The 144,179-nt window shown below is 39.6% G+C and overlaps 1 protein-coding gene across 1 annotated transcript; it reads right to left on the bottom strand.

Moving 5' to 3' along the window:
- Positions 1-45,241: 45,241 nt before the first annotated feature.
- On the bottom strand, positions 45,242-126,430 carry ZNF608 (zinc finger protein 608). The gene is made up of 9 exons (XM_048291952.1): positions 125,709-126,430; positions 123,684-124,727; positions 89,494-89,749; positions 53,455-53,542; positions 50,538-52,989; positions 48,362-48,779; positions 47,645-47,817; positions 46,565-46,718; positions 45,242-45,327 (listed from the first exon to the last, which is right to left on the bottom strand). Exons 2-9 carry the CDS (start codon positions 124,566-124,568, stop codon positions 45,242-45,244), a joined length of 4,512 nt encoding a protein of 1,503 aa, XP_048147909.1. The 5' UTR covers positions 124,569-124,727; positions 125,709-126,430.
- Positions 126,431-144,179: the final 17,749 nt, after the last annotated feature.

Below are 144,179 nucleotides of genomic sequence, written 5' to 3'. Positions count from 1 at the left end.
ATTGACATAATATCTGTTTACGATGCCTTTTTAGCACATGCTGAACCCATTTGCACTATCACCTGCTTTTAAACTAGATAATATGAGCAGTGGAGAAATGTTGGCTGCTGTAGCACATGAAGATATAATTCAGACTCATACATCCTCTCTTCTGGGAGAGTTGGGCAAGAGAGAAAGGCCCAAGAAATTCCATGCTGTTAAGCAGATTTCAGATTTGCTTTGTGAAAATCCCTGTCATGCAATAAACCATGCATTGAATAAACTGTGAATAAAAATAGCTTTGTTATGCTTTTAAGTTTCTGGCATATCTCACCAAAATATGTGGAGCTAAGGCAAAATGGCTCTCCAATTTTAGGGAGATCTCCTACTGCTGACCAAGTAGCAGTGGCAGTAGTGGTGCTGTCTCATAGACTGAATTTTTATCACTGCATTATCCACTGTTTCTCAGAGCAGATGCTTCTTGATTTGTGCCAAAATGCACTACATTCAAGCCAGTGACATCCATATGAAACAGTTTAACCCACAGTTAATCTACTATGTGGTCACTGCTTTCTTGTGCTTTCAAGTGTGTCACTGTATATGAGAATAAAATATTAGGTAATGCTGCTTTAACAACTGTAACTAAACCCCTATCACAATGACAAGCCACAAATAATATGTTACAGAGCAAAAGGGGGAAATGTACAGGGTTTTTTTCATGGTGAAAACTTCTATGGGATTGGTATCAGTGATATTCATTTTGTTAATATATGGAGTAGCTTTTGCATCAATATGCATGTAAATGGATTTCTAGAAACTGACTGTCTCTGGTTAAACTTGGACAAGTCCTAGAAGAAATACCTTTGAATGATTTATTTTTCTTCATCACTCATTTTACCATTTCAGCAAATATCTGACATCTTTTTGTTTAGAAAATGATTTCACACAGCAAACAAAAAAGCAGTGTGTAATACAATTGCTTAAAATGAGTCATTTGGGGGTTGATCCAAAGTCCTTTGAAGTCAGTGAGAGGTTGCCATTGACAGCAGTACCTTTTGAATCAGATCCTCTCAGGGATAGATATAATAAAAGCTGATGACAAAGAAGGTAAGGCTAAAAGGTAGATAAAGGGAGATGAAAGGGGGGGAAAATTGCCACACTCACCCAGCTTCATACCACTTGCAGTAAATCCATTAGGATATTTAACCACCTAAGATAAGTAAGTTTCTCTTTACTGTGGTCTATTAAGTGATAGGGAGAATACACAAACAATATCACAGATTTTCTGTCAAGGCAGGCCACCAAACCATGTTCAAAAGTGATGTTCAAAAAGCATTGCACTTGCAGAGGCTGTCACTGATTTATGAGCCAATACAGGCTGCAGTGAAACACACATGAGATGTTCAGTGTCTTCCCACGGGTGGGTCTTTCTTCATAACCTCTCTTCAGCCAAGCAGTGCAATGCCACAGAGCCACAACACACCACAACTCAAATGCCTTTTCAAATACTATTCTCTTTTTATGGATAGCTCTTTTCTTCTTGAAAGAGCCTTCTTCCAAATATGATCTTTAAGTACACTTTACTTCTCTGTTTATTTATTTGGGATTTTTGGTAGAAATCTTTTCTTTCATTTGCACCCTTCTGCAGCATCCATTCTTCAGCACTGTGTTTTAAGTATGTATTCTTCAGCTAGAACACGCTGACGTTTAAGCAAACATAAAATATTTTTTTCAATCTTAGATGGCATTTTTAAATATTAATATGCATTTATGGAAATATGTGCTGGTGAAAGGCATCTCATTAATATCAAGACAATCCCTGTCAACGTAGTTTTGAGACACTTTTTTCTGAGCTATGGGTTTATAACAGCATGCACACTTCCTGTAGCTCTCGTCTGCATTTTCCTGCTATGTATACATAGTCCAGCTGGGAAGAAATATGAGCGCCTCCAGCTGAAGGCCAAGTCAAATACTAGGTCTTCGTGTGTCTTTGAATTTCTAATAAACAATCCCACACAGAGAGTAATAGTACGGTCAAACACATGCAGCTAGCTTTGAATATCTGATTCATTTAAATGCTCTTAACTTCCACATTTGTATCAACCTTGAACTTCATATTCAATTTCTAAAAAACACACCTATTTTATTTCCTTAAGCAATATGCCTTAAATGCCTTTCAACTGAGTCCATAAATATTTAACAGTTATGTCCTTCCTTAGATTTTTCTAATAGATCTTTCAGAATCTTCAGATTTGAGTGTAGGTAACAAAATACAATCAGCTAGTTATAGTATGTTATAATCTGAGTAATGTGAGGTCAGGTTTATTTTGAAAGCTCACAATCTAGACTTTACTTCCATGATTTATTACACCACAGCTGAAAAAAATTGGCATTAAGTAGGACTAGGACTACTTTACACAGTGCACTGTGAACACATGTACCTGAAATAAATGAAATGACAAACATTTTCCCCAAGCAGTGTTAAATACCAGTGAAGATTTAGAGAGCAGAAGCACTGACCTATTTAGGACTGTCTGCTGGGGGACTGGGCAGGCTTCCCATCCCTATGTCCTTAGATGGAAAGAAAGCATTTGACAGTGCTATATTGAAGAATCTAATATTTTTAAAAGATTTATAATTTTTATCTAACCTTTATTCACAAAGGCACTCTAAGCAAAGGAAAGCGGTATCATTCAATCAAGACTTTATTTTTGTGGATCAAGTTCCAGACAATTTGGTCTATGGTAACTAAAATTATCATCAAGGGTCAAGTAATGCCTAGTGATAAATTTGGCACAAGTGTGGGACCATCACTTTTGTTTGTACATAACCACAGAGACTCTATGCTTTGAGCAAGGTTTACTTGATTATTCAGGGGAACTCACACAGGTAAGGAGGAACATGTATTAATGTGATTAAATACTTATGCAAATGAAGAATCTTGGGTATATTTCCAAAGACTCAGTGAACATGCTGGAAAATTTTACTCTGGTCTAAAGGTACAAAAACAAGTGGGTCAGATTTTTTTCTTTCACTATGAGTTTTGTTTTATTTTAAAGGAGTTTCAACTTGTATGATAAAATTGGTTAAATTGATAAGGTTTTTTTTTAGTTTCTTGCCGTTTATCCCTGGATTCAGTTATCAAAGCTATAAATTACAAAGTATAGTCATATTTTCTGAATGCTAAATATTCTGACAGAAATTCATACAGATAAGTATTAAAAAGTTGGCAGTTTTTCCAAGTTTGACTTATTAAAAATGAATAAACAGAAATTTTCATTGTATTTCTGGAACAAATAAATATGTGCTTACACACACCTATTCTCTGAAAATATACATTCTTAGCAGCATGTATAGATTATATATCAAGGATATTATGAAATGAAGGAAGAAATAAAATCATATTTGGTCATCTTTTCTCTCTGCAATATTTTCTACAAAGGCTTCAAGGATTAAAAGCTGCTATTGTGCCAAAAGACCGCTTGAATCAACATCATCAGCAAGGCAGTGGGCATCTCTATAAAAGGGGTCTTTTGAGATGCATGTTCAGTGATTTTTGGAATATTTCAGCTTTTGTCATGTTCTGGTTTTGGCTGGGGTAGAATTAACTTCCTTCACAGTGGCTGGTATGGGGCTGTGTTTTGAATTTGTGCTGAACACAGGGTTGATAACACAGAGATGTTTTTGTTATTGCTGAGCAGGGCTCACACAGAGCCATGGCCTTTTCTGCTGTTTGTACTTCCACACTGGTGAGGGAGTTGGGGCTGCATGGGAGGCTGGGAGGAGACACAGCTGGGACAGGTGACCCCAACTGACCAAAGAGATATTCCACACCATGTGACATCATGGTCAGTACATAAAGCTGGGGGGAAGAAAGAAGAAGTGGGGAAAGGTTGGAGAGATGACATTTATCCAAGAAAGCGTTACGCATTATGGGGCCGTGCTTTCCTGGAGATGGCTGAACACCTGCCTGCCCATGAGAAGCAATGAAATAATTCCTTGTTTTAATTTGTTTGTGTTCATGGTTTTTGTTTTCCCCATTAAACTGTCTTTATCTCCATCCAGGAACTTTCCAGCTTCCAATTCTCTCCCTATTCCTGCTGGTGGTGAGTGAGAGGCTGCCTGGGGCTTGGTGGCTGGTGGGGGTTGGGCCATGACATATCATTAGACAATAATGGCTTCTTTTGGTGGGGCTGGTTTGGGTTTTTTTGCATGCATGGCTTTGGTTTTCTGACATCAATCAAGTACATGATGTAAGCTTATCATGCTGGAGTTGTGCACTCTGTTATTTGCTGCTTTTTTTTTATGCTGTGCACGACTTTCTTTATGGCAAAGAAATAATTATAGAGTTGTCATTGTATCCCAGTACCTTTCAGAAGCCTTAAGAGGTAGACAGAGTAAATCTGGACTTTTCAAAACAGCAACAGAAGCTGAACAAAAATTATTATAAGGTTCACTCACATGACAGCTGTTAGATAAGAAATGGTCTGAATGCCAGAACACCCCTGGTGAATGTTTAGCAACTGCTAAGGAATTAGTGATGCTTCTTAAAAGCTTTTCCATGAGATTACATTTGAAACTAATATATTATAGGGTCAAAATGTGGGAAAAAGGCTGTTCTTCAGATGGTCAAGCTCTGTGTCCCAAGTCACCACAAATTTGTCATCTCAGGATAGTATTTCTCACAGCAGAGGCCAAGTGGCAGCATGAGCTGGGAGCCCAGAGGCCACGAGGCTCAGCAGTGTCCCTGAGTATCTCTGCTTATGGCCCAGAACCTTCTGCCTGTTCTTCTGCTGGCCCACATGAAGGGGAGTGGGCACAGCCTGAAGGTGCCGTGGCTCCTGAATGGAGCTCCTGCGCTTGCATGGCAGGGAAGGGATGCAGGGAGGTCAGATCCATTCCTGTTAGATCAGGCTTCTCAGGACCAAGATCAGTTTGTTTTAACTCAGTTCCCTCCAGCTCACACAGCATGCCAAGTGCTGCAGCCCAATCACCACCCTGGTGGACCCACATCTGTCATACACTGGGGAACCAAAACAGGACATATTTGCCCTCCCTGCATTCCAGGTGTGGTCTCACAAGCGAAACCCCACAAGTGAAACATTTACCCAGCATCCCCAATCCCACTTTCTCCTTCCACACTGATGGAACTACTTATGAATCTGGGGATGAGTTCCACTGCCTACACACAGGTGCTGTTAAGTGATGGCCACTCCCAGACCTTCACGTGTCTGAGACACCCACTATATTTGTGCATAGGTGATGTCAGTGTTTGGGAATCCTGTGGCTTTCTGGAATGGCAGCTGGAAAACCATGTCACTGACATCCTTATATGGGCAGCTGAGTCCGTCCATCAGTGCTCAATTGCAGAAAGACACTCTAGGAGATGCTCTCATGCTGGAAGTCAGGAGATACTCTAACAACTTTCTCTGTATCTTTCAAGGCAAAGGTGGTGGCCTCAAAAAAGTCATCCTGTAACACATACCCAGCCACCCACTCAATTTATCACGTGCCTTTATCTGTGCTTTTTATCAGTCTCTCTACCCGAAACACTCCTCACCTGCACAAACTTCAGTGCTAGTCCATTCTTTATTTGTCCTCCCTGTCACGAACACCAAAATGTTGTGATTTAGAGTCCTGGTTTACAGCTATGCCAAAGAGCTGTATTTAGCATAGGGTATGTGGGAGGGCATGTTGAGTGTTTCTTCATATATTGCTGAGGCATAAAACTGCCAGGAGGAAACTGAGAAGGGAAATTTGCAGGTAGAGTAATAAAGGAGGAAAAGACATGCTGTAATTCTGCCAATTCCATTGAATTTAAAAGCAGAGTAGAATTCCAGTATAATAAAGTTCCTAGAATTTGTGTGAAAACTGGCAGCTGGATAGAGGCCAGAAATACTCCCAGTGCCCCCGCAAAGGGGAAGAGTGGCTGTACTCAGCCATAACTGGCCAGCAGTGCACAAGCAGCACCAGAGCAGACTGGTCCCCCTTGCAATGGGGTCAGCAGAAGGGTAGAGAAGCAGCACTGACTACGTGGATGGCACTGTAAATGCAGGATAAAGCATGCTGCTCTGTAGAAATACAGGTTTCATTAGTTCTCCCATTCAGGGAAAACTATTTTTTATAAACAGAAGGAGCAACCCATCAGTAAGCTCATGGAACTAACAAATGTGGTGCTTGATTGTTCTATTTGTCTAAACACCTTCACCTCTAGCCCTTCCTCTTCCTGCCAATTTACACTGATGTTTTTAGAGGCAGAGCTTGTCATGCTGCAGTATCTTTACCATTATTAAGAACATTTTCCTTGACAACTGTTCTTAATAATCATGAAAGTCCCACAGCAAGACTCCAAATATATCTACAGTACAGCTGACTGATTTGGAGCCCTAAGTAACCCAGATGAGTAGGTGAGCTGATCTGGAGCTGTCAAAACTGGCTCAGCACCACAGATGTGTCTAACAACAAATTGAATAAACAATGTCAAGAGAAACCAATAAGGTATTAACACAGGCACTGACAGCAGGTCTTGGACCTCACAATTAGCTACCTGCAAATAAAATCTGTGCAATGCTTGGAACTACAACAGGCTAAGACAATTTAGAGCTCAGTCAAGTGGTTTAGTTTTGATTTGGGTTTTTTGTGGCAGAGAGGACAGAGCTCACGCCAAGCTCTGTAAAAAACTGGAGACTGTAGTTCCTTGTTTGGTGGTAGGGTCCACATGACTTTTTTTTTTAAGGTTTGGTTTTTTTCCCTACTGGACTGGCTCCTCAGTTCAGGGTCATCTTGTATCCTGGTGGTGTCCTGGGCTGGCAGCTAAAGGAGTGACTGATGAAAGGGAAAGACTCAGCTTTCTACGCCTTCATTGCTACTGAACACACTGTTGTGAGACTGTAGGTTTAGTTTCTGCTATTTGGCCATTTGGAATAACCCAGAGATCATCACCTTTGTAGAAGGTTTTGTAATTAGCATGAATGGCTCCCAACAGCCTAAGACAGTTATGCAGAGCTGTACAAAATGCCAAAGCTCATTTTCCAAGTAATCGCTAGACTGTTTTCATCTAGTCCTTCTAAAACTCAAGCATAATCTCCTCCTGAGCCCAGTGAGACTTAGAGAGAAGGACATTTCTCCATTTCTTTGTTCCCTGAACTGGCTTTGGAAAAATCTTCCCATGGCACACACAATAGAGATATCACACCATGCTTGTTTGGCTTTCTGACAACACTGAAACAGACACTCCTGTATTCCTGATCAATGGTACTGTGCCTCCAAGCAAGCTGTATTGCGCTGTGAGCTGGTGTCTGCCATAAAAATCCACACATGATGTACATAAATGCATATACATACATTCATTTATATTCCCAGCACAGCAGATGAAATAATTCTGCACCGTGTATATTTTTGAGCTGTTAAGGTGCACTGTTGCTTTGCAAGCAAAACAGTAGATCTTTCATTTGCCGGTGACATTGCACAAAGTGCTTATAATTCAGTGTTAGTTTATCAGCCGTCCAATCTCCCACTCCAGGGAATGTGTCAACCATCAAAAGGAGTGGAGGAGGTGTGCTGAATCTTAATGGCTTCTATTTCATCAGACTCACTTTCTTAAGGGCATTTAATCAATGAGGACAAGTAGTAGGCAGATTTTTAAATAAATGTGTCACTTTAGGTTAATCCGCAGTACAGTTGAATGTATTTGTTTATGCGATTCCCCGAATATGTTCCTCTGCTGCTCAGCTGAATTGATAATCTGTAAATCAAAACATGTTACAAGTAGTTTTAAACTAGCCCTTGAGCAATGACTTCATTTGACCTACTGGTATCTAAACCGTTCAGAAGTTTCAGATCCAAGGGTGTTTAATGTCAGTTTTGTGTTCAGCATAGTTTCAAGTAAGCTTTTGGTTCAGTGAATCCAAATTGGGTTTTGGTCCTTGAAGGCTTATAGAAATATTTTTGTGGAGCTTTTTTTTTTTTTTCATGTGGCAGGTTTTTCCTGGATTTTTTTTTCTTTTCCTTTTGTGAAGCAGTCTTTGGGGAAAAAAAGATCACAACCATTTGCCATATTTAAGCATTGACTCTTATTATTACTTAGTCTCATACAGCAATTAATGTAACTGTATGATAGGAGAAAATAGGTAACTTTTTAGGAGCATATTTACTTTTAAAACCGTGAAAACACAAAACCAGATAAAATTGGTCAGATGAGTATCTAGATAAATTCACTTGTGCTCATGCAGGTGATAAGCAGCTACCTATGAGTTCTGATTTATGATGTTAACTCCCTGCCAATTAAAACACTTACACCATTTATCCTTCCCGCTCACATAGGAGAAAAAGATTATCAAAATATTCATGGAGGAAAAAAGGATCATGCATTAGCATATATTAATCATGTTTAATCTATTGTAAAATGGATCTAAATTATAATTATACCAATATATATCAGTGTTCAGAGAGAAGTAAACTGGCAAACCAGTGGAAAAAGAAGCTAGCCCATCTGTACTTCAGACTTCCACTTATGCAAAACTTTGGCAAGGCTGCTTTGATTTACACTGATATGAACAAGATTATAATCAAACCTAACAGCTAGACTGTATGCTATTTGTGGTACTCAGCTGTGAGAACATATAAGGCCTGAATGTGTAGTCAAAATCCCCTTGTAGACCAATGCAAACTTCACCTGCACAATGACCACAGAGCTGTACTGTAATAGTGTAGAAATTATTCTGAGCTGTAATAGAAAACTTTTATCTACAGCCATTTATGGAGGTCTTTTGCAGAAATACTCTGTAGATTGAAGCGAGTGACATTGCAAAGGACATCTGTGATTATGATAGGCTGCTTGTGTTATGTAATATAAATCATCTGAGCATGGGCATCCAACCAGAATATGACTTTCCAGTTCATGTGAGGAGTAATTAGATTGGCGAGAGCGCACCATGCACAGAGTAGTGAAATAAAATAAAATGCATCAATGGATCTCATAGACAAAACAGAAAATAGGGCTGAGGAGGTGTTACAGGTGCTCCCAGCAATGTTCTTATAATTTTAAGGGTGATTTTCACGTGACCTTAACCTGCACAAATGCTGTTTCCAAACTATGTAGCACTAGCTTATAAACATATATATAATGAGTACTTTCATATCTGTATTTATGTACTGATTTGTATCCCAATTTCGCTTCTCTCTGTTCACGTTAAACTAATTCCTGTGCATTCCACTCGTAATGTGCAATTAGCTTCCTGAGACTGAAATCTATTTTACTTTCTTACCTTGCAGGAGGCTTTGAAGACCCCTTTGAAGACAAAAACCACTGCATCACTTAGAGAAGGATCTTTAATATGGATCCGAATGCCATGTAAATCAAACCATTCTGTAAACTGTGCTTCAATCTCTTTAAACAGATCTCCATGTTAGCTTTAACATCATTATGCCCCATTGTGATGAAAATGGACTTTCTGTATCCTGTGATAATGAAAATAGCCACTTTATGCAGTTTCTGTCTGCAATTATCCAGGCTTTTCTCAGACTCTAGAGGAATCTAAGCTAATTGCTTTGGGACTTTTTCTACATTTCCATAAATTCTTTGTTAATTTTTCATGAGAAACTGTTATTGCAGTTGGCCTTAAAGTTCCCATTGTATTCAATAATGTAAAGAAGTCATTATGAAAACATAACCAATTCACTAGTGTCTCCATCAAAGCTACACTCTTTTATATACATGCATTCTTAGGTGAGACCAAATGACTCTTTTTTTTTTTTTTGTATTTTGATACATGCTTTTCTTCTGAGTTTACTCAAAGCAAATTTAAAAGTGCTTCTATGTGGTGCATTATTGTCATTATAGGACATGAATTGAGTTTGCTTTATCTCAGGGCAACCTTCTCAATGCAAAAAGCAGCAGATTTGCATTCATTTTGGTGGCATCATGCCAGTTTACACTCCCTACAGCACCAGCCTCAATGAGATCTGTGCTTTAACGAAAACAGCAGTGCAGTCCACTGAGCCACCACTTTAAAAGTCCCTGAATCACATGAAACTGGCTTGGCCCCCTCAGAACCCTGAAAAACACTAACAGCAATGAAAGCACCTACGCATTTTAAGAGCTTATTGAGTGTAACTGATTTTCACCTTCTAGCTCTTTCTGTTGCAATAATAAAATACTGCCATTTTGTAATCAGATATGTCACACTGCCAGCTCTGAAGCAGCTAAGGCAATCTGCAGTGCAAGACACACCTTCACAATGATTTTCTCTTGAACATTGCAACAGAAGAATACATAAACTACTGAGAAACAAAAGTACCACTGTGAAAAAAATCTCACTGAAAAATCAGGATAGGCCAGTATTTTCCTAGTTAAGAAATACTGCTTAGAGATATGGTTCATGGAAAGCACAGGTTTTGCTGATATCGATAGAAGCCATTATAGATTAGAACTGAATCATTTAATGACCTGTCCTTCTCCAAGGTCCTCTAAGGTCTGATTGCGGAAAAAGGCAAGGGATTGTAAGCAAAACTCAGAAATCTCTAAGGTTTGACTCAGAAACATGCTCACAAATCCCACTGCTTATCCTAAGCTTTTCTAAACCTTTTTCGTGTGGTAATGAAGCAGAGGATCATTGCATGATTGGATCTCTTATTCTCTTTTAGGTAGGTGGTCTAAAATAAAAGAAAAGCAATATTGCTTGTGATATTTACCTTATAATTAAATGAAAAAGCCTTAAATAAGTAAAATGTTAGCACACTTTTTGCTTTCTCACCAAAAAGATAAAGCTGGCTTCAATCTTGTCCCCAGATTAAGTTTTTTCACATTTGTTACTGATTTTCCAGTGCTGGAGACTATCAATTCAAGACCTGTGCCCTTCCATAATTCCCAGGAGCTGTGGTGCTTTATTCTCCAAGGAAGTGACTGATGTGAACAGGAACATTGACAGCATATGGCACCACTCAGGCTGCCTGAAGTGGATGGCATGTTGCACTGGAGGGAGATTTACTCTGTTTCAGTTCTTGTGCGTGCTCCCGAGCAGGCATATTCCCAGCCTCTCTCCGACGGCAGTTTTACTACCGCTGCTTTTCGAGGATTTGCTGCCACTGATGCTAATGACAAGTGGAAGGAGCTGTACAGTAGCTACTAGGCTGAGATTTTGGCTTATAAAAGAGTCTCAACTTTGGGGTTTTTCATTACTCTAGTAATAGCAAAATTAATGAGTGGTATTAGGACTCTAAGCCTTCCATGTATTCAATTTCAAAAGTGCTTGAGCACTTTACTACTCTACCATCTCTACCTTATCCACAGCACTGGATACATAAGTTTTTTTCCCAAGAAGTACATCCACCCTCTCCACATTGGTTTTCTTCCATACAAAATTGGGTTTGCTTTGAAAGAGAGGAATGATTGGAAGGCCTGTGGTCACCCAAAATTCTTCACCTATAGGAAGATTAATTGTCTTAACAGCTGGTCTGCCTCTCTTTTCACCATCTTCTCTCCAGTATCTGCTCCACGCAGCAAATCTGACCCCATGCATTGAGGGTGGATCAGGGAGGAAAAATAGATTCACTGGCAGGGGTGGTCTCTCAATTCATAAGGGATGTGCAGTCGTGTTTTTCCCTGTAGTTGCTGAGTGGACCAGAGGATACAGGATATTATTTGGGATGCCTAAACAAGCTGTTAACTGAGAAGGGTGGAAGAAAGATTATAGAAGAGAGGACAGTCATGAAGTACTGGAAACTAAGAGATACACATAAGAAAGGAGATGTAAACACCTGCTTGTATGAATATGTATTTTCATCTGTCTACTCACAGGACTGAGGCAGGAGACAAAAGCAAGAAGGCAAAGAGGAGTGGAAAGGTGCAAATGCAGGAAGCACTTCCAAGATTTTTGCTCAGGAGTACAGCAATGGCCAATGTTTGTTGTACATGGCTGCAGCAATGCAGGAAAACAGACTTTGAGCTTCTGGGGAATGTTTGGCTGTGCTTCCCTAAGCAAGTCATGCTGCTTTGCTTGCACACAATAATTACAACAGGCTTTACAGACTGTAGCTTATTTACTGGAAACAAAAATTTCACCTGGGTAAATTCAGTCCAGCAGACCAGGTTTATTGTATCCTGAATATATTCACAAGCTCATAACAGACTAGGTAGTTCCTTCTTTTGTAGCTGGGTTGTCTTGGAGGGTTTTTTTACATGTCAATTTCTTTCTAGCTTTGGTATTTTGTTGCTCTGATATTGCCTGAACCAAGATAGCAAATGAAGTGATTACACGAGCTAGTGAATGTGACTTGGATCTTTTCCCTTTTCTCCGCTTCAGTATCTGCTAAATAAGTGAGAGAAAGACAGCTGCCTGAAATCTTTGTGGAAAAAGAACTTTAAAAAGAGCAAACACATACATTAAATAGCCTTGGATTTTTCCAAAGTCCTTAGTGCTTAGTTTCAATCTATCAGGCAATAAAGATTATTTAGGGAATATATGCACAAGGAGCACATAAAATTTTCCCTGAATTGTTAGCTAGCTGTGAGACTGATCACCAAAAAAACACCAAAAAAAAAAAAGAAAAAGAAAAAAAAACCCCAGCCCTTTCATTCTTACAACAATCACTCTTTTTCTATTAGCTAAATGTATGGAAAAAATCCCTTGACATATATATTTATATACAGTACCTATTTTCATATAAGTAAGTGTGGAATGATCACATTCCAGCTAGCTACAATGTGAAGACAATTGTTCATTGAAAGCTGTTGGAAACATAAAGTTCACATGCTTTCAAAAAAACCCCCAAAACAAAGCAAAAAAACACCCTGAAAACTTTGACTGTTAAAGTCCATTATCCATTATGTTGTTCTTTACTCCAGTGAAGGATCTCATAGAAGTGCTGTTACAACAACAATGAAAAACACATTGCTTTACATGAAGCTTCATTTGTGAATTCCCTGTGGCTAGTGCATTTCTTTCCCAAACTGAAAGAAATGAAGTGTCATGTGTATCAGCTTGTTCTTCATTGCACACATTCCTCTTTACATTGATGAGATTTTTTCAGTACAAGCATTCAAGAATGGTACTTTACTTAAAGATACTGCATTATGTTAAGCAGACAGTATTGTCATTATTTAGCAGCTATGGTAGACTGTGGATGCAGTCCTGTTGATTTTATTAAAAAGAGGCTGTCAGGATCTATAATTCACACATCATTAACTGCTTCATTAAGACTACAGCAGCTCTGTGAGCCCTAAACTTGTAGCAGTTGCATGACAATACAGGTAAATGTTCACTGGTTGAGACATGCAAGCATCTCCAGTGACTTGTTCACTGGATAATTAAAAGCCAGTACTGTTTTTTAGGAAACACTTTTTTCAAACTACAAGCATAAATGCATAAAACATGTTCACTTAAAATTGATTTGATTTAAGTTAAAAGCATTACTTTGCAATGAGGTGTGCAATCTCACATCATCAATCAAAAAAAGGCAATAACATACCAAAATGTACAGTCATTTAAGTATTTTCATATGGTTTGTGTTTTCTTTAATGGAATATGAAGCAGCCTGTGTGCTGAAACAATGTGAAGCAGAACTCATACAGACATGAGCAATGTGAATTGTATTTATTTAAGAATTTAGAATTAATGGAGCATTAATTATGAAGAGAAAAATTTTATTTTTGTATTATTTTTACTGAGTCCTTCTACATTTCCACTCTTGCTTTTCCCTCTTCTCTTTCAATAGACATCTCCTTCCCTCTCTCCCTGTATTTAGTTAAAGCTACCAGCTCAAAGATAAACACATAGCATGGATTTTGAACAGGACTTTGGAGCCTGATAGACTTGAGTATACTGGGAAACAAGCAATAAGATTTGCACTTCATGAATTATGCAGAGTTGACTGTGGCAGCCTTCTTGGTGGGATGCATGTGCAGTCCTCATAACACCACTGAGCTGTTCCCCTCTCTGCTCCGTGACCTTTTTGCCTTCTTGCATCCATGGTCACCACTATTTGTGCGCCCCTCAGGTTAAAAAGTGGGAACTGGTCTGGCAACTCATGCTGCCAGCTTTGGTTCAGCCACCTCTCATGCCTTGTCCCTCAGAAGAGCTCTTTGATACCATGACACTGCTGGTATTCTGCAAACACGTTTGCTGATGGGAAAGGTTTCCTTCTGTTGCCAGCCACCACAAATTTCCAGCCTTCCTCATCTTGGGAGCTGCAAGCACACCAGGCATGTGAAGATCCTGCCCACTAGCCCAGCAACTGCAGCCTCCTCCCACAACTCTTTCACCCGAAGCACCCCAATCCCTTGGGATACCCCAGCAGCTCAGCTCACCCTGGAGCTGCCTTGGCTCAGGGCCACTGGGTGTTGGGGCAGTCACTGGGCTGGGGCTGGAGGACCAGGTGCTACAGCTGCTCGTCACCATTGATGCTCCAAGCCTGGGTGTCCCGACAAGTCTGTAGCAGCATTTCTGGGGCCCAGCATCCCGTACTGACACACCCAGCAACAGCAGCCTGCACCCCTAAACCACTTCTCTGACTACCTACAAGTGCTCCCTAACAGTCAAGAAAACTGAAATCTACTTTCTTTTCAAGAAAACAAGCAAAAGTTTTTCTGATGGCTGGCGGCCCTAAGTGAGTCTCAGTGTGATTCTAACTTTAGGGTTACAGTCAAGAGAGCAGCAAGGCCAAAGCTACTGTAAGAGTGGATCTGCAAGGGGGCTGTCAGAAAAAGCTAAAGGCTGTCTGGTAGTCACACTCTTCTCATTTTTTATCATGCACTTTTTGGAGACTGCTAAATAAAATAAATTCCATGATATTGTATTCATTGTTATCAGTCTAGGAGCAATATGCAAGGCATATTTGACTGATGTTACCCTAGTAGTTCATTTGAAATTTTCAAACTTAGTTCCTTGAAGCTTTACTAACAATAGAAATAACATGGTTGTTGCCATAAATTAAATTTTTTCAGCAAACATATCGGACATTCCTTGCAGCCAGTATGTGAACATCTATATTGACATTTTTGTAAGGAAATATTCAAATTTTTATATTCCGTTTGTTTGTTTGTCCTCTCCATTTACCTAGAGAGATACAGATTTCTATTCAGCCACAGGGTATTCCTTCAAGGTTAAATCCCAGGTCTCATGGGGAATGTATTATTCTCTCTGTAAGATGTCAATGTTTCTAATAATGTTCTAATCAAGAAAAAAAATTCTTACCAATAGCGCAATGTTGACAACTATTTTTGCTGAAGGACAGTGGCTGCACCACTCACAACATACTTACAGTTTATAAGGATCTCTGGGCCAGAAAACTTTGGCTAGGATATTCTTTCTATGTTTTGGTGTACTAGTGATTACTGAGAAACAAGATCAGCTATAATTTCCAATCCTTTGACTTCAGTGCTGTTCAAATGCATCAAACACTAAAGAACAAAGCTCCATGTCTTTTTCCTCTCATTATCGCTAGTGAATATCAGTGCTCTCAAAAGCACTTGTTACACTGGGACATAGTGGATTTTGTGCAGACTGCAAAGGTAGTTACTGTGTAAACAATTAGAGGACAATAGTTTTCACTGTGACCTTTTACTGACCTTCACCATGAGGTATAAACTTCTTTGCTAGAAGTAAAACATGAATTCCTTCCTGTCTGTCCAGGACAGATAGCCTAAGACATGGTAGTAAATTCAGTGTGCCCAAGGCCATTCTCTAGCCAACCTACACAGAACAGCACACATTCTTTCCCCTAAATTATCCTATCATTCAAAACAGGGCAACCAAATCCAAACCTACAACTTGGGTATAGACCCACCTCTTGCCCAGCAGATGGTGTGGGCCAAAACTGGGATGAAAGAGCCCTGGCAGTGTGTCAGTATGGACAGGTAAGCCTAGGACCAGCATGGTCCCCAGGTCTCCTTAATCCAGCGGTATAGAAATAGCAGGAGGCTTATTCTGATGCTCCTGAAATTTTCTGGGGAGTAAATCTACTTCTTCTGTATTAATTTTACTTAGAAAACTTGCAGGAAATAAAAGAAAGGTCAGTAGTCACCACAACAGCATCTAAGTCAAAATATATTTTACAAATTTTTCCATCTCAGCTAGCATATTCCTTTCACAGCCTTATGCTTTCCCTGCAACTCGTATTCAGTTATGAAGTTTGAAAAAAGAGATGAGAAAAATCCAGTAAATTCAGATATTCTGAGGTGACCTGACTGTGGGGAGAGCTGTTTGTGTCCAGAACAGGATGACAAAAGGATTGTATCTATGGTAAATCAATGAGCACTAAATGCTACAGAAAGTTAGCAAAGCTTAATTAATTGGTCCCGCAAGACACCATTGGGCAATTCAACAGTAAAATATTTTTCCTCAGAGATCATCCGGCTTTACAAGAGCTGAAAAACCCAGCAATCTGCAATTATGGACTGCAAACAAAAAAACGTGGAACTCAGCATGCATAAATCTTTTTGACAAATAATTGTAATTAAAAAAATCCCAAACAAACAAACTGGAAAAGAACAGAAGTGTTTTTCCAACAGGTGCATAGTGAGCTAAAGGGAAACTGCCCTATCTTTTTGGGAATTGCCCATGCAATTCTAGAAACCTGCAGACATAACAAAAAGATAAGTGGAAGCAGGAACATTCTCACGAACGCTCCTCCTAGTAAGAGAGAATGATCATCATTATCATTTAGTGTACTAAAGCAACCATGGTGTTTGCACATGCTTAAGTCATGCAAAACTAAAAAGCCCCCTTAGGAACATGTAAATATCACCACAACATTTTTAATATAGAGAGATATATATATTAAAAATATATATATCTTTAAATTAGACATATATGCAGGCTGGATCTCAGCATGAAATAGTCTTCAGAGGTTACACCTTACACCTTAGCAATGTTTCAAGGATCAGGTATATATGACTGGCTATATGACCAGTATTTTGGCTTACAAGAATTTTTGTAAGAACCTCTAAGACAGTCTTTAACACTCGGCCTTTCTAAAGAGTAATGTAAACCTCCCTTGCTGGAACCTCTTTCCTTAACTTCTCGGCCTATCTATGACTTCCATGAAGTAAAGTTGCTTTCCCGTTTTGGGAGGTTTCTTTCTTTGTTTTAAGACTTCCACCTCTGATCAGATTTTCTCAAAACTGAAATCCTCCATTTCTAGCAATTCCCATTCTCCTTCAGATTCACTCTACTCAGACCACAGCTTGAAATGTAAATGGCCAAAAGAGACAGGGCACGGAGCTGACTTCTCCCCACTGCTCAGTAGAGAGGGATTGTTAGTTAATGTGTTCCATGCTGTTTCATATCCCAGCAGGATGTGTTGATGTGTTCACAAGAGCATGACATTGTTGACATTGTTCACTTTGATCCATGATAAACCCCTAGAGAGTCACTACCTAACCACTACTTTTACAAGTTTATTTTCCTCACCTATGCATCATGTTTTACATATCTCTTGCGCTGTACTTTTCCAGTTTGTGAAGATTATTCAGCAGTCCAGTTCTATCTCTTAATGCACTTCCAGCCTGTTCCAGTTTGGGAGGAACTATACATTTTTTAAGAGTATATACTCTATTTCAGTATGTAAGGTATTGATTAATATATTGAAGAGTGGTCTCAGAGCAGCTGAATGGGAGTCTCTTCTCAGTCCGCACAGTAGTTTGATCAAGAAGTGTTGATAATTATTTGCCAAACAAAGGCTAATAGTCACATTTGTTCCTACTTCACAACACCTTAACAACACCACAATTCCCCCACTTGGGTTTGAGAGTGTTGTGTGATACACAGCCAAAGTGTGCATTGACACAGTTTGTCTCTTAACTACAGTCAAGATAGGTAACATCTGGTGTTACTCTCCTAACGCCCTAGCAGAGAAGAAGATTTGGTTACTTTAAAATTATTTGCTCATTTTTGTTGACAGTTACACAACTCTTTGTGATGCCTAAAGATTTCTTAGCTTTATAAATATTTTTCATATATTTGCAAATTTGTAGATTTTTAATATAGAGTTGTATGGTTTCTAGGACTTTTCCTTCCCTTTCTCAAAATACGTTAACCCTTACTAACACATTATTGAAATTCTGTTTTGTCTTATTTGTAAGAAGGGAATTTCTGATGAGGCCATCTTGTTTTCCAACAGAACTTAAGAGACATAAAAAATAGGACAAAGAAGCCCCTGGACCAATTCCAAGGGGCTGACCCAAGGGTGGGTTACTGGGGCAACTGATCCCCTATTGGATGTACCTGCTAGATATACTGATTAATTAACCTTACAGAAGTTGTAGAAATCCTTTATCATGCATACGCAGAGCCATATTTGTGCCCCTGAAAGCTTTGATTAAAGAGTTGTTTTTTATATATCACTCTTAATACCATTTGGAAAGTTTTTACTCCAGGAAGTACTTGTTCCAAGTAATTACATAGAGTGTGTTTTATTATTTGTTATAGCATTATTCAGTGAATTTGAATATGAACTTACCTCCTAGCCTCAGCTAATAAGATGCACTAACCTGGATTCCCATTTTCTTCACCATGCAAGGGTGGTGGAATTATTTCTGCACCATGGCACAAAAAAAGAAAAAACCAACTAGTACAGTTTCCAGTTTTGATTTGGTAAAGAATCCCTTTTTTCACACTTGCACAGGCACAGTATAAAGACTCAGAGACTTTTTAAGCACCTTGCGGCAAGTCAGGCGTTTCAAGCCAACAATTTCAACCACAAGCAGTTTACTCATCTCTGCTCTCACAGCATGTTTGGCACATAACTTCAGAACCGTCATAACTTTCAAGCCCAAGGTCTGGACAGAAAACAAAAATCAGGAACTGGTGATAAAAGAAACAGATAAAAGCCTATCAGCAACTAAATAAAAGTCTTCTGGCGTAAACACTTTCTCCTTTAAGGTCCTTGGCCTTCTCACGTTTCTTCTGATGTCAGGCTGAAAATTCTCACAGCTCCTCAGCAAAAAGATAAAACACCTGCTAAGTTTCAAGGTGGAACAAGACTGTGGCTTCAATTTCATTACTGCTTTAAATAGTATCATGATACTTCAGCAGATGCTGAAGTACGTTCAACTCTTATGCAAGCAGGTATCAAAATCTCTCCTCAAAGCCTAGAACAATTCTACCGGTCATAAAATTGAATTGCCTACAGGGTCCTTTTAGCTGTATGGAAACTTGAGTCCCAGAGAAGTTTCATTTTCATATTTATCGTACATTTCACATTCATCATGTATTATGTGTTTATCAGGTGCTTCATATTTATGTTAGGTACATAGCTTTAATCTTGGTAAAACACTACTTGAATCCTAGATATAGGACAGCCTGAAAAAAAGACAGAAGATTTGCATTAATACCTCTGCCACAGGTGCTTTATAAAATGTCTGTCCAACAGCACTGTGCTAATAGGAGTCTGAATAACTCACCAACATATCTCCAGTAATTTCTCAAAAAAAGATCTTTCTCATTCTAACTGTATATTCACCATTAATAGTGCCAAAAAACTGCTGTAATCACACAGACATATAAAGATGGAATTCCCCAGAGTGCTTCTGAAGGTTGGAATCAATGGCAATTGCTGTAATGGTATTTATACATCCCCACTGTCAGGTACCATGAAGTGCTGGGTTTTCTTGAGATCTGGCCCAGAGCTCTGACATATTCCTGGGGACCTACAGTGTACACCAGATTTGTGTACATGGCCAGGATGTATGTGATACATAGAACACACACACCAAGCAAAGCACTTCTCATGTGGCACTGTGAAAACACAAACCCTAACACACACATGAGCCTGAACAGTGCAATGAGCTCTTCTGGTAGGCAAATGGCCTTTATCTATCAAGTACTTGTTATTGTTTTTCAGCTTAACATTAATCAAACCAAGCAAAACTTCATTTACACATAAGCATGTTTTAAATAAATTAAATGGCAATGGTTTTAAAAGTGCTTTTTCTATTGTGGAAGTAATGTGGGGACAACTAATTCAAGATGATAATGTTAATGGGAGTTGATAAAGTGTTTGAGTAGAGAGTTGTATGGATTTATCAAGTGAAGCATACATCTTAAATGTATTAGAAAATGATCATCTCACACTGATTAAGGACGTAACATTTCTCTCCACCGAGATGTGCTTTATGTCTGGGAGGCTGTAATGTGTGTTGCAAATGGTGTCAGCATTTCACAGACAAACTATGCATTTCTCACTTCCATGTGTTCTGTCACTGAGTGAATGGAGATGCTAGAAAACTCAGCTCAAAAAAATGTTCACTGGATTTCAGTCCAAAAGAAGTCGTTTCATTACAATCCAGCCTTTTTTCAAGAGCTTTAATCCATTTTGAGATGTTTCTCTTGTATTGCCTTAGCAGGCTATGACACAGTTAGACAGACATGAGGAAACTTCAGCCCTGCGAACACTTGCTCAAGAGAGACATGTAATCTCTGGCAGTAATGCTTAATCACATTCCTCAGTCAGGTGTCAAACAGAGCAAAAGCACAAACACACAAGCAAGTTTTGTTTAGAGGACCTCAAAAAAACCAGCCAAGTGGCAAATTTGGACATCTGTGCTAGACTGTGGCTGTCCTGTTTTTTCAGTCTAATCTGTCAAGATAACCATTTCCCCATTCTCTTAAACAAACACAGACTTCCTTGTTTAAACACTGCAACAGTTCTAACAGAGCAGAGGTTTTAATCATTCTCTGCTAAGTACACTAGCAAGAGGCTCAGAAAAGAAGCAAAACATCTTAAACGTAAGCTGCTGATTTTGCTGTGTGCAAAAGAGCAGGGCATATGACCCTCAGATTTCAGATGAACTGTACACAGAGGGTGTGTAAGAAATAAAAATGACTCAAAAGGAGATCTTTTTTTTTTTGGCCCCTTAATTAAAAGAGGCCAAATTAAATTCAATTCTACTCTGAAAAAATAATTAGAATAATTAATCTGGGGGGGAGGGTCACTTTGCCTATAGGGTAACCTTTCCTACAGATTCCCTCTATTATTCAGATTATACTAATGCAGCACTAGTAAAAGCCATTCCATGAACATTATAATCATAAAATTTGATAAATGTAGCACATTATTTTATAGATGGCCACTGATCTTAATACCAAAATCTCAGAACATACGCCTCTTACATAAAGACCATTAGATATAGACAAACAAATAAATGCAATTAAAATCCATCATCTATTTTTTTCTGAATATTGACTCATCTTTTTTTCTCTTCAGTCTTTTCCCCTGCTTTTCTCTTTTATTAGTTATGATTAATTTCATTCACATCTGTATTATTTATCTTAGATTTTTATTGTTCTGCATGTTGTTCTCTTGCCTCTCTTCAGTAACTATTTGTTCTTTTTCTCTCTGAAAGGAGTGTTTCTTTTCCATTCATTCTTTAATGCTTTTATGCCTATCACTCTTTACTGACTCACACACTTCCTCTCCTTTTCCTGTGATCTTTCTTATTTTCTTCCTTCTGATTCTTTTCATTGCATTCTACTCTTTTTTTTTTTCCTTGGGTTTTTTTTCCCTACCATTTTAATTTTTCTTTATCCTTTATCCCTGAAGTCTCTTTTTTCTTACCATTGAATCCCTTCATCTCTTTCTCACCAGGGGATTTCCCTACATCCTAATCTTACATCTCTTCCTATCCAACATATGGTGTCTCCTACCTTCTCATTCCTGATGGGGTCCTTCTTCCTGTAGTGCTTCAGATGATACATTTACACTGACAGAAATGCTATTCTCCCATCTTGCTCTTTCACCTCTTGCTTTATTTACACTGTAGCACAGGCTGACTCTTACCACATGCTTGGCAGTCAGTCTACCCAGGGTCTATCCAGGGTCTGGATCTTGTGATTTCCCTCAAAAATGATCCCGAATATTTTCTACTCACGAGCCACCTGCATGTAACACAGCTGCATGTGCTTTGTTGGGAGCCTCCTTTTTGCTTGGGAACAGGATCTTGGACGAGTCAGGGAAGAAGCCCTCCACCACAAAGATTCCTTGGTAGGTCATATAATCTTCCAAGAGCTCCTCTTTCATGGCACTCTTGTCAAAAGTGTTTCTCCTTAGAAACCACTGCTAAAGAAAAGAACAAGGAAGGAATTTTTAAAACACTTTATTCTTGGACAATAAAGGATACACATCACAAAAAAGAATATCTGCATTTGTCTCTCACTCAGAGTTTATCCCTCCCACAGTGATTCTGCAGGCTCAATAGCTCTTTGAAGCAGATGATACTCCTTTATTCTTCTTGTTACTCTCCTGTTTTCCTAGATCATCTCATCAGTGAAGTAGGGACAAAGAGCAGGTAGGTCTGGAGAAGATAAATATCTCCTGGTAGACCTTTGCTCACCCGTCAGGTTACTCACCACTTTGTTACCCTGGTCAAAATGTTCCTACCCAATTCTCAGAGAAAGGCTGAGACGACTGGCTTCCATCAGGCAGTCTAATTGCTCTTGGCAAAGACAGCAAAACATCTTCTTACACTTTGTACATTCAGGCTAAAAATAATTAGGCATCTGGTTTTACAGCACAAGCTGGATAAAACAATCCAGAAGGAAAGTGCCATGGACAGTGAATCTGAAACACAGTCTGAAATGAGATACAGACAAAACATCATGTTTTCTTGCATAGTGATGTATAGACATTACTTCAAGAGTGATGTATAGGCACAAGAAATAGCATGTCACATGCCTGAAAAATATTTGTCCTACCCAAAAGGTGGTTTCCTCAGACCAATAATTCAGTCTGAATAAAATAGTAACTCTCAAGTGTTCCAGCAACACAGCTGCTCTTTTTGCTCTTTGCTGAATAGTGCCAACTTCCAAACTACCTTTCAGAAAATAGTAGCAGCTGAGGATCATAGGCAGTTCAGATATGGAAAGAGCTGGAAGGTGTGAATCAAAGTCCCAGCAGGCATAAATTCTCAAAAACCCCCTGGAAACAAAAGACTGAAAATTCACCTAGAAAGTATCCCCACAGGGAGTGTTAGTCACAGTCATGACGCAAAAGTGAAAAACCAGCCCTGAACTGACTAATTGGAGGGTGGGGAAAACAACAAAACAAAATAAAAGATGTTTTTATCACAGGCTAGGGCCTGCGACCCAGGTTCCAGAGGCAAGTCCCCCTCACAGCAATCTCATCAAACCCAAACTGCAGTTTGCTACAGTAGTTCTGAAAGTGCCAAATGCAGAACAGCTGGTTGTCCATACTCCCCATCTGAAAACATCAATTTAAAGCTTTGCGAAGATTTCCAGCTGTATTTACACAGAAACCCTTCTGTTGCTGAAGAGTGTGAGCATACTTAGAAAAACACTGAACTCAGAATTTATTTAAAGATAGATTCTACACATTTCTAAAATTGTATTGCAATCCTCTGTGCTTACAAAGACATATCCATCTTTGGACCTTCTTTAGATGATACCATTTCGATATTGTAAAAAATTTCATGCTTCATATTTATAAGGCCTGTTTTAGAAGATTTTTTCTGTCTACTGTGTTGAGGTCATCCATCAAAACTACACATCACTGCTGTGTAGAGTCTCCCACTTAGTGTTGCAAAGTTCTGCTGAAGGCTTTTATGTTTATGCATTATCATGATCCCTTCCATTAGTTCTGATAAGACTGGAAGGATCACAAACTGGAGACACAACATTCAGATATCCTTCCATATATTCCTTCCAATCCTGCCCTACAAGTGGGTCATCTAAACAATTTTATAATCCATCAAACACTTGAACATTCTGCAGTTATTAGTCACCTGGGGAAATGTACAGCTTGGGGGAAAGGGCGTAGTTCCAACATGAATGCAAATATTGGTGAAGGCTGAGGTTATGAAGTTAAAGGATTTTCTCCCAAAGGGGATATTGTCTGGAAGATTTAAATGTCAGAAGTATATGAGAGGAAAATACCACCTCAGTGAAAAAAAAATGAGCTTTTCATAGAACTAGATGCAAATGGCATGAAGTAAGAAATCCAGAGGAAGACAGTAGAGTCCTGCAAGAGCCCAAAATTGGAATATAAACATCAGAAGCACCAGTATGGAACAAGTGAGTAAAAAGGAGAAATCTGAGAATGAAGAAATAGGGCCCTGTCAGACATGGTATATGAGTCTGACTATGCATATTTCAAACTGGTGTGACAGCAAGTGTAGAATTTGTCTTGATGTGGCCCAGGACTAGCCTGCCTTGCTGCGAAGACATACCCCGAGCTCATGCTGACTTGTTGCCCACCAGGAACCTCAGGGCCCCTCTGGGCAGACCACAGCCTGTGCTTTTGCTTTTGATCACTGTGTCCCAGGAGCAGGAATTCACATTTCCCTTTGTTGGACCTTGTACATCTCTTTACAACCCAATCTCATCTCTCTACAGAGTGGCTATTCTTTCCTGAGTATGTGCAGCTCTTCCTGCTGTGTCACACATGAACCTGGAGCAGCGGATGCACTCAGTGCTATCATCTGGGCCAGTTACAAGGATGCTGAGCACTGCTGGTCCCAGCTTTCACCCTGAGGAGCTCTTTATGAGCGGCAAACAGTTTGACTTTGAGCCATTGACTACCACCAGCCAGTCAGACAGTTTTTCATACTCCTTGTGGCCCTTAACATAATGGGTTGCCAGCCAGGACATAATGGCACAATTGCATCAAGCATCCTGCTAAAATCAAGGTAACTGATATCCTCAGCTTTCTGCTCGCCACCAAGCAAGTTGTTTCACCACAGATGGTGACAAGATAGGTCAGGCACCATTTATCTTTAGTAAATCTGTACTGGTTTTCCCAGTCACATTTTTGCCCTCCACATGCCTGGATAAAATAGCTTACAACAGGACATGTACCATAATTTTCTCAGGGACAGTAGCAAAGCCTGGATCTGCACCTGCTTTGATCTAATTGTGATTTCCTATAACTGTTTTCAGTTTAACACCACATGTAGTGGAAGGACATAAAGGAGGTGCCTCCAAATTTTGTGTGTAGCACTTGAGGGCAGGTCCTGCAAATTGGCACAGCAAAGGTAGATGTTCCTGTAACGCCTACGAAACTCTTTAGAGGTTCATTTGGGTCTTACAGCATTCTATAGATGAGCTCATGGAGAGCTGGAGAGGGAAAAGAAAAATCTTGTCTGAACTGTGAAGAATGTCTTCATCACGTGTCAGGACAAGCACCGATGGTTGTGCCTCTCCCCTTTTCCCAGCAACCCCATACACGTGCAATACTGTGCTGCCTGCTGCATAGTCCTGTGTGCCTGTAAAGTCAGCATCCTCACAGGCCTGCCCTCCATGAGAACATACTCATATCTCTTGGGGGGTTAGGCTCTCTCGGAGGGTCTATTTACATGGGCCAGGATGTATTGACCTGCATCTTCAGATGTCTCTGCTCAGGAGCTGAATCTCTTGTCTGAGCACCTCAAAAACCCAGGGAAAAGCATTTCTTTGATAAATGCAATAGAACAGATACCTAGGTGTATTTTTTATAGGACAACACAAAAGAGGTCTTACAAAATAACAAAACCATATTTTGAATATATGCTAAAAGAAGAAAGATTTTGTAGAACAATATAGTAGTAAAGGAATGAAGTTCTAGCGAGTATATTTCTACTGTGTTATGTTCCTGCCTTTACTTTTAGGGACGGTTATTCCACCTTTTACACTGTACAGTTAGCCCATAAAGTCACAGAAAGGCTACATTCTTTTCCAGAGGAATGTAAATATTAGCTATTCAATTGTGAGATGGATTCAAGGTCTGTGTTGGCACAATCAATGTGGTTTATGAATACTTAGTTTATTAGTGTCACATATAATTAATTAAATCCAGGTAGACTCCTTTAGAAAGCAATTTGCTAAGCTGTCCAACAATACAGCAAAAAAATATTTTGCTAAGAGGCATAATTTAAAAAAAAAAATTAGTTATTAGATTAAAAATATGATAAATACTTTTCTCCTGAACCTGCAGTTCAATTGCAGCATTGTCTTCACAAAAATTCACAACTATGTAAGGTGGAAAGACAAACAAAAAATGTTATTTTAAATAATAGATTTTAAAAATGTAACATACTGCAAAAAGTATTTCCCATCGAAAAGAGGTGGTAAATTAATGCATTACTTAGTTCAGAGTGATTTAAATATTGCTTAATAATAAATGTGCTGCTGTGCTAACGTGGCATTATAGAGAAGAACTAATTCAAAGGCAATTAGTAGTATTAGATGAAAGTTTTGCTTTGGGGACTTTTATTATTTAGGAGCTATTTTTTACCATCAGTTGAAACTCGATAGCTTACAGTTAAGCTTAGATGGCTGCAGCTGCCTGCTCCACACTCATCTCTGTGGAGGAGATGCAGGTACTCAAGTTGGTGAGTCCTTGCAGCTCAGAAAAGCAATGCCAGAACAACTCCCTGAATTCAAGCTGTCCCATGGGTGTGCAACCATTTTTAGCCCTGCCAACCCCTCAGCATTGTAGCTAAGGTATAAGGGAAGAATGAAGCACCCTGGCATTGTCTTGCACTTCAGTCCCATGGAGAGGCAAAGGTTAAGAATGAGGAAAATTAGGCAGACAGCCCTGTGTGGCCCAGAGAAAGACACGCTATTCTGTGGGGACAAACTCCCCTGACATAGATGGGAGAAAGCTCTTATGAATGAGATCATTTTGACTTCCTTTGCTTACATGCTAATGTGGGTTTTTCTTCCTTTCAGCCGAAGCAGGTCAGTCATGCGCGGTTCAGGGCCGCATTGTGAGCCACTTCCGAAGCGCCGGTGCCCGCGCTGCTTGCTCGGCTCTGAGGCCGTGACTTGGGCTCGGCCCACCCTGCAGCCACTCTCAGAGGGTCCTGCACCCTGGAACCCACCACCCCGCTCCCAGCAAGATCCCTGCAGACAGGCCCCTGGCAGCCCGCACGACCATGGGACCCAGGCGCAGCGGGCTGGATTTCAGACCACCTTTCAGGAGTTTATTAAAATCACATTTGTGTACACCTGCCCTCTTCCACAGTATTCATTTTGGACAAGGTGCATTGCCCCAACATTTAGGGGTGCCACGGATCTCATCCTAGTCACAGTGACCATCCACCAGACACTCTTTCTTCTGCTGCTTCTTTGGTGACTTTTTTTAATCCTTGGATTACTTTACCCTCAAACTCTTTTATAGTTTGCTCACTGAATTATGTTCACTCCAGAGAAGTGGATCCAGTTCCTTCTGTTCCCACAGTAATCATCAATTCAAGCTGAAGTGAAAGGGTCAAACTTAAAGGCAAGAAAACTGTGGTGTAAATTTCTCATTAGCAAATCAATGCAAATCTGTGAAATTCAGTGTCATTGAACCACAGTCAGCCCTGCTTTAAGTGAAAACAAATTCCATTAATTTCTATGGGAATAGAATATTTTTTACTCTTCACTTTATCCACCAGGCCAAGTTGCCTCTATACCTTTGACATTGCTATGAATTTGAATTTATTGGGGAGGTCAGCATCTCTGGCACCGTGAATATAAATCTGTATGATTTACCTGCTGAGAGTGGAATGGAGCTGAAGTAGCAAAATGAAAGAGTCAGTATAAGAAAATAAACTTGGCCACCATAACATTTTCATCATCGCTTTGAACCTCACTGGTGGTGGCAGCTTCTACCTACTCAAAATGTGCACTGCATTAACAGATCCAAACATTCAAGGACTTGATGAGCAGACGGCTGGGAGGTAGGACATAAAGTACCCAAAAGAAGGCTGCTGTGGATACAAAGAAAATGTCATTCCTGCTACTCCAAAGCCTGCCCTTGACTGGCACTGTTCCCCAGACTGAGTGATGCTCCTGGGGGAAGAAAAGCGGCAGCACCTTTCTGGAGTATAGGCTAAACATATGCTGGAATGTAGTATGTTATCTTACACGAATTGAAGTCCTCTAAAACAAATTAGAAATAGTGATGAAGGAGGAGAACCCAACACAGCTCCCAAAACCTAAAAAATGTCCTTCAACCAAGTAAAGACTCACCTAACAGCCCTCCACAAGCACGTGCTGTCTGATGCCCTTCCCAGTGGATCACTGTGCCTGGTGTGCCAGGAAGGGCACAGGCAGAGTGCCATCCTCACTGCAGTGACGACAGTGGTGGCATTCACTGCTCCTGGAGCATGGAGGGAAACCTGCCACAGATATCAGCCAGGGCTGGGATGCACCCTGGGCTAGTGGTCAACAGAAGCTCACCACTTCTACATCCATATTCTTTCTCTGTTTAATTCAAAAGTAACTGGCTTATTTCAAAAATAGCCCTTAAAGCTTCTGCACTTAGTTCACTTATGCTTAAACATCTGAAAATCAGTTGTAGTTTTACACATTTACATGCATGTATACATACTTAAATATCTATACATACAAAGTTTTAAAAGTAGACTTACATATAATATGTGTACTTACATATAATATTAGAAACAGAAAGAAATACACTTGACTGTGAAATTTGGTCTAAGTACAAGCTTTTTAATGAGCCTTTTGTCATTTAAACTTTGCACCAGAGCCCATTTCCTCCTCTTTTTCAAAAGATCTTACCCATACTCTGTCATATTACAAACCCACTTGTAAGAGACTTAAATTCTTGGGTTGGATAAATGCATCATTCAGATTGGGTCACATTCAGCAGAAATGTGGTCAAGGTCAGCCTTGGCTGCTCTTTTTTTTATTATTTGTTTTTCACATTGTCCAGATTTGCTTGATATTGTTTTGCATTTTTAGCACTTGTTATCTCTGAAAACCAAGATGAAGAACAGCTATACCAGGTTCATCTTATCATCTCTGAAATAAATATGAACAAAGAAAAGTGTGAAGTGCAAGCTGTTTGGAAAACATGCCATATTTGACACTGGAAATATTTAATGGATCAGATTCTCTTTGGTCCCTTTAGGCAGAACTGTTTTTTCTGCACACATACACACACATATGCAACTAATACTAATATTCTCTTAAAGGAGATTTGTGGGTACCGAGGTCTCTGTACTTGTGTGCCCACGAGCCTCACAAAACTTCTATCAAGGCTAAAATGAACTTGAGAAGAAACCAGAACAGGATGGTAGCACATACAGGTGTCAAGATCACAAAACTGTATACCATGAGCACTTGCCCACTTTTCCTGCCGTAGCTATCAAAATATATTTAGACAAACCTTCTTGTCTGGAGCAAGCACCAGCGTCTGACCCACTGTCATGTATCTGACTGCCAAACAAACCTGAAACTGGAGCTTGGTTTGTGATCTACAGCATTGTTCCTCTTTTGACACTCACCAAATACACTTTACTGGAAATGGTAAAGATTTGCAAGAAATTTCAGAACTGCAGATGCAAGGACACACAGCTGGATTGAAATAATTGTCCCTGAATATTTTAAATTTCAGATCTGGATTCCAATCTAAGCAGACAGTCAAGGTTGGATTTGCTGTGGTCAATGTCTCTTGAGCTGCCAGTTGTATTTCCTACAAAAATATCAGGAATTTTATGAAAGCACCTGTTCTGAAAAGGGTTTTTTGCCATCCTCCAGACTGATTTCAGCTGATTTGGCTTTACATACCCCATACCATACTCAGACTCTGGGAAATGTACTTCATTGCGCTCTGTAGAGCAACTGAGATATGAATCTGTATCACCAGCAGACTGAAAAGACTCACCTACCCACTTCACTCTCTGGTAGGCTGATAAAAATGGAATGGCAGACAACTGAGTGGGATAGTACCTAATACAGAAACTCCCAGCACTGTGGTGAAGGCTCTCTCTGCCTCCCCTCCATCCCTTCTGCTGGGAACCACAGGAACATCAAGAGCAACACATACAGCTGCTGGATATTGTAAGACCTCAAATATGCAAACTAGCAGTTAAAACCTCATCTGGTCTTTGCAGATCCACTCTGATGGAAATCACTTTAGTCTAAGCTGGAGCATCCTGCATTGCTTTAATTTCTACTGGCTTTTGATAACCCCCTCTGTTCGGATTTAACTTTGTAGTGCACATGCTCTCTGCCCCGGTATGTACTATACATGTTACTTCATTCAGCCAATGCTTCAGAAATTAATTAGTTGCTGACTTCCAGTGAAATTCTTTAGATCTAACTCCCTGTTTTTTAAGAACCTAATTAAAAAACCTGCTAAGGATTTATTCCAACTCTGTGTGGGCAACATTTGCATCCTGGTCCTGTCCCATTCATTATTAGGAACAAGAACTGAAACATGCTGGTGCTGTCAAACCAATGCATCACCTCTTAGTGGCTAAAAAACACTGAGTTTGTTCTGCCCTGAGAAAGGAAGGAGGAAGGGAGATTTGACTGCTGGCTGGTGGAAGGCTGAAGGGAAAGTGTAGCCAGACCCCACCCAAAGCTAGACAGGGATAGAAGAAAAGACAAAAGATACAAGATGGAACATGGGAAATTTCAACTAGGCATGGCAGAAGAAATTTTCACCGTGAAGGTGGTGAAATACTGGAACAGAAGCCTAGAGAGGTGTGGAATTTCCATCCTTTAAAATAAATTTCTTCAGCCATGAACAACCTCTTCTAATCAAAACTTTTTTGAGCTAGATGCTGGACTACACACCTTTACAGGTGTCTTCCAGGAGAAATTATTCCGTGATTCTAAGAGGAAAATGAGGTAGATTTAATATAATATGGCTGAGGGTGCACGTTTCTCATTTTCCTAAGCTGTTTCCTGAAAAGACTCCAAAGGACTGTGTCTCACCTGCTGTATTTCAAGTGTGTCTAAAATCCCAAGACAATTCACAGCGTAAGATTAAAATGTCAAAGTGCCTCTAGCTCTAAGTGACATTACTTCTCTTTCATGCTGGAAACATTTTAAGCTTGGTTCCTGTATACCATTTCTGGCAAGGCAAGTCCTGCCTCACAAACCTGTTGACAGTCAGGGGACTCATGTACATATGAAAAAGGGTGGTTCAAGCAGATTGCCCCTATTTGTCTTTCCATAAAGCTTCTGACAGGGACCTTCCCCATGCCTTCTAAAGAAGTATAAAAACACACATAGGAAAGATTAACTGGCCAAAATCAGGAAATTAAAGGTAGGAAGAAATGGGCTGTTCTACAGCAGAAAGACAGATATGAGTCCCTACATCTACAGAGGATATATTATAAATACAGAAGTTTCAAAGAATGGCAAGGATGGTTAATAACTTCCACATAGGAAAAAGAGAAAAAAAATTAGGCTGGGAGTCTTCAGTGTGGAACAGAAATGACTAAAGGTGAAATATGTTGACGACTATAAAATCATGATAGGTATAGAGGGATGACTAGGAAAGACATTGTATTGCTGTTACTTCCAGTACAAGAATCCTTGGTCAGCAAACAATGGTAAGAAGGACTGTATCCACGACACAGAGAGGGTCTTTGTGTGACTGGCGATGCATGTGGGAAACTCCTTGGCAAAGGGGGAACATTGTGGATACAAAAAGCTCATACCGAATTCAAGGGGAGACTGAAAAAACCTATTAGCTTTTCTAAAAGAAAAAAAAGTTTGCAAGTTATTTTATAGAGAAACTGCACTAGAAACCCCCCTGACAATCGTCAGAAGATAGAGGAGCATCAGCATTGATACATTCCCTGCTCTTGCTCTTCTCTAGGTATTTAATCATGGCCATGACTGATGACAGAGCTAGCTGGAAAATAGTTGAGTTTATGTTCTCTGACCTTCCTTTAGCCAGGCAAGACATCCACCAGAGATGCCCATGCCGTGCCTGCATGCAGGCGGCTCACCCACGGCTACTGGCTTCCCTCTTTTCCTGATGGATTCCCCACCCAGTGCTCTGGACTCCTGGGATGGCTGATGCACATGTGACCCCCTGACAAATGCAAGCACGTCCAGGGGCTGCCGCAGGAATCTTGGCCGTGAGGATAAATCTCAGCAGACCTGAGACAATGAGACTGCGAAAGTGAAACCACTGGTGGCCTCAGCTACGTGGCATGAAAAACCTGAATTTCCAAAAGGATTCAAACTCTTTGCAGGAATCTCAGAATGTGTTTTTCAAGATAGCTACCAGATGCCTAGCTCCCCTTGACTGCAGAGTGATAGCACTTCTGAAAATACATGAGGCACCTATGCACATCTTTAGGTGCTTAAATCTCTCCAGTGTGCTGACCCTGTGCCCTCCAGAACTTAAAAATAACTCTAACTAATTGGGCTCCTACTTGACCCCGTGTGGTTTGAGGCCTGCTCCATCTGCATAGGCTGACAGGGCAATGAAAATATATTAATCTGAAGTGAAAAGCACTTATTGCAGATGGAGGCAGATCCCTTGAGATACATATCTGATCCCAAAGTTAAGGGCAGGCATGGCAATTTTAATATTATATTATATAAATACTACATTTTAAATAATAGAGAAGGTGTGACATTATCAATTTATGGCTTAAAAAAATACAAATCACACTGTTTTACACCAGATTAAAGGACTGCAGTCCATAAATTTTTGTGATTCTCTATTACAAAAATACTTGTAGTGGTAAATACTAATAGACAGGAAATTGCCATATGTGGGGTTTTTTTCCCCTCAACAAAACAAAAGAGAAAGAAAAGAAGAATGAATATGTTGGGGATAGGCCTCTCCCTGCAAGTGCATTTGTGCAGAACCACGCTGCGCAAGTTGGAAGCTTTGGTGGGCAGGATAAAATAATTTAAACTCTAAACAAAAGAGTGCAGAAAGACAAAAGACTGAGCAGGAGGCGTGTCAGACAACAGTATTACATTCACTGTGTGTGCACGTGTGCCAAAGCTGTACCTGATTACCAGATTATCTCATATGTATGCATACTTATCTAGGCATCTCACTATTTTTTTTTTCTCAGAGAGCACTTTTGTTATTAGACACTGGCATTCCCATGTTTGGCACACTCAGGGTTCGTTTCCATGCCTTTGCTATTTTTTTTCCTTTCTTATTTTCCATTTCAGTATAAGACACTGTAAGCACATTTTTTCGGCTAGTGAATAGGCAGAGAGATCTTCTTGTCCAACTCAAGGACGCATTCCCTCGCATTTTCAAAGCAGATGATTAGCTGTACTACGCTCTGCCAAGACAGTGGGCGTTGCATAGCTAAATCCTTGTGCAGGTCTTTGAAATTATTCTCTCTTGATAACTAATTGCAGGAGCTGACCTTCCCAGTTTCACATCCATCCACAGTTTCCCAGCAACAGTGCAATGCACCACCTACTATGCCAGTTATCCACTGGCCATTTTGTGCAAAACTGCACAAAAAAGTTTACTTAGTACACTGCTTTAAATTCAAAAGCAGGTGAATGGGCAGTGTTGTGATCCTGGATCTGATCCCGCTCATCTGCCCTCAGTGATAGCCCTGAGCTTTGGGATATTGCTACCACCAGCTACCCTCGTTACGTTTTTAAATCACAGAAGCCATGCCTGTGTGAGCAGCAGCCAGCCAGGTGGAGTGGCTGTGTCCAGCCTGCCCCGCAGGAGTGCTGGGATCCAGCTCTGGGCCGTGCAGCAGGACGTGTCCCCAGCACAGCGGACACGTTCAGCCACAAGGCAAGAGGAGCATGTGTGACGGGAACACTCTCCTGCTCTCTCCCAGCCTTGGCAGAGGCAGTCTGCAGGGCACTTGAAAGGCTTCTCTGGAGCACAGTAATTATTAGTGGAATGTTTACTGGGTCACTTCAAATGGAAACAGAATGTCTTCAGAAACACTAAACAGGGCATTTGATTAGCAGTGGAGATGAACCTGTACCAGGAACTCGGATTCAGAGAATTCATGTTCAGCCTTTGTGGCTGTAACTCTGCTCAAGTCAGGATGCCCTCTTCCCCCAGCTATTTATTTAGCTGAAACACATAATGTTCTTGTTAGTTCAGCTAGGGCTGGATATTTCTTTTTTCTCTGTTCCAAGAGAAGCATTGTTCTACAAAGGAACAGCTTGAGTCTAAAAGCAAATAGGTTAGCAAAATAGCCTGTGCCAGTGGGCAACAAGAGCACTTTGGGTGGTTAAGTAAGAAAATTGGAGTTTGATTTTAGGTGCCCAAGTTTGAAAGTATTTGCCTATATTCCTCAGTGGTCCTCCCACACCCTAATTCAATTCATATCTTATAGAGAAAGAGAATTCATATCTTTCTGTACAGCAGAGTGGTGAATCCTAAAACTGGATGCTTGTTGTAAACAAATTGAAAAAATAAAAAAGAAAAAATCACAGCTGCACCTTCAAAGGTAGTTATCTGAGCTCATCACTGTGCTGCAGGTATATTCTTTGTGTGGTATTTCCTAACACTGAATGTACACGTGCATGAAAGCAAAAAACGATCCCCAGCAGCCGCGCCAACCTCATTTGAACATTAGATTATTCACTTTCCCAACTAATCAATAATTGTTATAATTAAAATTGATAGTTGCAAATAACATGACAGAGTGCTGCTGCCAGAATACTGATTGTGTATTTGGCTTGAAAAGATAGGCAGTAGCGTGGAACACTTATTTTCCAATTTGCTTTTAGCTGTGTGCAAATTGCTTTAGCTGTATCCAGCTGATTTAGACCTTGCCTGGAGGTACACTAGATTAATTGGGAGCCACACATTCATTGCTTACAGAATGGACTCTATAATTGGTGAAATTTGTTAGTGCCAGTTATAAAATAACTATATAGTTCTGCTTTTTAGTTGCCCTTTCATTACTCTTTCGGGAAAGGGAAAAAACAATTAGAATCTTTCAGACAACCAAAATTGCTTTTAAGTCTTTATGTAAAACCACCAGTGTGACTACAGTCAATATTTTATGCAAGTCAACATTAGTGTGAATATAGTATTGATTTTTTTTTCAAAACTGAAAAGCTCTTCAGCATACATAAGAGGGATTTTTTTTGTCCTTGTTGTGACTGAACTTTAGATAATGAAACCATTATGTTCTTATTACCCAGCGCTTTCAAAAATAACTTTGTTCTTTTTTTGTATCTTAACTAGCTTATTATTAACCTAGAAAAATTCATTGTTGTTTGCTGGCACCCAAAAGCATTTAAAAGAGACTACAGCTTTTCTTAAATCCAGGCTCCCTTTTTGCCTATGTGTATATAATAATGACACATAAAGCCTACTGCTAAATACATAAATATAATAGACTACTTCCAAGTTATACATTCTCATGATTATTGATGCATTTAGGATTCAAAGCCATGACCTAGTTTTTTTTTCAGTTTCCCTCGTTCATAACTTTACCCTAAGTCTAAATATTAAACTGTGAGCCAGTTTCTCACAGCTGTTATGCCAGAGATGTTCTGCACCTTACTTGTGGTGCAGAGAATGATGAAAGACAGTGGAGTGGAGTGGAGTGGAGTGGAGTGGAGTGGAGTGGAGTGGAGTGGAGTGGAGTGGAGTAGAGTGATTTCACAGAAACGGTCCATGGCCTGGCCCTGAACATGCCTCATCTCTGTGAGGCAAAAAGATGCTCTTAAACACATTGGCACCTTTCAGCTTTTCAACTGCCCAGGAGACACACATAACAAGGCCATGCAGAGGAGACCCTTGCAAAGCTCTCATTTACAGTTCCTGTGACCATACCAAGCCTACAGCCTCTCCCTAGCACAAAACATTTGAGCCTATTGACCAGTTGCAAATAAACTAGATGCTCCAAAGACAGTCTCTACTTTCACAAGTATCGCTAAAAAGGCAAAGCAGAGATGGCCTGTTAGTGGCCTCATGTAGGAAAAATTTAAGAAGTTCACACTTTATTGAACATCTGAGGGTCTAAATACAAAAGAGATCCACTGAAAACTGGTCTTTATTAGCTTCACTGGTCACAAAACTATTTGTTGTTGTCTCCTTTCCTTAGTCATTAGCTAGCAATTTGCTTTTGATGGTGTCAGAAGATAGGGGTGATTCAGATGTTGATTCGAGTACAGCATCCGACCTTGATGTTATCACTAGGGACTAATGGATAACAAATTCAAGTAGCAACTCAGGGGCAAAGCATAATCTAAAAGGGGTGCAGGGTTGTGAAAGGGAGGTGGCGGTCTGGTCTGCATCCCTAACTGCTCTTAGCCACCCTGATAAAACCTCCTGAAAACTTTCCTGTGTTTCCCTTACAGAGTCAAAATTGAGTGGATTTTCATCCTAGTGATCATTATATACTAGTCAAATGAGTCTTAGCATGAGCCAGAGGGGTAATCATATTATTGATAAATGTTGTCTTCATTAAATCAATGACTTGTTTTGAAATTTGTTTTCTCTACCAGCTACCAGATCCTGACAAGAATCTGAATGACTTGTGAATTAATTTTGTCCTTTTAAAAAAATGTGGAAAAAACCCCCAAACTATCAAAATTGAATTACTGCAAGCTTATTTTTCACTTTCAATTGAACAAGGCTTAAAACAAACAAACAAACAAACAAACAAGCAAAACCACAACAAGGAACAAACCCACAAGTCTATAACACATTACTAAATATATGGGGCACTTAATATGAAAGTATAGTACTGATTTTGACTTTAGGAACACATGAAATACTGCAACCTGAAGATTCAGCTGAGCTCATGTAAGCTGAACACTAAAGTGCTAATGTTTAAAAACAGAGCAGCCAAAACAAAAGCAAGTACAAAATGATCACATCCCATGATAGAAATATCCTTCTTACAGTGAAAAATAGTCAAAATGGCTTCTCAAACACACATCAGCCTATTAATGAAGAGATATGGGCCCTTTACACTGGTGAAAAGTAATCTAATACGGCCATTTAATGGAGCCCAAAAGAATGTAAGAATTGATAATAACAAACAATGAAAGAGAACAGTACCGAAGGTTTCAACTTACTGCCATGAGAGGAAGTGTAACTGGAGACATACACTTCTGGTTTGCCACATACAGTCCCTTAACTGATAATTTTGTACCCTGCAATAGTTCTCTTTCTCTACAATTTACTCCTGCCTTCAGAGGGCAGACAGAGAAGGTGTATTTTTGCTGTATAGCAGCCAGAAGCAGGAGAAATATGTCCTCTGGGAGGGGAGTTGCATGTCAGTAATGCGACAGGTGTAGTGCTCTCTAAAGAAAACTTTTTGTCAGGCCATGCTTGAACTTTAAGACTGACCCATGCTTTATCCTGTCTTATCCTCTATAAGTTGCTCAGATGTATTAGGGTAACTCTCACCTCTCTCTGGACTGTAAACACCCTGTCCCTTGATGCTGCAGGCCTGTGCCACTGAGGAAAGCAGAGCACTCTGAGAGGGCAGTTCATAAGGCAGTGGCATGTGAGTCTGTAGCAAGCACTAAACAGCTTCAGAAGAGTCAGATCTGCCCCAAGGACATTTGCCCCATCTTAACTCCACAGTGAAGGGTCTGCCTGTCCAGTGCCAGAGCTTTCTTTATGGGGACTCACTGCAGTTTTTAGTGTCAGTGCCTGGGCACTCACCTGCGCCTGCTCAGTGACTTATGTGACACCACTACTCCTTGTGCTGCTTGGGTGACCTTGCTGGACCCACAAATCTCCAAAGTCCTGTATTTCATTACAGAGCAGAGCACCGAAGTCCTTAGAGCAGACTCAGAAGTTTTCTGCCCAGTCACTGTTATGTCAGTGCCTCCTGTCCTGCCTATGTATCAGGGCCAGCTTTAATTGTTCCCTCCCCTTTCTGTGTGCATCTTGAATGATTTGTTAGGCCAACACACTGATGTACATCTCTCCTTAAGAGAAATGAATTTTAGTGTATGTTCACCAACCCTTTTACAAGTGGGACAGGTTTTAAAAGCTTGTGATCTCGTGTGAAGGGCAGATATGAAACTCCAAAGCTGAGCAGTCATTGCTATTTTATTGCCACTGGGCTACAAAAGAAACGTCTAAGGAAACTGGCATCAAATCATGCATATAGCATTTATGTGTGACCCTGTAACAAAGGGGAGAGTGAGTACATGAGCATCTGAGAGAGTACATGTGCCTGTACTCAAGGAAGAAGGAAGGAGCTATACCAAATAGCAATTACTTGCTCTGCCTCAAGGGACCAAATCCTTATCTGAGTTGCAGAAGAGCCTGCCTAAGCCCAATGAGAGGTGTTCTAGCACAAAGAACTGGACTCTGTCTTGCTATTTTTAGTATTTTCTTTCTGTAGCAGTTTCTCTACGCTTTCTTTGGGAAAATAAATCCAAACATGGGGACAGACTCCTGACAGATCAAAGGGAAAGTGGTTTCAGGAAAGCCACAAGTCATTTAGAGTCTGAGGATTTGGCAATTTCTCTATTCAAGGAAATCAGCTTCTTTTCAAGCAGGAAGATCATGACTGACTGCAGATACTTGTGGCAAAGCTTGGTATTAAATTGTTATGTTCCAATGCACGGCATGGAACATGTTGTCATTGACATTTTAATGACCTTTTCTGTCTGGGGCTCTACTTGAAAATCAGTGGCTTGATGAGGCTCATCACTGCAAATACTTAAACTGACTTAGTGACAGAGTGGGGAAAGGTATGGACAAAAGGAAATTATAAAAAGCCTTGCTCTGGCTTTTATAAGCAAAGGAAGAGCAGAAATTTCAGCTGTTTTTGCAGTCCATGTAGCCCTTGATGTGGTGCCTCCCACTCTCTTCTGGGGAACAGAGAGACCCAAAGGAAGGAGCCAGTTAGCTTCCTGAAGCAGCCAGCAGAGCTGACCGCTGCTGAATAGGGAATTCGTTAATAAGAAACACGTTCTGTATACAGAAGGTGTCTAGTTTGAGTACATGTATTAAGAGCCAGCTCCTTTTACAGCTAATTGTCCCTTTCAGTCACTCTCACTGAAAGGAGAGAGGAAAAAAATGCTCCTGTACCCTATTTTTAGTGTCACTTGGACTCTCAAACACAAGTTTATACTATTGAGGAAAGAAGGGTTAAAAACTAAGGGAAAAAAGGTCTGTTTTTTCATGGCGGTTGTTAACTATGTAGGGGGTTCTTCAGTCTGGGGCTTTTTATTCCACACCTCATTTCCAATGTTTGATTTGAAACATATAAAGACAAAAATTCCTCTTTAACCTTACATTTGTCTATTTAAGAAAATATTAGCAGGGGTCTTACTGAAGCCCTTTCCCTGCATAATGTTCTGTAAGAAACAGCCTAAACACAAATCCCTTAAGAGCAGAAACTGCACATTCTTGTTCGTTCTGAAGGTGTAGCCAGGGCTGGGGCCTTCTGGAGGCTGGCAGGTCCCACCCACCCCACTGCCCCCAGCCAAGGGAAAGACAACGAGGGTACAGCACTAGCCCAAGGCATCCGTGTCCCTGAGCCAGGGACGAACAGCTTGGACTGAAATAGGAGTCCTGGGTCACCGAGAAGGGGTGGGGAGAGCAAGCTCCGTGGGTGGCTGGGCGGGGCGAGCAAGGCTTGGTAATACCCTCAGGGCCGTGGAAACAATTAAAAGAGCAGAAGTAATTTACTTGTGAAGATGGATGGTTTGAAATTAGTCCCCCGTATTGAGGGTTTAAGCAGGCTTTCAGAGGGCCTTTGCCTACTGATCTAATTCTACTTTTTATAAGGCATTGCTGCACTGTTTCATGGGGAAATCCTGTAGCATTGTGTTCAAAGCAGTAAGCAAGCACCATCCTACCATCAGCAAACTCAAATGATAGATATCATGTAATTAATTAACATACATCATTATGCCATTCAAAATGACCACAGAATGCTGCTAAAACATTTGTGAGGCTACTGGGACTGAACTACAGTATCAGCTGGCTCTGCAGGAGTTCATATGTTTATAGTAAAATCTGCTTTCATAGTCCCCAGAACATTTCTCTATCATGTTATTGTGGAGATTAAGTTTTCTTCATGACAAATATTTCTAGGCTGCAAGTAATAATTACCTTTGCTCAGTCCTTCAGTTTGGTAGTTTATCAGTCCAGATGAGAAATTTCAGAGTTGCTACTGAGGTTCAAAGCCCTATTTAGCATATGTTGCACAAAAATTACTAACAGCCAGTGTAAGAATTTTACTGGTGTCTATCACCCCACCACTGGAACATGCACAACTTCAGCTGATGTCTCGTCTCCTGAATGAAAACCCTTTTGCATTTCTTGGTAACAGTAAGACTCACACCCTCCAAAGATAAGAAAAAAGAAAAGAAAGAAAAAAGAAAGAAAAAACAGCCAACCTTGCAAAAAAGGCTGAAGCCATGAGAATGTAGGAAATACTGACCTAGGAAAAAAAAAAATTCCCAAGAGAGAGCTGTAGTTCACAGCAATGCTATAGGGTGTTTAGTACAGAGAGCTAAGTGCTAAAGCTGAAATCAGCGCTCTCTTTCTAAAGCAGAACAAAGCTGGCACATTAAGTAATGACTGTATGTCTCCAGTTCTCTCTGATGCAGGGAGATAAAGGCTCAGACTTCCTATGTGGGCTTCGTATCATTCACAATTTTGAGTCATTGGATGGTTTCAAAATACCTTTGAAAACTGTGATTTTTTTGTCATTTACCTTAAGCTCCTTGTTAACAGAGGTCTCTCCTAGCTACTCATGGCATCTTGTGCTATCATCTACGAGGTGCTGTAGCTATTACTAAGAGGTAGCTATAAATATGAGCTATGCTATATGAATTTGAAGTGAGACATGTTCTGTGTCCCAAACACTGTAGGCTAAAGAGAGGCAGGATACATTAACACAGTCTAAGATAGAAAAAAAGGCACAGGTCAATGGACAAATTGTGATAAAAAGAGAGAGAACTAATCAAGGGTCAAGCTCACAAATGTATGCAGAAAGCTTTTAGATGTGAAAATAGAGTTTTGATGATATCAGATGGATGTAAGAGGGAGGGCTCATTAAGCTAGCAAGTGACACAGAGAGGGGAGGGGAGAGGAGAAAAGAGGAGAGAGTGTGTGGCACGCAAACACTGGAGTGAGGTTCTGAGAAAGAAACATGAGGACAGTACTTTTGTCAGTTGTGATAGTGGCAAGACTCTGATGCCAGAAGGAAATATGAATTAGACTCCCTGCCTGACTCTCACTGGTTCCCTGAGAAGAGCCAGGGTGGAGAGTTGTAGAAAGGCACTGTAGTGTCCTTTGTTTATGCCAATTTTTTTTGCTGTCAACAATCCCTTGTGTGCATTTTAGAATGGATTCAGGGATGCTCTAAATTCATGTCCTTTGGAGGTCCTTGTTCTGACAGCAGAGTGACAAGTGTGACAAGTGACCAAGTGGTTAAACCCAACCAGTGCATCTATCAGAAGAAAGGAGGGGATGCATGGCACAGAATTAGCTCTGTGACTTCTCAGGTGTTCCTCAAGGCCACCAGGCAATCCAAAATTACAGAACTGAAGTTTTGTTTCTTCTAGCCCCCATTTTCACCAGCTCTAGGTTAGCCCGGGTAGCCAGCCAGCTCAGTTGGTTAGATCCCAGTCTTGTTTCAGCCCCTAGAGCTACATGGTAGCTCAAAAAGCACCCCACACCCCTTTGCTGTTCACATCCATTTTTTTGCCACTGCAAGTATCCAAGGCAGTAGCTCCCTGGCTGGGTTTTTGAGTCTGGGTGATGGGCTTGCACTGACAAACCTTTCATTTCTCTAGCTGCATTTTCATGGACAGACTAGAAACTCAAATGAGTGTACTGCATAAGCCCTACTTCACCTTTGCAAGACATCCAGCAGCATCTGGGTGAAAGACAGAAGCAAGGTCACTGTTAGCTGCTGCTGGAAGGACAGGGTGGTAGAGGTCAGCTAGAGGTAGCAAAAAGTGTAATTCCATCCTGTGGTAAACAGAGTGCAAATGTATCTGCATTGTAATGCTTCTGCTACCCCTTTTCAGTGACCAGACTCTGCAGCTCTTAGTTCCCTGGTGTATAAATTGCCGTCCTTGTATTACTGCTTCAGTTTGCTCTGCCTTTGGATGCTCATACAGTGGTGAGATGACCTTGGCAGCTGCACATCAGTGCTCAGACATGGGGGGATACCCTTTGGCTTCAGACCGTGCTGAACCAGAGAGTGTGACACTGGATCACAGCCTTTAGGGAGGTCAGTATGGAGAGTGTTAAACCAAAAAGAAAGCTATGAAGCTAGATGAAAGACAAAATAATCTTAAGTGGAAGAAGACAATAAACGGCAATAGATGTTAGCCACTCTTACAGACTTCAAAGATACAATAAAGCTATAACATTATTGTAATTTTAACCGTTGCTTACTCTGTATCAATCAGAGTAATTCATTCCAGTTACTTTTGACACTCAAACCACACTAAATCAAAATCACCAATAGTATGAATTTATAAGATCTGTTTTGCTGTGGTAGCATTAATGGTTTAGGTGGAAAAAAACAAAAGTCAATGGTACATTTCAACACAAAAGCCATCTGAGCCTTTACTATAGAAGTAATAAGGCATTTATTATTTCAAGAGCCCTGCATTCACAATATCCCCTTTTTCAAAGAAAACAACCCTTCCTTCCCATTTTTGAGGCTAACTTGTAGTATGTCACCACTGTGAGACTTCTGAATGTGTTCAGAACAAGACAATAATAGTAAGCCACAGATGAATGATGTGTAGTAAAAATCAATAAACCTTATAACTATTCACTAAGGGAACTGATTTTATGCCTATAAAAATAAAACAATTATAGCAATATTAATGGCAGATTCATCATAGTAATATAAAAGTCCAAGTGTGCTTGTCTGTTGGGAATCTTTAATTCATCCTTCTGTATTAAGTATTCACAAGGTAGAAGAAACGGAACCAACTTCAAGAACAACCTTTAACTTGCAGTAATTCACCCTGTCAAAAAAACCCCAACAAACACAAAACAAAAAAAACCAGTAAAACTTTAAAAAGCCGTTTTGACAATCAATGTAACTGGGATATGCAAAAAAGGAAAAAAGTTAAAGCCTCAAAAACCTGTCCAGTAAATCTCATTTTTTTTCACATCATGATTAGTGATTTCATGTTACTGTGTACTGTGTTAACTGCATTGTAACAAAACAGGTGGTATAGCCACATAAAACATTTATTTTGTGGTAATGCTGGTTAAACACAGCAAAGGAATTTTATTTTTTTTTTAATTGACAGGTCCTCTGTTTTTAGGCATCTACTCATTTTTGGGGGGAAGGGCAATACAGATATAATAGGAAAAAAATTGCCTATAATTTGTAGCATACAGAGCTGCTCTAAAACAGGTATTAGAGACTTCAGTTCCACTAATACCATCCAAAGTGTTACCATGGGCCTTTTTTGAGCCTATCAGGGTCAACTGAAAGAGGTCCATCTGCCATCTGGCTTGGACCCTGCATTGCCCGCTGGGAGAGGACAATGGCACAGGCCCAGCAGGAGCACGACTAGGAGCTGTGCCATTGCTGCAGCCTCTGCTATCTACAGCTATGACACATCTTTCAAAGTGGCTCATAGACACCCAGAAATCAAAAAAGAAAAATAAAATAAAATTTTTTAAAAAATCAATTTTTTTTTCATTATTCTGATTGCCAAATTATTTAAGGCAAGTAAAAAAATGAAAGCATTTGATATAGGTTTTACATAAAATAAACTAGGTTACAGCATAAAACAAGTAAACAGGTAATGGCATTAAAGTCTCTCCTCTAAATCTGGGTAATTGTAAACATTAAAAAAAAGACTGCAGGACTATTCAAGTAATAGAACAATCACAGATGTCTTCTCGTATGCAGGCTGTTAGGTTATCTGCCATTCAAGATTATCAAAAAAGACATTTCATTATTCACAGATGCTCATTATCTCCATTTAAAATCTATACATTATATACAACACAGTTTTTGTGGTACTAGAATCCCCATGCCTTCCAAAGGTATATTTTTCACAATACACAATTACAATGAAACAGTGAATACAGTAACATTTTACACTGATGCATCTTAATAGGAACCACCAAATAGACATCTACATTGTACCAAAGTGTCATCACAGTTAGCCTCTCTGAGAGCTTGTGGGAAATACCAGAAGGGTATGCAAGGTTCAGGCACACTGATACATAACATTATTTATTTACAATTGGAAAGGAAAAAAGAGAGAAGAAAAAGAAAGGGAAGAAGAAGAGAAAAGAAACAAACAGCCTTTTGCAGTTAACGCCTTCTAAACATGACAAATACATATCTCCATTTAGTGTGTGGTTCGCAACTTAGCAGCAGACCCTGTGTGCGAGCCTTGGTACTGATACAAAAAAAGTAAAGAATATATATATATTTTTATATATATATGTATATATATATATACGCATATATATATATATATAAAAACAGAAGTCTAATTACAGCAACATTTGTTACTCTGTGATAAAATCTGCAATTTACAAAAATGAAATGACTGGTTTTTGCCTGCCATTAAGGCATTTCAAATTAACACCATGGAACTGATGTCTGTAATAAAGCGCTTCCTCATGTGATCCAGTCACATGACAATGTTCATCCCCAAATTCATCATTCTCTGAAAAGAGAAGGAAAAAGGTTTTAGTAAGCAGCATCCTTTCCTCACACTTTTTGTCCTGCACTTTGAATGCATCATGAAATGAAATCTGTACAAGTATTCTCAAACCCAAGAAGAAAAGACACCAAGCTGTGTCCTCATCCCTCCCCTACCAGGATCCACATCCTAAGAAGTAACCTGTGCCAGGATTTATCCTCTGTTCTGATACCCTATCATCCATCAGCTCTTTCAGGGCTACAAACCTTTCTTACTCAAATAATTCCAGCTAATGGTTGCTTGTTTCAGCATCAGCTTGCAGACAGACACCTGTAACAGGGACCTTCACAGTTCTATTTAATACATTAAACTCTGAGGTTTAATATGGCAGCTATGAACAAAACCCTAATGTTAAAAGATGCTTTGGGATTTTCACTGGATATGGGATTATCATGATACAGAAGTTTTCCTCTTGACAACCTAGTAAATAACTGAGAGGCAAATGTGTGAAATGGGTGTGTAACTTAAAAATGAAGCCATTTCTAACAGGCTCCCAAACAAACCTCCCTGAAAGCAAGATCAGCAAACCAGGCCAACTTGCAGAATAGATAAAATACTAAGTTATTCTGGTCATTCATGTAGTCAACTGAACATTAATTTTAAAATAATTTCATTAAAAATTTGGATCTTATATAGTATTTCATAATCTCTTGTTTTCTCTTAATACCAATCCTTAAAACACACTCTATGGAAAATGTCAGAAGACAGACTACTTGTTCTTTCTTAATGACCTATGTTACAGTTAAAGAACACAACTAAGGAAGGACAAAATGTCATTCTAAGGAGAACAAAACTGCAATTAACCCAAAGTACCAAGCTTTTCCTCAACCTTAAAAACTGTGTTGTACAAGGAAATGCACACTATCAGGCTAAAAACTCTATGATTTGCTTTCTCCTGTCTATGTTACGATATATAATTTATTGTCTATTTACCTTCTTTGTGCAGGAAACATACCAGATGCAGATGCCTGTGCAGCCACCTGCTGAGTGGCAACAAGGGCAGCAGAGGTCAATCCTGAGGGAAAGAAAAAACAAAGGAATGCTGATGTACGTCTGGTTTTAATGGATTTTTGTGCTCAGAGAAATGGTAGGAAGGATCTCTAAAGCAAAGAGCCAGAAAATGTGGCGGGGGTTAACACTACATAAATGGCAAATATTGCAGGGAACATTGTTACGACAGCCTGCCCAGTATGATCAATATACCTTTCTGTAATAAACTGAATTGTCTTTGATAGATATTCTAGAAGAAATTACAGCATTTTGACTTACTTCTTTCCAAATACTGCACTGCATGATGCTAAGTGGTTTGTATGAGTTCATGAATAGGAAGCTCAGTAGAAATAATAGGTACCAGGAAACAACAAGAATTAAAAGTCACAGTGAATTACAGAAACGACATGCCAGCTGCTCAGGATACAATACATTCATAATAACTTACCATTTTTACAGTTTTGCTACTGAACAAGCATAATGCATCCCAAAAGGCATATGGAATCATTGAATCACACTGAGAAATGTCAAGATTTTTAGACAGGAAAAATAAGTACTGAGGCACCAAGTGAATGTAAAGAAGAAATGTCATTTAGCCACCAATTGTGGTAGCACATACTTTGCTGCATGGGAGGAAACCTCCTTTTAATTCAGCTAGAGTCCACGGTTAGAGAAAAAACATTCAAAGACTGGTATAAAACCTAGGGAGAATAAATCGTATCTCACTGTGCTGCTTTTTCCCTGACTGAACTTTGTGCATGGCATTTGCCAAAATACAAAGACTCCTCTTTCAAACAGTCAAATTATAACAAGCACAAGCCCTTGTGACTGCAATGCCTTGTACATAAAATATGTTCAGTATAAAAAGCTTTTGTCTTTGCTACACTTCCTCCATTGCTTACACAACCCTAATTATACAAAAAGGAGGTTGTTTGGTTTGGATTTTTTACTGTGTTTCAGCCAGTTAATGTCAGTTTGTGGGAGGAATCAAAACATTCATGTGGATGACAGCCTAACTTGTACATCTTTAATAATGCTCTGACACCCAGTTTTGGAAACAAAACTTGGTATTTCTCAGGCATGAAGCTATTAATTTATTGCTAGCACATGCCATGAATTTTTAACCCTTCCTAAGTGTAAAGCACTTCTGATTTAACAACAGGATCTCCATTCAAAATGCTTCATGTAGGCATGATTTCCAATGTCAAGGCAACAATTCCATGAGGCAAACCAATCCCATCCACTGAAAATTTTCTGCTCACCTTGAAATGGGTCATACTGTCCAGGTATAAGGGGGTAGCCCATTCCAACATGTGTATGGTGGTGTGTGTGGAGATGCCGCTGGCTGAAAGGAGAATGGCGGTCTCGCTCCCTTTCTGCTTCCCGTTCACGCTCAGCTGGTGATTTTTCCACAGGCTAGTAATAGAAATTGAAATAAAACTGATGTGAGAATTTTAGAAGGGATGAAATCACAACAAAACCATGTGCTAGTACCTGTCAAAAACCTTTTGAATCCAAATGATTAAGCTAATTTTTTTCTGAAGAAGTATCTCTACTGGAGTATTTGCACTTGATTCTAGTCTAATGCTAGTCTTTCTGGCTAATGGAAGATTTCCCAATGCACAGAGATTTTGGGGCAACACACTGCATCTTGAAGACACCACAGTGATTTCTAGTTTTGGGCTCCCTGAAGCTCGGCTGGCTTGCCAATGCCTGAGCAACCTAGGTGAGCTGCTGAAAAGGGATGTTAATAAATCCTCAATCTTCTAAAACGTTCTGGGGATCAAGTTTGACTGAATAGTAGAAAAACCTTTTTAAAAATAGAATGAGAGTCAGTGATTTGTTCACAATTAAAACCAGCACCAATTTATCTGAAAGTGAAATAACAGTATTTGTTCCAACTTTGTAAATCTTGTTTGTAAATCTTCAGAAATGGGGCTGGTAATCAGCTACTTGGAAAATGTGAATTCTTGGCAAATACAAGGAGGGGATATTATCAAATCCCATAGCCCAACTTTTCATTTCATTATCTGTTTCCAGGCAGGAGTTTCCTGTTTAACTGCAAAAATCTGTGCACCAGGAGGTCTCTCTGAATCTGTATTTCTGTATGAGTCCATTCAAGATAGGAAAACTCAGCACAGAACTGTGTTAGATGTGTGTGTCACTACCCGTTCATGCCACAGAAGCATCCTGACTATAAATTGCTTTTACTGTAAGCAGTACTATAAAGAAGAATCATGCATTCACAGCTTGATGCCAGATTGTGTGCTTCCTATGATTACGTTCCTGCTCTACCCCTCCCTGTACGTAAAACTCTTCAGTAAGAATGGACGAAGCCTTACAACAGGTGACTTGCTGCGATACTGGTTGGCATGCTGCTGGAGCAAATCCAGTGCTTTGGACTCAGTGGTTGATTTTGCATTGATGCTTGGGCTGGTATTGACCTTCTCTGCCTCTTCTCTCCCTGACATCTTCCCATAAACTGGATAATGAAATCCTGGAGAGAGATAGGCCCCTGCAGGTAAACAATAAATACCACATCAAGTTACTGTTTTTACATTTTTATTTTATCAGGGTAGGAGGAGACAATGTCAGAACTGAGAATAACATCAAAAGTAGATCACATGACTTCCAAATGGCACCGCTGCTCTTCAATTTCATATTACCTAATTTACCCTGATGAATGGAGGTTATAAAGAGGGTTGAGTTGATAGCCATTTCAGACATTTATGGGTCCTCTTTAAGTAAAAGGAATAGTAACTATAATGGTTCTGACAGTAAGTGCTTAGAATATTTTTATAGGCAATAAACTACCTGTCAGTCTAACAGCAACAGCAGACTGTCAAGTGTTGAGAAACTTGAGAGTTCATAAAAGGAACATCTTGTATTAAATCAGTTTCATCTACAGAACTTTCCCTAGTGGAAGCACAAGCAACACAACGTCACCCATGAAATTTCTAATTTACCCTAGCTACTAACAGAAATATTAAAATGCAGATTTTGCGAACGTGAGGATGCAAATCTTAACTAGAGCGCAAGACGAATTTCAGAATACATACCAGGATAGCTGTGCATTAGGACAGGAGAGACTGCGCGATAGGCTGGATGGTTGGGATCGTACATCTGTGGATACGGATAAGCATGCAAGTACTGGATGTATGACTGATGCTGACTCATTGGTGAGGAAACTGCTACTCTAGCACCCCGAGAGTCCTTCCAATTTACAGGAGTCTTTTGATCATCATTTTTTATCTTGCTCTCATCCACTGATTGAGAATCAGAACGCTTGACCTCTTTAGGCTCCTCTTTAATGCTTGCTAATGAGACAGGAAGGTTAGGCAGGGAACTTTCCTTGTTAGGTGTTTTTCTAGGGCTGTCTTCTTTTAACTTTTTCTCACGATCAAGTTCTTCTGATTTTTGCTGATCAAGGTATTTGGGCTGATAGACATAATGATGCCATGTTCGTGAATCTGGATCCTAATACAGAGGAGAAAAAGATTGTTCTGAACTTGGACGTAGAACTAAGTTTGTTATTGATATTTCCCATATTTCAGTTAATGTATTTTTAATAGCTGCTTTAATACCATATCCCTATTACATAGAGGAGAGGATTGCTTGCTACAGAGTGCCTCGAGCTCAAAGTCAAACCAATATTCCCATGAAGGAGCAAGAGTCTATTATCAAAATTTAATTCAATTGCTTCATCTTATATCCTCCTTCATGCCTTTAACTAGTTTAATAATGAAATACATATGCAATGTAATAAAGTTCTGAGACCATGTTATTCATAAAACATTTTAATTAAAGCCCACAGAGAGATTTTTCCCACTAGAGAGGAAAAAGTACCTGTGAACCACAAAATTAGAGCTGGCTAATGATATGCCAGAGCACTTAGAATACCTGGAATAATGCACATGAAAAGCTGATCTAGCTGGAAAGATCTTAATACTGCCTCTGACATTACAAATATCCAGGAATCAGTGGAAGTCAGACATTAAAGCAGACTTTTTCAGCTGACAAGTTCGTAAAGTTACAGATGGGGAAGTATTTACTGGATCAGGATCACATGGTTTAATGAACATGTACTGGGCACTGTAAATACTTTTTTACATAATATATTACACAGACCAGTTTATAAACATGATAGAATTAGGTATGTGAGTTCTTTACAGCACCACAGCAAATTGGTATGGAGAAGTAACAGAAAGACTTCTTTTTCTAATACAGTATACAGAAGAGCTAATTGTAAACATTTTCTCCAACTGACAGACAGTTATGGCACACGCCACAGAAATATAAGCACACAACTAAACACTTGGACAGTCTGGTTCAAATACTCACTTGAATCAGCAGAAATCTTCTCCTGCTTAGGGCTGTACCATCCCACTTCCTTTAGAGCTTGCTACTCCCACTCCCCTGACCCCACTGTACCTTGAAAGACAGCCCGTAAGGGTGAAGTCTGGGATGTACCATAGACCAGAACATGAAAGCACCGAGCATTGAGGCTCCAGTTCAGAGCACGGAGACAGTGGCATTGCCTCAAATGAAGGCAATGTGACATCTACGAAGGTCAGCATGAAGCCACTGGATAAAATTCTGGTTACACTGAAGTCAATGGCAAAACTATAGCTGACTTCAATGGAGAGAGGATTTCATCCATTGTGTAGGTCTGTAGGGGCTTGAGGTTGGTTGAGGAGAGAAGGGGAACTTAACTGCTTCAGAAAGGTCACCTTGGGTTAAGATAAAGAGCTGTGCTTTAAGCCAACTCTTCAAAGAACCAGCTCACCCATCTTTAGTAAATGCCAACTGTCATTTAACAAGAAAAAGAAACACTTCAAACCATGTTTCAAATCTACTTTAAGTCCTCTTACAATGAAAGCTGCTTATTTTGCTTGAAATTTCTCATTTCTGAACTAAGCAAAATGCTTAGAATTTACATCTAAAAGAGAAATCTAATTCTATTTTATTCATGCATATAATTTAAAATAGTCTATTCAGGTCTTAAGCCTGGGTTCTGTCACCACCTCACTAGACTTTTTAATTTATTTTTTTGTTCTTTTCAAACAGCTCATCTGGAAGGTTTATTCACAGACTACAATACCATCCAGCATGAAAAAAGGATGGTGGAGTTTGTTTGGCTGCAGAGGCAGAAGAACATAGCAGAATCAGGGAGAAAATCTCACATGACTTAAAAGATAAACCAAGACACTCTTGTTCCATTTCCTGTGATCTTACCTGTTTAAATCTTGTGGTTGGATCTACTCCTGTTTGCTTCATGGAGTCCATAACAGATTTCATCTCCACAGCCTCCTTTATAAGCTGGTGGTTTTCCATTTGTTTGGCTTTGAAAGTGTCAGACTGAAGCTGCTGCTGGTGATTGGAAAGGATCTGTGATTTGCTTGTCTCCTCACCTTTGTTAGGAACTGAAGACCCTATTTTAGTGTTATTTTTGCTGGACTCTGGAGTTGAAGGGGCCTTTGAAATAGTAGCAGATGGAATATTTTTTTGCTTGTTGTCATCCTTCCCAATCTCCTTCAAGGGGGGGTCATTCTTCCTTTCACAGTCCCTCCCACTTTGTGCTATTTTCTGTTCTGCTAGTCTCTGGTCCTCATAATATTTTTCATACTGCTGCCTGTAACCAGGGTTGGAGGCCATTAAGGACTTTTGGTCCATATAGAGCCCATAGGCATACTGTCCATAATAAAGTGACTGAGCAAGTGCAGGGTGTCTTTGAGTTATTACTGACTGGTGTTGTGGCTGCAAATTAGAGGAAGTGCTTTCGCTTTTCTTGGCATCTGACGATTCTGCCTTCTCTTTCTTTTCAGCCTCTTCCTCAGCCTCTTTTTTAATCTTCAGCCCCTGTGGGGTACTGTTGTTCCCAGCTGCTGGGGCACTGACCTGTCCAGAGTGCAAGTAACTTGGGGAATAATAAGGATCGTAGCCATGGTAATAGGGAGAATGAGACTCTTTTGCTTGAGCTGATTGTGCTGTGGTTGAAGAATGTCCTTTTACAACACCATCTTTATTAGAAATAATATCTGATGGAGAGCTGGCCTTTGACCTCATGCCCTCTGACCTGCTGTCAGAGCCACCATCATCAGCTGCATCAGAAATATCTGAGTAAGCAGGGCTGTTGGTTTTAGCGGCCGTGCTGTCTGCACCATTCTGTGTCAACACGTGCAGTGGGGCCATGGCAGATTGTCCATTCACCAAAGTGCTGCATTCCATCCTGGAGGCACTCCCTATGGAAGGGCTGGGCGCATTGTCTGTGAATGTGTAAACTTTATCAGCTTCAGCCTTAATACTTGCCATCCTGCTCTCTTGAGACTCTGACAGTCCATTAGCTAGCACTTCATTCTTGTTGAGATGGTCCTTTAAAAAATGTCCAGATAAGTCTTTTCCAGACCCTTTTGAATCCTCCAGCTTCCCCAGCTTAGAATCCATCTTGGGGCTGCCCGTCTCTTTGCTTTCTTTGTCCTTCAGCTTTCGCTTCTCCTTTTTCTTCTTGTCTTTGAGTGATGTGAGAGCTGGGTTTACAGTGCTTGGCTCTCCCATAATTGTGGGCTTTGGTTGAATAGGTTTCAGTGGAGGGCTCTTTGGTGTAGCCTGAACAATAGTAGTTGTTAGAGAGGGCAGTCCTGGTATTGTCCCTGTAGTGGTGGTTGTAAAGGCTGTAGTAGGTATAGCTATTAACTGGGGAGGAGTTGGTGCTGGCGCTGGGGCAATGGGCCTGGCTGTTTTCAGTTTGGAAAGGTTTTTATCCACTTTGCAATTGTTCGATTTCTTCCCTTTATCACCCGAACTCTTCTTGTCAATTAACCCTTCAGCCTCCAATTTCGGCATTTCGGTTTGCAAATTGCCATCTGCTACTGAGCAATTATCCAGTGTGGCTGCCATGTTAGAAATTACCGGAAGGCTGTTCAATTCACTGTTCAGACCCTTCTTTTTGCCAGAATTCTTGCCAGTTTTGGAACTGATAACTGAACCAGGGCCATTGCTGGTCAGTTCCCTTTTTCCCTTGGGGGTCCCTGGGGTAGCAATGGAGGAAGGAGATGTCGGTGCTTTTAGCGGATCAAAGCCTGGCAAATTTGTGCTTTGCTCACTGCATTCAAGTGCCACATTACTCAGTGCTTCCTCGCAGTCTGAAATTTTGTCTTCACTGTCAGGCTCAAACTCCAGTTTGTTTTCTGGGTCTAAGTGTGCATGAGCCTGATGGTAACGCAATCCATTAATGTGCTTGTACTTCTTGTTGCAGTTGGGGTGAGGACAGTCAATCAACACTGGGGAAGAGCAGCCTTGGTCCAAAAAAGTAGCCTCAGGTTTCCCCTGTGGAGTGGTAGGAGTGCTTCTAGAGTTAGTACGAATGCGTTTTCCAGACTTACTGTCCTCTGAACTGGAGTTCAAATCTAGCTCCATAGGAGGCTTAGATTTCCTCTTGTTTGTGGACGAGGGGCTGGCTTTGACTTCATCCATGGCGCAGTTCGGGGGTGTTCTGCGCCCACTTGCGTTAAGGCTGCCCCTCCTCCCCTTCCCATTGGCACCACCTCGATTTTTATTCTGAAGTCCTCTGGACTCTGCAAAACTCGCATCATTCCCAGGTACAGCCGCAGCTGCAGCGGACCTTGCCCGCTTCCCCCTGCCCCGTCCTCCACGCATTTCCAGGTCACTTGTTGGCGATTCACAAAACCTGTGCAAACAATAGATTTCATCAGCAGGAGCCGTGAACTAAAAAAAAAAACCACCACCACCACGTCTCATAAGAGGACCGTCACATGTTAAAGGAAAGATGTTCTTCTGACAAATGAGAATATTACAGTGTCAAAGGCAAAGACATGAAAAAAGGACAAAAATGGCAAGGACAGCTAATTAGAACAATGGAGCAAAAAATTTTGTTAACTTAAGAAATGTATTTTGAAATTAACTGCTCTCTGACTGAATCCCATGTATTTCCCCTCCCCTCTCAAAAACACAAAAGTAAAATAAAAAAGAACTTCCACCCCACATTTCACCCTGGAACAGAGAACTATTCGTTTCGCTGGTGCATGTTTTCAATTATAACCAGTTGTGTTTTATTAATCTCTGTACCGTCTCTTGCCTGAGATTAGGGGTTAAAATACAGCAGAGAAAAAACAGACTCAGAATGTTTGCCTACCTAGGAGGGGCCCAGTCATGCTTTGTGCAGTCCAACAGTGTTCCCACGTAAGTCTTGTTCCTCCATGTAACGTTTACCACTAGGACACCTGTCAGTGACCAAAAAACAATTATCACAGTTAGAACAATAACTGGGATAGGCTTTTTGTTTTGCTCTTTTATTTTCTCTTTTTTTTTTTTTTTTCTGTCCATCCCCCACAAAGTAAGATGTTTATTCTCATTTGCTTTCAAACACTCTGGTCTGTATTCTTCCTCTTTTCTGGTTTCAGTGACCTCAAGTTAAAACCCACAGGAAAGACAGCAAACGACAAAGAACAAGAATGTGTGCACGCATGTGTGTGTAAGACAGCTTGCCTGTGTGACTGTGTGTGTGTAATCAAGATACAGATGACAGAAGGAAATGGGTTTTGCCATGTCCTGCTGTAAAACAGCAACACTCACCTCTTAATTTTGCTGTTATTGCACATAATTGCTTTCACTTGGCAGCCAGCCAGCATAAACTAAGCACCAGTTACAGTGTTTAAATCAGAAGGTGACTGAGAAGAATAATCTGCTTTGCTTTGAACAATATGATAATGATGCTTCTATTTACTTGAAATTACTCATATCCAAACATACAAACACACACATGTATGCACTGCAAGTTTTGTTCAGTAGATATATCTGGAAAAATGTATTATTTGCCTTGCCTTTGCTTCTGAGAGGGAAGTGAGGGACTAGACATGAAACTTCAACCATACAGCAGTGAAGGTTAAGAGTAATTGCAATATATATTTATATAGGAAGAGGGATCCTTTAAAAAACCTACTGTAATTTAATTGCTTTTCCACTTATGACTTTTATTAAATGCAAATTTGCCTGCCTAAAGCAGAATTCTAATTTTGTTTTATTTGAATTATCCCTGTAAAATTTGTAAATGGTAAGGTTATTGTAAGTAACAGGAAAATAAATGCAGGGGGTGCCATTCAAATGTTTTCAGGTTGCCCTCAAATGCTTCTTCACATAATTTGCCATCATATTTATGGACTAGCCAGCATAATGACCCCTTTAATTCATTAACTGCCGTAGATAAACACAAGGTAGTATTATTGAACCAGACATCTCTTCTCATTAGAAAACACACTGAAATAAAAAATACATGTCATCTAACAAAGGAAGGCACAATACAAAATGTTCCAAATATATGAGAGGCGTGAAGACACCAACTTGCAGCTGACAGCCTTGCTTTTCCTCTGCGCTTCCCTTATTCTATCTGCAGCGTCTGTAACAGATACGAAGATAGCATTGTGCCAGAATGTTTCCAGCCCATCTTTTCTCTTTGTCTTACCAGCGCAATTTCTAATTTTGCACTAAAATCATCGCTCTCTGCTGAAGTGAGGTGAAGTTAACACACAACCAGCTGCTCATTTCCTCAGGGTTCTTTTAGCAGCAGGGAAGTATTTTAAATGTTCTTAGCAGAGGTACCAGGGAAGAAGGGATTTCCTTGAAAATTCTCTGTAGCAGATTTAAAATTTATCCCCCATATGGTTTTTCATTGTGATTACGCAACTGGAATTTTGTACACTGGGGTGAATTGGTCTGAAGCATGAAAGACAAATAGCACTTCCAGCCAGTGTCAGAGCCAGGCTTTGAGTACCTAGAAGGATCATGGTGGAGGTGTTTAAGGAGAGACTGGATGTGGCACTCAGTCCCATGGTCTACTCGACAGGGGGGTGTTGGGTCATAGGTTGGACTCCATGGTCTCAGATGTCCTTCCCAGCGTAACTGACTCTGTGATTCTGTGATCAGGGTTAAAATGCCATGCTGTATTTTTATGACTTAGGCAAACTAGGCAGCCTGCAAAGACACCAAGGCTGCTTTATCTTGCCCCCTGTGTAGGCATGAAGGCAGCCAGGGGGTGCTGGGGTTCAGGGAGGAGGAGGAGGAGGAAGAGGAGAACAATCCAGTACATCCAGGAGGAAATGCCTGTCAGTGGAAATGGGATTTCTTACAATGAGTAACTCCAAGCTATGTTCCCACTTGCCATTCACACCCTCGAGAGGAGAGATTATAAAGGTGTTTCTCTGGCAGCCTTGATGCCTTCCTTCCACTACAACAGCTTGTCATCTGTGACTCTGTAAGGCTTCAAGTGAAAATCATGAGTATTTTCCACCGGTAAATTCTGTTATGGCATGCAGCCCATCTATCTGCAGCAACGCAGTTGTTCCCTCCAGCCCACATACCAATGTTTGTCCAGTCTCCTTAATGTACCAAGCAAGGAGAGCTCTCTGACATCCCACAGAGTAATACTGATGAGCTGTCTGTGCCATTTATTCTTCCCTAGCTAGCTCACCTTTATCCATTTTTAAAAAAGTAATTGTTATTTTTGTGGGGATTTTTTGAGTTGGGGTTTGTTTCTTTTTTTTTCATTTGTTTGGGGGCGGGGGGGCAGTGTTAGTGAAGGTTTATTCTGACTTAAGCATCCATCTTTCTTGATATTTGTAATCTTGCTGATCTCTACATGTACTTTATTCATTTATTAATTTATATACCAGACCTAGGGATAGTCTGTTACCTATTGATAGAAAAGAGGGCAAGGTAGAAGGCATAGAATAGTGAAAATAATAAAAGCCCCTGAAATCAATACATATTTCAGTAATTCTAAGAAGGCAGTTAAATGACCTTCCAGTGTAAGAAAGTCAGTGTTTCAAAAGCAAACACAAGTTCCTCCCTTAAAGTCTGCTACGTATAGCATGAATACATATATATACTTACATATACATACTATATGTACATATATATACAATTTAACTCTCGTTAAATTTGTTACACTTAGCAAAGATCCCGTGCAAGTAGGAGAGAATATTAATCTCCACGCTGTGTTAGAGAAGCTGTGGCAAGGAATACATTTCCTTTCCCTAATGGACAGCACATTGCTCAGCCCCAAGTAAGATTCCACAGAACTGGCAGGGAAGGTAGCTCATTTACTCCTCTAAGATTATCGTAGAAATGGGTGAGGAGAATATAAGTAACATGGGAGGTAGGACTGATCTAAGGAAACGTGCAACTAGTGGAGGCTTATTAGACCAAGGCACCGGAAAATTAAAGTGGAGATGACTGAGTTGGTAATCCACACAAAGTCCTTGATGCAGTGCTGAAGAGAAAGGATTATTCTTCTAAGTCAGGGTGTACTGTTTGTCCTGGCAAGGACTTCAAGCTCAAACCAAGAACCTCTGCTGAGCCTGAGCTGTCCCAGAGGCAGAGCTAGAGCAGTGTCCAGCTCAGCTCCAAGGATCACCCATGAGTACGATGGCCATGCACTCAGAGATGCACTAACCCTTCTCCGGGTCGTTCCAGCTCCTCTGTGCATGTGTGTGCCCACGCACCCCCTCCAACCTTGTGAAGGAACATATCACATACAGGACCAATCCTCTCCAGGGCTGTGTCAAGTCATAAAAAGTCACTATAATGAGACTTCCTATTACATTAGACTACCCATCATGTAGCAATAATTTATTTAACATTTCCTGAACAAGAGAGAACGTGCAGTCTGAGGAGGCCACAGGTTTCATATTGTCTGAATGCAAAGATGAATTTTCACCTTAAGACAAGCTCAAGAGGCTAAACTTTTTAAAATAGTTATTACTGAAGAATGGGAAAAAATTCAGATGTTTGTAATGAAACATACCTAAGGGTATTTGGACTCTCTAAGATTCTAATTTAGGAGGAAACCTAGCCAAATATCTAATTCTGTTCTTGTGAGGTTGGATCAAACAACAGTGACTATATACTACATGCCAATGTTTCTTTGAGCAAGTAAGGGTGTCAACTCAAAGAGTTTAACCAATTACCAGAGCACAGTTCACAAGAATTAGGTGTAATAGAGAAAAAACTTATGTTCCCAAAATAAGGGTATACATTTTTTGGTTTAATTTGGATTATCATTCCATTTGCAAACTATGTAACTATTCACAGTTACAGTATATCCAAAATTAGCAATAATTTCTGCAGTCTTCAGTGTCATGTGTCCTAAATGAAAGCAAAATAGAATATTAGAATTAGAAGTTCTGAAGTTACTACCCAGGCTACCCTTTATCATTAAAGAGTAGACATAGTAAGTAATGAATATTTTATGTGTGGGAATTAAAACATGGTGTTATAATGTAAGAAAATGGGGTCATGTTACCCAGAAGTTTTACAGTTCACCTACTGTAGTTTTTCTGCCAAAATCCATTACTAGCCAAGGCATGATCATACACAAAAGCATTAAGGCATGACAGTGGTACACCCAGGATATCACCTGGTGCCCACCACTGTCCATAGAAGCTCCTCCTTTAACATCAAAGGTGATGTCATTAGCCTTTTAGGAGTAAGAAGAGATGCTGTATTTTGCTTTTTTCCTTCACAGTACAGGTACCATTATGAGCTCTTTTTCTTTACTCATCATAATCATAACCACAATGTTTATGGCAAAAAATTTCCCAGACAGGAAGAACTAACCCATGCCTGTAGGAGCACAAAGCCATTTTACGTAAGCACTTGTGATAGATAAAATGTACAAAACAACTGTGACAATTTGTACTTGAATTTTATTATGGGATTAAAGGTCATGTGTCACAAAAGCGGTATGTAAGAAAATAATTTCAGAAACCTATAGAAAAAAACACTTTTAATGAGTTCTGTGTATATAATGTATCTCTTCTTCCCCCCTCCCCACTTCCTCCTTTTCAGTGACTGCATAACAAAGACTGGAATCAAAATTTGCTATTTAGTATTAACTATATGTCATAGAATGAACTATGTCATCACAAATTGGAAATGAAGTAACTAAACTTGTTGCTAAGAAATGCAGATGTGTTATTTGACATAAAAACATCACAATCAAAGGCATTTTCAGTACCAGGCAAGGGTACTGTTCATATGGACTGCTCTGGCCCCACACTTTTAGCAGACACATTTACACTCTTGCAGATGTTCCTTCATTTAAAGACAAAAAACCCCTGAAGTATCTAGTCTAAAACAGATATTAATCTCTTTGATTTCTTGACTCTCTTTTCTGCAATGAACATAAGCCAAGAATTTTTATGTTTGTATTCAAAACTTTGAAAATGAGATCATGTGCTGAGGAATCAAATTATCACATTACTATCCTAAATGCAGGCCCCGGCTTTTAAAAACACTGGCTTAAGAAAACAAACATGTTCAAATTCCAATACAAGTAGACGCTACTCAACTAATCAGACTGGAAAGCCTGACTTAATTTTTACAGCATAGACTGCTTTTGTGTTCAGACCCACAGCAAATGCTACAAAATCCTGGTTTAGTTCAAGCTGATTATTTTATCAGGAAACTCAGAAGACAGAATGGGTAAGCCTTCATTTTTGTAAAAGGAGCTGCTCCCTCTGCTCTTAGTAAAGAATCTGGCCATAAGTATCTGCAAAATTCTGGAGAAAGCAGATCTGCTCAAACTCTTTCTGAACACTTTTGTAACTGATTTGTTGAAGAATATTTAAATGATCTCTCAAAACTAGGAATGATTTGTCTGCTTTTCAGTCATCAAAAGTCATGTATGTTTAAAAAGTCATGTATATTTTAAAATTCACATAAGTCACTTACACTTTAACATAAATGGATTCCTCTGTGGTCAAAATTCCAAAATTAACAGTTCTGCCTACTACACCTTTACTATCGTGAGTATATTTTAAAACAACTTTTGCTGATGCCACAGGAAGATCTCCCAAGTATACCACCCTTTGCAGAATTTTTTAATAAGATTACTTCTTTAATAGGTTAATATGATAAATAAATCCTTGTGGCAAAAATCTCTGTGGCATAGCAGTTCTTCAAGGCTGAGATACAATCCCTGGTATAGAGAAGCATCATATCATTACTTGATGTAAAATTAAGTAAAATCAATTCCTTGTATCTTTGTGACTAGTGAATCTACAGATTTGTTTGCAAGTCAAATTTGATTTTCCTTTTGTCGCAGCCATGCCAAGTACAAATAACACAGACATGCCTGTGCGGCTCTGCAACATGCCTGGGATAGCCAAACCATGGCATATTTGTCATCAGTGAGTACACTACCACCATCGATTAAACATGTGTTATTCTGCATGTGGCATTGCAATTTTTTTGGTCCCACATATTTGACATCATTTTCTAACAATACTAAAAGGATATGAAGTGCAAAAAGCTGCAAGATGAAAATCTATATTCTTAGGATTATCTCAACTTTTTTGTTGCCACTGGTTTAGTAAAAGCAGTGTAACTCATTTGCCTCACAACCAACATATCCGCCACATCATCATCAATCCCACATCCACATATACACCTGCAATTCATCCAAGCAGAAAAAACACAGTACAATGTTTATATTAGACTTGCAATGCAAATGGCTTATTTCTCCTTGATTGCTTCCATCCAGAAAGTAATCTAAAATTAACAGCAAACATTCTACGTATGAAGCCACATCTTATACACTGAATGCTGATCTGGGAGACGTACAGTTTATTTACTACTTTAATCACACTCTCTGTCTAGCATGGCACAAGAACTTAACTACATCTACAGCAGGTGCACATGTAACAGGCATCAACATCAGTCAGCCTGAGAATGTAATTATTGTCAGGTGGCCTGAAAATGCAAGACTGTTGGGTTGGCTTTTTTTGTTCTGTTTTGTTGGTGGGATTTTTGGGGGGCTTTTTTGAGAACCCTATTGCTGCAGTGAATGTTTGAAAAGTCACTTTAACCACATCCTGTAATCAGACCATCTGGAGCACAGGTCTGCAATTAGTCATCCTGGGCACTGGACTTTATCTGAACAAATACTGTACAGCAATGAAGATGAGAAGATTGGATAGCATCAAGGAAAAGAAGCGTAATGAAACACGTCTGGTATAGTCATAAACTGCTGAGGCACTTAGCTGTGGTGTTAATTCTGCATTCTGTACTTTATGAAAGCATAGGAAGTTTAAAGGTTATAGGGCTGAGAGCCTAAACCCTGCTATTTTAGTTAATGTTGCCCTGCTGGTGGCTAAAGCTGGGCTACAAAGTACAGTAGCTTCTGCAATGGCGTAACAGAGTAAGATTAGATCTGTGTGATTTCCAGTAAATTCTGAGTAATGACAACCTAAATTTCATGGATAGTTTATTTGAATGTCATACCCTTTCTTTTCGTTTCATTATGAAGTTATTGGTAAAATTAAGGTCATATTGAAAGGGGGAACTACCACCCTGGTTTGAAAGTAGCTGTTATATAGAACCTATTCCCTCGACATGCATTACATATTCCAATTTACATTCAAACAAGAAGCAGCAAATATACAGTGAGGAATAGCTCTTGGAAACATGGATCTGGGCCATCAAGCAGACAACTTTTTAATCCCACCTAATAATTACTGTAATAGATTTTCTTAATCTAGAAGTTTATCCCAGTGCATATAAAAGAATAAACACTGAAATAACTGAAGAAATCCTGTTTCCCCATGAGCCCATGTGCTTAATACACAAAAGAACACAAGCCACTTCCATCACTGTCATGTCTCCCACATCCTTTGTTCTGAAGCCTGATGGGCTGTATTGATTTGGGAAAATCATTGAACTTCTTGGAAAACTAGACTCTAGCTTATTCACCACCATCTATTTCTTTCTCAGGAAGACAGGTGGTCAATATTCAGTTGAATGGTCAGCTAAAAGAAGCTCTGGTTTCATTTCTTTTTCCTGCCTCCCTAGCAACATTATCCTCTTCCAGCTTTAGTATAAAAAAACCCCAGCATGTTAGGAAGACATGTAGCTGAGGGTAAGCTGAAATGGTAGTTTCTTTGGACAAAGCTATGACTGAAATGCTGGGGTCAGGCTGGCTCTGGAAAACAGGGCAGCATCTAATTAAAGAGCTCGTGTCCCTTATTCATTATAATGATAGTTGTATTTTTTCCAGTGTATATATTTCTTCTAAAGATGGCCTGCCTAACAAATAACCAGTGACCAAGATCTAGATGCAAATGGAGAGCTGAAAGAAATATGAATGGTCCTAATCAAATCCAAGGCTAAAATTCACAGTCATTAGAAGACCAATAAAAGACTCAATGAAAACTGGGTAGTACACCAGAAATTACATCAGATTGGGTCCCAAATGGCTTGTTGATTTATCCACAACTAAATATTTCTACTAAAATATGAGCTACTTAGAGTGGTGATTTTGAAATCTATGAAGCCACAGCAACCCACATAATTTTTTCCTGCCAGATTTATATAAAAGTGATTAGAATTTGGCAGGACCAGGAAAACTTTTGGATAAATTGCTGTTACATCTCTTGAATGTCAGACCACATGACTGCAGTGTTTACAGGAAAATGTGCAATTAATGTTATTATAAACTAACCATAGGCTTCTGACCTCTGGAGTACAACTAAAGAGTTAGTTTTTGTGCAGCCCTTACCTTTTCTTTGGCCAGAGTAACTGAACAGCTTCAATGTTTCACCACAGCTTGAGAATAAAACTGCAGTCTTACTTTATTTCAGCTGATACTAAAAATGCGAGTTGAAAATCATTTAACATCTGTGTGTTCTGAAGAAAAGCATATCTGTTTCAGAAATAAAGTATTTTGTTTCTAGCAGATTTTTTTCTTTTTTACTTCAGTAATCATAACTGTGATTCACATAGCCTGACACTGAGAAGTGTCAGAGTCTCAATTTTAGAAGAAGTAAATGCTGTTCTGTAATCCCCTGAGTTTCCCATTCACTTCTCAAGGAGTGTTATTTCAGCTCCTCTGTTGCTGGCCTGTTGAACACATGGACACTCTTCTGACTTCTTGTAGAGCAAAAGGAAAAGAAGCCCCACAATCCACTGTCTTTGCTTGTACTCCAGGACCATATGTCACTCGAGATAAGCAACAGAACACAGGGCTTTTCAACTAATCTGTCACACTTGCTTCCTGCACTCTATATTAATTACAGGAACTCTTCAGCTACTTACTTCTCTCCCAAACTGTTTCTCCCTTAAAAGCAAGTAAATAGCAAAGCAAAACAAGCCTGGAGCATGGGGGAAAGAGCTATTGTTTCAACACAAGAAGTAGGGCCAAAAAAGGGAAAACCAAAACCATTTTTTTCTCACTCAGACAAGCATTCAGGAGTTCCTTTTAAGAATTATCTGCCTCATTTCTATTCTTCTTCTCAGACACCAGACCACAGAAATACTGTTTTCATCAGCAGACTGTTGAGAAACAGCTGCAGAAATGGGGAAGCTGGTATAAATTTATGTCGGTATGCGTGTGTGTAAATGTATAAAAAAAACCCGACAAAAACCCCAAAACCTCGTAAGGAGCTCATACACTTTTTTTCTTCCTAAGGCGAGTATTAGGATATCTCAATAGAAGTTTTTGTCCCAGCTCTGAACTCTGCTACTGTGGGAACTTGAGTAAAACCCAAGCAAATAACAGATGACAAAACGTACCTATAAACCTTCAGGTGTCTTTGGTGATTAGTTTCCCAGTGCTGTACATCATGATAAAGTGCTGCCAGGTGCAAACACTGGTACAATTATTTATCAAACAGTAGAGTAACTAATGAAACATAAAGGAATGGAAGAGAGAAGAGAGCGAATTTATGGAAAAGAAACAGCACGAATAAAGAAACAATTCCAATCCTGAACCATGAAAATTCTTCCAAATCTGTAGACTGCAGATACCAGAATTGCAGTCGAGCCAGCCAGACAATTCTGCTCAAACTCAAAGCGCTGCTGCTGATCCATGTACCTCATTGGGACTGAGAAGCAGAGCCCCTTATAAATTATGATGCTTTATTTAAAGTCAAAGCATTTATTTGCTTTTGTGCCAGCTTTGGATCCTTTTCATCTCTAGCTTCCAGGCCCAAGAGAGAACACACTCCTGTAGCTCTGCTGGCAGCCAGCTGTGGCCTCAGTAAATCATAAAGCCTCCTAACAAGCCATTCTTTACAAAGGCCAACTGCAGTTAGTAGACATGACAACTTCTCTATTATTCCACTCACTAGAATTTAAAATAGCAATTTAAATCCGTGGCTGAAAACATTGAAATCTACTGAACTGCATTTTACATCTTTCTCTTTCTCTCTTTGCATTAAGCTTCACTGATTTCATGAAGACTTCATTGTCTTCTGCCTGGGAAAAGGGTAAGTAAACACCTAAGACAGACACATCCAAGACAAAGGGGAGGGAAATAAAAACATTTGGGATTTCTTTTGCAGAACTCCCTCAGGTTTTCTTGCTACAGCTAACAAGAGACAAATAACTCTTCTTTCATTTAGTTTATGGGACTTGCACAGACACATCATTTATGTTTGTGGATATCAACTCTATTAAGATCTTAATACAGTAATATGCCACCATGAAACCTCACAGCAAAATACATAAAAATGAAAGTGGTCTATAGGCAAGCATTGGGTGTACATAAGAGTCCTATGAAAACTGCAAGTGTAAATGATGAATTCTCTTTCTTCTACCTTTTTCCCACTCATGCACCAAAAAGGAATCAATTTGGCGTGGCCAGGCTCAGCATTTCTAATTTTCCTCTATGTAGAAAAAGCAGATCAAACACCTTATAAATTGGGGGCTCTTCTTCCTACACAATTGCTTCAGTTTAGGATTTGGTGTAACCTTATTTTAAGGTCTTTTGTTACTATAGCTAACAGATTGTAAGCCAAACTATGCTTGAAACTTCACCTTCTAGATTTGAAAACCACAAAACAAATATTATGCATTGCCAAAGCTATATGCTACATAATTTTTACAGTTCTTATATTACAAACTAGTTATTTTCTTTGAAAAATAGTAGGCAGTGTTATCCTTCCCATTATAAAATTCTTGCATTTTTGTAGTGGAAGAGATGCCGCTGGCAGTCAAAAGTGTTTCAGTTATACACTTAAGATACCAGTTCAGTTTTGTAAACAAGCCTAATGAACTGTGACTAATAGTGTTCTCCTTGAGCAGAAGTAAGGTAAAAGGGCTTTTGTTAGCATTTGCTGAAGCAAAGTACTCATTTTGCTGGGACAGAGCAAAAGTGAGCTACTTGTTAGCTAGCCTACTTCAATAGGTGTCAAAATTCTGCAGAGAAGTTCATCGTGATTTTCTTTCCTATGTTTTAAATTATCTTCCAGGTGGGTAAACTAGTAAAACATCTAGTTAACCAGCTGGCTTACTCCAGCTGCTTGACAATACTGATGCAATGCAAAGGCAGACTACCGGCAAAATGATATCCCACTAGAGACGACTATACTTTCTGTGAGACTTTCCTTCTCTTGCCAGCAACTGGTTGAACAACTTTCCTGTAAGTATCCTTTGCACATGCTGTCCCAATTTCTCCACCTATTAACAGCAGCCTGGCTAGTTTACTGAGGCCTGCTGTGATCTATGCCTCTACTACAGCTTCTCTTGGCTTTTTCATGCACTGGAGCTGATCAACTTTTGACCCTCATAGGTTTAGAAACAAAACTATTTAGACCCTGAAGACAGCCCTGAAGACTGCATAAAAGGTAGGCAAAAACTTAGGATGCTAAGAAATCTAATATACTCAGCTGAAAATCTCTGTTTCTTTTGGCAATGTGACATCCCTAAAAGGATTATCATAGGCATGCCCTCCCTCATCAAAAGTACAACCACCATGATGACAGAAACACATATTTCTATACTGGGAGACTGTTTTCCCATGTCACTAAAGGGGGGAGGAAGACTGGACTTTCAGACATTACTTAATTATTTCCTTGGTCAGACAAACAGTTTCAAGATAAAGCTTGCTTTACTCCAGAATCTACACACAAATTTCTGTATAAATTATTGACTGCACTTTGGCCTCATCTGAAATGTTGGCCCCTGAGGCTGATAAGCTCTGACCCCAGGTGACACATCCAGCCCTCTCACAAGAGGCAGGAACATTATTGCTTTGCACTGAGGACTGCAGCCCAAGAGCCAATCAATCAAGCTCCCTGACAGCTTTTACAGCCTCCTCACATTAGGCCTAAGTCAAACTCCAGGGCTCCTATTGTTCACATTATTCTTTTCTTCCTCTGCTCTGATGAAGTTAGAGCAAGTCCAAGGCTTCAATGAGAAAGAAAGGCTATTATGAGCAGCTCAGATTTTATTGACTCTGAGCTGTACAACAATGGCCCCAAAGCCTTTTTCTTGAAAGTAACACATTCCTAATTGCTAATAATCATAGGCAACAAAGATCAGTCCTTAGACTTATGTGAAAGAAAGGTACAACACTGACATAGATAGAATTGTCATCTTTACATACTAAGAAAGATTTTTGAAGATAATTTTATGCACACCAAGAAGGATAACCTTTCAGTCACACAGAACTGTCATACAAATGTTGCCATGTACCATAACATAGCTTGTGTATTAGAGAACCAGTGACCATAACAGATTTGATTAAAAATATCCCTAGTGGAATTGTGCTATGCTAACTGTGGACAAATGAATATTTTCTTCTTTAGTCACCCTATAGTATTTCAAGATCAGTATCACATTGTGCTCAAAATGAAAAGACTTTCAGAACTAATCATGATGTCATTATTTTTTCCTAGTTTTGTTCTGAGGTCTGAAGATCATTTAAGTGGGATTTCTACATGTGTGACAGGCAAGAAAGAACACTGACTTATCTTTGAAAACATTTGCCCTTCATTATTACTACTAATATTAGACACTGTATGATTTCAGCTGCATGCATAAATCTTAATACCACCAACAGGTGCTGTCACCACATACACAAAAACCTTTTTTGTGTAAGAATTTCAACATTGTGTAACATGACTAGATTTTGCAGTTGACAAAGACTTCCTTGTCTTTTTGGGCTTTTTTTTTGTTTTGTTGTTTGTTTGGTTGGTTTTTTTGGGGGGGGGTGGTAGTGGTGGGTTTTTTTAAATTAACTTAGCTGTAGCCTTAGATGATTCTGCCATTGTAACTTCAGCTTTTAGGAAAGGATCATTTCATTTTAAATTACAGACAAGAAATTGGCAGCCATAAGTGAAGGCTTATTTACTTTCTTAAACCTGAATCTCAGCACTAAGGCAGCAAGATATATTTTCAATTAAACTGTTTCATCCACATATTTTTAGTGCTCCAACTTCACAAGTGCACTGAACTGGTATAAGATGCAGAGAGCTTTCTGGGAATGTGCTAGCTGAAAGAACAGCAGTTTCCTTCTGCTAAATCCTCTGACACAGCAGCTTGCCTTTTCAGCTGTCATTCAGTCCAATGTGGCTTTTCATACAAAACCAGAGGAGATCAAGTGCAGACTAAAAGCTTGTTTCAAATGAAGGATTCCCCTCCCTCCCTGGATTTCAGCTGAAAGCATATTTACACCCTGAAGAATGAGAAGAACTCATAATTTGTAGTCCATCAAATACCTTATTTTCAGATTGTGCTTAAGTTTCACAGTTACTTTGGTGGACATCTGAATAAACAGAGCAGTAAGCACTGGTAGTGCTGGAATAGCATAATAAAAAGTAAAAATTTCAATTTATTTATGTAGACACTGTAGATCAAACAGTCACAGTATTAGTAACTCAAGTTTTTATCCTTATGAATATTCTTTTATTTCCTTCCTTTTAAATAGTACCAACATTAAATTTCTTTTCCCTACAGGGACATAAAATGTGACTGAGAAAAACCAGCCAAGCAGTGTGAAAAGGTAAGCACTGCAGCACCTGGGACTGTACAGGGCTTGCAGTGTGCAAGGGTTCCTGTTTACAGTGCTGCCAATTAGCTCTCACTCACAGGCACTGTGTTCAGCTTGAGCGTTTTTTTTAAGGGAAATAAATGTAATACTATTCTTGTCAACTTACAAACCGGCAAGTAATGCTGCTATATTTAACCTAGAAGCTGTTTTTCATGGGTGCTCTGAATGATATCTAATTTAGAAAAATGACAGTGATTTTGCTGAGCTTTCCAAAATCAACGCACGTTTTAGTTGAACAAAACAAAAGGCTGCTGAAGCACATTTATCTCTCTGATGATGTATATTCACTAAGTACAGCCCATAACCCACCTACTCAGAGCAGCTTTAGACAGCTAGCCTCACCCACAAACTCTTACCATTTAATGAACAGTCACAGCCAACAAATCTTTTACCAACAGCCCGATGGTTGCTGTTCCTTAGGACTCCAGGCCCAAAAAGAAATTTGTCACAGCTTTAATAAATTTTACAGATGTAATAGGTAAATCCAATAAAGAAAACAGGGCTTTTATGAAACAAAAAATCGACAGAGCAGAAAGCTGCTCCTCAAGACTGTGCGCAGGCGCACGGGGCTTCTGCTGAAGTGAAATAGACAATGAAGGTTAGGAAGCATGAAATGACAGCCTTCTTTGCTTTTCAGGGAACATAAATTTTATTCACAGAACGTAAATCTCAAAGTCATGGTTTTCAGTCTGTATGCATGAACACACAAGATTGATTTCAAGGAGATTTGGAAGTATTTAACTCATTGCTCAGAGATGCAAATCCCATCCTGTACAATCATTATTGTAAAAATAAGAGAAAAAAGATGGGTGACGTTTCAAGGGCTCTGCCTATATGTTTTCATTTTTCAGATAGTCACAGATCATTAAGCTTCCATTTCAAATATGGACATGCCTGCATTGAAGCACCCAAATAAATCTGTGTAAGTTCTGCATGTATTAGGGCAGCTTAAAACGCTTAATGAATAATACAGCTTAAATGAAAGCTTAAATCGTGAATATGTTTGCCACAACATAAAATGCCCGTGCCTAAACAGTCCTCCCTAAATGAGCAGAAAAAGTTCAAATGGTTCAATAAACATGGCAGCAGACTTAGTGTGGATGCAGTGCTGAAAAATTTTTGGAAATGCATATAAGTATTTCTTGACTTTGGCACATCTGTTGCAGCTCAGAGTGGTTTTCTTATAATTCAATACCTCTTTCATGATACTTCACTGCTTATCGTAAAACAAATCAGGTAGAAAAAACTGCTGTTGTTAAATTAAAAATCCCAAACCACAGATTCTTAAGCATGGTGTGTCAAGTTAATACATTATACCATTAAAAAATTCTCTGCAGCCTTTTCTAACAGAAAACAGATCTATTCTTGAACACAGATGAGCTTCCCCTGTGTCAATAAACACAAACTGATTCTGTTTAAAACACAGAGGAAACTGGTTAATTTCTATCTCAATAAAATTTATGAAGCAATAAAAACTTTGTAGTACAAGCTGTGTGGTTTGTTTCACTTCCTTGTCACATGAATTAATGAGGAAAACCCTTCCCTTCATTCTGTTATGCAGATTTGCGCTGGAGAGTACAACATACACTGACCAAAAGCCCCAAGGGCCTAATTCTGATTTCCACGCCTCACCTGCTACTTCTTCATAAATTTTGGCAAGAAACATTTTCATTTCCCATCTTTGTGATGACAATGCTTGTAAACTCGATCACCACTACACTGTTGATTGTGCTTAGTAATACAGTATAACTGATGTGGGGGGGTGGAAGGAAAGAAATGTCATGTATGAACTAGGGTCACACTAGTATTACCCTTCGCTCTCTATTTATGATACTGAAAATACCAACAAATTTGAATTTTTGCAACCCCTGACCAGGAGCAAGAGGGAAGGGGAAATGAACTGAATGCCTGAAAATATATGCCTGTAACAGCAGGAGCAGAAAAGACTGATAAAGATTTTATATACAGCATTAAGTCAGATTAAATACAATTCCTCACTCCATGTTTTATTGTCATTTATGTTCTTTCTGGCCACACGAAGAAAGCTGCTTCTGACAGACCACAAAAGCAAGGCTTCTGAGAGTGTTTTGTTCTTTCTCTTCAAATCCTCTGATGCATTAGTTTTCTGATCTCTCTCCTAATATAAAACTACAGCTCACTGCTTACATGATCATCTTTGTCAGAACAACTTCCACTCAGACATCAGCTAATCCACTACAGCTAATGGTTTCTGTCAGGATGGAAGCAAGGGAAATGATGCCATCATTTACTACATGGAATAATCTGCATATCTCAAATGGACCTCCCCTTTCATGAAATGCCAGTGGTGATGTATCAAACCCTTATAAAATCTAGCTCCCTCAGTCCTAGCCTGTGAATGTGGTTTTATAAATACATTTAACCAATGCACTTTTTCGTATAGCCCTAGAGATTGTGGGGTTCACTGGGGTGGATATTCACCCTCCTACTGGCTGAGAGACAACTGCATGGTAAGACTGCTCTCCTGCTCTTGGCTCTCCACATTATTTATATGGTTAGAATCTTTTAACTCACCTAACCTGCCTTATAAAGAGGAGTCTTGTGTTTCAGGAGACAAGGTTGCCTGAAGAGATGGGTAATCACCCACCATATAAAGTTTAACAAGGGAAAGTGCCAGATTCTGCAACTGGGACATGGCAACCCTGGATGTACGGACAGACTGAGGAATGAGAGGCGGGAGAGCAGAGCCACAGAAAAGGACCTGGGAGTCCTGTCAATGACAGCATGAATAGGAATCAGCAGTGCCCTGGCAGGCAGGAGAGCCACCCGTGTCCTGGGGGGCATCAGGCACAGCATCAGCAGCCGGGCAAGGGAGGGGATTGTTCCGCTCTGCTCTGCACTGGGGCGGCCTCACCTCGAGTGCTGGGGGCAGGTCTGGGTGCCACAACACAGAAAAGCCACTGAGCTGTTAGAGAGTGTCCAAAGGAGGGCACGAGGATGGCGAAGGGCCTTGAGGGGAAGCCGTGTGAGGAGTGGCTGAGGTCACTTGGTCTGTTCAGCCTGGAGAAGAGGAGACTGAGGGGAGACCTCACTGCAGTTACAACTTCCTTGTGAGGGGAAGAGGAGGGGCAGGCACTGATCTCTCCTCTGTGGTGACAGTGACAGGACCCAAGGGAATGTGCCAGGGGAAGTTTAGGTTGTACATCAGGATGAGGTTTTTCACCCAGAGGGTGAATGGGCACTGGGCTGCCCAGGGCAGTGATGACAGCGCCAACCTGACAGAGTTCAAGAAATATTTGGACAATGCTCTCAGGCACATGGTGTGACTCTTGGGGTGTCCTGCATAAGGCCAGGAATTAGACTTCATGATCCTTGTGGGTCCTTTCCAATTCAGCATATTCTATGATTTTATGAAGATGACCATTTGAAACCACAAAAGTGATCAGCAAAAAGTGATACTGTACTAGCAAAAAGTGATACTGTACTTGTTTTTTGTTCTCTTATGCTTCCTGTACAATATTCACCAGAAGATTAAGGCCGCTTAAAAAGAAGGATAAAGTAGAATCTCTACTTTCATTTCATCAGGTAAAAAAAAGCAGCACTGACAAAGGAAGGGTAGCAATGAGGAATAAAAGTCAGACCTCCATATGTCTCCACCCATGGGCTCCTGTTGATGAACTGCATCTCGGAGCAGTAGACAACCAAATGCAGTAACAACAGATGCCACAACAAGAAGTTTGTAACACTTTGGGAAGGTGTGAAAGGAATGACAGTTGGCTGCCTTTTTCAAATCTCCGGCAGAAGCCTCTCTCCTCACCCAGAAGGCAGCCAAGGCTGTGGCACCTTTTCCTCACAGTTTCACTGTGTTCAGAGGTCTTCCCAATGATCTTTGAGTGCTTTATTCAAATAATTGTTTAGATTACAAGGCTGGGTTTCTTCTCATAGCCTGTCCTCTGTGACAGAGACAGAGTACTAGAGATCAAAGTAAGACCATACGTTTGTTACATCTGTTAAGGGACACAAGAACATAGAGGTCTTTCTGCCCCTTTTGGGAACTGAACAAAAGCAGGACTGGTAAGTGGATGTTTTCTCCTGGAACACCTTTCTAGTTCTGATTGAAAATCTTCTGCAAATGTCATTTTGAGAAAGAAAATTACAATTACCTATGAAAACTCTACAGAAGGGACTTGCCTTTGAAACAAGAAACGCCAGTGGAGATTTGAAGACTGAAGATTTAATAACAGGAACTGATATATTCTTGTTAACAGAGATCTGAAACTATCTAAAATGGCTACCAGACTACTCAAAAGAGAAGGAAAGTACACTAGGATTTTATCCAATGTCCATGGAAAAGATTTGTAGAGGATTTGTCTTTTTCCCTTCACCATACTAGAGACAGCCCAAACCTAGTTAGCATCGTACTTTCTAGAAGCCTTATTTTATTATGCATAGGCCCACGCACAATCAGAAACATTTGCTTTTTAGTAGGAAACCTTTTGGGGACAGACAGATAAAAATGCTGCTTGGTGAAATGAATCAGCTTCCAAGGAAGAAGGCTGCAGGATACACAAGAGCTACACCAAAAGAAATCCACATCAAGTTTTCACGATCTCTTTCCAGCTGATAGGATTGGTAGGCTGGCAGAAAGCTGCTACCTTTACCCTTCGTTTGAATGTTTTGAAAACAGCAGGATTCTATCGAAAAACCTCTTGGGCAAAGATTCCCTGTTGCCCAATAGATGTATTCTAACTTTCCTGTAAGATTTGCAAGCTTATATTACTTTTAGCTTCTGTCCTCTGAAAAGGCTTTTTTTCCCCCTTTCTTGATAAGACTGCTGGGTGACTAAGACCTATTTCTAAGAACATGAAAATTTGCATTTGTTCCATTAGAAATGCAAACTTGACCAAAGAGTTCACAAGGACTATAAGTATGTTGTTTACACTGAGAAGATCCTGAAGATATAAGCACAGTCATGAAAAAATCTGTATTTCCTAAATACGAATTTAACAACTATTCCTTTCAAAAAGTTTCCTTTTTTTTCTGATTTTTTAAATTATTTTTAATCACCAGTAGACTAGTTCAAAGACTTGAGACAAAAAATGACAAAAGGCAAATCTGGTAAACTTGAAAAACTGGCAACTGCAAGTAAAACATCCTTAAACTAAAAGACCGTAAAGTGATTCTTTCAGTAGCTAGACTAAGGCAGTTCAGAAATAATTCCACATAAAATTACATCCATATGAGTTTATTTCAAGTACTTTTAAATTTCACAAGCCAACAGCCAGTGTTTTAGAAAAATTAAGACCTATTTTTTCTCTGATATATATATCTTTAAGTGTTTAATATGCCCACTCCCAGTATATTTGGGAATTGCTGAAAATGACCTCCATGGACAGGAGGCTGTACCCTAGAGATCGAAGGCTGTCAGAAACATTCAGAGAGTAGAAAGATAATTTTTCTCTCCAATATTTAACAGTCACAAGACAGTCAAGGAAGAATGCTTCCAATAAGATTTAAGCCAATTTTGGTCTTTGTTTTTGGGAGCAAAGGCATTTCATAAAGAACCTTCCAAATTTATCTGGATTTCAGAGATTCACAATTATAATCAATGCAGATGTAAAGTATGAAATGGTGTCTAGTTTCTAAACTTTAAACTTACTTTTCTGACTCCTCATCTCACCTGTCCTGCCTAGAGAATGTAGCAGCCACAATCAAAAGCTGTGTGGTTATTGGTTAAAGGTCTTTTTCTTAAAGGTCTTCCCAATGGAGATTAGTAAACTATCTGCCTACACAATTAGAGAAATATGGGGCTTTCTCTTGATGTCCATGAGAAAACATCCTCTTTCTTTTAGAGAGTCTGTACAGAGAGAAGTGTAATGCATTTGTAAGCTAGTTGCTCACTGCCAAGGAGATTCATGGTTAGACAACCAGATGGATAATGACTGCTCTTTGACAAAACTATATGGCTGACTAACTGAGAAATTCGTATGAGGTATTAGACTTCATAAAACTTCAGGAGTGCAAGGGAAGATTGTGGAAAGAAGCCAAATGAAGGATGAATCAAAAAGAACATTAGTGGTAAAGCTCACTTTTACTCTTTATCTGTCACGGGGAAATAAGCTACAGGAAAAACAACACATAACTAGGAAAACCTTCAATACTATTACCACTGGATGGTAGGGAGAATGAGAAAAGTGGGAAGACTGAGAGCGAAACTGTCTCTTGAAGGCTGTCTGCCAACTGTCTTATGGATGGCATAAATAAAATAGACCTGGCCACATCTTTGAGACCTTGAAGAGTTGTTTTTTTTTCAGTTCTCTCCAAGCAAAACTCAGCATACAACCAATACCACTCGAAGAAACAAACAAAAATGCTAATGAAGATTTACTGCTAGAAAAACATTCCATTGAAAATAGTTTAATAAACTGAAGAAGAGCAGTATATCCTCATTACCCTCCAAACTGAAACCAATAGCTGTCCTCACAGAAGGAAGATTAGTGTTATTTATGTGCCTCACTCAGACTTGATGGCATTCTTGGATCTTGGTATGCTGTACTATGTTTATAACACTGCCTTCCCTCATTCCTCATAAGACAGCTTTAAAAGATTATGTTGCACAAACGCAAAGGTTACTGGAGAGGCATCCTTCAAAATGTTGAGGTATTTACTAGCTAAGTACTGGTATGAAAAATTAAAGCTTAAGCCAAGCACAGGGGTAACTTTCCAGCAAAGAGTACCTTCACTCTCTCCTTATTCTTCCTTTAGCTGTATGGATTCAACAGTTGGTCTTCATAACTAAGCTGTCCATAAGAGAGTTATTCTCTGTTCCATATTTGGTTCCAATGAGCCCTTGATTAATAGCTGTCTGCTATAATTTATATATAGCCCTGGTTTAGGCAGAACAATTTCTTTTTTATGGCCATTTAAAAATATTTCACTAGGGCTGTTCAACTAATTTTTAATCTAAGGGAAAAAAAAAGGAAGAAGGTGACACACCATGTCCTAATTTCCTAGGAAATCTCCATGTGGGAAGTAAAAAAACCAAACCAAACCAACAAAACCAAACTCCAAAATGAAAACTAGACTCAATTATGAACTATACTGCTCACTGAACTGGACTACAGAGTAAAGAAGACTTCCAGAGCTGCCCAGTCCACCCCTCCTACTTCTGATGCAGTGTCAGCATCTATCCTAAAAAACGTTCATACAGGTTTTTCTCTAATGGCAGACTCTACAAGCTGCTAGACAACCTACTCCACAGCCTCATTATCCTTGCTGTTAGAAATGCTTTTCTAATATATCACTTGAATCTCTCTGGCCACAGCCTAAGATCATTGTTTCCTGCCCGTTCTGCCATGGTCACAAAGAACACACCAACCTGTTATAAATGAGATCTCATCCAACTTAATATCCTCTCCAAACCAACTAAAAAAACTCCCAAAACAACAAAACCCCAAGAAACAGCAAAAGCCCAGACATGGAAAAAAAACCTACAAAATCCTAAGTCCATAAATACTGTGTTATATTTTCTAAACTATGCTGTGAGGTTATTTTTTAGCTTTTCGAGTCAAGATTTGAGTTTGAGTAGAGCTGAGGGCAAATGAAACTTATTAAATCCTGTGATTAGGAGCATAATGATATTTACTAGTCTATTTCCACCAAACCGTAAATGCACTGTGGCTGACACAGGCTTTCTGTCATAAACACTTTATACTACAGCAGCAGTTAAGTATTACATATTTTCCAAAAAGTATTTCAAGGAATGTGTGTGGAGGGTAGGGGTGTTTTTAAGAACCAACTAGGAAAGACTGTTTTGCATTGCTTATAATAGAAACCTCTTGTGAGGTCTTCTAAAACAACAATTCAGCAAAAAGTGAATGTGAAGCCACTGAGTCAGCGCCTATAAGCCTTTTTTTAAAAAAAGGCAGCTTTCAATGAATCCATTTTAAATGTTTCTCATCCCCCTTCCCCAGTTATTCTTATATAAAAACTCTCCCTCCCAACCTTTTCTCTTTGGAAATTTGGTAACCATAGTTTCTGTGTCCTGCTGAGACTTGCTATGTAGAGCTGTATTCTACCTGCTATTTAGCTGCTGATAGCAGTGTTTCTGTTGCAATTTATGAGAAATGTCAGTTGAAGGCAGAAACTATTGTACACACTATATTTTCCCAGCTGGATATCTCCGTGAACAGAAAGCAAAAACATGAATACACATGCACCATACATTTGGGGGAGGGTAGGAAGGAGACTGCGGGGGAAAAAAGGCTGCAGGTTAGATGTAATGTTGGGTGGTCTAAAGAAAATGAGCTTATCAATGGGAAGGTACATCTAATATTATTAGAAAACACCAGAGATTTTTAATGCAGTCTGTGGTGCTATACCACCAATACAAAGACCCCACTGTTGACTCTGCAGATGCCTCTTTCCTTTACACATGGAAGTTGTACTGTTGTGTTCTGAAAACTGTCACACTCAACTACTTGTGTCTCTGACTCAGGTCTGCAGGTTCTTGTGTAATGCTTAGCACAAGGACATTTTAATCCTGAATACGGTTTAGCCACTTTAATGGTATTTATACCTGAGGGTGTTTTGGGGTCTCCCCAGAGTAAAATGAAAACCAAGTCACCAAGAACAGGAAATACAGTTGTGTCTCATCATGTTCTTCAGTAGTACTTTACTTACTACAGGGATAGTGATATCATATAGCAATACATCTCCTTGGGAAAGCGTCTTTCCTGGATAACAAGGATAGCAATTTTCATGCTGCTTCATCACACTGACAGCTGAAGATAATAGACTTCACAAGAGAGGAACTGAAGTCCAGTCCAGCAAAGAGTAGGAATTAAAGCAGAATGTTGGCTCTGTCTCCTATGATGACTGATGCAACATTCATTTTTTCTTCACCAGAAAGTACTGAAGATTATAGTAGAAGGTATACGCCAAAGCTAAGTAGTGTTCAAGCACTGTCCCCCTGAAGATCAGCATTTCATGGCCATGGTCTTCTCTTGAGAGAGTACTGTATCAAACCAAAAGTTTGCAGGCAAATAGTGTAACAAATCTCATAATTTATGTATATTTCACAGTCCACACTACACAGAAATATGAACCTGTCACTAAGGAACTACTCTAGCTGCAAAAGTCACCACTAAAGAAGGGACAAATTATTAGAGCAGCAAAATCATTCATTATGGAGCACATGTTGCTCAAATAGCCTATGTGACTTCCTAAACTCTTGTCACTAGTAACTAGCTTCCAAATTTGCAATTAATCTTTGTCATTGCCCAAATCACTTCCTCCATTAGAAGCGCAGAACTGAAAATAATGAAAATCCCAAGTCTACTGAAGTTAAAATGCTCACAGTCAAACTGAGGATAGATCCAATTACCATTTAAATAACAACATGAAACTCTTTGAAGGAAAGGCCTTTAGATCTCAAAGATCCAAATGCTGAGTGAGCAGTAAGAAACTCAGTTCTTTAAATTTCCAGGGGAAAAGCTACAAAAAAAGAACTCTGACCCAGGCTGTCAGTCATGTGCCTAAATTTCTAGCATTTTTTACTGTTAAATGTAGCTCTCTTGGTGTGTAATTAGTGGCTATGTCATCATCGATACCACAGTTAAAATAAATGCTTTAGTAACTTTTTCTTGAAGGTTGTTCTGTTGTGAAGGTGCCAAGAGTAGCATGAAGTGGTGGGAGACAGACCAAAGGTGAAACATGGGTTTTATTTTTCTTCTTTCTCCCTTGGAACTTTAAATTTAGGATTTCCACATTTTGATGAACTCACGCTTGGTTATTACTACAGATTTTGAAAATATGAATGTTTTGTTAATTTCAAATACAAAATAGTGCAAGGTCAAATGGTACTAAAAATCTCATTTAGGTAGAATTACAAGCGCTGTGCCTTTTGAGTGGCGAAGAAAAACAATAAAATTGTACTGAACTGCAGCTCAAATTTCTGTTGTTTTTTTAATTCTTTCTCTGGAGAGCTGTGAATGAACAATGCTTTGAAAAGTTCTTTAGCCCTTGACAGTCTACGGAGTTTGCTGATGTCACATTTCCTAATTGACACAACACAGGGTCTGCATGGCACACTGCTACAACATTTGTTTTACAAGTGCACGTTTCACAGGAAACCAGTGATTAATTTCCCAAAGACTTAAAGGCATACATTTCTAAAAAGGGAAAAATAAAACTGTTACATATCCATACAAATCAAAATTTACAGAATCGTGGCAGCCAGCCAGCAAAACTACTCCAGGTCTGTTTCCCCATCTGTTTGGCCTGTTAGCTGAAAGAAAATAAAATCAAATTGCTCCTTCTGTAACTAATTCTCAGAACTCCCAAAAAACCCCCAACTTCCATGACACATTTTAATATCTCAGAATGCCTTACAACAATCAGCAAACCGTGTTAACACCATGTAATGTAGACACAATAGCTCAGAAAGGGGTACTGAGACAAGAAGAATTCCCTCCTCCCCAGCACTGAAAACGTGCTGTGCCACTATTGCTGATCACAAAAGAGACCTCTTGATGCCCTCCAGCAGACCATCTTGGCCAAATCTTGGTGTAGTGAATATTACACCCTCACCCTCCTGTACGTCAGCCCCTGCCTTCTGCTTGAGGCTACGGACCTTGGAACAAGGAAGGTAGAAATAAATGTGTGTCAGATCCTTGGTCACCTGCAATCACACCATTAATGTAAATGAAAGTAGAACTGGCTTGTGCAGGTCTGTGAACCTGCTGGCATTGGGAGAATGCACAGTCCCCACTGCTGCCTCTGGTAAATGGGAGGCAACTTAGCCAGATCAACTGGCTGAGCAGTTGAGGTCAACAACGCCTTCAGCTATTTGTCTGCTGGAGCCCTGACAAGTGATTTTCAGTTTATGGCAATGTACCATGCCAAAATCATTACTTTTTCCTTTTAATCTTTAATTTATAAATTAAAAACCCATCACAAAAACTTGCACAGCTTTTTTCTGTCTACCATTGGAATGGTATACATTAATTAATATACTTCAGGTTTCTACTTCACAGATTAAAAAATAATTTGACTAGGAGCACTTTCAACAGCTGCCCATAAATCAGCCCAGTCTCAAGAGTTCAACTCTAGAGTTATTGTGTCTATTGTGCATCTTAGGGTTCAAAGACAGATTATTCATGCATTCATTCATAGCCAAGAATGTATCCCAGCAATGAAATTTACCCTTCAAAGCTGACCCAAGCTTAACCACTGGATTGACTAAATAATGTAATTGCTCAATGATGTGCTATATCCCTTTACTGAAGATTGTAGTTTTGGTGAATTGAGCTAGTTTTAAACCAGTGGCATATTAATGGCACATATTCCAAAAGTGTAAGCAGCTGCTGCCCACCAACAATGCCAAACTGAATAATAGGAATGCAAACAAATCTCCCAGTGCACAGTTAGCTTTTTTTGCAGTACTTAAAAATTGTAGTGTTATGAAATTACTTCTGTGAAAGAAAGAGGCAGAAAATAGATGAAAGCAAAGCCGTTACTTACAGAGAGCCCCTAATAGCTGAGTAATGTTGCCAGTGCAAGAACATTAGTTCTGTCACCTCCTTTTCATACCCCGCAATTTATTTTCCATTCTGCTTAAAAGGGTTTCTGCCACTAGATGTAATGATGAAAAGAACAGCCAGTGTTCTCCTCTCATACTACAAAGTCAAGAGTGCTGGAATAACTTCTCCTCGCCTGTTAGGGTAAGCTATCTGGTGCAGCTAATTCAGTCAACATTCCAGCCTCTCCTAGCCACATTAAGCCAATGCATCTAGACTGAAGATTAAGGGGAAAGGAGACAATTATGTTGTGTATTACTGCCAAAGATGCAAAGACTCTAAATCTCCTTGAAGCTGAAAACAAATTAGCAGCTTTGCCCACATCAAGCTGTCTGTCCAAATGGAGGTTTCTTTTCACAACTGCATTACTAACTGTGCTTCTTATAGATAATGCTTTGGGGATACAAAAACATTTTCTCTAAGCTATTTCCTGTCACTTGCTTGTCTAGACCAACAGAATAATTTGTAATGCAATCACCACCTACTGCCTTGAAGCAAAACCAAGTACAGATTTACTCCTGCCCCTCAAGAGTCCCTCTTCCCCCTCATTTTCACTAATTTCATGTTCCACTTGTGTGGGCATAATCAAAGTAAGAAGAAATGGCATTAGCCTATCCATTCATATTTCATAAAAATGCACCAGTTAATAAATCTGGACCTCTGTGCTGCCTTTAATCTTTATCCGAGGGAGAAACTGTCAGTTCCTGCAAAACAACCTTCAGTGAGTATCAGGAATAAATTACTAAAATGTTATACAACTTCATCCCCACTGTCAACAGGAAGGTGTTTGCAGGGGAGATGCAGTCATTCAAAATCCACCTCAAGTCAGCTGGCACCCACAGCTTCCCTGTTCAGCAAGTGGGAGTGCCTTGGCACAACAGCACAGCGGCTGAGGCCCACAGAAGTGTAGGTGCTGGAAGGAAACCAGTCTGTCCAGCTTTTGGGATACACACACAACAAAAAAAAAAACCAAAAACCAAAACAACAACAACAACAACAAAAACAAACAAACAAACAAAAAAACCCCACCAAAACAACAACCAAAAAACCAAACAAAAAACCCCCAAAAAACCCAAAAAAACCAAAAAAGAGAGATCTAGGAGACTGCTCTCAAACAAGATGTCCACACTGGCCGGAGAAAGCCCAAGTGCTGTGGAGATCTCTCCAGCAACACTTCCACCACCAACATTGCTGCAGCCTTTTCTCCCACCCCTGAAGTACGTTCGGACATTTTCCCAGATAAATCTGTTTTTAACCAACCCTGACTATGCAGTTTAATGAAATATAAACTACTGTGTCATTATGTTTCAAACCCCAGATCTTTCACTCCTATCTTAAGTAGGCCGCACCCTGAAAGAAATGGGGCCCAGATGGGGTTTGCAAAAAAACTGATGAAGTTGAAAAAGCTCAGAAATGGGATACTGTCAAAGGACTAAATTATTTTGCCACTTGGGAGTTGCATGTGCTTAAAAATCCTGAATTTAAATTTTTATAAGACTATCAAGGAAATTTTTTTCTTTCTTTCACACAGTAACAGAAAAATGAAAGGCTTTCTCAAAAGTTCACAGACTATGTAGAGATGCCACTCTCGTTTCAACATTCAGCAAAAATAATCTGATCTTCATTAAGATAATGAACATTAGCAGCATCTATTGACGTTCCTTCAGGTTGTATCATGTCTAAATAAAAGTGTCTGTCTGGAAATTTCTGGAACACGGGAGTTTGTTTTTTTTTTTTTTACTTTCTTAAATTGCTCAGTCTTGTAACCAGTGATTCTTCCTAGTCTGGAACTATATGAAGTCTACCAACAGCGAGTGATTCTTCTGGATGAAACTGGCCTGGATGCAGACAAACTTTTACTGCCTTCACTGTCACAGGTGGTGTTTGAACAAAATTTCTCAAGAAGCAGTATTAGTTTATTGCAAAACTTTCTCCACAGAATCTAGAGTCTTAACTTTTAGGACTTTCAGAAAATTGTAGAGAAAAACCTATAAAGTAAGCTTCTTCTTAAAACCTGTAACACACCAGAAGTCATACTCTGTTAAAAGTTGACGTCAGTTTCTCTCTTCCCTAAGGAAAACAGCTCCTTTAGTGCAACCTGAGACTCTTCTTACTGTTTCTAAATCCCAGCTTGAGCGGGTCACATAGCCTCAGGGCTTTCAAAGATCCACTAAAGCCAGCTCTATATGAATGCAAGGTTAAGAAGTACAGGTTCAGTCACTGCAGGGGAAAGTAAACAGCCAGTAAAACATAATTACTTGCTTCAACCTACTTAAATGAAGAAGTTTTAAGTGACCGGGAAAAAAAGCAAAAAATCAACAAACCACCTCTAGATTAATTGAAGATTGATTTGGAACTACCCCCACTTGAAACTGGTTTTCCACAACACTTATCTTTAGTGTTAGGATCTGGCTACAGAATTGCCATCTCCTGACAACTAGTGTCAGTCCCATTTCATTACTGGAGATCGTTACACTATTAGCTAAATTACTACAGAAATAGCATGGCCTGATCTGCCCCTAAACACTGAAACAGAAACAACAGCAAAACTCAAACAAAAAAAAAAATCACTTAAATACACTAAGTACTAACCCAACTGAAGGCCTAGTAAACATCCCAAATAAGCTTAACTGACATCTTAAAACAGGGAAAAGAAAAAAAGTAGGGCAAAAGAAGGATTTTCTTAAATATTCTTCTTTATTCTGCTTAAATCTTTAACAAGGATGGTAAAAATCTGCCCTTAAAAATTAAATCTATAATTCTATAAATTTTATTTCCATAGCTATATCCCCTTTAAATTCTATTAAGCTTTACATTTACAGCTAGTAAACACAAACCAGTGCTAATTTTGATGGACATGTAAATGTTTTGCTTTAGTTGATACTCCTTAAAAAACAAAACACCAAAAAAACCAAACAACAAACCCAAATTAAAGCAGAGTGCTCTAATACTGGCCTTTTGTTTTTCATCCCAGATGTTTCTAGAGGGTTTTATTACCCTAAATTTCATGGCACTTGGGGATATAAAACTGATGAACTTCGATTGTGTTTTCCATTGTAACACTAGCTTTTGTAAATCTAGACCTACTTTTTCAGACTAAATCAAGAAAGATATTTCCCTTGAGCTTCTCTTTTTTATATATATTCTCTTTTTTATATATATTCTTTTTCTTCACCCTCAACCTCTACCTTTTCAACCTCTGTGTTTCCTGCCTCCCTCTTTCAGAACAAAAACATAAGCAGTAATTTTTATTAGCCCTGAAGGTCAAAGATCTCTTCACTGCTCAAAATATTTTAATTGAGTTTTTCCTTCTGCTTTTTGGATTGCTACTTGTCACCAAAAATTCCATATTAGTATCTAGTTACTACGATAACAGTAATAACTGGGAAGAATTACAAATACGCCTCAGGATGACAAAATATAAGTGTCTACTATTTCTAAAAAAATGAAATGCTTGTTAGCCCAGCCACTGATCTTACATTGGAAGGTTAGTCCCGATGCTAAAAGCAGCTTTTTATGATGTAGCCTGAAACAGTGGAAAAAATTATTATTTTTTAAATTATCTAAATTCTCTTGGTCTTATCAACCAAGAGAACCTCTCATTCACCACTGCGCAAGGTTGGCACTGATTAGGAGTGCAGCAACACTGGAATACAACAGCTTGTCCTAAGTATTTAAACTATGTACAAAATTAAGAGTGACCAAGAGAACATCTTTAAATAAGTGGATTAATCCCTGAAGCACAGCAACTAAACATGCCATTTCAGTTGTGCTTTCATTCCTTACTCCAATAGTATTTGTTTAGTAAGGAAACACTTGGATGTACACACACTTCATTAGCAGTCATCTCTCCCCCTGCTATCTACAAATCCAAACATTGCATGTTCCAAGTATTTCGTACTGGAACAGTCTCACTTCTAAGCAATCTGCAGCTACTGAGACTTTGCTTTCTGAGCAATAAATGCTCAAAACTGTTGCTTTTCTTGAAGAAACTCCTTCGGTGTTCATAACCTCACTGCTTGAGCAGGCTCAGTTTCACATTCAAATAGCTCCAAGCAAATGTTTCCAATCTCAATTATCCTCCTTCCTTTTTCTAGGCACCCTCCCTGCCCCCATATGCTTGTTTGTAAAAGGGATAATTTTCTATGTATGTACAAGCAGCACAGGGAGTCTTCCTCTGTAGGAATCTGGCAATATGCAGAGTTTTATGTAAGCACAGTCTGGAATTTGTTAAGTTTTTTCATTCTCTGCTTTGGGTTATACCAAGAGAATTACACCCAGGTTCTCACTCAGCTGGAAAATGTGGCATTTGCCAGGTCCCTTTAGATAAGTTGCCTGTTGCTATCCAGGGTAAATAAGACACTTTTCATATTTTTGGTCAGTTATCATGACTGTACTGGGACTACACTTTGCTTAGCATTACATCAGTATAGTAAGGGTGAACCAACAAGAGAAGCACTAGGCGGTACAGAAATCGCACATTCCTCCATGCAATAAGAGGCGTACAGCCTCTCTAAACAAATCTGTAGGACTAGCTGGCTAGACCCTGTGGGCTGCTTATGTTCAAGAAGGAACGCTGACTTTTAAATACCAAATTTAACATTTAACAGCACAAATTTCCTAAGTGCTTTTCTTCCAGTGTTGGTCTGCAGTCTTCAAAAATCTGAAGCAATGGTATTGAGATGAAATGGAAAAGGTGATGATCTAGCTTAACTTCTCTGCTGCACTTAGAAAGCCTGGAAATTAACAGTGGTTCTATTTTCACCTCATTTTTTTTCCTTTACAGATCTTCACTAATCTGTGGTGCTTTACATCACCTAGACAAAGAAGTTCAAACTTTAATTTATGTTTATATGAATGACTAATTGAACATTTTTGGGAAAAGGAGTTCTTTGCAACAGAATTAAACTCAGGAAAGTCAAAATATCTCCTGAATCCCTTCCTCTGCCAGCAGGGACCATCCACAGCCTATTTTTAATTTCTGCTTCACTGATGTTTATACTGACATGATTTATGTACTGTTTGCTGAGAACAAAGAGCCTGAAAAGGTTTGGTTATCGTGACCCAGCTGATTCAGGGCAACTCACTGAAGCCACATCACAACCATGCGCACCTGGTTCATAGAGTCAGTCCCAATGGCTTAAAACCTGTTGAGGGGTGCCTGTGGATACCCTAAAATTACTGTTTGCTTCACTGATTTTAGATGAAACCTGTATAAAACAGGCTATAAGTGGTAGGTACTCCTTGGCTCTAACACTGGCCAGCACTTCATGTTTCAAGGAAATTCACAAGAAACAGTGTGCAGAAGCCAGTTAGAGGACGATGCCAGAATTTATGTCCCTAAACAAGTGCATACTCTGATAAGGTCAGGCAAACAGCTGAGATGAGCAAAATGGCCCCTTCAGACACGACAAACCTTGGTTTAACTACAGCTAAATCCATCTTGCAGAATGAATCCTGTAACATTAAACTCTTAAAGGTTTTTTAAGATAGTCTGTGTACATCCCAGATTCCTTCTGTAAAGTAGGTTGACCTCCCACAAACCACAAACATTTTTACGCAAGACTGTGGCTTTCCATTGTGACATGCAGAGCATATCTCTTCTGCTTCAAGTTTCTATGTAACACGTACTAGGTGCCAGACTCCAAGTGCCTGAGATAATACAATGAGACAGCTGAGGTTTATTAAAAAATCACATATTTAAGGATTCCATAAATCCACTGATTTACTGAGTCTGGTATCACATACAGTAGAAAGAGCAGAAATTAAACATAACATGTAAAAATATAAATACATGTAAAGGCTTTTTCTTAACCGATGGCATTTTGATAGTGGGTGATGTTCATACTGGGTCAGCAGATGACCCATGCACCAGTAGAGAACAGCTGGATTTTAGCTGTTCTGTTAATATAACTAGCCAAAAAACCCTACTATCTCCACTTCTCTGTAATGTGGACATAACAAAGCCTGATTTTTGAGCAGTAGTTATCTTTATGCTTCTCTCATATAAATACACAATTCTGAACTAAATATGGTGGTTACCAATACCCAACCACCACTCCCTCTACCCAGCAAGTCAATGGTCTACATCACACAGCAAAATAAATGCATCCAGTCTAAAAGCGAACCTGTTGTTTACAAATGTACCTCTAGGTTTAATAAAACATATTGCCCCTCTCAATAAACCTTGCTTGAACTCAAGACAACAGTGTGATTTAACATGTTTCTCTAAATTTATACGAATTGTTGTAATGTTCTTTGATAAAAGTCTCTAATGCCTACGTTTGTTTCCTTACATATTTGACATGGCTTTCTCCATTACAAGTTTCATTGTTTCATCATGCCTTTGTATTTGTGAAAGTAAGAAAATGTGGTTGTTAAACCACAAAAATTGCTAACAGGAATAACAGGCAGCCAGTCTACTCATTCTTCTATTTCTGTTGACACATACACACCCTTATTTACACACACATGTACAAACACATCTAACCAAAGATATTTAAAACAGACTGTTCTTTTAAAGTATTCTTTGCAAAACTAAGACCACATAGTAAGGCAGAGAAGAATCCACATTAGCTCTGTGCAACAGATAATGTTTTCAAAACAAACTATGCGTATTAGTTGCAAAAGTGGCAGGCTGGGAAACCCTATACACAACAAATACCAGCATACCTCTTTGTCTTCTAAGCCTTCTCCTTTCTACTAAATTTCTCTAAAAATGCTGCAAAATAGTGTCAGAACTGATGCTATGATAAATTAGGAATACCCTAGAAATGATCCCATCAGGTTTCTGAGATCGCGCAGATTCCTGTTTCTTTTATTTGACAACCAGTCTCAAGTTATAAAGACCAACAAGCTAACCCTGATTGAAAAACACAACTCATTTCCCCATTATTTGTTACTGAACAACAGCAGGTTGCACCCGAGCTGCACAAAGAGGAAGAATGTCACCTCATACAGACAGCTCATTCTGCACACAAAGGCAGCAAGGACTGTCTCCTATGCAGTTTTCAAGAAAACAAGACATCATCAGAACTACTGCTTGCCATCTAAAGGCAGACACTACTATTAGATGCAGAAACAAAACCAGGACACGACCCAGGGCAACTGGGTCAACTGCGTGTGAGAAGCAAAACAAAAACGCAAGCTCTAAGCAATTTAGAAAGTTGGTTGGTGGTTTCCCTTTCTTCTGGGTCATTTATGTTTCCTCCAGGCAATAAGAAACAATTATTACTTGCTTCGAAATTGTTTTCCCAGAAGATAATGACACATTTTAGCAAGTACCTGATTCTAGATAAGCTTTTTTCTCAGTATAGCAATAGAGACTTTTAGCAGCTATTTCCCAGAACATCAGAATAACCAACCAAACCAGAATATACACTCCAGTTAACACTACCAAGCTTGTTTCTGTGAAGGACTTTTACTGAAGATAGTTTCTGATGTCAAATATCCACATCAACTGCCAGTTTCATGTTGACTTGCCCACATAATCATTTCTCTTTGTTCTTCTACAGGGTAGCCTCAGATAGTTCCTTCAATGCTCTGTTTCACAGACATTACCACCACTTTGGCCACACTACCAAGTTACATCCAAACAAGGTTGTCATGCAGATGACAATGCCTCTGGCACACATACGTAGAAATTAAGCACTACACTGCTTAGTGGAGCAACTGAGAAATTCCCACGTGATAACCAGCAGTCTCAGTCAACTGTAGGAGTAACCAGCTATGGTTAGTTACCACCCCCTGTAATTAAATGTCACAGACTTCAGATGCCAGCTTCCCTCTACACCTCTTAGGATTAAAACACTCTGGGAAAAATGGTCTGATTTATTACATCAAGTCAACTAAATAGAGTGGTGTAGAAGTAATGAAAAGAGCTGTGTACCAATGCCCTTTTTGGTCTTTCAGAATTTTGTCTGAAATCCAGTGTTGTTTTCTTCCCCTGCCCCCCACCCCTGGAGTGATTATCTTAAAAATATGACTCATAAACCTGAACATCATCCTTTTCCTGACCTCAAAGAACAAATGCAACAGAATGTGACAACTTGTTTAACATACATAAAACTGGTTATTTCAGATACCTTCATAACAGGAATTCTCAGTATATGCCTTCTTTTTTATAGAGCATGTATTACATTTTTGCTAATAACGAGTTCTACATAAACGATTTGATTTTATCTTTCCCCACTCACACTACTATTCTTGTTGTAATAACTGTGATTCACCACATCCTTTCTGTATTTGCATTCCCACAGCTACTTGCTGCAGGACATGAAGGCTGCTCAGCAGCATATTTGGTTCATATGCAATACAGTATGCAGACATCCTACAAGCCTATTCTTATCACCTCACAACTAATTTCACAGAATGGCTAAACTAGATATAAAATAATTCAAATATCTCAAAACACAACCCAAGATTAGAAATTTTCATACCTTAGCTTCTTAGGATTGTTTTATGTTAAGAAGCTATAGGATATCCAGACAGCTAAAGAAATGTCTGTTTGTATGTGTATTTTTATTAAGTTTTGGAAAGCAGTAAAGGGAGTGAATATTAAAGAAACATATGAACATCACAAACGAAATTTGTACGTCATCATGAACATCAAGATGGTTTTAGATGTACCTAGTTACAAAGACTTCACTTAGAGTAAGCTGGATTTACACCAGTTTAGGAAAGGTTGTGTTCTACCCTAAAGTCAAAATCATAACTGGAGAAAATTAGTATCTGGTAATATTTTTTGTTCTGTTAAAGATAAATAGAAGACCCATCTGCATGCTGTTCCCTAGAATTTGACAGAAATGGCTCCATGCAAGCATCTATATAGCTGCTTTCATGAACATGTCAGAAAATTTGAAAACACCTAAATATATACTTATATGAGTGCTCCAAACATCAAAACTTAATTAAATGCAAAAAATCATCATTAGGAACTCCTTTTTCTTAATACAGTGTTGATTGTGAACTCTGGGACAAAACAGTCAAATTTTTATTATTTTCTTCAATCAGAAGGGTCTGAAACCCTCAAACACAAAAAGCATGGTACAAACCACACAATAAGAAATCATATCAACTATCTTCAGTCTCTTAATTTACACTCTAGTTAAATTTCTAGAGTATTTTACAATCCCATTTTATCTGTATTTGTAGTCATTCATAGCTGTAGTGTTCCCAAAGAGTGTTTGTAAAGCTATGAAAACAGGCACACTCAAAACAGTTTTGCTCAAACATGCCATCACTGAATTGAGTTGTTTCAGAAAATTGTTTTAAACAAACTAGGAAAAGGCTAAGGGAGTTAATTTCCATTAACTAACAAGGGTTTTTAAACCATTAGAGTGCTGAGATACTGGTAAACAGAATGCACTTTTTTTAATACTTCATTTCTGGTGCCAAACCTTTCGCAAGGAAGGCCTCTTAAATTCAGTGGGGATCAGAAGTTTAGTTTATTCAGCAAGAATAACACCATTAACAGCTACTGCTCTTTCATGTCAACACAGTTAACACCCACACATTCCAACTCTGGTTAATATAGGCCAGTCAAGAAAGATTGGAGTTGCTAAGGGCAGTCATCTCTGCAGGGATATTTTAAAACAGAATTTATACTGTGCTTTAAAAACAATCTAAAAGGATCAATCTACCTTATGAATCTGCTGCAGACATACACAGAGAGAAAGATGGATGGATGAAAGCATATAAAAGCAAGTAAATCTGACTCTCTCTATTGATTTTTGAGAGGACAGTGTAGAGCACTTTGGTGAGGTCTTATATATCACTGCAAAGGACGAAATGCCATTGTGCATACGGTCTGAAACATGTCAGGATTTATGATGAAGCGATGCACTGCTGTATTCTGTCATTATATCATTTTGTAAATAATCTTGTTTTCACTGTTGAGGAAGGTAGACCACTAAAAATTAAATAATCCTCAAAAGAAATATAAGAACTATCACAGGAAGATTTTCACACAGGTATAAATGAAAACATCTGCTTTTATTAAATGAAAAATTGCAGAAGTTTAGTGTACACGTGCAGTACATTTAGCAGGAGAAAGCTGGTATTTTAATAATAAGCTTTTGAAAACTAAAATCGAAAAATCTGCATATCACAGCATAATCCTCTTCCTACTTATTTTGTTCTAAATCATAGCAAATCAATGTTTAGTGTTCCCCAAAGCTTTCCAGCACTCCTACTCGGACAAATGTCTTCAAAGGATATTAAAGAAATCAGTCTGGTTTTGATAGCACTTCTTCACCACATGAACACTTTTCTTCAAGCAAGAAAGCTTTCCTCTTAAAGCATATTTCAGATAACCAAAATGCAAAAATAATCACATCAATTTGCAGGATCTCTGGGGCCTCTATTGTTACATAATGGTGGCATTTCTTATCAGCTGAAATATTCAGCTAAGTTTTCATCTAAACTATTCAAATATCAACTCCCATCACATAAACACCTCTTCATGATGTACATTTAATTAGCACATTTATGCTATTCTACTAGCAATTTCTTCATATGCTTTTCTTAATATAGCAAGAGGAGACAATTCTATTATTAGATGGGGTTACAGGGTACGTCATTTGGAAAACACAGTTGCTTTAAACAATAGAAAGGCCTGCCATTTGTTTTCAAAATAAAAACTCACTAGCTGAGCTGTAAAGCTGTGACTGTCATTGTATATAATGGTGTCCCAACAGATGAGCAAGCCTTTAGTTAGCACCCAGGCCGATACAGCATGTATCCTTGTCAACAAATCTCACAGAAAAACCTAATGGAAAAAAAAATTTACCTTCTTCAGTTTCATGCCACACAATTCCTTCCAAGTTCACGCTGGTCCCAGGCTCACAGGGTCCAAGGCATTCGGGTTCTGTAACTACTCCAACCTCGCAAGTATTTACACCCACTGAACGTGTCCGTACCAAAAGCTGCTCGACTGGTGCTGCAATATTGGATGAAGATGGGGAAAAGTAGGAAGGCAGAATCTGAGGTGTGATACTGCTGGAAATCGGAGGTGGAGGTGCAGGCACTGTAAACAGGGGATCAACCTGAAAACAACAGACAAACTTACTATAATGGTGCTGTGAGAGTTAAAAAAATAAAAGTAAAGTAAAATAAAAATAAAATACATAAATAAATTTTTTAAAAAGTATAAGAAGCCCAGTTTGCCAAGACTGCATTTCTTTATGTAGGGATTTGGTGTATCACAGGTAATTTCAGTCTTATGAGTTCCAATCTTTTGACATTAGCCCAAATGCTGCACATGAAAAATTAAGTACAAAAATATCTATCATACACGCTAAACAAGGCAACTTGCTAAGTTTCTACTAGACTATTCTCTGTTGTCATAGACTGTTAGTATGAAATAATAAGTTTTTAAAGCAAGGATTAAGTTTACTTTTTTCTTGGCACTGACAGAGACTGATTTGTGGATGGAAATTAATTTTGCGAACTGGGAACTTCATTTTCTATTTAAAGAAAAACATTTATAAAGACAGTACAAAGACACAAGTGCCATTCTTTCATGTGTATCATAGAGAAATTAGTAGTTGGAACAATTCTAATATCCATACGGCAGCAAATACAATCTCTTGTCATCCAATCATTTAAAATACATTAGGATGACCCACCTAATACCTTACAGACAACATTTAGATCTTTCTGCTTGGAATAACAGATGAGGACTTTTGTAAGAATCTAGCCAAACCATCTAATTTCTCAGGGTTTCCAAAATGCATATTTAGAAGAATACATCCCACCAGACAATCAGTCTATGCACAAGACAATTCACAGAGACAATATCTGCATATGAACTGAAGACGTTCATCATCATCATCATCTCTCCCGTATAACTTCCAATCTCCTCAATAGCAGATTTTCTGTGTAAAGATATGGCTGAAGGTTTTCGATATGTCACTTGGGCTCTAACATCCCTTGTCACATAAAAGACAGCTAGATAAGGATGTGAGTGTGCCCATTCAACTACCTAAACCACCTGGAACTCATGTTCATTTGGCCCACTGGATCACAGATATCACCTGAAGAAACCACTCTTCAGCATAATAATTTTTTTTAAAAACAGCTGCTTTTTAGCTGCATCAAAATAGATGATCAGATGTCTTCAAGACTATGTTTTTAATTTTGGACCTTGTAAGAAGACTCAACAGAAAAGACATAATGACTCACCGTACATCATCTAGGTTTTGCTGAAATGTATCTTAATGTAGATCAAAGTTCATTTTGCCTTCTTGTAAAGCAAAATGGGGATACAAAGAAAAGGACAAACTAATAGGTATTATACATGTATCATAGATCAGCTCACTTCATCAAATGGACACTTTTCATAATGAGAAAATAAAATGACAAATTAGGAAGACCTTTTTAAAAATTGTAACAATTGTTACCATTGGCCTTTGTAACAATTCTGTTGCTTTTAGCATTATTCATTGACTCAAACTGAGAGTCAAAGCTTTTAATTGTGTATGCAAGCCTTATGTGTGCTGAACACTTCTCAATAAATGTTGTAAAAATGTTTTGTATGATCTTAGTATGACCAGCCTGGATTCTGATCTCAATTACATTAGAACTAGGCAAGAGAGGGGAAGGACCCATAATCACAGTCTTCTCCAAAGTATTCCTCATTTAGAGGGGATTCTTTTTATTTAGAATGAAATCTTCAGGTTCAAGGTAAGTAAAAAAACCCAAACAAACAAACCCAACCAAAAAACCAGAACAAACAAACAAAACAACCAAAACCAACCAAACAAAAAACCACAAACAAACAACAACAAAAAACCCCACAACACCAAAACCAAAGCAAAACATAAATACTAAAAGCGTCCCTAAGGACTAAAAATCTACTAATACTGTCAACATTCTACTGGTTAAAGCAGAGCTCCTGTGGCATAGGAACAATGCACTCAAGCAATGATGTCTTTATTCTTCTCTTTATGCCAACAGAGCTGCACAGTTAAAGCACAGGCAGAATGCTTTGCAGAGCAGACCTGAATGCACACAGGAAAGTCAAATATCAGCTGACCCCCAGCAGCAGCTGTTTCTTGCAGTATCTAATAGCACACATCACACAAAACCATAACTGTGTATACCGTGCGTGGGGAGACACTGATTCTATGCTCTACAGCTCCTGCTGTCTGCTGCCAAGTGGAGGCACACGGTTGGATGGCACAGAGCCCTGCTCCCTGGCACTGGCTGTGTAATGGTGCTCTGTCAGTGAAACGGGGTCAATCTGTACCCCAGGCATAATTTAGGAGTTCTTAACATACCTTACTTCAAGCCAGAAGAGAACTGGGATCAGTAACTGGCAGGTAAATGGAGCCTAGCACTTAAGAAAAGCTAAGCCACATCCCATTATAAACCCAAAAAATGCTGATGAATAGCCTGTTTGACAGTTTACATGGTGTTTTGTAAAGCTGTGCAAAACCTCCTACTACAAATGCAACATCATTTTTCCGTAAAATATACTCATCACAAAACCAGAGGAAAAAAATCCAAAGTGTTTTCTGTGGTCATACTAAACTAGCCAATGTTTTAAGTGAATGTAGACTAAACTGACAGATGTGTTTTCCATTTTTGAGTATTATAAACAGTGAGGGGGAGCTAACAAAAGCATGGATCTGACAGTGTATCCTATTAAGTTCTTTGTAACAAATATTTGTACTCAGGTCTGGTTTATTTAGAGCCATTAATAAACGTTCATGTTTTCCACTAGAAATGTTCACCCAGGACAAGGCCAAATAGGAGCATTTGCACTAAACGGGGCTGTTTCTCTGTGAATTAAAACACTAAACCTTTGGCTGAGAAATAAGTGGACATTTACTGTCCCTGAGGTACCTGTTCATTGTACATATATGACCTTACTCAAAAGAAAAAAATACACTAAGCTTAAACATTGCTCCAGATTTCCATGTTTTAAAATTATCCCATCTTGTTTGATAATCGTAACAGCACTGCAAAGTGGTGGTTCTTAGAGATCATTGTGGTGACACAATCGTTTTCATGAATTCTCCAAAGGGCACTGATGTAAGCTATTAGAGGCAAAGAGAGGCAGGAAGGCCGCCATCTCCAGTGGAAAAAAAGGCACATAAGACTAACATCTGGTGGTGGCAGTCTGTCAAACTGAGGAAAGTTAATGTCAAGAACAGATGCTCTGCAGTTTCTCACTGTTATTTTTTCATTATTATTCCCAGGTGTTGGTGCATACTGAACAGTAGCCTTGCTGTTTATCACACAAGAGATTCCAATATGAGATTGAAAATCTGAATCTGAAGAAGGTTATTTACATAGATGCTCTCTTTAGACACATAATCAAAGGAGTACAAAAAGACAGAAATATTCAAGCAATATTTTCTTCACCTAGTTCCAAGAGCTTTTGAGAGCTGATTGGTGACAAAGGCTACAAAGCTGCAGTGTTATTCATGGCAGTTTTCCACTGCCAAGTGTTTGATCGTATCAGAGAGCTACGATGCTTAGTAGCAGAAAGCTCACAGAAAATGAAGACTGCCTGCCAAACAATCTAGTCACTGCTCCATGGAGCAATCCTTTATCTGAACATTTACCACAAGAAAAAAAAAAAAAAAAAAAAAAAAAAGGTCTATTTTGGTGGCTGCATAACATTTGTCAGTAGGAGGAAGCACACATGGAAAAGAAAGGAAATATCGTACTAACAAGAAATAGACAAGACTTTCTAATAAGCAAGGTTGCCATTCAGTTACTCAGGCACTTTACATGCTGGAATCAAGTTCTGTGTATCAAAACTCACCTTCCTGATTTCATGAAGGTGTATCTTTGAAGATATATATCAACGATAATGTGGTCTACCAATCTAAGGCCAAAGTGGGTCATACACTACTGCAGTGTCATACACCAGGTGATTTTGAAATGTATATGCCAAAAGCCATTTAATCCATCTACCAACACAGCCAGAAGAAAGGTAGAGGAGAAGGTTTCAGTCTGAGTACAAGCCCTTCCCAGAAAGCACTTATTTTTAAATGGAGAAAAAAAGAAAAATACTGAAAGCATTCCCAGTGGGAATGTTTGCACTAATAGAAAGAATGTGAAAAGAAGATCTGAAACCTATTATAGAGTCTAACTAAAAACCAAAGCCTGGCCCTTTGCAAACCTAAATCTTCCCTCTCAAAGACAACAACATGAAGACAGAAAGGACTAAGAAACTTCCAACTCTGAAAATTACATTGAGAAGTTCTTTACAGTTTTGAATTAATACTTCACAGAATCACTATGTCTGGAAAGGAAAACAGGAAATAAAGGAATTCAGCCCTGTCTGGAAGTTTTGAGTCCTAAAAATTGCTTTCTCTAGATTTTACAGTGAAAAGGAGACTAGCCTTTTTTTACATAAGGTATACCTGCCTCCATCTTGATTTTCTAAAGCAACAGTGACCCCAGAAGACCTCACTGTAATCTCATGCACAACATCATAAATCAGAAGTAATTTTAATGAAATTAATGTAACTCCTTTGGAAGAAAACAAATATGGGAGAATGTGACATGAGAAAAATGCCTGTGTGCTCAGAAGCATGTCTGCACTTCCAAACATCTCACTGATCTTCAACTCTCCTCTTGCTACACACCTTGCCCTACAGAGAATTTACATATCCAAAACCTAAAGCTACTCCTTCATATTCTACCATGTGACAGGAATTACCACTATGAAAAATCTCCATTTTGTCTGAAAGATCCCATTTTAATCTCAGTTCAGTATTTCTTGCCTATAAATCATATCAGAGGCCAACTCAGAAGCATTGTGATATCATGCTTAACAGAAATGATATTTTGTTTTCTTCAAATGTTCTACATCAAATTGTTGAGGGGGAAAAAAGTCAATGCCATAAATGACAGCATAGAAAAAAAGAAATACTGTAAGACATGGATGTAGAAGGGAATTTCTGCCATAGGACAGACATATCTATTACAAGCTTTACATTCAAAACTCAGGAAGATCAGAGATACTACGAAAATTAGTTATTTTGGTGAACCCAGTTGAGAATCACAAGAGCTTAAACATAAAAGAACAACAAAGATGATTCAAACTGATAAATTTCAGCCAAGTTTCACACTTTGAAACCTCTGTTTGGGAATATTTTTTTAAATGCTTATACTTTACAAATATTGTATTATGAACAAGAAACGCGATGCGTAATTTTGTTGAACTGAGTAACACAAGTAGCGTCTACTTGCAGTTTCCAAGTATTTCCTACTCTTAAAATTAACTTCTCCGCTTCAATCAACTGAGTAGCTGGAGAGAGCAAAAAGGCATTAACAGAACTGACACTTTTTTCCCTAGTAAAGCAGCAAATCACTCACATCTGGAATGATTTCAGTATTCTGAACAGTTGCTATTAAGCTAAAAAAATATCCACTTATAACTCTTACTCTGCTACTAAACTTTCAATATGGGGAACAAGGAAAAAAAGTCCCCCTTGTACCCAAAATATTCTTTGCCACTCACATCAGCCACGTTGACCAGCACACAGAGTTCTGCAAACTCATCTTTTCACAGTTGCATGTTCTTTTTACAGGGTGACCTCCAGACCTCCTCAGACCTTATGTGACTATGTGACATTATGTATCTGCAGCGCCTCCAAAGACATGATAATGCTTGTATTTTATTTTTAGAACAGCATTAATGAAGACTATGATGAAAAGCCAAAGTTCTGAGTAGGGTCTAATGCAGGACAACAGTGCTGAACAAAAGGCAAGGAAACTTCCTTGTCCTCTCTTGGATCTCCCATTCTAGCTCAGATGATTGAGATTTCCCAAGCCATTCACATATTTTACTGTGAGAAAGATTAGCATTTGACAGCTGCCAGTGATATCCTTTTGCCAAGGCTGTGTCTGTGAAAAATTGTATGTCAACTCTAACACTTGGCAGAGCCCTGGGAGGATGCCCAAATCACCACCTGCAAATTTCTCGTAGAGACATTTCTCCTCATTCAGCCTAAGTAAATCACATTCATTGAGATAATTGTTTCTAGAACACCTTTCTGCATTGAGTCTTGATTTCTCCTGGTCAGCTCTTCAATCTGCACTTCCAAACTTTTCTTCAGTCAGCCATTATGCTTTGCTAAGCTTTAATACAAAATAAACAAGTACTGAAATTCACTCAAGATATCTATTCTGTGTGGAGAGGTACACTGTAGTCTACAATTAAGAAAGGAATTATTCTGAATAGTCAAGAAAGCTATTTCTCTGGATTGTCTGGGGCTAGATAGAAACTGCGGAATGATGTCCAGTATCTGTCAGTGTCATGCAACCGAATATGGCAAAAACCAAGGCATGTCCACCTACTGGTGATGGCTAGGTTCCTAGGGTTATGAATGTTATGAGGGTTATGAAGTTATATGACCCTTTAGAAGCTTTTCATTTTAAAGAAAAAAACTTTTCATTTTAACAATGGCAATCAGTTCTTTTTATTCCAAAGTTTCTGCCACAGTCAACCTTCCAGGGTTCTGAGCCTGAAAATAGATATGTTATTTGCTTACATAAATCTCATAGCATTATAAATAAATATTACTCTCAGTTTTCAAATGTTTATTTCTAACACATATAAGACTTCAACCCAAGAAAGAAGGCATGGTTGCTCTATGACAGATCAAGACTCCAACAGACTAAGGAAAATTTTCTCATTTTTAATGGTATATAGGAAGATAATATTTAATTTGATTGCATCATCATTTCACTGCTCCACTGCAAATTTTCATTCTTAATGTCCAACCAAATCATGACTCTATGACTCCATAGCAGAATTTCTCCACTACCAAAAGATGGTTTCAGTTACTTGATGATGCAACCACAGCCTCGTGGAAGAGCTGCCATTTCAGCCGTTCCGGAGTACAGGAACATAAGACATTCAATAAAACTTCTGGAGTTTTTCCAGGACTCCAGGACAATGTATAATAAAGTGGCAAACAAAACTCAGAAGAGAAATGGCTTCATTGTACTTTTTTGACTTTCTGCACGTCAACGGCCCACTGCTGCCTTTTACCCACTTGCTGAACACTCACTTTGCGAGTGCAAAGTTGCACACATTATGATTCAGGCTGTTGCTCCCTGAATTCAGTACATTTTTGTTAAGAAAAATTGTCTAAACTAATTTCTCTTCCAAAAGGTTGTCAAAGACCTTCTATAATCCTCACAAGCAGAACTGAACTTTGTTGATGGCCTATGCATACCAAAAGCTTTAACGTGCCTGACTACATTCTTAGGGATGGCATTTTCAGCATGTTCTGAAAATTAAGCATTTGACTTAATGGCCCCATATTTATTGATGTCTACAGACCCTAAAATTTTTAATTTAAAAAGCCCTTAGACTTTTTAGGCAAGACATGTGGGTCTTTGACTAATATATTCCTGTATTATTGCTCTAGAGGTCTCCTTGTGCTTTTTGATAGCGCGTAGGATCCATATCAGTTAGGTTTTTTTCTATATTCCTTAGGCTAACTTCACACTATTAGCTACAAACAGTACCAAGTGTAGGATATTGTGTCATAATTTTACTTAAAGGACAAGACAGTATTATTACTTTCAAGAATGGGACATAGACACATTCATGATTATTTAGCAAGTCACTAAAGGAAAATTTCTAAAATGACCCTTCAGCTTTCCTTTTCATTGTGACAGTTCAACTGAAAAAGGAGCTGAAGCGTTATTGTTTAGCTCTCCTTGAAATTGCCCACTGTTGGATATCTAGTTAAAGTCTTTATTCTCAAATGCAGTTTGATCTATTTACAGTGTCTTCAGGAAAGACAATTCATGACAAGACTTTTTTTTCCCAGCTGATGTACACCTTCACTGGTATAAATCCAGAGTAGGTCCACTGAAGCATAACTGTGGGCAGTGCTTGGACTGTAGTGGTTGTTTTACCAGGGAGAAAAGTAGATAGCATTTCAAATAAGAGCTCTAAAAAAATTCCAAAAATAATACATGTACAGTAAAGATTTTTTTAAGGGTAAATAATCCTTGAGAGGAGGAAACCACTAATATCTGTTCTCTCCAAATTATTGGGTTGGCGCCGGTTTCTGACACAAAGTGTTCAATACCCTTAATAATGAGACTGAAGGATTAATCTTACAATATGAAGGCAAATACAAGAACCAAAGTCAGCAAGAAAGACCTTTCAAAATTTTCTGACCTAATTGCCTCAATTCTGAGGTCATTCAGTTTGGGCAGAGAGGAGAAACCCAGATTTAGTTCTTTTTCATGAGAGCATCCTCACTATCAGCACCAAGTTATCTGATTACAGGTTACCTAACAGACAGACAAATCTTGTCCTTTCAGTGGCTGAGTATTCAGGTCACCTTGAGATCTCTGTTTTCATGTCCCTATCTCAACATTTTTGCCTATTGATTTTGCCTTAGTACCTTAAGATCCTCATTAGCATGCTCTCTAGGAGCCCAAACACAGAAGTTTTTATTTGAAGAGTTTTATAAAGGATTTATCATTCCTGTTCTGCTGAAAAAGAAGGGAGGCATGCAAAGGACCCAGTTTCACCCGGAAAATCCCAGACACCATTGTTGAAATACCTTGTGTTTCCATATGTCCTTTCTTATGCTCTCACAGACTATTTTTATAGTGTAACAGAGTGATCAACACCTACTGCAAATGAAGCTCCCTCTCTGTTCAAACAAAGCAAAAGAATTCGACCGTCCAAGTACTCCACTTTTCATGCGTTATATTCTCCAGTTACTTGCACTTTCTAGGATGGTCTGCCCTAACTGTGCATATCCTTTCTATTCTACCCACGCACAATAAACTTAAAACAAAGACAGAAAAAGCCCCCAAAAAACAAAAACATTTCTGAATGCTTGGTAGAAATTCAAATATCTTGCTCATAAAAATAAACCTAATCTAAGCTGTCACAAAATCATGAAATGGCTCTGGCAGTTGCATCAAACTATATAGACATGCACAGACCCTTTGAAGAAATGAAACTGCACTTTATCAAGTGTGATTTATAAGCAACACTGATTTAGCTGGGAGATAACACTGCTGTCTAATCATTAGTAGTCAGACAACAGCCATGTGAACACATCAATTATGGGCCACTGCCAAAAGCCCTTGAGATCCCAGAGATTAACAGCCAATCCTCTGTTTTACAAGCTCACATCAAAAAGAATATTAATAAGAGGAGGGGCGATGTGAAAGCTTGTCAGAGTAATTCATGCACTAAAACAAGGCATTTTTCCCTTTGCTCTGCCTTGAACTGGTCCATGAAAAAGCTGGCATTAGTTACAAAGCACGAAGCGGCCAATTTCTCGGAAAATGTTTTTCATTAACATATGGGAAGTTGTGAAAGGCTGGAAAAGCTCTAGCTGGTGGACAAAGGCAACAAGTTCTGTGTGTTCCTTTCCTGAACGCATCAATCCTGCAACCATTATTCAGATATTTGGAAATTAATATCCATACACCGAAGTGTTTGATGACTTTTCTCATCCTCAGATCTATTTACCATTATATACAAATTAGCCAGACTTAAAGGCATCCATTTACTCTGTATTGCTAATGACTTTGAAAAACTGAAGTAGAAATACTACCAACTCATTTTCAGGTTCATTTTGGTCTTCAAATGTGTGTGGGGAAAAAAAATCCACAATTATGCCTTTCTTAACGACTTCTATGGAGTGTAGTTGACTAGAGGTTTACTCTTCTTGCATATAAATGTATGGAAACAAGCCAAGAATGTAACTCCAACGGGAACAGTTATTCCTCTGTACAAAAGTAAACATGCCTATGAAGATGGACCTCAAACGACTTGTTGCTGACATTTTAAATGCAGCACTTTCAGCTGGATGGTTTAGTCCCATCACTGTCTGCTCTCTCTGGACTCTACTCCAGGGTCTAAAAATAGAGAGGTTTCACAGCATGGCTGCAAAAAACCTGAATCCAATCCTACCAATACTGTGTATCTAAGGGAAGAGAGAATTTATTTGTAGGGATTTTCCAGAGCTACCTTTATACAAGCTATCTCAGTTACTGCCAGTAATTAACCTCTGAGCAAAGAGGAAGCAAGAAGCAAGAACCTTTTAGACTCTTCGCTGTCCCAGAGCCAAGTAGCTCTAGGCACAGCTCCAGAGTACATATTCTGTTCTGACATAAACCAATTTTAACAGTTCCCACTTTGCTGTGGTCTTCCAGACAATCATTCCCTTTACTTTTCTTACATAGAGTACCACACATCTCATATCCTACTTCAGGATGGCATACTGTTAGTCAAATTGACACAGCTAAGAGGGTCTTAACTACTCAAGGAAGCACATAAAGGCACCAAGTATGTCAAGCACCAGATTCATATTGTGGAACTCCTCCTTTAGTAAACAGCTGGACTAAAGAGGTATCAGCCCCAGACTGTTCAGGCAGCCATGGCACTGCTAGCTTCCACAGCTTTACTGCTCCAGGGACACTTGTAATGACAACTTTCACTAAGGGTACAGTCTTGTAGCAGTACTCGTGTCTCTAACATCCAAACCTGTGGACAACTTGGATCTGACCTAAATCCCGCACCTTGTCTCACACTTTTGGTGGCATTCATCTTGACATGTCAGTTCATTGTACAGGGTCTCCTCTGCAGAGCGTACAGGTGTACGCTCTCCATGAGAGAGCGTGGCAGTGACAGCTCAGTCTGAAATTGGCTTCTCCAGAGGTGGAACCACAGGCTCCATGTGTGCTTTGCACCAAAGGGGACAGAACTCTCTCCCACAATCATTCTGTCAGCACATGCAGATGGCAACTGCTGCTAGAGAAATGTAACATCCTAAACTCATGTGATTAAGCATCACTGAGCTAAATCACATAGCCTAATACTGTGTGTGAGAGTCCCTTGCTCACTCAGGTTTACACTTATTTTCCCATAGCAAAAGCAATGCCTGGAACGCAACAGGCCCTTAAAGATAGATCACCTGTAGATTCAATGGCTGACACAATTTTAGAAATACATTTTATCTTGTCTTAGACATGTTTTTGGAATATATCTGTTTTAAAAAATTATCTCTGATATATACCCAAAAAAACCCAGTGTGCTATGAGCCTCACCCTAAAACATCTCAAGATGTTAATCAGTGTGTTCCCTCTTTCTGTCATTCTGTAACAACTAGTGATCTTACAATTCAATTGCTTAAAAGCCAACCTGGGGAAACATTCATCAGGCAGATCTCTTCCAAAGCAGTAACTTTGTAAGCACAGGATTAAAACAAGAAAGTGATTCACCAATTATCAGTATAGCTGATAATTACTTTTAAAAAAAAAATCTGATTAAAAAAAAGTTAAATTTGAGACGATATGTCTTTGTTAAGCTGGCTGAGACAGTAAATTTGTTTTCCAAGCATTCTCTAACATTGTTTTCAAATTTGAAAGAACTAATACAAACTAATACCAAATGTTGGAGTTAATTCGCAAAGTGACATGAGTTAAGTTTGACAGGAGTGGCCTCCCAGTATCTAGCAAATTAAAAAGAGACTGTTTATCTATTTTTAGACTCTTCCAAAAGGGGTCAAGACTTTCTAAATTTTCAGCTCAAATACATCATTTTCAAAAAGCACTCCATGAGCAGTCTATGTACAAAAATCTGGGAATTTTCAGATGTCTCATACCAGGCAATTAGATCTCTCCTAGATCACCACTGAAAATGCTAAGGGCATAAACAACTAACTCAGCAACTAGATCAATGGGATTCTACCAGAAAGGTACAGACTTAGGTGACTGCAATGACTCATATTGGCTGTTACTATGCCTCCTAAGTCACTACCAATAAATGCAGGACAAAAGAGCAAGTGAAAAGAAACCCTTTTCTAAAGTGGAAGGCAGTACTTATTATTAAGTTATTTTTGTGGCAGTCCTGTACAAGTGCGCTGCAGGTTCTACATGGCACCACTCTCAAGGAAGTGTCAAAGCAGTACAGACAGGAGTGCTGTAAAACAGGGAATGCATTCAAATGGAATCATTGGATGAGAGCCCTAATACAGAGCTCCTGATGATGCACAGCAGCACAATCTTTATTCCAAGCAACACTGGTTACTTTTAAAATTTACTATTAGAGAGGTTTTCAGCACTAAGTGTGTCAATCTCTAAACACTTATTTGCTTTAAGACAGTGTTAATGAGTTGGCTAATCACACAATTTTATAGTTCTATAATGTACTGTGCTGTAAAAATTAAATCAGTGTTTATTACACCTCTGCTGCCTTTCCCTTCCTTCTCATTGGACTGTCTCTTGGATGGATTAAATGGATTAAAGCAAGCATTGTACTACAATAAAATAGAAGAAGTGCACCGGTTGACAACAGTTCTCAATATGTATGTAAACAGTATTTTAGTTCAAAGCCTACCTGTGAACAAAGTAGCTCAAATCGCTACTTTCAGATACTGAAATTAAGGACATGTTTATTTTTCAATTTTGAGGAAGCTGTTTTGTTTTCATTTGCTCCTGGAATTTCCCTCCTCTTGGATATTAAAACCAACCTGCTCAGTTTTCCTTTCCTGATCTCAAATACAAAAGGTGAAATATAACTGAGTTTGTATTTTTGCAAAATTATACATTTTTGCTAATTATCTTTGATGTCAACAGTGTTTATGTGACAGACCTTGACACTGAACTGTTAAAACTGCAATGAGAACAAAGCTTCCTTTATCACTGGAGAATCAATATGACTAATGGCCAACCAGAAAATGGATCAAAGGTACCTGAAGATGCATTGCTTCTTTGAGGATAGAGAAAGAAGGCTCACACACACACAGACTCTGGAAAAATCATACACCCAAGATACAGAGGTAGAACTAGTGGACCTTTGAACATAAGCAAAGAACTTCATACACATTCTTACATTTCAACTTAGCTTTTCTATAGAGGAAAAAAATGGCAAAAAGAATCAGATAAACACAAGCTTCTTTGATCTCGATACGCATAATATAGAAAGTTCTCTGCTCTTACATAGCAAAGAAGTACATATTTAAGAGACATTAGACTGGATTAATTTGAGTATCTCCTGAAGACTGACCACTTGCTTTTGATACTGTTTATAGTTAGGAAGGAAAGATCACATGTTTTATTAAAATTAGTATCACAGCACTTGAATTCTGACAAGTATTTGTTTACTGTTCCATGGAACAAGCACAGTATCTGTTGTTCTGCCCCCAAACAAGTGAAAATTACTTTGCATTCCCAAATCATGGTAAAGAGTCTGATGATAATACAGGAATGGATACAATGATGTATTGGACTATGGCATGGCATGGCTAATTTTCATGCCATAATGTCATAACTTGCTTTGTGGTATTAAAACCTAGGAATTCTGAGAACACAGACACGTTTGGTTTGGTCTGTATGTAAGCTCTAAAAGCCATTTTTGAAAGAAATATTCAGCATGGAAATATATTGCCTATTTTCAATAACTCTGTAGTCTCGCCATCTCAATTTCACTGACTATAAAAGGAAGATAGCTTTTTTCCCACTTCTTCCTTTCCTCAGTGTATTGCAAAGCTTATGGCCAGACTGTGTACTTTATTTAATTAGAACTTAAACCCCAGGACTGATGCCAGATTTTCAAGATAGCTCACAAATCAAAACAAGGGGCCAGATGCTCAAAAGGACAAAGCAGACTGGGTGCATGAGTTTAGCCTCAGATCCTCATAATGGCAAAAGTAGGTGCTAGCCTGTTCAAAAAAATCTTGCCAAAGCTGTAGATGCTAACAACATTAAAAACCTGCCCTTCATAAATGAAGTTATAATGCCTCCACGTGCAACTTGGTCCTTGGAAGAAGAGTGAAAGAACCATGCATTGAAATATTTAGACCTAATTCCACTTTTCATTCACAAAAAAGGAATATTGTGCTTAATTTTTTCTCTGTTTGACGGGAATTTTAAGGGCAAGGAAGAGACTGTTTCTTGACTTGCTTTTTACCTTAGTATCACACAGAAAAATTTCGAGGTTTTTTTGTTTGCTTTGGTTTTTTGCACATGTTTCTTCTAAACAAACTGAAGAAAAGACAACTAAAACCGGAATAGGATAGAGTGCCAGTGGATAACTGATAAATTATGCTGTGTTTCCTTCTGCCACACACAAGCCTTCAGCTTAGTCCAATACATCACACAAGCACAAGGGAGAAGGATGTATTGGATTTTTCTGCTACACTCACATTTGCATGAAAAGGAGCAGTCAAACGAAAATTAAGCACTTAAACAGCTTAAAAAAAGCACTGGTTCAGAATACTGTACTTCAATAAAACATTCATTGTTATTCAATGCTTGGCAAATGACATTGCCATCACATACTAGTAGAAGAACCGTGAAGAATAAATGCTCTCTGAAAAAGAGGCTTGTACTTATGCAGCGCTAATGACCATCTAAAAGAGCGATTCTGCATGGTTACATCCTCTTTGAGATTCACAGCTGCAGCTTCACAAGAGCAGCCATACATCGTAATCTGCAGCCATTTTAGGCTACCCCTGTGCTTTGGACAGCAATATGGGAACTAAGGAACTGCTAATCTGTAAAGTTACAATCAAAAACAACTTTATTCAGCGGTGATGAGTGCGTGTGATGACCCACCTTCCCCTTAAGGGTGGGTCATCACACTGAGGAGGAGGTGGTATTTAAATTTTAATACTGACATCACCCTTGACTGTAATAACAGCAGTGACACACAAGGAAAAGATCTCCACACTTACTTTCACTAGAAAGAAAACATACTGATTATTAGATTTTTATTTCTAATTCATTATAACAGTGGCACGGAGTAGCACACAAGCCGTTTTTTTAAAAGGTCAGATAACTGTATTTTAAGATTACAACACTCACGTTTTAATTAATGTGATGAATTTGCTTATCGAGCAACATGCTGACCCTATAACATTATTAATTAACTGAGATACAGTGACTTTTCAGAAAGTTAACAGCTTGGAAACAAACATTGTGTCTCCGTACTTTGAAACTGTTTGATAATCAAAAGCTACGTTATTATCCACTAGATTAACCACAGATTTTGCGGGCAAACCAAAGACAGCTTCCCTGTCTATAAACTCAAGATTTGCAGCCACACCCATGCCACCACAATCTTTTCTCCAATTATGCACATTTCTTTAAGCTTACTTTTATGGAAGTAACTATGGCTCTCTGAACAATACATAGCTTATAAAACAACTCTCTGGATATTTAATTAGGCTAGACAAAGGAAAACAGTCTGGAAACTACTGTCATTACTAGGCTTGTTTGCCTCACACATTAAATACCTTTGTCTCTACGGCTACTTAAAGCACATTTCTCAGGTCAGGTCAATCAAGCTAGACCTCCAGTGTCCTGTAAATGGCACCTGTCATCATCCTAGTAACTCCCACATATCTGCATGTACAAATTTGGATGAGGAAGGTCTGGAAGAAATGGGGCTGGTGCCAGTTTGAGCCGTCAAGAGTTCAACCAGAGGTTAACTGTAACCAGGAAAGAAAGATAGTGTTTTGATTTCAGCCCTCAGTACTTACACAGCCAGTATACATCTCTTATGTTTCTTAGGCTTCTCTTGATGCGATGAAAATAGCTTGAAATCCAAGTAACTACACACATAAGCATCTATATGGAAACACCGGCATACTGAAGAAAAAACTAACTCTTCAACAGTTAGTGCCATAGCCTTCTCTGCACTGTGAAAACACATCTAACAGGAAGGAACTTCCAAATATTTGTTGATTTATAATGGTTACTGAGATACATTTCAGCATTAAACACAGCACCACCAATAGTATCTGGCTCAGGCCACAGAGGGACAAAATAGCCAAGAGTCACTTTTGTGCTACAGCTTCAAGTGGGCAACAGAGTCATTGGAAAGACTGCCTTTCCCTTGCCAAAGGCATACACTCACTTGCTTCCTCTTCCTTTACAAAGAGGTGATTTTTAATTTCCTCATCACTGAATATCTTATAGAAAGCTAGTTAATGTGTATTAAATGCAGAGGAAAAGAATGTCACACCTGTCTCCTAAACAGCAGAGATTTACACATAAACACAGAATCTGTCAAATTGCATCACTTACACTAGGAATTGTATGCTTACCTATTTCCATAAGTTGTCATAAACTAATTCACTGGATACACAAGACAATCGACAAACCAATGAAGAAGCAAAAGACTGTTAAACATAAAGACAAGGGTGTTCCTATCTTGTGCCACCTACAGAAAATGTTTTCCAGAGTCTGGTGGTAAGTGTGAAAACTATGGCCCAAAAAAAGCCCCACCAAAAATAACCAACAAAACCTGAAAAAAAAACCCCAAAAAACCAAAACAAAAAACCCCAAACAAACAAACAAAAAAACCAACAAAAAACCACAAACCAAACAAAAAAAAAAAACCCCAAACAAACAACAAAAAAACAAAACAAAAAAAAACCCTCCTCATGGCCAGATAACAGATGTTCAATCTCCACCCCCCGCTCCAACCTCACTCCAAGAGATTTCCCTGAAGAACGTAAGCATGAATTTTAATCTTAGATAAGTGAGCTTCATTTATATCAAGTGACTCAGTTCCAACTCTGACCATCATGCCTGAAAAATCTGTCCTCCTTGCTACCTGTGATATTCTTCCTAGTTATATCCAGAGCACTTAGCCACCAGACAGCCAGATAAGAATTTCAAATGCTGCTAAAGAGATGGAGAGCTCCAAAGCAGGACAGCAAACGGAGACAGGGATTTCAGCAATTAGGTTTCTACAAGCACTATCCCTTCAGGTTAATGAAAGCTTTTAAAAAAGGAAAGCCCTGACAAAGTGCTCCAGATACACAGCTTACCCTCGAGACTTCTGTACATTTTTGAGGTTTCACAACAGGTTTTCCTATTAATTTGGAAATACTTTTCTCTCCTCAGTAACCAGCTGGGAAGCTCACAGAAACAACAGGGGAGACAGACATAATACACCATGGAACCAGAGACTTGACTTCATACACAGTCTGTCAAATGAACAGGGGAGTCTTGAGGTAATTCTATTCTTAAATTCCACCTCTTTTACTAACACTGAATATGGAGTAAGATGGGAAAAATACTAGAAGGCACTACAGTGTGCAAGGAACTAGTATCTCACAAATTCAAGGAAAAGTCTGAATGATCATTCATCTCATGGGAAGGAGAAAGCATGATACATCGAGTCGTGATGGCCTTTATGAAAAAATGTAAAGCTTACTTTTTAAAATAAATTGCTCTGTTTATTCAGGAGATTCCAAACATCAGTTTAAATGGCCAAATAAACTCAACAGATTTAGGCTGCAGTCACATACCTTTTTACAGCTGAGGTAAATAGAAATGAGGGTATCAAAGCTAGGTACTCATCACCAACCCAAACACACCTATTCTGAAGATCACTGCCTTTCCCTTTACATTGTCTGTATACCCTCCCCTTTCACCCTAGTCAACTTGGACACTAGGTTAGAAAAAGCACGCTATTGTGGATCACCTGGACATCTTTTTGGAGCAGGCTAGAGAATGGCCCACCTTGTAGAAATAGTCCTCAGTGATATGTATTGATAGTATTCTGGGGAGATGCTGTTAGAACATGGTATTACAGCTCAAGTTTCTTTTTCAGAAACCTAACAAAACTGTTCCACTGATACCTGCAGGCTGAGGCATACTCTGGTCATCAGCTTACAGTGTTGTCCTGGCACTGCTTCATTCCTACCCATGTCACAGATACAGCTTCACTGCTTATCTAGATGCAAAGACTAGGGTACAGCCAAGACGTGTGCAGACACTATTTTGCATGAGCTCCTTTTGTGGGAGAACTGAGCAAAAATATGACCTTTTGTGTCCAGAGCTGAAGAAAACAAGATTTACCATAGCCCACTTCCACAGTGGAAAAGCCAGATTGAAGAATTTCTGTAGTGCTGTAAGAGGACTTAGTCTTGGAGATGCTGTTTCCTCTAAGTGCAGCCTAACTTTAACCCCAAACCAACAAATGCAGTAATTCAACTCTAAAGTGGGCTACAAGTTTAATTTTAAATATAGCCACAATTTAAAAGGAGATTTACTTGATCTCTAAGTAATAGTTCCTCACTGCTCATAGCCTGGTCTGTCAGCAAATGCTCTACAAATTCAGTAACAACTAAAACAAATTAGCCTAATTACTTGACAAACCTGGTATACTGACTTCCGGCTTTAAGGCTTCCAGATCAAATGACCTTCTCCAAGTCAAAACACTGAAAATACTACAAGTGTAGGAATGAACCACGAAAGTGTCATACTCCTCATCCTTGGAGCTGATTTTTATTCACAAAAGCAAACACAATGACTTATTGTGCAACAATGGCAAGCCGAACAGGACAGAGAAAATTGTGCTCTGACCTCTATACTTAAACTTATCAAAGGCTTGTCCCATGCAAAATACTGAAATTTGTTAGTGCAAGTCACACCACTCATTCCCCATTCAGTTCTGAAAGTAATATTGTAAATACATAAATAAATAAAGAGCATGGCTCTTCCTGAAAGAATTAAAAGTTGATAAACATAATTATATGAAAGATGAGCTCTTATGACACCATAAATATTATCCAGAGCTATTGTTATCCTAATGAGCTAATGTCAGCAACTTCCTTTTTCTCAGACTTTTACCAGACCCTTGGCTTCTAGTACAAGAAAAACAATAACAAAAAATAAAAAAATTTTAATCAAATTTTCCCAAATCCTGAGATTAAATTATTTCTTTGTCTTATAATTATTGATTTAGAATGCACATTTCCTTTTGAATTTACTGAGACCCACAGTCAGGGCAACATTGCTTAATCATTGGTTTTTACTCTGCCAAGGATACAAACAAGTCTATTAAGTCCATCAAGCATTTGGTAAGGTACTAATGATAAAGAAAAATATGGTCCTACTTCACTACATTTATCAAAAATGAAATACTTATTCTGGAGTGAATTTGTCTACTGGTAGTTAAGCTTCATATGCATACCCATAAAAAAAAGAGTAATTTTGTTTTGAAAATTTATGAAACTTCACTTTTTATTTCAATGTTATAATTTTTAACTTGCAGTCTGAAGACCAACTGTGTATCTGTTAGAAGCAATAATAACAAGGAAATTATATATGTCTAAGTAGATGCAAAAATTACTACCATTTTGCCTTAAAATTTCCTGCTGCAAATTTCTTATTACAAACAGGTGGTATAGTTTTGCCAGTCACATTATACACATTTTAAAGTACAGTGTGAACAAAATCACAATGCCATGCACATAATGTAAAGTTCTTTAATCGCCACTAAGAACACTGCTTTCAATCACGTCAAATATGTCAATGCTCATTTTACCAAACAGATACCAGATAACAGCCTGGTTTAATGTTCCAACAGACACAGTCATTTCAGAGCCTAGGGAAAACACAAAGGGGGCATGAACATATACAAATATGTTTATAATTAGACTGCATATAAAAGACACAATTCTTACGTAACTTTCACAGCAGCATTCTTCTTGCAGAGATGTCAGTGCTCATGTTGCTGCTCATTTTGAAGCAATCAGCTGCTGTGCCTAAATGCAATGGGTGAAGTGGCCTGTGACTAGCAAATGCAGCTGGGAGCACTTTTCCATGCACTATATCTCATTCTTGTGATCAGGAAATGCAGAAGAAACTAAATCTGAAGAAAGAAGTGCTATTAAGAATATTTTTCTTGAGGTTACTACTTAGTAGACTCCTAGTTGGAGGGAGATACATTCTTAATAGCACAACCTACTGGCAACACACTCTACATTTGTTTATACGTAAGAAGAGCACAACATTTTACATCACATCAGTGAACTTCAATCAAGCAATATGTAAAGAAACAAGGCACAGCATTGCCAAGCACTTAAAAGGTCACTCCTGAAGCTCATTAACTTTTTCCTTGTCCCCTTATGAAAATTAGTCAATATAATGTACACTAAAAACTTTCCTATACTGGATTTCAATAAGAACAACTGACAAGTTCTTTTTTTCATGCATATTTTGATTTTTCTTTACACAAACTTGCCACTAGCCAAAGGGATAAAAATGTCCATTTTATTATAAGTTAAGGAGATCAAACTAGAAATGTATTGTATTAGTACAGATGACCAGACACAATTTACCGAACTCAGCTATGTCTACTCTTTTTCCCATGTAAATTAGTACAGCCACTGAAGATGGAAAATGGAATAGTTGTTTTACACAGGCCAAACATTCTTCAAATGGTTTATAATCTGATCAAATCCAAGCCAATTTCCACACAAATAATCATGGCACATTTTCTCAGAAGGCTTTGCCTACCAAGATACTGACAGCAGGGATGTTCTGTAAAATAAAATGATTTATTTTCCATGACCTATGGACCTATTTCCTTATTCAGACTTCGTAAATTCATTTTCACAGCAGTGATGAAGAGAAGAAGCCACAGAAAATTCTAGTCAGAAGGTAAGAATTTTGAAAGATTATGAATTACTGAAAAAGTGAGTTTTAACTGAGGAAACTTAAACAACATTTACTGCAGAGGTTACTCCATTCCTGCTATAATGCTTTCTTGGCTTTGATCTTTAAACCAATGACTCATGAAAATGATATCTTCAAATTTACAGGCCACCAGTAAGTGGGTCTTTAAAAAAATGTTGTACAACAATAAAGCAGGAACCACAAGCAATTCTTAACCATTTGAAACTGTCAACTAATTAATTACGATACTGAAACAAAGGCCTATTAAAAAAACCTTGCTCTTAAAAAGAAGAGAGGATAAAAAGCGAGAAGGAAAAAAAGGGGGGGTAGGCAGTTCTAGTGAGCAAGCCAAACGGCATATTGGGGAGAGAGTTTCAAGAAAATGTATTATGTTTGCTCAAATTAACAGAAGCATTTCTCCCCCACCCCATTCAGAAGGAAAACAAAATAGGGCAGCTCATCTTGCCACAGACTGGTGCCCATTAGCTGGAAGCAGCTCCAGCTGTCAGGTTCCTGTCAGCATGTAAGTGCACCAACACTTCCCTTCTCCCACCCTTTTGTTCCTACTTAATATGTAAGGTTTGTTCAGCAGTCTTTGCTGTTAAACAACTCATTTTTTCCCTGCATCCTCTGCTTTAGGAGGCGGCAAAAATAGCAGGACTTGGGCACAAAATATAAAGCTTATTTCCTGTACCTTAGTGCCTCATTCTTTCACCACCTTGTCCATAGGATTTAGCTACCAAATAGTTCTTAATCTGTAAACAAATGATTTGCTCTACAATTAAGTCATTCACTTTTTTTTTTTTTTTCTTACCCTCTCTTTCTTTGGCTGCTTGGCTGCTGTCCAATGTGGAGGCTCATAGGTTCTTCTATTATTTAGTGCTGGTTAAAAGGCAATAAGCTCATTTAGAGTTTATAAAACTATAAGCTATCAACAAAAGCATTTAATGCTTCTCTGAAGTACTGTGGTTTTTGCCTGAAAAATTAATAATGTGTGATTGCATGTTTATATATGTGTACACATACGCGTGGATATGGTGGAGGAGGTTTTCCATGTACTGGCCTGGTTATTCACTCTGCATGTCTAAGTCAGTTATTCTAAGCTACAAATACATGCATTTCACTTGAATTTTAATTGTCTGTGTACTTTTTATCAACAACTGACAATCACAGGAACTGTGATTCACCATGGCTACAAAGCTGAACCTCAAGTACTTTGATATTGTATGAGAAAAAAAAATGCCATGCTGCTGCAGCATTTCACAATGTTTGCAAATACTGTTTCTTTATAGAATGACATTGTGAATCACAGGAGTCTACTAGAGTAAGTGAAACCTTCAGAGAAATAAATAACGTTAGCTTTTTCATCTCTGCAGTTAAAAGTCACTCATGACTCAAGAGAAAATAAAATAACATTGAGATAATTTTGCTTTATCTCTATTTTTAAGTTTTTTTCTTTCTGGAAAATAAGTTCTCAGGGATTAAAACCAGAACACAGCATGCGTATATTTGCTTTCATGGACATGTTTCTACATATAACACAGGAATAGCAGGCTACCACCTCAACGCAGGACAGTAAAGACAATTAAATTTTTTTTTTAAAAACATGTCTGTATGTTTTTAATACTTAATACTTTAAATAAGTAAAGTATTGCAAATGGAAAGATAAATTTACAGGTGTAAATATCATTTAGAAATGACAGGTACTTAGCTATTTCAATTTCAGCAATATACTTCCAATGAAATTCTGCAAGCCTATTTAAAGTCTATTACAACTGCTGACATCAATCTGCCAGGCTTTAGAGTGCTAATCTCCTCTAAAGATTTTCACCTACAAGTTCAGCTACTGGTATATTCGAATTAAATACTCTGTGTTTCTCTATATAGGCAACTACAGATGTAAGGCATTAGAGGTGGATGGGCAATAGAGCAGAATTGTCATGGAGCCTCTCATGCTAGTTTTGCCTGAATAAGGAATGAACTTCAGACTCCCATTAGATTCCAGTCCTCTCCTCGGTGTTTTAATCCTGATTTCCACACTCTCCACAGAAAATCTGACTTCTTCCCCATTGAATACAACATATTCCTACTGCAGCTACTCATAGGAAAATGAACGCTACAGGAAAACCCTGGAAACTTAATTTAGAGATCGTATTTTAAATGTACACCCATGCACTCATCTATATGGATGCATAGACAAGCGCAGATCCTTACAAAAGGACGCACAAAAAGATTTTAATTAGCTGTACCTATTAAGACTCACCAGAGATCAAATGAGTCTCTTTCCCTCCCCCTCAGCCAAATGACAACTTCTGAAGTTGCAGATAATAGGTGGCAGTCCGACAGGTGTCAAGTATGTATGTTCGTCCTGAAAAACTACTTAAAGGTTCCGAAAAAGATTGTGCTGGCCCTGCAGAAAAGAAATGCCTCTTATCCTAAACTGACACAGCAATCCCATCCATATTTAAACGCTAATTATGTGTATTGCAAACTTGTTTAATTTATCACAATACAATGTACCCTCAATAATTACCAACCAGTTGAAAACGGTTTGTGAAAATTAAGCACTAAGAGGCATTTTAAACCTTTAAGGAATATTTCAGTTTGAGAAAAAAATATAAATCTTGGACGTAGTTTGAATGTAGTTGGCAACTTTTCCACCTAGAGTAAATCTGAAGGCTCAAAAATAAATATTCAAGAGCATTAATTTGTTTCTAGATGTGTTCGTGCAAGTAAAACAGCAGCCATAATGTGGAAATTTGAGTCACATTTTGCAACTAATTGGAAGCAGATTAGAATTCTGCCTCAGGGGAACATTGTCAAACTAGAAGCTGGAGCAAATGAAGAAAGAGGTGAAAGCATCGTGAAGAGCTGACAGATTTACAGTGCTCAAGGCAATAAACGGGTACTAGATGAAAATGAATGTGCTTCACTGTACTTCATGCAGTTTTCAGTCATATCTCAGCAATAAGAGCATACAGCCATGAAACAATTATTTTCAGAGAGATGGCGAAGGAAAGAGCAAGAATGAACAAAACACTATTCAGGTGGCATGCAAAAAAACCTGTAAATCATACAGTGGCTCAAGCTGTTACAAGAATAATCAAATTGGTCACAGTGGGTCCTGTTTTGCAACCTGGACTCATCTCAAGTAAGGGCTTACAGAGACATAACACAAGGAACTACTTACTTGAATGGAGAAAGGATGATAAGCCCTTGCTCAGTGTGGGTAAGAGTCAAAGCATTAAGCTCTTAGGAAAAAAAAAAAAAAACCCACACAGATTTTTACATTTTTAAAGCTAAGAAAAACACAGAACCCTGCAGACAGATAAATCAGAGGCAGAAGGGGAAAAGCCTTTTTAAGGGGTAATTAGGAAAGGTTGGAGGAGATCATAAAATGAAAATAAAGTGCAGAGGCTAATGTACCAATGCTGTAATGGAAACAGCTGCTAGCTTTCTCCTTCAGTGCTTGGCATCCATTGCAGCGTCACAGGAAAGACTTAAAAGATCTGGACATGAAATGTAAATAAAACTATTAGTCAAAACTCAGTTGCTGTATTTATAAAACAGTAGCAGCTCTTTTTTCTTGTGTATGTATGTCCATGTATGTGTATACATATATATACACACACCTCCAGCATATATGTGAATATCTGTACTGATATACATACGCACACATATGTGTACACAACCATTTCCTTAAACAGCAACTAGTAACACTATTACATAATATTGCACCTTACTATTAGATGAAGTGGGCAAGAACATCAATTTTTGGTTTTAGTAAAACTGGGTGTGGAACAACCACCTTCATTGTTCTCAAAATGCAGCAGTATTTTTCCTTCAAATTTCAGAACTCTGGTGCAATACAACATATAGTGCCTAACCTTAAACCCAGGGCAAAAATTAACCATCAAAACTTAATGTCAAATATGTTCATTATACCCATAAATATTCCTGGAATATTAGATCCTTGTAGTCAGTGCAAGCTAACTAAACAAATCCCTCAATATTTACTAAATCAGATTTAAAACTCCTACCAGCAAAACAAAGTTCAATGAAGTAATGTGGTCCATTTCTAATTGTATTTGCTTCTAACTATTACCTTTTGTTGAAGAGATACAGATCTAGTTTCATTTCCCTCCTTCAAAAAGAAAGAATTGGCAAGAACATGAAACCCTGAAACATGCAAATACAGCCATTACTTCACTGCTACAAGCCTATAATAAAGCACAGATTTGATAGTACTATCCATGTAGTGTGGTGAACCACACTCAAATAAACAGTTCTCCATGAAGAATGAAAACCCAAAGACCAAAACCCTTCCAATTCAAACATTATTGTTGCTTTTAACATAAGCCATCTACAGAAATCAGCCAAGGAGGTGACAGGAAATCCAAAAATAATTTGGTCTGGCCCTGCGCACTATGAGAAAGGAGATTACAGTTTGCTTTTCACTCTTCTTACTGGGTGAGGGAAGCGGTGAAAATTATGAAAGCTGTGCTTACGTAACAAGGAACTATGGTACCCACAGACCTCTTTCTACCACAGTTGAGCACAGCATCACTGAAATTCATGAGTAAAGGTGGCATTTGAATAGCATGAACTTGTGTTGCAGGGGGGATGGGCTTAACAAAACCCCTGAATTAATTCAATGGATAATGCAAATGACTAAATGTGTGCAAAATCAAACTGTCTAGTGAACACAGTTAAAGAGGCCAGATGTGCCTCAAAATTTCCTGGGAAACAGAGCCTAAACTTGGCACTTTCTTTTATCAGAATGAAGAAAGCAAGCTCTCAGAGTTTATGAAAGTGTGACCAATTGAAGCTTAGTCTTCTGTTGCTAATTGAAGCATGGAGAAAAAAGCTAGTTTCTGAGGGTAAACTACAAACATACACTTTTTATATTCCATTGCCACATGATAAAAAACAGAATCAAACTGACTGGTAGAAATTTGACTGGCAACCAAAGACCAACCTATTATTTCAAACTGTTATGGGAAAGCAATAAAATTGCTACCAGGTCTCCTCATGTTACTCTTCAATAAAAAGAAGCCATCGGGGAAATAAGAGGAAAAGAAAACACATCAAAACCTCTAAAGTTTCTTTAAGTAAAAATACACTTCTGTGGTGTTATGCCATCTGCTTCTTGGCTAACATGACAGGACAATTCAACAACTCGAATGCTAGTGTTTTGAAAACACCGAGTAACCACAATCAATAGATTTTAGTTTGCTCTTTTGACTGCAAAAACTGCATTCACATGCCATTATTGGCATATGCTTCAAACATCCTCATGAGGTCATTTTCCATCCATTATTATTTGGTGGAGTTTCTCTGGAGACAAACACCTCAGCCAAGCTGGGTTTGTGCACAAGAGTGAGATTTAGTCTAGGAAGACTCAGAAACTGTGAGAAGATAAGGGAACCAAATGTTTGGCATTTTTTTCTGAAGGTGGTTGATGAAGATTTATCATAAAGGACATACAACTGAACATAGCACAATTGCACTTCAAAATTAGTGAAACAAAGAGCTTCACATTTAATTCCCAATAGATATTACAGGCTAGAGAAGTTGATCCTTTCACCTTGAGATTTAGCAGTATTTGTCAACTTACAGTAAAAGTAAGATTATAAATCTGTCACTAAATGCACCTTTCTTACTTGCAGAGTTGGCTTAAGATTTCAGAAAATCTAATCAACACCATAGTGACCCTAGGGCTGGAAAACCTATATATACAGACATGAATCCTACTTCATTGCATGCAACTTGCCCTACGTGCTCACTTGAATTGTTTAATCAAGTAGTCTTATATTTATATGCGTATATATTATGGAAGCGTACATGTAGATGGGGTGCCAGAGCAAACTACCTATTCCCACAGCTTGATATTTCTCTCTGCTTTTTCAAAACAGAAAAAAAATATTACAAAGAACTTGCTTGTCAGTCAAGTCACTCTGAATAGTTTTACAACCTTTCATTCAAATGTAAAGGCTTTGTTCCAATTGCCAAGACCATTTTGTAAGAGTTAAAAGAGAAAGTGCAACAGAGAATGCTTACTGAAATCCTACAGCACAACCAAAAGTCATTGTCTGACCTTCTTCTTTGCCCAAATGGCTACTCATTTCCTCCAGTAAATTGTGGTATTAAATCAAGAATGTAATAATAATTTTAAACAATCATGATTTAAAATCTCCTTTAGGAAAACCCCTCAAGTCCTCCTATAACAACTGGCAATTATCTTTATTAAAATTATCACATTTCAAACATATTTTTAAGCAAATTATAAAATGATAGATTGTGTTATTGTTCACTTTGGTGAAAGGCTGCACTGAAAAAGAGCTGCACTGGCAGAAACACTGGTACAAAAACAGAAAAAGAAAAAGGTTTATGAAATAGAAAAAAAATATATATATAAAATTAACTTTTCTGATTTTTAGAAAGGTATTTACTTTTTGCAATTATGTCATCATCAGAAATTTTCATGGAAGACCGTTTTGCTGTCTTTCACCCAACAGGAAATGTTATGTACAGACCATATTTTTTAAAAAATATCCATATATATATATTCTGTGATTGTTTGTTAAGAAATAAAAATAATTCCTTGATATGTAAACACACTAAAACAAATGCTAGTTTTTAGCAAAAAGTATGGCCAGCCCTTCAGTTGAAGCCACTGCATCCACAGGTGTGAGCCTATCTGAGGACTCAGGGGAAGATGTATTTCTGTTGTAAAAAATGAAGCACAGTTAAGAGTCAATCTCTCCAGCCATTCAGAGAACATAGCAATATATCACCATGTGAAGTAGAACGTCATATAGGTACAATATAAAGCTGGTAAAGTGTTAATCATATGATAAAAATAGTAACCTGGTTGTTGGATCATTTGTACAAAGTATCTTAGCTCAGACCACAGGAGAGACTGAAACATGGTTACATTCAGCAATTTCAACTGTCTACCCTGGAATAAATCTGGAACATGCCACTCAAAATGGGAATTCTACATTTGAGAAATACAGACCATGTGGAAATAACACAAAGTTGCCCAAACTGATGCAGAAGCAATATATTTGCTTTGAAAAAGGTGGGTGACTGAAATCCAAAAGATATATACGTCCTTATCCAAAATGGGAGTAAAGGTGAAAGGGTGAAGAGATAGCTGAAATGTTAATACTTCTGCAATGATACTCCTGACGATGCTTGTAAAACGTGCTCAGTAGCACGTGTATCAATAACAGCATAAGATGTGAAGAAACACAGGTGTTATTTTATTCTCTTAGAAATGCAAATCACATGGATAACACATGCGGGTGCCTGGGTGGGTTGGACGGTCGGGACGGACGGCGACGAGAGATCTCTGACATCAGATCTTGGAACATGCGGTTTATTGCAAAGGGTGTGGGTACAGGGGCACTGCTTAGAGCTGCCAGACTCAGCTCGGAGCAGGCCCAGGAGAGCAAGAGAGTAAGCGGGTAAGTAAAGAGAGAGGGAGAGCGAGAGGAATGAGAGTGAAGAAGAAGTAGTAAGAGTGTGTAAGAGAGAGTAAGAGTGTCTGAAGTCCTGGTTACAATACAATAAATCATCTTCTGTACTGAATATTCTAATTGTCACTAACCAATCTAATACAAGATACAAATCCTATAGCATTTACATACAGCCTATAAGAGTTCTTATATTACCATAGAGTGTTACATCTTAACTTCTAAAAACTACTCTTTGGACCCCTTCTGCTGAGCTAGTAGGGTCTGCTCTGACCCTTGGACCTGCCTGCAAGCAGAGGGTATTGTTCAATCAAGAGGGGATTACCTTCAGTCGGCCATACCATTGTTTTCCAGTTGTTCAGTAACTAAGACTTGGTAATTCAAAGGTGGCTTTCATTTCGATGTCGCTTATAGTTTTCATATTCCCAAAATCTTTTGTCAGGCAATCATATTTATAAGGCTTTCCTGTTTCATCTTCCCCAACATCACAGGGCACATAAAGGGGAACCTGCATTCAACGTGCAAAGGATGTGTCCAGTTAACAGAAAGCAGACCCCAGGCTCTCCCACTAATGTCAGTACTATGGAGATAACCCATTTCTTATATGGCGGGGAGGGGAGGGGGAAGGCACCAGTTTTAGCACACAAAAAACCCTGCACATTTCAGATTTATGATTTACGTTGTTGTCGATAAAATAGCCTTCCAATTATGAAGGAATGCATTCTGTGTTAATGATCACAACCAGGGGTCCAAGCTTTACTCTTTTGTCAGAACTACAGCAGATCCTCCCCGCAGCTTCACCATTAACATGTCTGTTTCCTGTCAGACCACTCAGAGATAATGTCATTTATCTCAGGGCGGCACAAGACCAGTCATTAGCTTTAGTAAAAGACCTCAAACAAAGGCCGGATGGCGTTTTATCCAGGGCTCATAGGCTACAGCCAAGAATCTCATTGCCTATCAGTTTAGAACAAGTTATCTTTAAAAGAGTGATTTTCTCCCTATCAACAATTCTAGAACACTTCCCTGAACAGCAGTAAAGTCTGCATGGAAAATTTTCGTCAATAGTTTTATCATATGCAATTAAGTGCCTGATAAGAGCTTGCTAAAGTTATCCTTTGAGAGGTTGGGGTGGGATTTTTTAGTTGTTATTGTTGGGGGGGGGGGGGGGTGCTTTCCCTTCCTTTTACTTCATAAGGAAAGAGTAAATCAGGTTCTACCTCAATAGCAAGACCTTTGAAGAACTGACCCTTATTGTGTTTGCCTGCAGGAGGTGATTCACTATTATAAATTCTTCAATGACTGAGCTTCTGGAAATCTCTTTAAATGAAAGTGGAACTGGTTAACTGTGTGTACGAACATGTGTTTTCACGGTCTCTCCTGTATTATTGCATTTCAGAAAGCTTCTATAAAGTGCCAGGTGAACTTTTTAAAATAATGATAATAATAATTAAAAAAAGAAAGAGAGTAGGAAAAATACGAGCAAATCTCAGCTATTCAATTCCTGGGCTTATGCTGAAAACTAGAAACAGATGGTACTTTCCATGTTACTTGAATCTGGTTATTGAACACCTCTATGGTTACGGGAGATTTTGCTTAGCACTTTTAACATACATTTCATTTATTGGACTATAAAATGCTACTTTGGAAAAACAAGTCTTTATATAGCTATAATTAAAACAATCTTGCAGGAAAGCCCTTTAACATGGAGAACATGGTTAACCTCATGACATCTGGACAATCAATCCTTTCCTTTTTACTGGGTATTTATGAAGTTATTAAAATTGTAAAATTACCAATGCCCAAGGTGAAATATTTTTCCAGTAGTTCCGAGTACGTTTATCAGCTTCCCTACTTCATTTGATAGATGTTCTAGACCAGCCTCCATTGTGCTACACTAACTCTTGCTTTGCACAGGAATTCAATAGCAGATCTGGTCATACATATTGGCAGAGGTCAGTAGGTTCACACAGAAAGCTTTCCTCGGCCAAAGGGCAACACCTCTTCACCCAGCTCGAAAAGCACCGTCACACTACTAGACAGCACTACAGAACTTTAAGAACCTTGAGTTGTGCTTATTGTTAGACACCCATACTTATCAATGTTTTTAACAGCTAAATCCCTTATGTAGCTTTCAAAACAGTTTGCTGTCAAACAACAATAGACTTTGTTCTTTAATTACAGCAAGTGACCTCCCTGCCCTTTTATTTCACAGTGAATAAACTACACACAAGGCCGGCAAGAAAAGTACATGAAGAGCATATCTCCATAACATCACTAATCAAAGCATGTACTTAAATGATTTACATCAATAGGTAAAATTCATCCAGAGAGTCCTGATGGCGTACAAAACACTCTCCAATCCTAACACTAAAACACAACAAAAGAAGTGAATAAATAATACCAGCCAACATGTTAATTTGCTGAAGACAACTTAAAAATGTGAAATGAAGTCTTAATGAGAAGCACTAAGCTAAAAAAAGAGAAAAAGTCAATCCTGAAGTATCACTAGACTGATACATTTAGAACTGTAACTTATCCCTTCTGATTACAACTTTGTATCTTCTGCATTAATTTCATGTAAACATACTGATTTTCACACACCAAATACAGTTTTCCCATTTCTCAGAGTAAATTATGACTGACTGAATTCCAAAACCTCCTCACAATGCACACAAAGAAAAATTTGTAGCTATTCTGAACAATTTTCAATGTAACAGCTGTTAAAAATACAAAAAACTTAGCTGAAACAGATGAAGATTTCATGCTGACAAACAATCACTAACTGTGCTAAAAACAGTATGGATGAGAAACAGAAAATGGAGACAGGTTTTAACACCAAAAATCTTAGGAGTGGTTAGCCTACCTGTCAAAGCTACTTATTCAGACATGTCACTGGTGGCTTAGCCACAAAATGGACTGCACGAATATAGCTCAAACATCTTAGAATTACAGCATACTTTGACTTTATCCACATATTAGGGGAGTGGCGACTTTTACAACATATTTGTGGTTTCTGCATAAAAGAGCCAGCAGAACACAGTCATTGATTTAATTAGGCTTCATAAGATCCAATTTATCATGTTTTACATGACTTTCTGCAGCAAGAAAACATAATAATTAGACTAAAAATAGAATTGAAGCATGCTGTGAAAGCTAAACAGTGACTACAACTCCTGGGAATCTGCTCCAAGCTTTTCACAAATAGTAAACAAATGCAGTATTATATTCCACGCCACACATAAAAACATGTAGATTTTGAATCAGCAGTCATGAACTCATTTGATTCTAAGAGGAAACTTCCAAATTCATGAGGCATGTCTTGCACAATAGTAAGATAACTGAACATTGGTTTCAACATGCAGGCTGAAAATTATGTATTTAGCTACAGATACAAGGTGCTTTGTGTCAGCATGGCATATATATTCTAGTGCATAAACAGTCAAAGCAATAACGCTTCAGGAATCTGAAACCTTTAAAGAATTCTTTCCAAGGACTGTTAATCATTTGGGGGAAAAAAAAACAACAAACCAAACCAAAAACAGAACAACAAACACAAAACACTCGAGTGTTACTAATATTGCCATTGGCTGGACTTAAAGTATCAACCATTATCAGCAACAAGCTACATTATTATTATTCGTCTAAAAGGGAACATTCTTGGCAAAGAAAAACGCTAAGGGACATTACTTAAGACAGCAAGCAAGCACACCATTGTGCCAGACAATGGCTAAGGCTGCACGACTCTGATGTGCAAAGCCTGTATTAAAGTCGGTGTGTGCCAACAGCAGCGGCTGTTGCTGGAAATGCAAGCTCCAGACCTCCTCCTGGAGCGACATCTATAACACACAGAGTGTGCCACTGACGCTGAACTCCTCCATACACGTTTGCTCTGAATTTGCATGCCATCCCATTTACATTGCACATAAAATTACTCATACGTATATGGATTCTTCATACAATTTCCTGTGTGACTAGAGAGTTGAAAGAACACAAAAAAAGGGAGAAACCACACCACCCTCTAATCTCTGTTGCCATGGCAGCAGCCTTTGAGATACTGAAATGTTCAGATTGCCAGCTAAACAAAATTGTTGAATGTGAACATTTGGTTGAGAGATTAAAAGGCTAAGGGGGTTGCAAAAGGGCAGTACCTCCCACATTCCAGGCAGCCACTGAATCCAATCAAATGGCTCTGACTCTTTAACCATAGCCATTGTGAAGACCGGATTAGGGCAATTTATCTAGATAGTTAAAACAGATTAGAGAACTGCAATTTGAAGACTATTGGCAACAGAAGTAAATGCCTACTGTACTAAGTTAATAAAGAGACCATGAGATTTTTAGACACCTTCTGCCGCGAACAGCACTTTTCATAAATCAAAGTGCAAACATATATACATGAATTACACAGCAATCTGGTTTTCTCATCTGCATTTAGACAAGGTCATAAGGCTCATTCAAATTCATCCATAGATATGCTATCTTAAAAGCAATAATATGCATACAATATGAAATCTAATTTGTTCCTTGCCTTTAACAGAGTCCCTTGGAATTGTCTTCCAGTATTAACAAATATCTGATGTCACAAACACACAGATCTAATCCTCCAGTCAACTTAGAATTACAAAAACTTCTTGACTGAAATACAAAAAGCTCGTAACAAGTCATAAAAAGATATAACTCCCCCCTCCATGAGACCTTCAGCCCTCCCAGACACTTGCAGACCATACAGTTAACACCGACCCAAAAGTTGCCCCATCGCTGAACGTTCACTGGGGGAAGTTGTAAAAGCAGGTAATTTAAGACCAACATCTGACAATAGTGTCACAATCTAACACCCTGAGACTGTTCATTTGGAGGGTGTTGGTTTCCTTTATTTTTCAGGCAGAGCAGGTTGTCTTCGTTTAACAACCTGTAGAATTTTATCATACTTGTAATCCTGGGCCAACACTCACCCTCTGGTCCCCCAGGAGATGCCTTCTGCCCTAGGAACAGAACTCCCACCAACACCAGAACATCCTTGAACCAGCAGTTGACAAGACAACAAGGTCTCACTCCACCCTTCCTGAAGAATAGAGTAGTGGCCATCTATTCATACAGAAAGCATCCTTCATAAGGTAATAGAAAGGAATAAAATCACACACGCCCATCTGATTTCTTTCATACATTTCAACCACTCAACAAACAAGTAGTTCAAATCCAAGAGGCAGCCTGGCTCAGAGAGGAGGAAAACTCCCCAAGACAGGAGACAAACTGCTCCCCTCTGTTTCAAAAGCTGTTTCGCACACACGCTTCTCAGCACAAGGTGCATTTCCCTCCTCCCAGCATCCTCCTTCCAGGAAGACAAGAGGCACTGCCTGCCTGCTGGCTCCTTCCTCCCAACCGCTACACCAGCTTCTGGGGCCTCTGGGCTACAGTGCCACGGGAGCCCCCCAGCACAACAAGCATCCTGCGTCTCCACGAAGCGCAACGGCAGAGCCTGGGTCTCTGCCGATAGCTCCTGTTTCCTCCCCCAAGCACAATCTCAGCTCCAGGCAGTGGGTCAGAGAGAGGAGAGGGGTTCCTTTAGACTTTGGGAGAGGAATGGCCACAGATGCCTGCTGATGTTGTGGAAGAGAGTCAGCACATACAAGACCTGCTGCACCTGGAGCCTGAGCTATGCACCCCCATAGGCAAACACATGCCATCCCACTGGTACCGCTGCTCTCTGCTAAAACTGGGGACAGCTCAGTCAGGGTCTTCTCTACCTTTCTCCTTCTGGGCAAGCGCAATTAAAACAAACAGACAAAACAGAAACATTCGCCAGGCGAAGACAGGGAGAGGAAACCACAAGGAAGAGCAGCACACTGGAAACGTGGTGTCGTCCGTGTAAGGAAGAGGTCTGTGGGTTGTTTTGGGTTTTTTTTGTTTTTTTTTTTTTGAAAGGGAAAGAGGAAGAACATACACATGTCACAAATACACAGCAGAGAACAGAGGAGCCAGACATATGGTCATGGGACACTCACAGGACACTTATTATAGACATGGGGAAACACAGAAGAGGTGGAGAGGAGCTTTGTCCTACCTTTTCTGTTTTCAATTTCTTGATTCGCCTGTGGCTCTCCTCCTCCTCCTCTTCCTTCTTTACCAAAATAGAGTTCCCCATTAACCCTGAATCCGGGGTACTTTTGCTCACCTCCCCCACAGCAGAGGAGGTGCAGTGGAAGGGGCTGCTGCTTCCACCACTGCCTCCCTTGGCCCCGAAGCCATAGAGGTGCCCAGAGGGAAGTTGGCTATTGCCACCCCCACTGCCGTTGGGGTGGCCTTGCTGCAGGTCATGCTGCTTGTCCTTCCTGGATTTTCCTGCATCCTTATCCCGCTTGGAGCCTCTGCTGCCTGGGGCTTTACCTGGTTTCTCCTCTTTGTTTTTCCCACAAGAGGCAATGGTGGTGGTGTTGCTGGTGTTGCTATTATTGCCGTTTGGGTTACTGCTCACGCTTTGACCCAGTGCTGAATTCATGCCAGTTGCCTCTCCAGGGCGCCCTTGGACTTCCTGCCTTTTGCCAGCACTGCTGATCTCAGGAATCCCATACAAGGCAGCAGAAGGCAGAGATTTATTAGCATCCTTAGAAGTTTTACTCCTTTTCACTTTTGATTTGCTAGTCTCTTTGTGAGAGGAATTCCCCTGGGGAGCAGAGGGCTGAACAGAAGCAAATTTTAGGCCATCAGCTAAGGCTGAGGTAGCATTAGCCCCACTGGAAGCCAGACCCCCGCAATCCTTGGAGCTGGTGTTGCTGCTGCTGGTGGTATTAGAATTATTCATCTCAAATTTCTGTCTGTCCTTCTCCAAATCGGCGTCCAAATCGATTATTAAATTCCCAACACCAATTTCCCAATCATCGCCACTGTCATAAGTGTCAACTGCGTTTGGATCCACACCTTTTCCTGCAGTGGAAGTGTTCAATGACATCCTGAAGATGAGATCTCTAGAGTAAAAATCCGATGAACTTTCCTTTGGAGATGTGGGGACATTCGTTTATCTCCGTTGGGCTCTCTCTTAAGTTCAACTCTTGTCTTCCTCCCCTAGGTGTGTCTAGGCTCACAACCTGCAGTCCACGTCCACCTTGTCCTGTGAGGAGGGAAAGTCAAGTATTTGTCTGGGTGTTACCATGATATAACGTCACTCAATAAAGAGGGGGCAAAGTAGGGGGGAGCGAAAACATTCACCATTGCCACGTTCTTAAGTTCGTTAAACCAGAGGCAGTACCTGTGATGTTTTTATAACAAGCACCTTTAATCCAATTGTATACCAATATCCACAATCTCTCTTAAAAAGCCATGTCCAGAAAAAAGAAGAAAAAAGAAGAAAAAAGAAGAAAAAAGAAGAAAAAAGAAGAAAAAAGAAGAAAAAAGAAGAAAAAAATTATCTACATGATTTAAATCCACAATGCTCAGGAAATACAGTCATAGAAGCGGTGCCTAGCTGTTGGAGCACATGTTGTAATCTAACCCTTTGGACCACCACCTAGGCACGAAAAGGAGAAAAGGAAGGACACGGATTCACTCTTCACTGCATTCCATGGATTTTGTGGCTTTAAACCAAACCCTTGAAGTTTTGTGACTCTTCTATATTATCTTTCACCCCCCTTCCACTTAGTCTCTTAGGGGGGCTGGGGGGAGGAGAGTGTTAAGGGAAGTGGGAAACCTCATTTTCCCTGCCACAATACACCTTCTGTTAAAAACAACAACCTACAAACAGAAATGTTAACTGCAAAATATTAAAGTCCATAGGTTAAAATAAAAAGAAAAAAAAGGTGAGGAAAAATAAAAATTTTCTTTTCTTTAAGAAATATTCTTAACATAACAGTTTTAAAAGCAGCTCTAATGTATTCTTAGGTCACACAATTGTTAGGTCTGTTAAATATAGTATTACTGACTGTACAGGAAACTGATTAAGACATACACTTTAAGTGATCTGCACCAAGGTGGCCTCAGTGACCGCAAATGAGTGTGTGTTTGACAAAGCTTAGTTAAAACGATTTTTAAAGGGATCTCTCCCTTTTACAGTCGACTGCCGAAATATTTATACATATATATGCATAATTCTTACCTTTAAATCCTTTATCATTTTTAATTAAACCAGCAAATCAAAATGCTGTTCCCACTCGTCTCAGCAACAACTCTGTGCCTCATTTTACTTAAAGAGCAAGTGATCAAGTAGAAAGCAAGTATCATCTCAGCCAGTATAAATCGGTCAATAACATATCTCCCCCTACTTTGGCCCACGGATCAGAAGTCCTTTTTTTTGTTTGTTTGTTTAGGTTTTTTTCGTCCTTGCTTAAAGAAAAAAAAAAAAAGAAAAAAGGAAAAAAAAAATGCTGCGCCTCACAACTTTACCAGCTGGGAGGTAATATTTCACATTCAGAAGTGGAGCATCAAGGACCAGATTTTTGTTTGTTTGCTTTTCCTGGATAAGCACCGAGAGGTAATAATCATCACAGTAATATTGAAAAAAAAAAAAAAAAGAAAGAAAAAAAAAAAGAAAAGGGAAAAAAAAAAAAAAAGAAAGAAAGAAAAAAGAAATGTTTCCCCAACTTCACACTCCGTCTTCAGCCCCGGACCTGGGAGCCATCCCGATCAGTAAGTAATGATCCCATGAAACAAACCTACAGGCGCCCGAGTGTTACAAGACAGAATGTGCTAACATCGGGATAAATTAGTGAAAGGGAGGAAGGAAAAAAAGAAGAAGAAAGGACTGAAAATCTGGGCTGGATTCCGCCTGTTAGTTGGGAAGTGGCATTTTTTTCGCCCGTCCTGACAGATCTGATTTCTTGAAGTAACTTGAGGGGAAACGGGCGGAGGAGGCGGGGGGAGGGGGAAGAGGGGGGGCGAGGAAGAGGAGGAGGAGCGGGAGGGGGGGAATCACTGATCTGATAAACCGGTTATCAAAACATTTTGTGGGAGTGGAAGGACTGTGTGCTCTCAAAAGAACTAAATTTTCCCAAGGGTAAGATTTCGGGGAGGGGGGTGCCTGTCCCCGTCCCTCCGTCCCTCCCTCCCCCCTCTAGTCTTAGATCAGCGCTTTTTAAAAATAGGAAATAAAATTTAAAAAAAAAAAAAAATCAGCATAGGCACGTATCAGTTTCGAATTGCTGTCTCTGGGGGAAAAAAAAATAATAACAACGAAAAACCCGTGAGCTTGGGCTAGTCAGTCATGCGGCAAGTAATTCAGTAATTAGAGTCCGAGGAGATAAAGCAGACGACCTTTTTGTCAGGACAGATCGCTCCCACCTTATTGTCTCAGCAAACCTCGCAGTCTACCGTTATCACCCCCTCCCCCTTCCCTCGGCCTCCCTCCCCTCTCCCCAAGTCAGACGGTCTCGGAGCTTTAGCTTAGTATTTTTAATTAGCCGGCGATGGGAAGCTAAAAGCCGTAATGAATTGCCGGTGGCGGGAGGGCGGGGGGCGGGGGGAGGCGCGGCGGTCCCGCCGCCCGCGTCACGTGACGCCGCCAGGCACCATTGGCCGCCGCCGACCGGGGCGCGGAGCGCGGCCGGGCCGCGGCCCGCCCCAAACACACCCGGCGGGCCGCGCCGCGCCCTGCCCGCGGCCCCGCCGCCTGCACTGGAGCCCCGGGGTGCCCCCCAGGAACACTTCGCCGAACCCCCGCCGCCTCCCCGGGGGGCGCATTTACCTCGGGGCTTTCCCTTTCCCGCACCTCAGGGCCGGGAGAACGAGACGGCGGCGGAAGCGGCCAAGGCATCAGCCACCGACGGACGATCCCACTCCCACCCCCCAGCTCCAACCTCGCGTCTCCGGTGTCTCGGTGTGACAGGCGAGGTGCCTCCCGGTCTGTCGGTGCCCCATCGCTCCTGCTAACGAGCGCCGTGCTCTCGGGGCCGGGGGGGGCGGGGAAGCAATGCAGGCTTGGCTGTAATGGTGTCACTTTTATTCCCCCCCTTCCCCCTGCCCTGCGTTAGTTAAAACCCAAAAAAGGCACTACGCTTTAACGCCCCCCAAGTGCACCGTCAGGTATGGTTTGTGTGGCTACAGTGCTTTCATTCCCTCAAATAACTCACCCTGTTTGTGGGATTGTTTTGGGGTTTTTTTTCCTCCTTTTAAAATCCCCAAGAACCCTAGTTATCTCAACTCCCAAAACTCTTCAACACTCCCGTTTGCAGAGAAAAAAAAAAAAAAAAAAATCCCCTCTAAGTGCTATAGACACACCACGCAACCGTACTTACGGTCTGTATTGGATCGAGTTGACCTTTTCCTTCTAACTGCATTGAGTGTGTTTTTGTTGCAGCCGCTTTTTATTTTAGGAAAAAAAATTCTAATGTCTTCAACAGATTTATTGTGTTTGGAGGAAGACAGCACCAGATATCATGAACCTTCCTTTCTTTCTAGAAACAAAATTAAAACAACCAAAAAAAAAAAAAAAAAAGGAAACCAAAATAAAATAAAAAGAAAAACGGGGCAGAGAAGGAAAACCCGGCATGTGTGTCTGTCCCCTCACGGGCTGACACACAGGCACAGGGGACAGGGGCGCTGCCCCCACGGCAGCGGCCGAGGCGGGGGAGTGGGAGCCTCGCTCCGCGCGGTACCTGAGAGGGACTTTTCTTTGTTCGCGATGCCCTTTCGCTGCCGGCCAATCAGCACCCAGCTTTTATGAAACCGGGCGCTGCGATTGGCCCGCCGCTCCTCCTGCCTGCCGGCGAGGGCGAGAGACACAAACACGCACCCGCTCGCACCCCCGGCACCCGCGCTCGCTCGCGTATTGTACCTCGCTCACACGTCTTGTACCCTCACACCCGCACACACTGTTCCCTCACACACCCGCATTGTACCCTCACGCACACGGTGCCCTCACACCCCCCCCACACACTGTATACTCACACGCACGCAGCCGCTCTCTCTGCAGCCCGCAGCCTACCCCGAGCCTCCTTTCTGCAGCCAGATACAAATCGTGTTTCCCATTTCAATTATCCTACATAGCATTTAGGGCTTAGGGAGAGGAAAAGAAATGAGGGGGGGAAAAAAAAAAAGAGAGAGGGGGAGGAGGGGAAAAAAATAGAAAACCAAGGTGGAGTGTAGCTCTGCCAAGACTCACACGTCGGGAGGAAGACTCCCTCATTTCGTTTTAATTTAATTTCAGGGCAGTTTTCGAAGCCATGATGAATGATTTTTCTGTGCCGGTTTCAAAGAGGCAATTTAGAATCTCAGTCATAATTTTTAAATGCCCCCTCATTCAAAATTATAACAGCTTGAAGCCAGCGAGAGAGGGTTGCTGATACACATGTGCTATTATTTTCGTGCTTAGTGGAGGAGAAAAGCAAACAGTGTCTGGAGGAAGGGGCTGAAGGGAGGCTCAGGGTAGGGCAGCACCTCCACCTCTGCTTGGGGGTCACCGAGGCGCTGCTCCGCTCTCGGATCAACCCTCTTTCTTGTATTCACTTTTTCAGCTCCTCATGTATTTTACTACATGTTCGTTTTTACAATATGGCTTAAGTTAGGCAGGTCGGGTTTTATTCTTTCTTTCTTCCTTTCTTTCTTCTTTTTTTTTTTCTTCCTCTTTTTCGGAAGGAAGGGGAGCAGAAAATAACCCTTTTGTTTCCAGACTGCTGATTTACTGCCGCACGCACTGAAGTGTGAATGCCAGCGACCCTATAACTACCACGTGAACATCCTTTCACAGGAATTAGTAACACAAATCTTCCCTATCGGGCTTTGTGTAGCTCGAAAATATCCCCCTTAATCATTCCTTTTGTTTACGTTGGGAGCCATTATGCTACACCACTGCGTTAAATTGCGTTTAACCCTTCGCGGACGGCGGGGGTGGGATGGGGGCGGCGGCGGCCGCCGCCGCCCGCGGGTACGGGGGGGGTCGGGAGGTGGGGGGCACTGCCCCTGGCCCCGCAGGCACCCTGTTCCTTTTCATACCCTTAAGCACGATCTACTTTTTTTTGTTTGTTTTTCTCTTTTACTTTTTTTTTCCCCCTTCCTTTTCCCCTTGATCTCGCTGGGACTGATCTCCCTGTGAAAATCGATACGGGATGTTTTTCTTGCCAAGCGCACGCATTGCCCAAGTCAAAATTTCCGGCAAGAAGTCAAAGAGTGGCATTTACGATGTCCTGCACACCCATGACAGGGTGACAAAATACCTCTTTGGATTTCATCCAGCTGAGCAAATCACGCGCGTCAGCGTCCCCGCGTTGCACGCTTCCCTTCAAAGGGGCGATTAATGGAGAGGTACCAGAGAAGCAAAGCCCCCCCTGACCCGGCTATGCTGAGGGGGCTTTGCGGAAGGTGAAACAAGACTAGTGGAGCTAGAAACCGCCCGTGGCATGGCAGCCGACCGCGCTTTGGCCACCACGTCACCGTGACCAGGGGCCCCGGGAGGAAAGGCTGCCCTCCAGGTCCTGTGAGCCCCGGCTCCCGATTGCCCCTCCGGCCTCACGCCGCCGGCATTGGGGTCACCAACATACGCTCCTTCGGGAGGCCTTGAGGCTGCCCGGTCTGAGACTGCTCCATTTCTCCTGTACAAAAATACTTCCCCTTCAGGGGCTGATAATGAAGGGTTTATTAGCAGGGATAAGTTCATTGTCAAGGAGGCCCTTGATCACATTAAATGTTTAAGCCGTTACATAGCGGGGGTGGGGGGAGAGGGGAAACGAAGCTAAAAAAAAAAAGTCATGGCATGTGGGTAGTACAAAGAAGAAATGCTGAGGTGTAAATAGTGAACACATCCCCACTCTCCCGCCTGGGCGTTTGGACAACGCAGGGATAACCGCAAGGAGGGCGCTGCCAGCCTCCCCCCAGGGAGGGGACACTTGTGCCCAGCATTTGCAATTCGTGGAGGAGTGGGCATGTATAATATTACAAGGTACCGAAAAACACAGTTTCCCCGGGGTAGCTCTTGAGTCACTCAGCGGTTAGCAAAATTTTAAGATCAGCAACACCAAGCTTTTGGTCTACTTAGTCGTGGATCACTATTCCTGTTTCTTTACAGTATGTATTTTTCAGATTTAGGTAATGGCCTTGATTTTTCAGTATCGACCACTGTTTAGACACGTTTAACTTTGGGCTGCTTCTCGTCTGCGAAATTACAGTCATTTTCACATTATTATACAGTGAGTAGGAGACGGTTTGTATTTAGCGTTGGGTGGGGGAAGGGGTATTATGGGAAGTGATCTGCTACGGTCAGCACATAATTTCAGCCCAAAGAAAATTGCTTCTGAATAGATGGTCTGTTAACTAGCCAAGGAACAGTCACTGGGAGAGATTGCAAAAATGCCTCTGCTTTATCTGCCTTACACCATCATTTTAATTTTTGAAAGCAATGGTCAGTGGAAGAGCCATTTCTCCAACCACAGAGGCCACCTGATGGGTAAAGCATCCTTAAAAACCTCCTTAGATCACAAAATTCGAAGGGGAGTCTCCTCTCTCGCCCCTTTCCCTCCTGGCTATTGTGCATGACTCTACAGGAAAGGAGCCTGCCCAGCGTACCACATGGTTACCGAAGCAGGGTTTTATTTATCCACTTCTGTGGCAGAAATTACAGCAAGACTGCTCGCAGGCCCGTGGGTGCATCTGCACCAGCCGATTCCCATGAGTGGCTGCAAAACGACCGCTTAATTCACATTGTCTTGTCAGGTTCAGAACGTCAGCAGCCAGGGCCCGCTGTGTGATTTAGGGGTTTTTCCGCCTTAATTTCTACCTGCTTGCCAAATTAAATTACAACTTTGTATTTCTGTGCATTTTACAAGACGACAGACGACAGGCAAATAAGTTAATGATGTTTGTCTACAATAGGAAATCCGGGTTTAATTGATGCAGCTGCAGACCGCTAATAATACCAAGAGATCACCACTCACCCTCCCTGCCCCCCGTCCCGTTTTTGTGCTTTGCTGGGGAGTTTGTTTTGGGTTTTTTGGTTTTTTTTTTTAACCTTTCCAGACATACGCATTGCATACGCTAAGGAAAATCACCGGCAAAGGTCTCTTTGTTTAGTGGAGGGACGCGAGGCGGGGATCCCTGCCCCCGGGCCGGCTGCAGCCCGCGTGTGCCGTGAGGAGAGGCTCCTTCCCGCCCCTCCCGCGGCCGCGGACCCCGCGCGCTGCCCGCTCCCCCGGGCGCTGAGCGGGCGGCGCCCAATCAGCGCGCCAGAAATCGCTTTCGCGGCCCGCCATTGGCCGGCGGCGCGCGGGGCGGGGCGGGGCGGCGGCCGCGCGCCCGCAGTGCCCCCGCGCGCGGGCCCCGGGCGAGCTCTCCGGGGAGCGGCGGCACCGGGCCTGAGGGAGCCGCTGCGCGCCCCGGCCCCGCACAGCCAGCAGGGAGGACTGCTGACATCACTGGGGTTAAACTTGATGGGGTAAATTGCTGTAATGCCACGTAGTCCTACCGTCATTTACAGCAGAGCCTTAATTGCTTCCCCTCATTCAGACTCACTCTACTGCGCCCTTTGTTCCCTCGTTCCATGTTGCAGGAGCACGGGTACGCGTCCGCGCCTCCAATCTCGCTGTTATAGACAGCATGTCTGCAAAGAGTGAACCATCGTTTTCTTTGTCTTCAACTTCGCACCAAAGAGAGGACAAAAATCCATTTCTCATCAGGACTTAGTTGTCAGACTAATTATGTAAACCATGAGTGGCGTTTCTCTCCTGTACAAGGTTTTACACATAAAAGTTTTCTCGTAGCAAGATTTGAAAGCAGTACATTGGAAATTGTATTGACCCAAGAACTTTGGATTAGCGCATCCTTAGAACCCTCGGAGTATCCCACAGTATTATGGACGAACTTTCAATTGATGTGCACAAACTACTGGTCTGCAGATTAGTTGTGGGTAATTTATTATAGCATTGCTGACTGCCAGTGATCCATAGATCAGAGTGTGGGAACTGATGATACAAACTACAGAGGAGTCATTATACACTTGGCAGATACTCCTGCTAGATACTTTTTTTTTTTCGGAGGCAATACTGACAATGTTTCCTTCTTCTTTAGAACAGTTCGTAGACTCTTTTACATTTATCTGCATATTCACAAGGAGTCTCAGTTTGATACCTAATCTAGAGGTCAGTGTCTCTGATGTTTCAGCACACAAATATAGGTTCTATATGGAAACAGAGTGCTGCTATGTTGTTTGTTGAAGAGCAACAAAGATGACCTGACAACTAGAGGGAATGATTTATGAAAGAGCCTCTGTGTCTGTATTTGTATTTATTTGGGGGTACAGAGTGAGTGTAAAATGTAAAGAGGATAGAAACTATCCTTCTGAGAGCACAGGGGAAGTAGAGAAAATAAAAAATAAGAAAACAAAAGAAAATAAAAAAAGGAAAAGAAAATGGAGAAAATAAAAAGGAAAGAGGAAAAGAGAACAGCAGCAGTTGAAAATAAATACATAAAAATCCTAACAGTGAAATGTGCTAATCAGTGAAATAAATATGGAAGGAATAAGTAAGAAGGAAGTTCCTAAGTCTCATGGCATAGGACTTGAAAATTAGGCTGGAAAAAGCACTGAAAATAAATACTATGGGGAATTACTCCATTTCGGCATCAGAGTGGACTGAATGACCTAGTAAGTCTTTTCTGTTTTGTAAATTAACAGCTCTCTGAAGTTCAAGTGTAGAATTTGTATTGCAAACCCTTTGCCTAGACATGAGTATAGACTTCAGTATAGGTAGTAAATTTCTCAAGTAATTTAAACAGCATATTTATTTATGTAGTGCTTTGTGTAAACATTCAGATAACATTAAAAACATTTATTTCTTTCATAATAGAGAGTGTGCTCTGAGAAACAGGCAATACATGCTAAAATCTGTTATGGTCTTGTCATAGCCTTAGCTTAATGTTTCACAGTCCATTATAATTTGTAATAGAAATGATGGATGCAGTTTCAGTATTTTAGTAGGACAGTGTGTCCACGTTATAATCATGCTAAGGTGAAAAATGCACAAAAGGCCAGTGGCTGGGTACCATACTTCAGATTTTCAGAGAGAACAAATGAGCATGGGGAAATGAAACTGAGGCTTAGTGAATAGGATTGGATTGCTTTATTAGACGAAAGGCTAGGAGTCATAGGCCAGGGAGAGGGAAGATGAGTCTTGAAATGGAATTTGCAGAGGAGTAGCCAGCTAGGCATAAGGAGTCTGCAGCAGAAGCAGGTTGCAAGGGGCTTTCCCAATGTGAAAGGAGAGCAAGAAACATGATGTTGGATAAGCAGAAGGAATAGGCCATATATGAAATCAGCATATACTAGGAATAAGATAAAGGTGACTAACAGTCAGAATGCATACTGTCTGTAAAGTGAGGAATGACTGAAAGTTTTCAGAACCAAGGTTAGGTATATCATCCTTGGGGGAAGAATGAGGAAAACATGCTGCTACATTTCTGACAGAAATGAGCTCAAAGAGGAATGACCATTGAAAATCCACCAGAGAAGTATCAGAGTCTATTTGGGTGTAGGTTTAAGCCCAGTAGGTTTAAAAACTGCAGAGGAAGGAGAAAACCTATGCTCTGGGGCAAGACAAATACCTAAAATTTTGATAATCTGGATGAGAAGCATTTAAACAAACTAAATATGTTGGCCACTGGAGCTGCAAGTGAAGAGAGTAACGCTAAGAACTTCTTTATGTGTACCAGAGCAGGCAACTGTGCCCTCTTGCTTTCCTGATTGTCCTTGTTGCTCTTTTGTTGTTTCCTTTGCTGTATTGGGGCTGGAGAGAAACACAAAGAGAGCTTTGTACCCTCGACTACACAAGAACGGACTTGCTCTAAAAACAGCATGAGGAAACAGGGAGCAAGACAGTAGGAGAGAAAGGGGGGGGAGGTTGAGACCAAGAGAGGGAGACAGTAAAAAGGACACTGTAATCACAAAAAGGGAAGGTTGGTACAGAAGATGGGGAATTGGGGCAGTTTGTTCTCAGCTGTCTCACAATCATTTTGTGACAGCTGTGATTTGGCCATCTTGCCTTGAAATAGTAAGTAAAGCAATAAGTGGATGTAAAAATATCATTGATTCCTTTAGCCAAAAGTAGCTCAGCTATGTTTTTTAGTGGATGATGAAATGGGATCAGGTGACACATTGCTCATTTCAAGGTTTACATTCTCCATGGAGCTACCTGAAACATTGCAGAACTGCATTCCTGAAGGTTGAGGAGAAGACCCATCAAGCTTTTAGATATTTTCTGCAGAGGTATGATTGCAAAAGTTTAATTTAAAAAGAAGCCTGGTAAATAAAAGAGAAAATGCAAAAAACCAAAAACAACCCCAAAGAATAAACCAACAACAAACCAAAATCAAAAAACTCCAAGGAATGCACTGAGAAGTACATTCCAGAAGTAAGGAACATCAAGTAAAAAAACCCAAAAACTTGCAGTGAGAATTTCCCGCTAAAGGCAACAAAACACCTGGGAATCTAGAGTATTTTATACAACATGCAAAATTATTTCAGTGACTTACTACTGTTAATATGTGGTATGTTTATAATACTCCAATAGTCTTGTTATGCACCTTGTTATGGTCAACACTGAGGAGTTGTACCACAGCAGGGGCCATGAAACATAGCTGGTGTTACACGCCGCAGCTGTGGTACAAGAAAGAAACATCATCATGTCTGCTTGATCATTCTTCTTATTAATGGAAGTAAGTTGTGATTGTAGCTAAACAGAGCACCTCACATCTGTCTGTTTTAAAGCAGTGGTGTGTGCTCAAGCATAGCACTGTTCATGTCAGACAACAAGGCAGAGGTGGTCTGTTTAGCTGGTGAGCCTCTGCGCAGTCTGGGCTTTGAAACCTGCAGGTCTTCTCATCACAAAGCTTCTGCTTCCTCACTTGTAATTTTGTGTAACAGTGATTACTTACCTTACAGGGTGCCCTGAGGACTGTGTTTGTTAAGCATATTGAGATCAAGTGTAATGTGATTAAGAACATCTGCATTAGATTTAGACGTGTATAACAAATAGCTGCTATTAAAGCAGACCTTCGAGTGACTGCAACTGCTCTCTTCTTTGGGACTAGAGAAAAGAATGACAAGTTCCAAGAGTCACACAGGGGTCTCAGTTTTATCTGCCTTATGTAAAAATGCTCTGTCCTTTCAAACCTTTTAAGCCAGGATGGAAGCAGACTTTTTGTCTTGTTCCCTGAACAGCCTGGGGATGTGTAAAAAAAGAAAATCTGGTGCACTTTTTGTAATTCTCGTGAAAGAGAGATGTTTAGGAATTGTTCTGGCTGGAGGTTGTCTGTGCTGTCCTGGAGCCAGAAGTGCTGCTTCAACCATCTTCCCACAGATGTACTATAAAAAAACCTGGAAGAAATCTTGTGAGGATCACTGCTTCTACAGAACGTATTTTAGCTCATATTCATCAAGAATGCCCAGAAGATTTCTTGTATTTAAAAGACAAGGATACTTACGAATTATTCCATGCTATGGAATTTTATTTTTCAGAGTAAATACCTCTCGTTCCTTTTGACTCCACATTTGAAATTTAGAAATAAATTGTATATTTCTTATTATAAAATTTTGCTTTTTCATTTTACACTTCTATAATTGTAAGGGCACTAATGTAATTCTCTCAGAACTAAAAAATTTGTATCAATATTTTGCCCAAATCAAAGTTTAAGTAGTGTTGCTGGGTTTTAATTTTAATGGTAATATAAAAAGATATCTGTAAGTACATGAATATTAACCAGGTGTATTAAAATGCAGTGGTTTTTTATTTGGAGAAATGAGTTTATGTGAACTGTTTCTGGCTGTAAATCTTTTTATCTAGCACTTTGTATTTTGCTGGTTAAAAGCATTCCTCTGAGGTCAAATAAAAAGTTGTAATTAAATGCAGGCCATCTCTCTCGTACTGCTGTTCAAAATGGTGAACTCGTTCTGAAATATAATCTGTTAACATATTGTTAATAAAAACATTTAGCACCGAGGTCAAGGCTTTTTGGGGGAGAAAAAAAAAAGGGAAAATGCACTTTTTTTTTCCCAGAGAATATTTGCTGTCTGACCTTCTTAGTTGTTCTTTGTAAAAATATATGGATTATGATTTAAGGAAAATGTTGTTGGCAATAATGCATTGCAAATGCACAAAATAAGTGGATAATTGCTTTTACATTATTACTTTGCAAGGAATAAGTATGAGAACTGTCCCGGTGTTGAGCGCTACCCTTATTGCAACCTTAGGCTTTAGGATGAAGAAGAATGCCAGTGTGACCTTAAGCAGAAAATATGAAGCCCTAAGTGATATCTGCCCAAAATTTGAATATGTTCACATACTTCATAATGATCAGAAACTTCCATGAATGCTTTGCTATATTCACACAGTGTCACAACAACTCAGAATGCAGATAATTGTTCCTAAGCTCAGTTATCCAGAAGGTATTTATAGAAAGAGCTTTGAGGAAAATGTGATTGTGTTCCTTTTATTTCTCTCTATTTTAGCCTTATTAAAAGGAGAAATTATGCATCTGAAAAGAAAAACATGAAGAGGAGACCTCATTGCCATTACTTTGGAGAGCTGAGATGTGGAGAATGAAAAAGCCATTGGTCTCAGTTTTACTACCACAATGGCCTTTTATGAGAGGGATTAGATACGCCTAGAGCTGGTGCAGCATTCAGTGCTGCCCTGGACAACCATCTGGAAAGAAAGACGATAAAAATCAGTTTGTCATAAGGTTAAATCACTACAGACTAGCTAGATTGGCTTTTCAGATTGTGTTTCGTTTGGGGAAACAAGGAAAAAAACCAGAAAGAAAGAGAGAAATATGGCTTTAAAGCTGCTTGTGTCGTCTTTTTTTTTTTTTCCCCTTCTCTCCTTTTTTTTTTTTCTTTCCTGCAAGATGTAGCATTCAGAAAACATGTTGAGCGAGTTGAGGCATTAAAAAGATCAGTCTTTCGTTGGTGAATGAAAGACTGTTGTGCGTGTGACTCACATACTAAACAGAAATCTGCCTTCAAAGCCTATTTTACTGCCTAATTATATATACACAAAATGTAGCTGTCTGTTTCAATCAAATGCTAGGAAAAAGAATAAAACTCCTCTTAAGATGCAATTTTCATGGTTTTTCATAACCTTAGAACACACACTGCTAATGCAAAAGAGGGAAGTACACCTGCAAAGTCCAGATAAGGCACCAGTCATTGTTTTGTACTTTTTTAATTATTACTTTATAAAGACATTATACCTCCTACTCAGAATGAGGGAAATTAGTGTCTTCTCATTTTTTTTTCTCTTTACAGGTTGGGGTTTTTTCCCTTGAAATCTTGTTATGCATTTCAGGAGCAGCCAGCAGCCATGGAAAAGTTTTTTTAAGCAGCCTCTGTTAATAGCAGCAAGCTTTCAGAAGAAATCTAGGAATTCCAAACCCCTACAAACCTTTGTATTGCACTGTGCACTCCATATGAACAAAACCAAATACAGAGTGAAAGAATGCATCATAAAACATAAAATAATTGCTGGCAATCAGCTCTCCTGGAAACTTTCAAGCTGGACAGCATGTGTGAACCATTTCTTTTGTGAGAGACAAAAAAATAGTGATTTTAGCTCTTTCTGTAGTTATATAAGTATATGAATATACATATATACATACATGTATACATATATTTTGCTATCACCTACTATTCAGAAGTCTTTTTAAGTAACTTTAACTGTAAAGTTTGATAAGCCATTACTAATTTATGTCCTCTTGCTGGTACAAATCATTAAAATGAAATAATGTTTTAATGGCTTACCCAGTATATATCTAATTGCACCTTAAAAGTTTCTTATGCTGAAGATATCCCTGGTTTGTCTTCCTGGGAGACTGCAGCAGTAGAGGTAAACAATGTACTCTGCAAGTAGCTGTGCCACTGAAGAGGTAGAACTCATCATCTGCCTAGGGACAGTACATCATATTCCCTCCACCTGAGCACTCTCTAGATCATTTCAACAAAAATGAGGCAAATTAGCAAAACTGTTTTCCTCACTGCTTAAGTAGTTGAATCAATTTAGGCAGAAGTGATTTAGATGGGGGATCTTGCTGGAAGAGATGGTATTTAGTTACTTCTGGGAAGAGACATGGGAGTGCAGAGATAAACAAGTCGCAGTAGACTTAGAAAATAACTCCATTTCATCTGCAATGGTTGTTTACAGCCCAATAGTCATATCCTGGAGCTGCCTCTATTGTTGTTAAGCCATTGATTCTAGTAGAATATTCTTGCTAATTACTGAAGGGAATAGGTCAAAACTGGTCACTGAAAATTTAAATCAAACCCACATTTTCTGTCCCAGTCACTGGCATTACTTGTGCTCACAAAAAGGCTGATCTCTCCAAAACAGGGCAATGTCTGTTAATTACAGAATTAATTAGATAAGGGGCCAGACATGTTCTGCTGTGCAATGTATGTGCATTCAGCCAGAAAAGTTTTCTGGCAAACCTTTCTCCCACCTAATCAATGTCTAGTAATTTGAACTCTGACATAATGCAGCGATGGGGTGAATGGGTAAGATTTAGGATTTCTGGTTGGTGCAGTGAGCTTGCAGGTTTGCTGTATTTCTGAATGCCCTGGCAAATGGGTATCCAACTCACATGGATTGTGTCTTCTCTCTTCCAGACTCGTTACAATGGAGGCTTGTTGAACATAATGACTGTATTTTAGACAGACAATAGGTATGCTAAGGGGATTAGCTGAAGCTACTTCCCTTACCTGCCTGCAGGGAGGGAATTTGGAGAACAAATACAGAACAAAAGAGTTATGGCTCAAGTGAAGTTACTGCAAAGTATACAGGGGTGTGACTTTTACAGCACACTACTGCATTCTTTCTCGTATGGGCATCCTTTGTGCACGGTGAGGGTGCCGTTCAGACAGACAGTTCAGCTGCTCTAACAGCTCGCTGCTGCCAAAAGAGGAAGTCCGTTTCTCTAAGGCCCCGTTTTCCCACTTTTTCTCCAGCCCTTCAAGTTGTGTGGTCTCATCCTCTCCATTGCACAGATCTGGCACTCATTTGACCCCTAAGTGAGTCGGTGGAGTTTGTTAAGCCAACAAAAACTGTTGACTGTTTTGTGGGGTTGTGCTGCTGGCTCAGTGAACTGAATGAGTGCACTCCACAGTCAGAGGACCAGATGTGTCACCTCTTCTCTTAAGGGGGTCAGTGGTAGCATAAAGTTTAGGTGGGAGTGAGGGAGAGGAAATTGAGACCTGAACAGCGCAAGATGACCCCTTTTAATTGCAGTAAACCATGAAATTGGGTTATACCATTTAATACAACTGTACCATAAGGACAGAGACCTACCATCACCAGATCTGTGGGTTGAATTCCAAAAAAAAGCCCCCAAAACAACCACATTTTAGACATAACCCACTCCCATTCGTTTTTCCAAGAGCAGGCTAAGACATACTCATGAAAGCACCTCATTCAGAGGAACAGCTAAAAACTTTTGGTACCTGGGGATAGAAACCCCTTCCTTAGGCACAGCTGGAGTAAAAAGAAATTATCTGCCTCTGTCCTTAGAGCATCAGCACTGTGAGGGATTAAGTGCAGGAGAATGACTGTGCTATAAATTCACAACAGTACACTTTGCAGTAACTTTCTCAGTGAAAAGAATATATCAAAGAAATCAAGGTGGAGCTAATGGAGATCTTGGGAAATCCCAAGCAAATGAAGGGGAGAAATAAACCTCCTTTCATAACAGACTAAGGAGGTTTGGCTGTGAGATCAACATATGCAATAGATGACCTGAGCTGAAGGCAATAAATGGTTTGGCAGACAAATTATTTGGAAAAGTCACAGAGAATATTCAGGCTATTGACTACAAAATGATCTTCCAAATTTGTAAGAAATCTTAGAAATCCAAAGTAAATCTTTGTATGATTTGTGTGACTTCTTTCAGATACATGGGCTCAGTACAAAGTGACCTGATTTCTTGCTTTGTTATACCCACTGGCTTTTTTGGACAGGCTATTTATCTGTTGATTAGACTCCCTCATGAGGAATATTTTGTGTGGTATCTCCCTTGGCATTCACTGAATACACATGAAGGCACAGATTCATTTTTTTTTTGCAGAAGATTTCAACAGTCTTATTTTTGCTGTGATGAATTCAACAAACCCAGAAGGATTTACTGACATTGTTGACACATTCATTTTGTCTTTTCAGCTCTAAAGTCGGGCATGGACAAATATCTCTAAGAGGTATTCCTATTTTCAGGACTGGCATAGATTTACTATTCATTCAAAATTTTTAATGGGGTATCAGTACTTCAATCAATCAATCAATCAACCAACAAACAAACAAACAAGACCAACCAACCAAACCACAAAAAACCAACAACAAAAACAACAGCAGCAGCAACAAAAACAAGCCAAAAACAACAACAAAAAAGCCAAACAACCTCCCTCTCACAAAATAGTGACCAAAAAAAAAAAAAAAACAGACCCAAAAACAGGAAACAAAACAAAGCAAAAAAGACTCAGAAAAATATTTTCAGGTTGTCACGGTGATGAAACTTCAGCTGTGTTAATACTTTTACCTCAGCCTAATACTATGGCATCACCTAAAGCCAATGGCACAGGTACTGGTGCAAATGGGTGTCCTGGTCGATGGTGAGTTGAACATGAGTGAGCAGTGCCCTGGCAGGCAGGAGAGCCACCCGTGTCCTGGGGTGCATCAGGCACAGCATCACCAGCCGGGCAAGGGAGGGGATTGTCCTGCTCTGCTCTGCACTGGGGCGGCCTCACCTCGAGTGCTGGGGGCAGGTCTGGGTGCCACAACACAGAAAAGCCACTGAGCTGTTAGAGAGTGTCCAAAGGAGGGCACGAGGATGGGGAAGGGCCTTGAGGGGAAACCGTGTGAGGAGTGGCTGAGGTCACTTGGTCTGTTCAGCCTGGAGAAGAGGAGACTGAGGGGAGACCTCACTGCAGTTACAACTTCCTTGTGAGGGGAAGAGGAGGGGCAGGCACTGGTCTCTCTTCTCTGGTGACAGTGACAGGACCCAAGGGAATGGCCTGAAGTTGTGTCAGGGGAGGTTTAGATTGGATATCAGGAAAATTCTTCACCAAGAGGATGGCTGGGCATTGGAACAGGCTGCCCAGGGCAGTGATGACAGCACCAGCCTGACAAGTTCAAGAAGCATTTGGACAACGTTCTCAGGCACATGGTGTGACTCTTGGGGTGTCTTGCATAAGACCAGGAGCTGAATTCAGTGATCCTCATGGCTTCCTTCCGACTCAGCGTATTCAGTGAGTCTATGAATTTGGTCTTGGATAAAGCCAGTGGTAAACTGATTTCCAGGGAAAATGTTGCATATGCAGTTTTATAAAGTGTAGACAATGCAAGATCCTTTTGGTTGACTTTTAACTTGCAGTAATAAAGTTTTGGGGAGCAAAAGATAAAAAAGAGAGGACCAGCACTTCTTTTTTTGTTGTCTTTTGAGTTTTTGAAAAAATTTTCTTATTTTCCACAAAGAGTTCAAAAAAACCTCAAGAAGGTGTGTTTATTTCTCATAAATACTCCTTTAGAATATGAAGCAGTAGCCAAAACTTTATGGAGACACCTAGTAGACAAACTGCTGGATAGACAGGTAATTTGGACAAGAACAAGTTCGAATGTCATGCATTACATCTTTGGCAGAACAGCCAGAATCACTGAATCCCTAGAGTATGGGTTTGGAGAGGACACTGTGTAAGAAATCCAAATCCCTGCCATTGCAGAAAACCTTGCAGTAAGTATTTTAGAAGGTTCGCAGAATATATTCTACATATTACTGAAATATCATAAGCCACAGAAATAATTCCCAAGTCTTACAGAAAATGTGAGATCTATAGCCAAACATGAAAAAAACACAGCTATAGTATGTCTCAGGAGGGCAGCAGACTTTTCATCCAGTGTTGTAAGCCTCTGCAGCAGAGAGGAATCTCGCACACAACCACTGGAAAAGGATTAATTCTATAGAAGCAAATCAAGAATACGTGCCAATTGGATCTGAATAAGGATTGTTTCCAGACATAGTTTAGCATAAAGTTGTGGCAAACACACATGACACAGATGTCTCATAAATGTCATTGCTACTAATATCTCATAAATGTCATTGCATCTTCTACCTTAAGCTGGAGATGCCTCTGATGATCAACAAGAAGAATGTTGTTCTCTAAGTGCAGGGAAGCATTAAACTTTCTCACTGTTTTCTGTGCTGGTCTACTATAAAAAGCCCACTCTTGCTGAGTGAAAGTTCATAAAGAAGGAGATAAAAAAATGCTATAGTGTCTGAACCCTTGCAGAAACTGGTGCTAAGTGTCTTTTTCCAGATGAGAGTCTTTCACAAGATGAGATGCCACTTACCTTTCCTGTAGAACACAGCCTTTCTCTTGAGGAACCTGAGGTGGGGATATCCCTCCTGCTCGTCACAAAAGTCGGGCAGGCAGCAGAGAACTTCCCAAGCAGAGGATTGCCTTCAGTGAGCAGTCCATCCATCCCCAGCTAGGAGCATTTTGTGTGTTTGGATGAGTTGGTGGTGTGAGATCATGTTTTATATACTTCTGTGACCCTGTACAGCTGTATAAGGACATGACCGTACATAGTTACAGTTATGGCAAGCCCAGATTTTGGATGTTTGCTGTATGAAAAAACTTTCTGTTATCTTTGGAAAAAAAGAAGCATTTGGTATTGAAGGCCATCACTAAGCCACTGCAGAATGGCAAAAATAATGTTAATCTACTTCCTTTAATTTTATAGTTCAGCAGTTTAGTTCCCATTTATGTTGCTGAATTGCCGAGTTTCCTAAGTTTTTTAAAAACATGAATCTAGTCTTTTTGACATGTCAATATATTCTCAAGACAGAAATAACTGGCTGTAAACTTCATGTCACAACAAGGTTTTCTCCTTGGGGTTTTCAGTGGAAATTATTTGTCCTTCAATTATCCTTTTTTGATTGTGTGCCATAAAAAACCAAGCAAATGTTTACTGGAAGTTTACAAGAATGGACAAAGGAATTCTAACTGTCTACCATGTAGAACATAAAGACATGGTGTAAAATGCATCTTTTACACTTCCAGCAACATCAGCACAAAATGTGAAGCTTTATGGCACTAATGTATGTGCACATACAAAAAGAGATGAAAGTATGAAAGGATAATTGATATAAAATACTATTTGATTATTAACTTCTCTATCTGAAATTATCTTAGAATTCTACTACTTGTTTTTTTAAAATCTCAGAAGCCAAATTTGAGTCACATAAGAATACATTAATGCATTTTTAAAATATATGAATGCGTAAAAAAGGGGGGAAATAATTCCTACAATGTAGAAAGGATTTTAGTGGTTTTATTTAGAATATCTTAAAAATGGGCTAAATGAAGGAGACAGCAACAAAGCCTTAAATATAGATGAGCTGACAAGAACATAGGAGGTAAAAATCTCAAATTGTTCTGAAAGCTTGCTACAGCACTGCTAACATATTTTGTTACAGTGCTCTCTTAGTCCTTCACCAAATGTCTAATTTCAGACCCGCTGCACGTGCTTTCCTTGCAGGGTTTAATGTACGTGATTAATCTTGACTTGGCTTAATACTGCTAGGAATGTGGCAATGACCTCAGCTGAACACTGGCAAA

This window comes from Corvus hawaiiensis, chromosome Z (genome assembly GCF_020740725.1).
Source record: "Corvus hawaiiensis isolate bCorHaw1 chromosome Z, bCorHaw1.pri.cur, whole genome shotgun sequence".
Lineage (NCBI taxonomy): Eukaryota > Metazoa > Chordata > Aves > Passeriformes > Corvidae > Corvus > Corvus hawaiiensis.
Note: the sequence above shows the minus strand (reverse complement) of the source record. Positions and strands in the feature narration are given on the sequence as shown.

What these genes read in the sequence shown, in the direction of transcription:
- ZNF608 (XM_048291952.1), bottom strand. Translation starts at nt 124,568, where the DNA reads ATGTCATTGAACACTTCCACTGCAGGAAAAGGTGTGGATCCAAACGCA. An exon ending in CATGACTGGGCCCCTCCTAG is followed by an intron (nt 52,990 to 53,454) that starts GTAGGCAAACAT and finishes TTGTTTGCACAG; the next exon opens with GTTTTGTGAATCGCCAACAA. An exon ending in ACAGTATGACCCATTTCAAG is followed by an intron (nt 45,328 to 46,564) that starts GTGAGCAGAAAA and finishes TCTTTCCCTCAG; the next exon opens with GATTGACCTCTGCTGCCCTT.